Raw genomic sequence first — 144,179 nt, forward strand, 5'->3', positions numbered from 1 at the left:
TGTATAACAATGGATTCTTGAAACATATGTAGGAATTCTGTTCATGCGTGTGCTTGCAATGAGACTCATTAGTGACTGCTTCACATGCGGAAACACGCAGCACAAGTGGCGTTTGCACCGTACATCTTATCCACTCTCAACCCAGTGTTTGTCATTAACAGGGAGAGTTGAGAAGCAATTTAAAGTGAGGCTTTGATTGAACTTTTGATGGTTGCTCAAAGGTGTTTTTAGGTACTTCCTCACTACATACCTGGACGACAAGAAAGAGGCGCTCTGCCTTTGGAGCTCTAATTAGGTTCCAGAGGAGCGACTGTGACAGGGACATCACTTCCTGTTCAAAGAGCTGGACGATGTTGCTCATCTACTTCACACAAATGCTTTCTATCCAGCAATAATGAGCCGGGCACATCCTCTCCTTTTGTCTCACGAAGGTTTTTACATTTTCACACTCTGAGAGTGTAGTTCATCTATTTACTGAAGGGCTTGTCACATTTAAAAAGCACTAGTATACCCACATCGTACACCTCCGACTCTGACACACAAACTCACTCTGTTTTTGTGTTCTGGTGCTCCAGAGAATGAATAAAATTGCTTCTCTGACTCCGCTCATCCTTGTTATTCGCGAAATGTCTCAGCCTATATCCTCGAGTTGTGTAAGTCTGAGAGTGGTATTTTGAAACAATGATGGGACTTCATGCACTGTCAGCCACTGACAGAACATTTTGCTTTTGATACACTCAGCTTCTAATGGTCTGGTGCAACTCCCCTAATACTGGGGAGAAGAGTCAATATTAACGAGTGTGAACATGTGCTTTAATCTCCTGTTATGATAATGTGGATAGAGTACATACTAACTAATTATAATTCTGTATCAATATGATCTCCTGCAGCAAGTATAACAAAAATATTTGACACGTTTTTTTTGCAACTCCTGCATTCCCGCCAGAAGAATACTGTAAATCATGCTAGCTAAAACAATTTATGGAATCTCATTTCAACATTAAACAAAGCAACAGAAAGCCTGTTGTTCCTGTTGGTCAGTCAGAAACAGATATGTCATCAGGATGTGAAACAGCATTTCAAAGTTGGATATGCAAAAGTGTGTTGTATCATTCAAAATGAACTAAATTCCAAATCTTGCAGGGTGAAAGAATTACGTTTTTTCTGGAGATGGGTGATATCTTGAACAAACTCTCTTTACATCTCTGTCTGTGTCTTCTGCATGTGGGTCACTGATTTTTCAACCGGAAATATTTTTTTTCTCTTTTTTGTTTTTGTGTCTGTCACGTGTTAGAAGCAGCATCAACACACAAGAAATGTAGCAGTTTTGAAAATATTCTTGTTTGGTTTGCTGCAGAGACTTAAATGAGAAAGGTTGAAACCATTGCAGACTAAATATGATGCTTGCTTAGCTTAATTAAGAATCAAAGCAACCTGCTTTGTCTGAAGTTTAAAAGCAGCCCCCTAGCAGCTCCCCTAACAAGCCCCCAGGCAACTGAGAAACAAAGTAAAAATCCCTGAGCCTCAGAGATGTGTTGTTGTTTTTGGACTTTGGAGGGAGCCAAACCAGCTGTTTTCAGTCTCCAAGCTTTAGGTAAGGCTAACCACCTCTTAGCCCCTGGACTTAAACTACTAATGGTGGCATTAAACTTCTCAAGACAAAACTGCAGAAATTGCCACAGTGATACTTACAACCAAAATGCTAATTGAACACAGGTCTGTTTGTTATCTCAAAAAGATTTTGGAAGCTGAAGTGAAACCTGATGTCTTAAACATTTCAGAAGAGACACAGTTGCATGAGCTGGGCCTTTAGTGGCGAGTAGATGAGCCACTTGACAAAGAGAAGACCCTTGTTAGGGGGGGGGCGGGGGCTTTATCCTCAGTCTGCTCTGTTGAATCTAGTCTACAGTCATAATATCCACTGAGGAACCAGCTGTTCAGGTGTTTAGTCATCTACAGGGTCGGATAGTGTAGGGATAGAGTGGGATTAAGTATAGGCTACGTATGTGCTAGTTCCAACACTTGCACACTTTTGGGAAATTCTAAGGAAAAAATATTTGTACTGCTAGCTACGTGTAAAGTGCTAATATTGACTCTATCACCAGCTGCTGCCAGATGTCAACAGCAATGTTATGTTGCCATGTGTAACATCACTAATTACAATTGGCTGAACCTGTCGTTTCAAAGGGAAATACAGGAAGACAAATTACGTTTCATATAATGTGAATTATTCATCTGAAGGTTTGTTTAAAAGGGCCTTGACTGTCGGCATGAAAACATTTAAGTGTATCATCCAAAATGTCTAAATATTCCTTCAAGGCCGAGATAATCTCCCTGTGATTACAACTCTATGTGCAACAATCATCGAAGTTTCAATATGCTTTTGGAAACATGTCCTAGATCAGGCTCAGACATTATTCCGTATGACTCATGGATGAGTCAACAAATTATGAAGTGACCTTTCTATTGGGCTCATCTGCTTATTTATGAAATTGTGAGAATGTTATCATTCCCCACAGTTTAGTAAAATCCATTACATAGTGCCCCCTCAGGACAAACAGTGGGACTTTGAAAAGCTGCAGTTGAGCAACAACATGCAGTTGAACTTTCATCAAAAGCCAATCAGTGGTTTCTGGAGGGATCGACCGCAGCTGACTCATATTCCCTTTTGTTATTGTGGGGAGCAATTATAACATCATATAAAAACTGTTATGATGTTTGGATTACGCATTGGACTGTAAAATGCAAAGCTGAAGACCAGCGAGCGGCACAACCTTAACACCTACCAAAGCAATTTCCTTTTGTGAGAAATAAAACAACTTGCTGCATGTGGCAGCTGATGACTGATGAGCGCTTCACTTCATAAATGCAGACTGAACTGTGCAATATATGTAGGTCAACATGAATTCAGGGGGGGGATTTCTGCAGTCAGCTGCACGCTGTATCTATTACTGTATAAAAGCCCACATATAGAGAAGTGCAGTGTCCAGATGTGAAATCACACTGAGATACTTGTCACTTCTAATGGGTCCTTTAATGAAGCTCTGCAGGACATCAGCCCTTGCTACTTATTGTTCATTCCAGAGAACTGTCCTCTGTTACTACATACATGAACAACCAAATCTGGTGCAAATCAGTGCAAAACACTGGATAGCTCCTAGTGGTACATGGTCCTTTTTATGAGTTTACCATTATAACGGCCGGATTCCCCAGCATGGATTCAGCAAATGCTCCACAAGGATGTTGGTCTCTTACTTGCAGCCGTCACGCAGGACCTGCATCTTTCAACCATGTTGGGAGCATCTTGTTCCATTTCATTCCTGAGGTGCTGTAGTTTGGTTGTGTTCAGGGAACCTCTGAAGAGGATTTAAAAAAGAATCCAGCAAATCGTTTTTAATGTCCTGGCGGATCAGTGTATTGTGTTATAACCAAAAGGAATAATTCAGCATTTTGTGATGTACAGTATATTTATTTTTCATAGCAGAGGCTGGTGAGAAGATTGACACCACTAAGTCCTTTAAAGTGGATTGAATTTTATGCTACCACCAGCAGCTGGTTAGTTTAGCTGAGCATACAGACTGGGAACAGGGGGAACAGTTATCCCAGTTCTATCCAGTGGTTATAAATTTCCCTACAAGCATCTTTAAAGCTCCCTAATTAACCTTTACTGTATCCAATTTATTTAATCCACAGTTATTATAATTAGCTAGCTGGCAGATGTTGTTACCTTCGGACAAAAAGAGGCTGCCTGTATTGTGTTTCCAGCCGAGTTTAGAGCTGCTTTCGGACCTGCACTGATCTCCGGACACATTTTCTGGAGGGAATGTGAGAATGGAAAAGTGTGAGTCAGTTACTCTGAATTTTTTTGTATCTTTTACAGGCAGCCCCCTGATGTCTGAAAAATGTGAGCCCAAGTGAGAACAGCAGGAAAATATCCAGAAAATTCACAGCAGGTGAGTGGATGTTGTTTCATTCTGTTCTGCTTCAACGCTATACAGAATGAACGATTAAAACACTTTCAGCTGCTTACGCTGTTTATTAGGTTTGTCACAACTTTACATACATGGTCTGATGAACATCCTTATCCAGCCGCTTCTCAAATGTGTCACACTCTAAGTGGTCCGTGTGGAAACACACACCATATTGCAATACTATTGTGTGATCCCTTGTTCAACATTATAATTTCCCGAACTGTATACCTGTCACTTTCTTTGTATACTCTGTTAACAATTAGCCATATTACCAGCTAACGGGTTGTTACTTCAAACAATTCCTGGAACACATAAAAATTCACCATCCTGCTTCTGACATGTTCTAGGCGGCACCCCTCACCTGTATGTTCCGGACATTGTCCTGTTGTGAACATGTTTGACTCGGACAATCTCCTGCTGCATTCTTCATATGTGATAGGCAAAGTCCAGAACATTTCTGGACTTTGAACCTCTTGTTCATGGTGTTAAGATCACGGTCAAAGCCTCAGTTGTTCTGTTCGGGTTTTCGTTATAAGGTAGAAGGCGTGGTTTCATTTAAACTGGGTTGGATACATGATTGATGCAGACAAACAGGCTAGCTGTTTTCACTTGTTTCCAGTCTTTGTGCTAAGCTAACAAACTGCTGAATTTAGCTTTATATTTAATGGAATATGAGTGGTTTCAGTCTCCTTTGCGATCGTCAAACTCTCTGCCAAAGAACGAGGAAGACTTCAAAGGTATCACTCTAACTCCTCTTAGTCAGCATTAAAAGCACAAATCTTTTATTGACAAATCCATTAGTAAACATGTTTGCATCTATTTGCATTATGTTTACGTATAAACAAAACAGCATGGTTGCTGTATATACTATTTAAATGATGAATAGGAAGTGATTAAAGGTGGTAAAAAGTTAGAAGGGATTTTTCTGTGTTTTAAGCATGTAGGGGATATGATCTCTCATTGCAGACACAGCTACACCAATGTTTATTGTGGTAAACAGGTAGTTTAAGGTTCAAGCATCAGGTCTTAATGTCCGTCCCACAGAGCCAGTCTTTTCATCCTCAGCATTTACCACTTGCACTGAGAAATATCATCATTTTCGAGGAAGAGATACCAATTTCTCCACAGAGTCTCAACGATCAATAATGCAATGCAGCCGCAAGATATTTTGTGGGCTCTACATCTTCTATAAAACCTCCCTGAGCACGAGATGCACTTTTTTTTAGATGAAAATAGGAGAAGTAGGAAATCATGACCTGAGGTATCACTGAGGCAGGTTAAAGGAAAGTGACAAAAGTCTGGGAGTGAACTTTTTCTTCAAATCACTGGAGTGACTTCGTGCAGGCTTTGTGACATGGCTTCTTATTTTCTCACATAGGCAGAGGTCATGCAGAAGCTCATCTGGTATACCTCAGTTTTAGGGCGTTTTCAGAAAGTCGGATTCAAGGTTCCTGTCTTTGTTACATTGGATACATTTGATCCAGTTAGTTTTGCTGTCACATTGTAATTCAGGGAGTGGACTAAAGACTTTTGCATGACAAACGTATGTTCTGTTATCATCACCTGCGTGGGCTGCATCTACAGGCATGTGTCTGTAAATATGGCATGTAGTAGTCTCTCCATTTGAATGGAGAAAATGAAAGAACCAGTTCATTTCATCAATTTAGTTGCCACTGTAATATCATTGTGGAATCACTACCAGCATCACCAACATCAGCCACAGTAGTCGACATGCACCAAATGAATGTCCTTGTCGGAGGCGAAGACCACAAGCAATCCTGTGAGCTGGTTCCACTTCTATTTCTTCTTGGCAACGAAATTAACAAAATGAACCAGTTCATACATTTTCAAAGTCAGACGTACGCCTGTCTACAAACCAATCAATGTTGAGTATAGGTAGACGGAGCCCAGGTAGGTGATGACGACAGGACTCTGGAAAAGCAAAACTAACCAGATCAAACGTAAACGATATAACAAAGACATGAACCTTGGTTCGGACTTTCAGATGTGAAAACGCCCTCAGCTGAAAACCACCAAAGAGACAGGTGTGAAAAAGCTCTTGGTTGGAGCCAACACATAAAGTACAAAGGTGTTTACCATCTTAATGTTTGATCCAGCCCTGAGCATGTTGCAGCAGAGGGCAGGATTTGTCGAACGTTCTGAGCTGTTATTTGCGCGGCCTGCCTTCTCACCTGACCCCTCTCTCTTTGAGGTTGTCTCGCTGTTGGAACTGCCTTTGACTGTGTGTTTTGTATATCACAGCATTCATTCCCTATTAGCTCTGGGAGAGCACACAGCTCCCACGAGGGCAGCTGTCTCTGCAGATGCTGGAGCTGGCACATCTATCGCCAGTGACTGCTCAAAGTTGTGAGTCGTGCCCGTTCACGTTTAGTCAAAGCGTAACAGGATCTCCTCTCGCCATCTGCGTGGTTTCTGTGAGTCACACACCTGCATAACTCACCATCTGCAGGAGTGAGGATTAGCATACATGGGAGACGAAACATGGCAAACGTAAATCTCATATTTAACTGTTATTATGATGAACCGTGTAAATCATGACCTCTTATTCAGTGGAGTCTGCAAATGATGTTTCTGTTTAGTTTTTTTACCAGATGAATGCTGAAGGCTTCACATATGAACTCCATGTGTAATTTATCTACGCCTTCACAGTCATTAAAATGTGCTTCAAAGAACCCAATCAACAGCTAAACAAACTTGGACTTGTTCTAAATGAAAGACGATGGAAGAAAGCCAAACAGAAATATTGACAACTGCTCACTGTCAAACGTCTTGTCTATAAAAATGCTTTATTCATAATAAAGCCTTTGAACACTCTTCTTTTAAATAATATGGTATATTTTTTTTAACATTTGGAAGGCTGATCGATGTCAGCTGAATGTGAAAGTCAAGTGCAGGCGCACTTAAGATAGCTGAAGAGCTTAAGTGGAGAAAAGAGGGAAATGGAACAACTGAGTTGGAATGTGATTTATTCATCGTGTCCTCAGAGAGAGACACAGGGTGAAAGACTGCAGCACGCTGCAAAGTGAGGGAGCTAGTGAACCAGAAAGTTCTTTTTCCCTTTCTTTTCTGTGGCGGTAATCAAAGTACCCTCCCCATGACATGTCCTCTTCAGCCTTTTGAGTTTTCTTTCTCTCCCACACACACACACATTCTCGTCTTCTGTCTCTCCCACACACTGACACACATATAACCTTGTTCGCCTTAGTTACAGAGCTCATGTTAGATCTGATTGACTTTCACAGCCACAGGCCCAAAGAGGCAGCCAGCACCAGAGGCCTGTGGTCACTCGATTCAACATGCAAGAAGTGTGCGAGGACAAAGTGGGGATGATTAGTCGTCCTCTGTTGCAAGGAAGTGTGCTCTCCTGCTCCTGTGATTCGACAGATCCGTTCCCCGTGTGGCTCTCTGAATGAAATGGCCTCATCCCAATTGCTTGTTGCCTCTTGTTTTTGTGTTTCTACTCTTGCAGGACAAACACTGCTACCAGGTCGCCCTGTTTAATAGGTGAGTAAACTAATTCCAGACTATTGTCTCATGAACATCATGTGCTGCAGTGCTTCCCTGCGTACAAACTCCCCCACGATGTCTTGTTCCCGTTTGAAAGCAGTCCAGGCGTAACAAAGAAAAAAAAGGCACCAAAGGAGAGGCAGCGGAGCAAAGGAAGAACAAAAAAAAGCAATATCCTTTCATGCTTTGTCAGAAATGGGTTGTTTGGAACGTACAGTAGCATTTCATACAGACAGTCTGTTCCACAGGACTGGTGCAGTAAATAAATCCTGAATCATAGTGTCTGCATCCAAAAATGAAAGAAAAAAACCCCCACACAAACACACACTGGTCCTTTGCCATGTTTGTTGGATTCGTTATTTGAGCTGTGGCAGGCTGGATATCTGGGAGGAGGAATTCATTTTTACCACACAATGCAGACCCCGACACCAGTTAAATGACATATTGTCTGGGCAATCTATTGAGCATTGTGCTGATTTACTCTATATGTGAGAATTTACACTGTGGGAATGAGCAGGGGTTTTACATGATTCACTGCCCGTCCGCTGTGTTTACTTATGATACATGAAATACAATTTTCAGCTATATTTTTACTAATATAAAAAAGATAGGTCTAGCTAGACAGTACAAGCAAGTGCAGCATCCGTGTTGCAGTTTGCTTTGTAAGCAGTTGGGTGGGTATAATAATATATTATTGATTATGTCACAAAGCATCTTATAAAGAGAGAGTGGGAGAAAGATCACATGCCAGATGAAGCTGTCAATGGAGCCTTCAATCAGTGGCTGCACAGCAGGCGCGCCAGAGTGCAGCAGATGGTGCATCATATTGATCCAAAACATGCACATATACGTCCAATGACAAACGGTTCAATATCACACCATTACAGGGAATTCTCCTCCGTTTGTGTGTTTGTCTGCAGGGGGCTGCTCCGGCTACTGATCCTCCATCAGCACCATGCCGGAGTTAAAAAGTAATAAGTGTGTTTAACCTGAAGTGCTCCTGTAATCCCCGCAGGCCGTACAAAAAACCACACGCATAGGCAAAGAGTGAAATGACAAAAACACAGACACACTGACCCTTTCTGTACATTTTATTTACAAAATGTATTAAAATTGTCTGTACAGCGCCTCACTAATGAGGTTCAGCAAATTATGCATGCATCTCTTACTCTTTGTACCCACTACTATGCCTGGCGTCTTTTATTTTTGCAGAAGGTGAGGTGTACGGAAAAGAAAGAAATTAAATAAAGAAGAGGGTGAAACTCATTTACAAAAGAAAAACCAGGGCTGGATTTTCCAACGTCAACCTAAGGTCAGTTGGTGAGTAGCAGAGCTCGTCAAGCATCACTGATTTCACATGCAATTTCTTAGAAAACAAAAAAAACAACAAAAAAACAATCTTTCATCATGTAATATAAATAATTCTCATTTATCTAAATGTACACATTTTTAAACTTATTTTTATTTTTTTCTTCCCATGTCTTTTTCTTCTTTTTGTATAAAACTATCTGCCCATAGTTTCAGGTTGATTACATAAGTAACTTCCTAAACCTCATGGAATCACAGTCTTTTTGAGAGAGATGAAATTATTACAGCAATAGGGAAATGTGCTAAGCTTCAGGACTTTCCCTGGTACAACCTTGTATAAATCTATTTTCCCTTGGATTCATATATTTTTCATTTTACTAAGTGAAGTCACCAAACACTTGTAATGCTCATGAAAGGAAATCAAATTTAAAAGCAAAACCACAGCTTATCGTTAAAATGTGCGATTGTAAAAGAAAAGACGGTAAGGTAATCCAAAAATACTACAGTTTAAAAGCCATTACTGTTATCCTTTCATTGGATTGCAGTTGAATCTACAGTTGAATTACCCTTATTGTTTGGTTTTACTTTCATGTACAGAAGACTTTGAATGACTTCAGGGAAAGACTGTTCCGAGCAGCAAACCCTAGGTGAGTCAGTGCTCCGCTGATATTTTACAAACTGTGGATTAAACTAATTATTAGTATTTTTTTTCTCTATAACCAAGCATGAATACTTTTCTTTGTACACTTTTTCTTGTCATACAAAACACACTCTTGGCAGTATTGGAAGTGTGAATCATGACCTGGTTCTGTAGTGCATCAGAGCCGAACCAGATCATCTTCTCATCTTCCTGAGTCCCGTCAAAACGTTCAGAAGACAGTGGCAGCAGCACCAGAGTTTAGAGTACAAAACCCCCCCCCACTCATCGTTGTTTTGGGCTGAATGGCATTTTCACTCCAATAAGGATCAATCTGTCATTTTAAACACAGGTACGATGTCGTCGTCAGTGACTAATACAGCAGTATAAAAGCTATTGTCTGGTAACCAGTGGCTTACAGTGCACTGAGTAGATCTCAGAAACTTATCGGAACACATATGACCAGTGAAAATCTGGCGGCAGAACAATGAGGAGTAATCTGATCATATTGACTACAAGAAACCAATTAGACACTTGTCGTATAAGATTTGTCGTCTGTCTGGCACTTCGAAATGTGCTTAGGGTTGCAAATGATGGCTTTAGTTCTCTCATTCACTTTAAAATGTCAAATGTATTGTGAATATATATATATATAGAGATATATATATATATATATAGTCTTTATTTTTTCATCACCATTCTTCTTGTTTTGTATGAGTTTCAAGCAAAAAAGCAATATCATCGTGAATGAGTTGCATTGATTGGACTCGGAGTTCCATAAGGCACAGAGAGGAGGGGAACCGCATCGGCTCTTCACGTGACCAGTCCAGTCGTGTCGTCATTGCAGATTATCGTGCCGTTGTATGCGCAGGAGGATTTGGTTGGGAGCTCAAAACCCCTCCGCGATCCAGTTCTTAGTTACTGTAGGTGTTCAGTCACAGTTGTGTGGGACAATGCAAATGTTTCCTAAACCTGTTGTCGACAAATAGAACAGAAGCAAACATGGGGAGAGATGAGGTTTGTGGGATTGTCAGGGAAAGACTCACATCTTCACACTGTGTGACTCATGTCAGGGGAAAATATGTGGTTGTGGAGCTGGATGTTTTTCTTCAATTTTCTTTTTAAAGCCCCTGAAAACATGGTTTCAAATCTTGACTTCCTCTGATTAACATTACATATTGTTGATTAAATCAACAACAATCAAAATTAATTTAAAGAAAAACATCCTTAGTTATAATTTATTAAGAATTTAACAATCAAAAACCGAAGCTAATCTACGTCATTAGGGCTTTGACTACAGTTTTGACGAGCTTGTTTATTGGTGCACTAATGGTTCTCGGTTATTGTTATAATTTGTATTTAAAGTTTTGCCTTTAGTATAATATAATTTTGTCACTGTGAAACTAATGTGGTGTGGGTCAGTAGAGAACCCATGACGGTTGGTGCAGATCAGGTGGTGGATGCAGGATTCTTTTTCCACTTTCTTTGACATTTTTGTTAATATTTCAGATAAAAATTTGGTGCAGATCCAAATAAAAATGGAGATCTAGTGAATTTAAAAAATTTTCACTTGCTCTTTGATTAGGTTCAAAACTATTTGGTTAAGTGTCCGTGATAAATCTACTTAATTGAAGCACCAAACCTAACAACTTGCTCAGGTTACTGTCAGTGGAAACAGAAATTTGTAACAACCGTCTGTACAATGAATCACGATGTTATCTTTTGCACGCTCTCGGCCTGAAACTCAGCCGCGGCCACATCTCTATTTGATGTATGTGACATGACGTTTTTTCCAACTGAGCCATGCCCACTTCAATACAGTGAGAAGAGCGCAGACAAAAACAATAATACATAAGTCACTCTTGTACAGTAAATAATACAAACTTCATCAGTGTGTCCGACGTTGATGCAGAAAATATGTTTTCAGGGCCTTTAATCTCTGTTGCTATGTTGTACAGCTGCACTTTCTCTAAACAGATGTCACACTTCGTGTTTAACAAGAGGAAACAGCACACGCACACACACACACACACAATCAATCCAATCAAACACAAGACTACCAGTTTATTTAATCATGTTCTTGTCAGGGTATATACTTGTTTCAAAATTGCAGTTTGTAGCTATGTTTTGAATTTTCCCCTGAGCTGAAGTGGTTTTAAGTGGTAAATATTTTTCAGTGGAACTACTTTAAACTTTCTGTATCGTTTGTCTTGTTACACTGTCCCCAAGTGCCCCATCTAAAGGGAGTGAAGCTTTAAAAGTAATTTTTTTTTAATGCTGTGTGTGTGTCACTGAATTCTGTTACACTCACTCTAATTCCCACTCCTCATCCTGAACGTCTGTTCTTGCTCTATGTAACTTTGGTGATTGGGTATAATCTCCTGTGAGAAATCTGTAGTCGCAGCTTCATTTGTCAGAATCAGGCCCAGCAAGTTCAAGAGTAACGCTGAACTATAGATCGGTTGAAAGAACTTAGTCATTAAAAAACAGCGTTTATCTATGATATTCAGCGAGGAGACTTTTAAAATATCAAGAATTGTTAGCAGAGTTTGGTGTATTTGACACTGCAGCAGCTCCTCTGGTTAAGGAAGCAAAGGACCGTGGGTAATATCCACGGTTCAGTTGTGTTTCAGTTCAGAGAGTGGGACTACGCAGGAAGAGCTCCAGTCAGCAGATTGATAGTCTTTGTTTTTTCTCGACTTGAAAACCACTTTATCACTCGTACATGGAGCCCAACAGAATTAATTGCCCCAAGTGGCTGCAGAGGGCGCTGTTGCTCAGTAAAGGTTACATAGTGTGGCTTTAATACAAGGTCATAATTTCATATCACCTAAATGTTTACATTACTAAATGTTCGTGTACTGCAGTTTGTTGACACTGCAGAAAACAAGAGGTGCAGGATGATGTGTTCTCGCCCTCATATACTGTACATAGCCTGAGGCTCTCTCCATAAATGTTACCAGACAAGAGCATGTCTTGTGTTTGAGAGACACGTGTGTTCTGTTGAGTTCAACATGACAACCATAAACAATTTCACAAGCAGCAGCAACACATACAGATGAATAATTCAGCCTAACTGATATGACTGTGAAGCTAAATGATTCATCTCACACAGATGTGCTCGGTGAAGTCTGAGGACAGTGAGGAGCGGCGGCGGCGGCGTACCTCTAGATCTTAACGCTCTCGGTTCCGTACACGTTGTAGCCTTCTCTGTATGTGGCAAAGTTCTGGGTGTTGGTCGGGGGAGCCGGCTTAAAATTCTGGGCATTCTTGGCCAATTTCAGCCGTTTGGTTTCTTGCCGTGATTTATAACAGAACTCTATCAGAGCCACCATCATGGCCAGCCCCAGCCCTCCGACCAGAATATAGAAGACACCAGCCACATTGCTTAGACTGAGAGCACTTGTCTTGTCCTGGGGGAAAGTGAATGACATAGTTCAGAGTTTTGCAGTGGAGCGAGGGCAGCAGAACAAAGATGCAGCCTGTATCCTTCACACTGAGCCTGACATAGACTTGACTTTCAACAGTAAAATTGCCTTGCTGAATCATGACACCCTATCTCACTGACGCTAGATTATGAAAAGGCTACTAACAGCTACAAGCAACATCAAATTTAAGATGCAATCAGGTGCTAAGGCTATAATTTAGAGTGAACTGATTTTCCTATGGTTGTCACAAAGTTACGAGGAACTTCAGACTGCCATAGTCAAACCATTCTCCACTAAGGAGAAAGAAGCCAACTCTCAATGCTCTGCCTATCTGCTGGTGAATGTAGAGCTCACGCTTCCCTGCGCTATTACTTTGTCAAATGGCTTCTGCTCTTGACCATGTTAGGAAGCTGGTCAGTATCGCACAGGTCGACAGCTCTGAAAATCCCTATCTTAGAGACATGTACGTATAACTCTCATGGCAACATTGTCATACAGTACAGTCAAATTCAAAATAGATGAATGATAGCTCCATTGAAGTTAAAAAAAATACTAAAGATCAAACCATTTTGCTGCTGCTTACCTACCAAACATATTCATTAAAAATTTGTTCATTAGAGTTTTACTATTTGCAGTTTAACCCTATGAGCGTGGAGGTGTCATAAAGCTATCTAGCGACCCTGCCCTGCGATCCGAGGCTTCGACTGTATCTCAGAGGGTTAAATAGTGGGTTTATTACATTCCTCCACTTCCTGTGATGTGCAAACAGAGCCTCTTACTGCAACTCCCAGCAGCCACAAGATTCGGAGGACACCCTATGGAGCTCCCGCCGCTTTAAAGAAGTTTAATCGGGTAACTCATCACAAAGAGAGGCTTCGCTTTCCCGTCGCACCACAGGAGGCCAACGAATCTAATAGACACATCTCAATGCAAACTAGTAACAACACATATAAATCAAATTTTCATTAACAGTTTGGTAAATAGAAACAGCAGCATAATGGTCAGAGTATCATGAATGTCAAGAGTGAAAATGAGCAAAAAATAGCATTTATCAACAACTATTAACTGCTGTGATTTCAGTTGAAATAGTGTATCTGCCAGGCACTTTAGAAAATTCCCCCTGAGCGTTATCATTACAGTTTTAACAAAAAAAGAGCTTCTATATTTTTATATTGCATCAAAAAGAAAAGAAATATATTTGGGGAAGCAGTGCCGAGTGTCAACGCCACGTATAAACCGAGTTACAGTTGGTGGCAGAAAATCTAAAAGAAAAAGAAAAGAAAAAATATGTGTAGCAAATTAAAATGTATTCTATAGATGTTATAGAAGTTTTGTCTTGCATATGAACAGTACGTCAAAATGCAATTTGGAATCAGTACAAAAGACCTGCAGCGACTGACCTTACTTCCAGAGTCCTTGGTTCCACATTCACCCTTATCGTACCACCATTTGTTTTTCAGCTTGTCTAAGATGCCTTGTTCACTGAGTTTCAATACTGCAAGGTTTACAGGAGTTCTTCACGTGGGAAATAACATAAATAACATTATATTATGTTATTTTATGTTATTCAACTTTAAACTACTACATACTTAACAAAGCGATAAAGCAGGATCCCTGGCTGTGTCAACATCACAGAGAGCAGGCATTCTACCTATTACCTCTATAACCCCTAGTCTAAAGCCAGGGCCTGCTCGTATCGCTTTGAGTAATCGGCAGACGCTGTTAGCAGGGGGCGACGAGCAGGTACTGAAAAGTACAATCTGCAGGTCTGTGAATATCCAAAAGCATCAGGTTACACTGGTTTGGGGACAGGTTCTGGATCACAGGGGCCTTCTGAGCAGCATTTAACAGATTCAGTCCAACAGGAGCTTTGACTTAACAAACAGAAAAAAAGATCTGAAAGACACTGCCTTTCTATCTACACTAAATCAGCATAATGCTGCGCTAGTTTATACTTTTGTTGCCACAAAGACTACAATACATTTTTTGGGGACATTACAACCAATTTCATAAATGCCCAAAAGTGAAAGACTACTCAATTCTTATGTGTCCTATTCCAACATATCGCTAAGAAAGTTTTATCTCCAAATTACACCAGATTAGTGTCAGATGAGTGTTTCTCAAGCAAACTGCACAGAGCTGCAGGACTAAGCTCAGAAGTATTTGTGGAATAATTCCTCTCATATTTGCCTGTAGCAGCATAATCTAACATCTGACGCAGCTGTTTCTTGCCGTTTGATTTCTTAAAAAGCTACATCATGACCTCCGAATACAGCATGTCAACATAAATTATCATAATATTCTACAGAATGAGAATTACTTCAGAAAGAAAACAATTGCAAAGCTTGATAAAGATCACACTTTGTAGTCATAATAAATCATCTTTTGTTGTGCGGGTCAATCTCAGTAAGAGTGGAAAGGAAAATTGAATGCAAAGAAAAATAGTGCATCGATAAGTGAGTGACCTGACTCCTCCCTGGAAACAATGTCCCCCAAGGGGATCCATGCAATGCATAATGCACTGAGAGAAGATTACACCACTGTATATCCCTCATAGGCAATCTGGAGAAACGGACTGTGAAGACCAGACCATTGTCTTGGCTCAGAGAGACATTGATTAACAATGCAATTACCCTGTAACATGCTCTGTGTCTGAAACTCAATCTAGGCTACACTCTGTTGTGCCTGGGGGCAAGAGCTGTGTGTGTGTGAGTGTGTGTGTGTGTGTGATGCCGTGTGCTCGTCTATGTGCATCCCCTGTTGTCTGTTGGAACACGGAGCTGTGAGCGGGACGGGGCCAAGCAATGCACTGTTTGGAACAAAAGCGCTCCAGGCCGCTTTATTCCACCTAATCAGGCCTTTCCACTGAGTCCTGGAGAGCTACAACAAGCCAGGAAACAGAGACAGGACGGTACGTACCTGTGCACGACAAAGATCGATGACAGCACAAGAGACAGACACTTTCAAAGGGCTCCTGAGCATGCTCTCAGTAGCACAGGGAGGCCTCCTGAGCGCTACAGAACATAGCAATGTTAGCAATGAGAACATTGAAAAAAGATGACATTAAAGAGTCCTTTTAAAATAGGAACCACTGGCATTTGTTTGACATTATTTGATCCGTGCCTCATGCAGCTTCTTGTGGTGACGCTATCTTTACAGTCACTGCAGCTTAACCGTTCACTGTGGCCCTGACAAATCCATGACAAATGACACCGAGGGTGTAATTATACAATGTTAGGTCTAAGGGATCTTGAAGCTTGTGTGTAATTTAGCCAATTATTTGACCTATATCATGACATGTGGGCTGACTGCGTCAATTGTCAATTGACCTGAATTGTAAAGAATATAATGTCACAGCCTTATATGTAATTTAGCGAAAAATAGTCCAGTGCTAAATGGCACATAACCTATGTATTTTTACACTAACATGTCATGGGTAAGTGTGGGTTTGACACTCAGCTACATTAAGTGCCCATAATGGAGAAATCATTCACAATCTAACCACAGAAGAAGAGGGAGAGATCTGATGGTTGGAAGTGTTACAGCGAGGTTATTAATGGGTTGGGGTAGGAGCAGCATGGAGCGGAGTCAAACCACAGGTGGTGTATCAGATAAACCAATAAAATTGAATTATAAGTCTTTTGTTTAATTAGACTTCTCACGTTTGCCTGCAATGCTTATTCCCCTCAAGACGCCGCTGTTCCCCTTGCTTCCCTGTCGGCCTCGGTTGAGCAGCCATTTGGAGGTTTTTTGCAGTCGAGGAGAATCTGTCATGTTGGCTCTAGCGCTCATGGGCTCTGGGTCAGTGTCACGGATGTGAAGCAGCTGAAGTACTGCAAAGCCCTTTCTTACAGGATTAGCAAACTTTTACCTTCGTGACAGAATGCTGGAGGTTACGGCCTTCTCAATACATTGCTTGGCAAACTATCTTGCGTTACTTGTGTGTGTGACTTTCCTAAGAAATATCTCAAAGTAACTAAGCTACCTTGACAATGTCCTAACAGCTGAGACGAGGTGATCTGCCCTACAGGTGTGGAAGGATGGATGAACAAGGCTCAACCTTTCCAAACTGTAGGGCAGCCATGTTCCCTTTACAATAGTCAAACGGTAAGAAAGCTCCTATATTGGGCCTTATTTGCAATTCATTTGTCTATGAACATTGTATTCTAAATAACCACAAATAATATTTCCTGTTTGCTAAGCAAGGGCTCCTTAGTTCGATCTGAGCTGTTAAACCATCTGGTCAGACGATCAGTTAATTTGGTAATCTGCCTTTGGGCAGCAGCAGGTCGGTTGGGATGGACAGTTGGCTCGGTTATGGTTGGGTTGTCGTAACAGCCTTGCCGATTACTCTGCACTATGGTACCCGATTGTGGTGACATCGAGGCTGACCTTGGAGTCACCTCCCCCGCTGCCGCACTCTCCCTTGTCGTACCACCATTTGTTTTTCAATTTGTCCAAGAGGCCTTGCTCATTCAGTTTTAAAACTGCCAGGTTAACAGCATTTCTTGAAACGATAAAACATAACTTGTAAGAAAATGCACAGGTCCGTGAGAAATCTAATGCAGAGTATTAATTGTACGAAGCATAATAATCATAGGTAATGGTAGAGAGACTACCATTGCAGGGGCTTAATGCACAGAGTACTGTTAATCAGAATGGTCTGGGAAAGGACAAATTGTTTAAGAATTTCAGGAATATGGAGAGATAAGAGAGGCTCATATAAGGTAAAGACAGTGTTAAATCTTGGAAAAGGTGGCATGAAGGGTTACGTAGTTTAGAACTGAAGTGTGCGGGATGGGGACACTTGTCATTGAGAAGAAAGTAACAACAACAAACATCATGCAATTAACATTCGTCACAAGTGACAGCGCAGCTTTTAAAAGCTAAATTGAAAAACCATTGAACTGTTAAATTAAAAGTGACAACACAACAGTCAGGTAGGACAGCACACAGGACAGAAGGAGAGATCGAAGGAGAGAGAAAAGCAACAGTAAGAGAGACATAAATATGAAGTGACTGTTAGCTTTAGCCTTAACGTCTGGATTGGATTGCTCTAAAAAATAATAACTCTTAATCACATATATAAAAACATTGAAAAAACGTTATTCATCATTATATAACCTCTGTATCCAAGTGCATTTTAAAGGCATTCTATTGTTACCTCTGTGTCCACAAAAAAAAGAAGAGGAAGAGAAGAGAATGACAACAGGGGGACATCAGGGTAGGTGGAATACTATAACAACATTGATGATATTGTTATATTATCCCACCCACCTTAATGCTGAGCCTTTGGGGGTCGCCACACCGTAGCCTTTCGAGTCGAGGTTCCCGCCCACTTTCATGGTGTCACATGGCTTCCGCTGCTCGATGTACTCGTTCATGGTGGACTCGAGGAGAAAGGCGAACTTGCCCTTTGACTTTCGTACCCGGGCTACGCCATCGGGCGTGGTCTTAACAAACACTGAGGGTTCAGCGGATTTCATGTATGACCACATCTTCTCATACACTGCTATTTTGGATCGCTGTGCGGAGAAGAACAGGAGAAGAGAAGTAGTTTAGAAACATGAGCATTTTATTTGTCATAATGGAGTTTGCAGGATTTTTGTGCTTAATGATCACTTCTTTAAAAATGGCATCATGAAGTATTTATAGACATCATGGAAAGCAGTGGTGTGATATCTTTAAATACTTCCACAAAATACAGAAGGCGAACTTTTCCCAAGATCATGAAGTACAAGAATTTACAAAATCCATTTTTCATCATCAGCATAAATGTACTGTTTGAATATTAGGGCCCTATGTTGCAGCTTGCAGCTCAAACTCACTGAGTGTGAATGAGGATCACACATCACCGCTACTGCAAGTAATGTCATGCAAATTGGGTTTTAGTAGAAATACTGACATTTGTGGGCTTGATTATGCAGAAAAATTCCAATAATTAAAATTGTGTGACTGTGAATTGCAGGTAATGATCATTTACATGGAGACTTGCAGAAGTTTGGATCAGTTTGATGAAATGTCAGTCTCAGTGAATTAGAGCCTTGGTTTATAGTCCTAATTTAGCTTTAGAAGCTATTACAGTCATTCAGCAATGCAGCCATTAATGTACAATCTCAACTGTGACTCAGAGGCGATGTGCAGAAGAAGCAATAGAAGTGTACAAGACAGCGGGTTTCACAGACAGGCAACCCATCACAAAGTGACACAGATGAGCATTTCCCCAGTGCCTGGGGTCAGGCTTAGCGAGCCTGTAACTTCTGGAGGACTCGAGCCCTATCTATAATAAGCATCAATTAAATTATTCAATGCCGCTGGACTTATTTTGGCATAGGCATTTCATACTTTGAACAGATCCTGGTCCAAACAGCAATGAGCCAGTTCCTGAGTGGCACTGTGGCTACTGAGAACTGGATCCTAAATAAAAAAATGACACTCTCTTTTAATAAAGGCCAGAGAAAGACGAAGCGGTTGGATGGGTTTCAAGAACTGGCTGAATCAAAAGATCGACTGCAGCCAAAGGGTTTGGAAATGGAATATGGACGAGCTGTTGATAGACCAACATCTGTCCGAGATGCTTCCCTGTAGTTTTATTTAAATCCCATATGTAGCACATGTCATGTAGTACAAAAATTATTGTTTGATTCAGCTTTGATGTTCAAATCATTGTCTGAGCCATTTATCAAGCAACAAGACTGGCTAAGAGCCTACTTTAGTCGCGCTAGCAGCTCTGCACAGCAATGATTTGAGCTGTTTGCATGCTAAAATGCTCAAAATGACAATGCTTACATTTTGTTAAGCAGGTCTAATGTGCCATTAATCATCATCATCATATAATACCATTAGCTTGGTATGTATTTGTGCATAAAACAAGAAGCCTATTGGAAATCAAAATAAAAAAGCAAAAAAAATTATAATTTGACCTGCTTTTTAATCAGGCTGGTATTTTAGGCTGAAAGTAGCTGCTTTCAGCAACTTAGACGTTTTTAGATGCTTAGTTCTATCATTTCAGAATCACATCTAATTTTATGTCTTTGGATTTGGGATAAAAACTTCCAATGAGCAGCTGCCGCCTCTGGAAAATTGTAATGGGCAATTTCCACTGCATTCTATGAGTTTATAAGCTAAACACGCCTAAAATATTAATCAGATGGAAAATGAAAAAAAATGTTAGTTGTTGTGCTTGTTAACAGGTCATAGAGTCAATTAGGAAGTCTGGAAAAGAGTATCTGTATTAAAGCTTTACTTAAACTTGAAGATAAAGGATATTTGAGCACACACTGAACTCTGGTTCTTTGGAAATCCAAACACACTTATCAGTAAATTGACTCATCACAGTCCTGAATTGGTAAAAGCCTCCTTAATAAGAGCAGGCAAAAGCATATCTATCCTCTTATGCTTTTCTATTAATAAACAAAAGCATTAACCTTGACCCAACGAAAGTGCCTCACTGGCATGTAATCATATACAATTTGTTTGTAGGCATCTGTCATAGAGCATCAGGTCAAGGGTGAGGATGAGATGTGACAGCAACATAACACAAATTAAAAGGTCTGCATGATGAATGTTCCCCGCTCAGATGAAAAAGGCTTGAATCCGGGGTGATGGACGTTCTATTCTAATGCAAATACAGCAGACTGGGAGTGGGGGGGCCACGATTAGAGATAGATGTGATGTTTTTGTTTACAATCTTGTTCAATGTGTTCATTGTGGAAAGGACATTCGTTTTGGAGGACGATTCCCCCAAAGGCCTGAAGCTCGGCAGCGGGAACGCTGCAGACGCCTCCTCAAATGAAGAGAAAAGAATGGATCTGGGCATTGATTACTGGTGACGGAGTGTGCTGCCTCAGTGCTTTATGAAGTCAATTGATCAATATCAGAGCTGGGACAAAGTGCAACCAAAACCTAAATAGGCCCGAATCTGCCGCAACTAAAGTCACCAGCAAGATGCTTGAAGCAGATTCATACGGAGAGAGGAAGAAATATTTGATTATCGACTGATGGCCCATAAGTGTGCATACATACACACACACACACACACACACACACGCACTTTGAGCAGCTATCCTTAATAGGACTTTGCATTGACTTCCATTCATTGTAACCAAAACCTTATCCCTTAATTTTATCCATAACCAATTCATACCTTATTATAGCCTTAACCTAAACACAATTCCAATCTTACCTCTAACCTTAACCAGAAGCTCAATAAAGAAGCTCAAAAGATTTGCCTCATTAGGACTGAGCTTTGGTCCCCATGAGGACAGCTGGTTGGTCCTGACAAGGTCAGTGTTTATGCTGGAAAAGGTCCCAAAGAGGTATAAAAACACACACACACACACACGAACATGCCATGATGTATTGAAAGTCGACTCTCATCTCCTTTAAAATCGAATCATTCACGTTCCGGTCTACAGTGGTCATTTAAAATTCAATTAGGGAATAATGACTGTAGAAAGTCCATCATCAATGAAAAGACAACTTGCTGAGCAATTATATACTGCCCTAAATACAGCTCCATACATGTGGCTCTCCCTCACACCATATAATGGCCCTGTGAGGACGTACCGCTGTGGTCGAAATGACCTTCCAGACGATTAACAAGGATTTGATGGCTGCTGTATAATGTAAAAAGAAACACCAGTCTATGTTGCAAACTGCGTAACTCTCGTCCTCTAAGTGTCTCCACATTACACTAAAGCAATCATGATGTTGCTGTTTTCATAACAAAGTACCCATATAGTTGATCTCAGCCAGCCCTCCTACTAAAGTGACACAGTTACATCATCTGTGTAGGTGTTCCTCCTACAAATCTGTCTGAAGCAGTTCCCTGCTGTCTTCTAACAGCCATAAAAACAAACTCAGGTCTCTTGTTCCAGCCTGGTGACCTAAGGTGAGGTATGAAGAGAACAGGACTTGCCTTCAGCAAGACAAGGTTAGGGGAAAGCCAGAGGAAAAGTGGTGGGTGCTCATTATTCTTGTAGGGAGAATGTTGAAAGTCGAATCAGCACAGCACCACATAGAGAATAGACATGCACTCCATGCAGACAGATACAGATGAAGGTTTACTTATAGCGAGGGTCAGGAGTTCATGTTTTTAATTCTTAAACCTGTGACAGCTGCAAACATAACATGGACATATTATCAAGCACACATGCAGCAGAGAGGACACAGCCATAGGTTCAAAAGTCTGATGAATATAAGTCTAATATTCACTTCCTTTTAGCTCTGTTTTAGACTTCACCTACCCCCAAGGGAAACACCTGCTCTTATCTGTAAAATGTTCCATTAGAATATTTACCAACAAGCAGCTAATTTTCTTCTGGCTACAGCAAATGGAAATGATGCTATGCTCGCAAAGTTGATTTTGAATTCACTTTTTTGGTAATATTATAATACAATATAATTATTATTTGTATTTATCTGTTAAGATTGTTTTGTATTAATATATTGTAGCTATCTACACTAAAATAAATTAATATTTTATATCATGTTTAAAGGAAACATTTAGCTGTTGTCAGGGGGCTAAGTATTTTGTTGGATGGCTGAATTTGCTCCACAGTCCACTGTTAACTCTCTTCCAAGACAAGCTTTGGGATATATGCAGTCTCTAAGCAATCTAAAGATGAAATGCGTATATTAAAAATTTAAATCTGCGTCGTATCGGGTGATACACTGAAGTGGACATGGGAGATGGACAAAACGGATTTGGTCTTTGTTTTAGTAAATCTCTCGTTTGGGGATTTTGTTGTTCCAGAAATAAACAGTGTCATTAAAATGTCTGAGAAGGGACAAGTGATTAAAGTCCAAAGTCAAAGAAATTGCCCTCTCCATTCTAAATAACCACTTAATCTGTATTGATTCCGAGTTACGCAGCATTTCCAGACCTCTGCCCACTGCCCTTCGAACCGCAGCCTGTTGTTTATTCTCACTGCGGCGTCTCGGGCTGCTTTCATTATGGCCTCTCGCACACACGCTCCACTGCTTGTATATCTAAATGCCATCTCCAAACACCCACCACTACATTTCCTTCAACCTTACTTCCCTTCCATTTTGTTTGTGGACATCACCACTTTCCCCCAATATCCTGTTTGCCAGGACTACCTGTATCTCAAGTATGCAGAAATGAAAGTTGAAGCTCTGTGGGTGTACTTTGTCATTGAAGTGCCACACGCCATGCCCTGAATACCAATTGCTCGTCTTTGATGCTTGTTGCTGGACTCCAATAGCTGCTGTTGCTGCTCATCTGAAGTTCGACGAGGCCCACTGAGGACAGCACTTTCCCTCAGAGGTTACGCGTATCTCACACAAGTCTGTCATCACTTTTGTCAGCTTTCTCTTTTATGCAAACAGGCTCTAATCTTTATAGGAGCCTCCCCTTCACTCAGCACTGTACTGAAACATAAAATGACAAGAGCTCGGGGAGTTGTGCTACACTGTGCTGTATATGATTGCAGGCCAACCTACAAGGATTTCTTGAATAAATATCCTCGCTGGCTCCTCTTCATGCAGCCCTGGCTGAACGCAGGTCTGCTCTGCATAAAAAAGCTACTTATTAAACATTGTGTTGGACCATGCAGGAGCTATAGTGTCGGTGCCGCAATAGCTGAGACGTGAAATTGATTTTCACACATAGTGAAATGCATTGGTGACTGCAACCAAGCTGTTGTTCCCATCTCCACCACACCTGCAGATCAGTAAGATGCATGATGTTTGCTGCTCAGGCTCGGAGTAATGTAGAATCTCTTTGAAGGGAACAGAAAACAATGCCGCAGTCTCATTTCTCTGTGCAATTATCATTCTTTCATTGTTACGCTGTTAAATGAGGTGCATAAAGGGACAGCAGTGTGGTTGTCTTTGATGGTCTCACCCCAGTCTTTACACGTAATTAAACAGCGACATCAGCCCATTTTATCATCTCAGCCATTATTACCATCCGGCTTCTCCTTCAATGTACATTTCAAAACGCAACCGTGCCAAGCCTTTTGATGGAATAAAACCTCATCAAGAGGATAAACATGGCCTTGCTGGTACAACTCATCATTTTCTAATCATCCAAAACACAAATATACAACTGACGGCATAAAAAGATCCGTGACAGGTATTAAAGCGATGAAACAAATCGCAGTGGCGCATGGCAGCTGCTACGTCAGGGGAAGAGCAGCACAAAGCTTGAAGCTATCTCGCATTGTGTCAAGGTAAAGCAACAGACAGGCTGGGGACAGAGGAGGAGAGGGTGCCCAAAACAAGCAGGGTAGTCTGGAGAAGAGGAGCCAAGAGCAGGTAGAGCCGCGGTGCCAAGCGCCTACAGCCATTCAGGCTGCTGCTGGGCTTGTCGACAGGCTCCCAGGCCAGCTGTCCTAGTTGGTTGCGAGCAGCAGAATCTGGGATTTCTGGGCAATCAACACCACTCTCTTTGAAAATTCCTCTACAGCTTCTCCTCATTCCCATCCCAGAAATTAAGACACACGGTGATGTGAAAACAGTCACTGTCAGGTAATAAGCCATATGTCCAAACTGTCAGTTTTTAAGGAGCTATGAAAAACAGCCTCTGAGGGATAACGTCAAACACAGAGGACAATGAGACAATGAATCTGATTTGAAAACGGAAAAACTTGAGTTGAAGGTTTCTTAGCTCATTATAGTCCTTGTTCTTATATTCACATCACAGTATCTTCATGTTATTGCAAATTTTGAAACATATTCCTGAGCTCACTGCTCTCGTCAGGTCGCTTTGCAGAATCAACCAGGTGAGATCATCAAAAATTAAACACCAGCGGTGTCAGAGATGATGACATATGTCTTGTTTGAAACGTTGGACTTGACTTAAAATTTCCAGCTGGCTGATGCCGTATGTGTCTAATTAAGCCTGAATGTATTTCCTCAAAAACAGATCTGCGATAGAACTTGAACCCTTATTAATCAGTGTTTTATTCCTTGTCAGCCCTCTCCAGCTTTAATTAAAAGTCCCTTGGAATAGCGGTTCACGCATGACATTTCCTATTTGAAGACTTGTAAAAGGGATGTAAGTAGGACACTCATTATAAAAAATACAGGAAATCTGACCACCACCTCTCAGATTGTTTGACCAGCAAACCTTTGCGTAGCTCCATTGTCCGGCTGAAAGCCTAATCTGTAATTGTCGTCCATCATGTCTGCAACACAAAGACATAGTGCAGCCCCTCTGATGAAAGGGAAAGTAATGACAGGGGTTTCTATGGAGAATCACGTGTTGCTGTCACACATGTCAAATGCCATGTTTCATTGGATATATGATCCTGTCAGAGAACCTTTCACAATCAATTCCTAGGAGACTACAGTCTTTAAACAAACGTTTATTTTTAATATAAAGCTTTGAACACGCTATCTTTTTCTTCTTTGTGTGAAAAAACGTGGATTTGATTTTGCATTTTGTTGCGCTGAGCGATTCAACCCAGGGGTAATACAAATGAATTGCTCTTTCTGCCAACAGGCTGCAGCTGTGAAACATATGAATTGTTTCTCTCCTGCTGATGAGTAATGAGGGAGTGTAAGATAAAAGACTGTCATATTGCCTTTTCGTCATCACAGGCAGAGAGCTGTTTCTATTAATTATTTTTCAACTTACTGTTCTGCAAATGAAAAAGGACTGGACTGATGGAGCAGCAGCGCCACAAGCTAAGACATCTATGGATTTCACAGCAGAAGGTTGATCAGTCTTAAAGATATGCAGCTGCTGAACTCCTGCATGTGGTTGCTTTTCAGAGACTAATGCACTTTCTTTTCAGATTTTACTTAATTTATGACTTAATTGTCGGCCTAGTCCCTCGTGCCGACGGACATATTGCTTATTCCATCTGAACCATCTTTCAGACTGCTCTGTTTGACCTGCAGGACTCTTCTTCATCAGGTCCAATTTGCCAGCTCTGGCTGGCTAGCTAATTATATTTCATGAGCTGACCCTTCTGAGTTTGAGTGCTTTGATTAGCCTCCTGTTTTTATCACCTCTGAGTCTTCTACGTTGTTATCACACTTTCTGCTGACAGGCCCAGTGCCTCAAGGTTGCACACTGCAGCACTGCTGCATCAATTTCATATTCATGTCGTAAGAGTTCAAGATCTGCTTCTCTGTCAACATGCCTCATTTGGAGCAATCTTGTGCAGGTCAGGAGTGCTTCACTGAAGGTACAAAATGGAAAAGCTGCAAGGAGGAGTTTATTGAGTATGTTACACAAAAGTAGCTCTTCTGACTGAGTGCAAAATGTTAAGGCCTTTGCATGATTTGGCATTTGAGCTGAAAGCATTTGATTAGTCAGCTGCTGTGTGTGTGTTAAACAGTATGTTTATGCACTACTTACCCTAAAAAACTCTTTTGTGGAGCCTGAGTCTAGAGTGCCATATGCTATCTCTGTCTGCTTGGCCAGATCCTCTGCACTTTCTATGGGAGAGACCATCCTCTCCACTGTCAAGAAAGCAGCCAGGTTGGCTGTGTAAGAAGAGATGATGATGAGGGTGAAGAACCACCACACACCACCAACGATACGGCCAGACAGAGACCTGCAAGAGAAAGGTTGATGACAGGGAAACACAGAATGTAATTACACAGTGACATGTGGTGCCTATAAAACTGCTAAGATCTACCAGTTGTGTTTAATGCACATGCAACGGTCATCAGAATTTCCTGGTAAATCGTTAAAATAACCCCGTACTGTGTCAGCACTCCAAAACAGTGCACTTTCAAGGAAATTAGCGGCAGTTGTTTAAATGTACTCTAATCCAAGTGGCTGTGAAACAATCTGGGTCAAAGATCACCTAATAGCCTGAAGAGAGTATTGATGAAACCATTTTGTTGACGACAATTTCAGCATTCAAAGTGCCAAACTCAATTACACTTACAGTATAATAGCTGCAATAAAACTGAAATAAGTCTAATTTCAAGTAATGAACACCTGAAGGAAGCAGGCAGTAAAATGAATATGCTTGACTAATTCATTCCATGTACTTATTAACAGCTCATCTCATCACTTGCAGGTGAAATGTCTTGTTACCTCCGCCAAGGAGGTTATGTTTTCACTTTATTTGTTTGTCTGTTAGTTTGCAGGATCACGCTAAAATTACTGGAAGGTTGACCAAGAAACTTGGTGGAGGGATGTGGTATGGGTCAGGGAAGAATCTGTTACAATTTTGATGCAGATTTTTAAAAAATGGGCGAATCCAGGGATTTTGTTTCCCTTTCTCTGCAGTGTCTACATCAGAATTGATTCAGTCTGTGGTGGTAGCGGGGTGCATGTGCACGGGCACGACCGTGGCTCTCACACACAGCAGATTCAGAATGACAAGCACATAGACTAAAGAGTGAAAGTCAAATTATTGTGTGAGAGAGAGAACTGCATTACATGCCACGTGCAGCTGAGACTACTGTCTGCGTGGACAGTAAAAACTTTATGGACGATTGTGGGAGCTCACAATGGCACCCACAAGCATGTGGCAAATAGTGCTGTGAATAGTGCTTCATACAGCCATAGCTATACAATGTGGCAAAGGAGCAACAAACCACATCAGAGATAGATCTCTTATGTCATTATGAGAAAGGTAAAACAAGTTTTGGATCATTACAAAACTCTGGCTGGGTAAATTAGAATAAGGTGGACCACCACAGTCTGGATAACTAATGGAAAACACTGTTTTGGGAAGACAGGGCATTAACCTTGGTTAAGGAATGCGCTCTCAGAGCGCCCATTTCATCTGCTTTGTATTTTTGTATTTGTTTGTTTGTTAATAGGATAATGCTAAAACTGCTCAACTGATTTCCATGAAATTTATTGGGGACTGTTGTGTCTCTGCGGAGGTTTGTGATCTCTCAGTGTCAAAATAATGCAGTATCACTGTTTCTTTTCTGCTGTCCACTGCTGGTGTATATTGCAAGTGACCTACCTGGGTGAGATGTCACAGCCCTGCTGCATGAAGGCGCCCAGTGAGAACCAGAGGGAATTGAAGATGCCAAAGTCATTGGGAGGATCAGGGGGAGTCTGGGGGTCTTTGGTCTCGTCCTGTTCCTCCAGGTTCCACTCATAAGGACTGAACCGACTGACCAGGAACAGGACCACGCTCACCCCAATATAGGCAAACACTATACACATCCAGATCTCATAGGCCAGCGGGTCCAGGAAGGAGAAAACACCAGGCTTGGACTTTTGGGGCTTCTTTATCATAATGGAGATGCCCAAGCTCATAAAGGGCTTGGAAAAGTCTATCACCTCCTCTCGAACCAGAGTAATGGTGAGAGGTGCAACAGCTATATCTGCTCTCTGGAAACAGGGACATGCACAGTGAGCATTAGTTATGACCTGCATGAAGAAACAGGTCATTTTACATATGTGTGTGTGTGAATGACTGGAGCTGGAGAGGGAAGTTAAAACAATGTTTTATCACACATATTTTACACTGTGATGACTGAAGGCCAGCTGAAAGGAAAACACACACACAGGAGGAGAAGAGTGGCATTTGCACAGTGTTAGGACTTAGGATGGTTAATACATTTCAGATCCAGACTGTAAAATGAATTATTTTCACGGAAAATGTGTCCACATTGGGAGGTAAGACGGAAGAAAAGCTCCCAAGGGCCCTGCGAGACTTTGAGAGAGACAGCTTGGAAAAAATCCACAGAGGCAGATGGGAGTTTGAGTCATATTTGACCAACTGCTTCCTTAATCAGGACCCGAGGAGAAACAGTCTGGAGAAACTTTTCAGTGGTGCGGCTCCTAAAAACTCACACCACATCTTGTAATGAAACTCTGTATAATAGCTGTATCAATACTCGCGTTGATTACGGTAAAACTGCAAAGTAATACAAATCTGTAACAGCGATTCAATAAACGGCTGTCATTTAAGAAATAAACCGGCAGGCCCTGGCTGTGTGAACTCCATCACATGCCGTTCAGTTCAAGATTTCGCTCACACAGCTTATTCTGGCGTTTGCTTTATTTGTTTTATTTTTTCAAGCTGTTTCTCTTGATCTGCCTCCTTTGCTCTGCTGCTTCATCCGCATTATGCTATCGAAACACATGGACGGAGGTGGCGCTGCCTTTTTAGGACTCACAATGGGTTTCTTTGTAAAAGCGAAAAGAAAATAATTAATCACATAAGACAGTGTTACTGCAGCTAGTGTGTGCGTGTGTGTGTGTGTGTGTGATTAATTAAATAAGTGCTGCTCTTCAAAAGGAGCCGTTCTGTGAAGGGCAGTTCTTTGTATTGCGCTTTATTGTCTTTTTTTCATATCGAAATTGAGAAAACATTGGGCTGTGGCAGCGCGAGGCAGAAAACGTTTCTTACAAGGTCAAACTAGGAGCAACACAAATAGACCCAATAAACACGACTGTTTTCTTTGTGCTGTCAACACAACACTGCGCAGGGCTATAACCATTTAATCCTTGTGCAGGCGTAAGCAGCCCTCAATCAATGGTGAGGGAAACAAAGCAATAAAGAGCAGCCCCGGGCCTAACCTTTAAAAAGACAACTAAAATCAAATTAATTTACTGGTCAAAAGGTCAAAATGTACAAAACTATTAGTCTCGGCCCACCTGCTGTAAAAATTACAGGCACGGAAAGACTTGACAGTGACATGATTGGGAAATTTTTTTCTCCTTCCATCAGCGGGGAGTGGACTTTTCCCATTTGAGAAATAATTTGGTGGCGATAGCACATCAAACCATGCAATCTCTCGGGCTGATAGTTGGAAAATTGAACAGATGAGGAAACCTGACCCTCATGCATTTTGCATTTGGCCCCTGTTCAACTATTGTTGCCTCGGAGAAAGGCGAGAGAAAGCGGGGGTGCTCGAGGTGTTGCAAGAGCCCGAGAGCTCTGTCAGATGTAAAACACGGCATGACCCTCCGCTAATGTGCGAGGTTCGACCTTTATGGAGCGCAACACATATGGATCTTGTTGTTTCAAACCGCAAGCCACCATTTAGCTGTTGATTCTAAAGCAGATTTTCTCAGCTGTGAATTTACAATGTGGCATATTCATCATACACATCAAACATTGAACATAATTACACAATCACTTCAAAGGCATACAATCTTTCATTCATCAAAGTGGTTTCAGTGTGTTCGCCATATGGACTCATTGTTTTCATGTACCTACCTCTGTTTCGACTGTGCCAGAGAGAGAGAGAGAGAGAGAGAGAGAGAGAGAGAGAGAAAGCTTTCTAGGCTAAGCAAGGAGGATTAATTGCAATGAACAGCACTGAGAAATGATTTCATTTTCTCCGTCTCAAGATGATCACCAACACCCCCCAATGCTTGAGGCTGCATTCAACAAATTCACTCACAGCTGAGCTTCCTGAGACAGCATCAGACTTTGAACTGGGCAAGAGCTGATGAGTTCGGGTTGGTGATAACCTTGAGACAGAAAAATGAGATCTCCTCTCATGTTGAAGTTCCTTGCAAACTGCCATGTAATCAGTGAAATCGAGGCTCCCAGTACTCACCCCATAGACCAGTTCACCCACCATCCCGTTCCACGTCTTGGTCTCGGGGTCTCGGGCTCCGTACTTCCCATCCATTACTATAGACAGTTTGTACTTAATTCCAACATGTTTGGCAATCTCAGATGCTAAATCGACGCAGTAGCCTTCATATCTGTCATTCCCCTCCAGATGATTATAATTTTTCTTGTACATCACATAAGGAGCTTCCTGTTGATTCAAACACACGCTGGTTTATTCACTCCCATGCCATGGCACACATTCAGTTATACAGAAATATGCATACATGCACCCAAATGTGCCCATGCACGCGCGCACACACACACACACACACACACACACACGTTTCCAACATTATAAGCTGCTATAACCACATCCATGCAGGCATGCATACGAAGATGATGCCCTGCGAATGCACAAATATGCACTTATAACAGCAGCGTGAGCGCGTGGTCACCCTGCGGTCAATAAGCCGTGGCGGCCAGCAGACACCAAGCCCAATGCACCCAACCCGGTTTGAGCCCGAGGGCGCAACTCGGTGGCACAATAAAGGTTAGAGGAAGGGAGAGAGAAAGAAAGTTATTTTTCATCTTATGTGGGAGAAAACAGGAGGCCAGAATGAGATTTAGCAGGGCTGGGAGTCATTGGTAGGCAAGGTGTGGGTCAGCTCAGAGGTGGGTGGGGATGGGAATGGGGATGGGTTTCATAAGTAAATGCCAGTGACAGGAGAGGGATCAGAGAGTGCCCATAGTATCTCAACATATTCAAGCACATTTGCACCAGTGCGAAGTTAAAGGCTGTTTCATTCCAGAAAGAAAAGTAAATTAAAAACAGAATGAGCCACTATTTGCTATCCAGAAAAAAGTGCAAACAAAATGAAAAATAAAAATAAAAACTTTCAGAAATAAAATAATTATGTCAGGAGAGCGGGAGCGTGCTAGCTTTCCTCTCCTTGTCAAAAACGCTGGTGCAGCTCGTCTTTTCTCTTTACCGAGCACATCATCATTATCAAACAATAGGACCGCTCAGGAGAGCAGGCATTGTCATTACAGCCACACACAATTAGAGTGCAAGTAGGAGCGCAATGGTTTGTTTGTTCTGTGCTGAACGTATCCCCTCACATTGGATCTGCTGAGCGTTTCCCTCGAGTTAACACGTCTTTACCTCCCGACTGTATTCCTCATCTAGAGATGTTAAACGTTTCCTCTCTGGCGATTGAGTGACACCCTCCTGTGCCTTGGAATACAAAGGGAATCTAAGTGTGGACAAACGCCAGAGATCCTTATTATTTCCCAGACATTTTTCTTTATCATCCACTTGCAGAGAGTGAGGTATTGCATCAGGTAATTATAACGCCATTATACAGTCAGTAAATACACTCGCAATGGAAGTGATCCAATAAGCTTGAAACGTTTAGTTGAGTGCAGACAGTTAAAAGCAAATAAATGTAAAATATTTCTCTCTTTATTGTATTTTGGTCTGGGGAAAATGCCCAGAAAATGATTCTCTCCTGAAGCGCTGACTGGAAGTTATACTTCAACACAGAACACATGGAGGAGCAATACAAAATAGATTGGAGAGGCGATAACAAGGGAAGAACACTACGCCGTCTTATCCCTGCTCCAATACTGTTTATTTTGCTTTGCCGGGCTTGAGAAACCATTGCAGTATCGTCCTCTAGTCATTCTTCGGCCAGTCTATCCCAAGTGTCATTGAACATTTACTTGATGAGGACAGACAGGTCTACTTACGTATGCGTTTGTATGCGTTTTTTTTTTTGTAATTGATGGAGTCAACCACTATCATATACAGTATACCATTATTGTGATGTCACTGCTACGACAGGCCACTGAAGTATGGAAAATCAAAATGCTTTGACACCCACACTGATACAGTTGAAACACTCCCCCCGGCTTCGGATCGACTGTTTCAACGTGTAGTGAGTGGATGGAAAGCAACACAAAAAAGATGTGGTTCTACCCGCCCAGGACAGAATGTATCACTCGTTGGAATCAACACCATGACCTTGAGTGGCAGAATATGTGAAACATTTAAAACTGCGTGGAAAGTGTACCATAATAGTAGTGACCACAATGGTTCGGTTTTCCACTGAGGAGTCGTTGGAGACCTGCGGGTCCATAATATTTACAAATCGCGTGAACTCGTTCCAGTACCCGATCTGCAAAGAGAAAACGGTGGTTAGTGGTGCATTCTGAACCACTGACGTCACTGATGTAAAAGCACACATAGCAGGGACATATTTAAATATTACTGGAACCTGGTATGATGCAGGTTTTATTAAGACAACACTGTATTTTGTCCAGAGGTCGACCAAAGCATCAGCAAATGAGCAGAATACCAAAATGGCAGACGAGGCCCGTAATCTAAGCACAAAATAAATAGAGTTGATTCTATATTACGACATTTATCATGTTATTAGTGCCACGATCAAAGATATTATGAAAATACACTATGTTTTTTACTATCTGCACCGGCTCAAATAGCCAAATATGCTGCAATTGCACTGCATGAGCATACGCCAGACGACTTCAATCCCTCCCACCTCCAGCTTCCCAGGTTTTATGGTAAATAATTAATATTCAGGCCTATGTACTGCATACATGTTAAATAATTTAGTATAATATCCCAGTGGCTCTACAGTTTCTCCTGCACAGTCCTGCCATTGCAGTTACTCTGTTCTCTGCTATACAGATGCTTGAGTCAAACCAATGTCAAGTGTTTGTTTGCCCGTCTGAAATAATGGCTGTTCTGGCTCTCGATGAAACATGTTGCATCTGCGGCTGCCAATAGTTTAACTGTTGCTGGCTACGATTTCCCCCTTCACATCTGGTCCGCATTTTTATTTCTTTTGCCTCAGATCTTTAAATGTTTGAGGCCAGACAGGTGTACAGCAGAAACACCGAGTGGAGGCGCTAGAAAGCAGCGAACTTCTCAAACTGGAGCTCCACACTGTGGTTACAGTTGTGGATGTTGATTAGAGCACTTTCTCTCCAGACCCAGAGACAGATGTTTATTCCTGCCTCTTGACCGACAGTGATATTTGAGGAGCGCTGCTCGTGGGAGCAACACTGTGGGAAGCTGTGTCATGGAGCGCTGCTCCAGAGGCAGAGTCCTGATCTCACTCTGAGCAGCTGGGACAGAGATCAGCCCATACATCACTGGTGACAGCCACAGCTAAGATCCCTCATCCTCTAACTGTCACTGAGGTGACTGGGGGCTCCAGGTCCTGACAAACTGCTGCCTGGCTTGTCTCATGTTCCATCCCTTCCTCACTCTCTCCCCCCTGACCTCCTTTCTCCCACTTGCTCCATGCCTCTCCCTGCTCCCTCCCCCTCTGCTTTTTAGTGCGGGGACGGCTGTAAAGGCTGCGTGATGCTAATTGAAGTGTAGGCTTTAGAGGCCTGGGAGGCAGGCGGCATAATCACATGTCATATCAGGCTGAGCCCACACTTACCCAGCTAACGAGAAATTCACAGCTGTCTCTTCGAACCCGGTGAGGTTATGGAATAAAACCAGAGATAGTCATTTGGTACTGGTTAAAACGTGAATGTACCGCTGGGAATTACCGTTTTGAAGCGGAGCCAGAGGAATTCTTGGATCCCCTTTGCAGTAATTGGTTATTTGAATGGTAATTACTGTCAGGAGAGGACCAAATATCATATCTGCACTGTCCCAAGGCACGGAAAAAGCCTTATATCATTCTTTTGATAGGACAGTTTTACAGATCAGATCGCGGGCTGTGTGTGATTTGTGGGGCTTTTAATTCTTGGCATGGCTCGTCTACCGAACAGAGGTGGAGAGATGCAGTTGGCATTATTCTGCAGTGTCCTCTCAGCCCTGCCGGTCCACGTGACTGAAAAAGCCCTTTGATAAACGGAGGTAGAGTCTTGTTGGGAAATTAATTATACTTGAACACAATCGCTGAGCTCACACCATGGGTTTGTCATACCTAAACATGTGGCCACCATCCCTTAGAGTTTTATTTTCAAGTACAGATGATCAATCAATCATTTGAAATTACAATTTGGTCATGAAGTCATGAACCGAAACCTCGAGGTGTGCCAGGTGTTAGCTGTGTTCTGACAAAGACCAGGATTTTTTTCTTATTTGGCACTTGATAAATGGAACCCGACAGGGGTCACCGCTCTGTCTTACCTTCCTCGGCCCACCTGTTTTCATCTCATAAACATCTATAGTGTAGTTGGTCCTGCGGCCGTAGTTGTCGAACTGGATGTTCCCGGTCATACCATGCACTTGGACCTGGCATGAGGGGCAGAGAGACACAGGGAGATGTGTAGCAGTCATCACATTGCACATATTGCTGTTATTAAGGTGCTTGTGTCCATGCAGCTACTGGAGTGGTGCACAGAGTCTGTTAATCAAATGATGAACTGGATACGCTTTAATAAAAGATGTAGTTTTATGGTAATGAGGGCCCGGATTTGAGTGAGCTCCGTGCAGAGATATCTGGAGGCAGAGGGAGGAGAACAGCTCTGCGCTCTCTTTCCTTCTCTCTGTCAATTTCCATCTTTATCACACTCTAACTCGCTATCTCTGCTTCACTTCTTCTGGCCTTTTCTTTGGTTATCAGCTTCCCCCTCTCTCTCTTTCTGCCTCCCTTTCCCCCTCCTGCCCCCCCTACCGTTTTGAGAGCTCTCTCGATGTCGATGCCTTGGCTCCAAGGTACAGCGGGATTGGCAAGACAGTCTCCAGCGCTGCCCCGGCGAGAGACATCCACACGTTGGCGCCGCAGGTACCTGAATGCCTCAGCTATCACCAGGATGGCATCATGGGTCAGTGCTGAAGTGTACTGTACAAAAAAAAAAGCCCAGTGAGACAAGATCACGTGGCAGCAGATAAGATGAAGTCTTAACAGGTTTATATAAAACACTGTGTAGTGACTATAAGACATTTTTTAAGACTAAAAATAAATAGTTTACAGCACAGGGATTATTTAGTTTCAATTGGTAAAAACATATCTGAACAGACAAAAATAGCATGTGAGGTTCCTCAGGGCTCCATTTTGGGGCCTCTTCTGTTCAACATCTACGTGCTCCCACTCACTCAGATAATGGAAAACAACAAAATATCTCACCACAGTTATGCAAATGACACAAAATTACATAACACCAGGGGACTATATTCTCCCATTGAATAAAAAAACGATGGGATGTGTCAAAATTGGATTCAGTTCAACAAAGATAAAAACTGAAGTACATGTTTTTGGAGACCGGGAACAACCAATAAAAGTCCGTGCTGATCTTGAATCTGTAAAGTTAAAACCAAAACCAAGGCAGAAATCTTGGTGAAGTCACAGACTCAGACCATAACTTTAAACTGCTGTGTATTGAGCTTTCATATAAATATGTCATATTTTCAAATAAATCTGTTTGCAGTTACTTTTTGCAGTAAAAGTGTCTGTGTTGCTTCTTGCCGATGCACGTCGCTGCCACCAGGTCAGATCAGCGTGGGCGGATTGATAATTGGGTTGCTCTGACTCTGCCCCTATGATAAAATTAGATTGATTGGACAGATCTGATTTGAAAAGCCAGGGCATGTCTGATGGTCAGGACCTCTTCCAAAACTTTTAGCGCAGAGTTTTGAGAGAGACTTGAGCATTAATGTGTGATTTTATCTCCCACGCACTTCTCCTCCAACTTCGTCTGACCTTTTCACCAGCGAGGGCTGAGCCACTTGTTTGTTGACCACCGCACCATGACAAAATCTAATTAAATGCCATTCAAAATCCATTTCTTTCTCAATCATTGTTTAATTAGATGTAAATTGAAGCTGCGATATAACCTTGCCTCGCACCGCCTATCAATATATCGATCGCCGGGAAAGATGCAAAGCAAAGAGGAGGAAGCGAGGGGTGGGAGGAATGACAGGATGACAAAGGCAAACGGAGGAGGAGAGGAGCCTATAGAGAGCACTTCAGAGAGGGATGATCGTTGTATTCTGCATGTGTAATGAAAGGACCCCGCGAGCACAGTACCTTCAGAGGAGTGTTTCTGGCTTCTGGGAATTCTCTTTCATCGAGCCGCTCCCAGCGCTGCATGAACTGCTGCACGATCGGGTTCTCAGGGTTGACAATCTGAAACCCTGAAATGTTGGCTCCACCAGCAAAGACTTTGTCCAAGCTCACATTAGTAAACCCCTGAGATGAGACAGAAGGAAAAGGAGAAGAGAAAACTCATAGTTCCCGGTTTTTTCTTTGAGGTTTTTCTTTCTTTTAATGTTACTTGGGGCTGAGCACCACAAAATATTAGCAGCTTTTCTGGGAGGGTGCATTTTATTATGAACTGCATTGTGTGAGAAAGAAACATGTGTTTGTCATTACACTGAGGCAAACGTTCCTCTCGACACTTTGTGGTGCAACCTGAGTTCATTTGCAGATAAACAACCTGAAGTTAGATTGAGAGTTTGTTTCAGATCAAGTAGGGGCCAAACTATTTTACTTGAACCAGAGAAAGCTTTAGAAAGCTTTGCCATAGAAAAAAAACAACCCCTAATGCATTTCCCTAACCTTTGCTACTTGGGCTGCCTTTAAATTTTCCTTCTTCACCCTGCAGCCATGACACAGACTTATTTATTTTTTTATGGTCAAATTGCAGTTTTTAAAAAATTCAGGACTGTGTAATGGTGTGCAAGGACGTGTGTTTGACTGATGCATTAACATTTCTTGTGACATTGCGCAAAAAAGCAGCAGGGGATCAGCCAGTGAGAGCGAGGCAGGCCTCCACTCTCAAACTTTCATGTTAATATCAAGGCTAAATGAACGGTTCCTGTCCCCAGTGTCTGTGTGTGCATGTGCGTGGGGCTCAACTTTAATTTTTACTTTCATATTAATTTACACAAAAATACAATGTCGTCTGATTGCTCCAAACATATATGTGCAAAAAAACACACAGGCATTTTTGATTAATACAAATTCCAATAAACCTTATATATATATATGTGCATGCACATTTGTGACCATGGCTGAGACTAAGGCACATCAAATGCAGGAAAAAGCGGGTTCCGCTCGCTCCCAGGAGAGCGGCAGGGTTATTACTCACAAGATTGGCCAGAATGTAGTGGTAACCACGGCTGTTCTTCCCCAGGGTCACAACCTACGGGAGAAAAACATCAATACAGTAAACCACCCATGAGATGAGAGCTAGGAGCCGCGGCTCGTATAAGCAGGCCACAACAATCTCTGTGAACATGGGGACGTCCGGTAGTCTGGCCCGAAAACAAAAAAGAGTAACCTGAAGAACAACAAGAGAGAGGGAGAGGTTTGAGGACTTGTTCGTTAAGGAGGAGCGGATAACGGCAGAGAAACGGGAACGAGGAACATCCTTGAATATTCCGCAGACTTTGAAGTCATTCACGGTGCCGAGGATGTGAGTCCTTAGCAAGTGCTGGACAGAAGGTAGAGATACGGGGGAAAATATATTTCAAAGGAGATTACAGCGAGACAGTAAGATGTAGATCTCGCTCTGCTTTGAAAATATCACACCTTTGGAGCATAACAACATGTTTCAACCCACGCAGCCTGAAAATAGTAAGTGGTGTTGTATGTCATCCCGTCACTGTGGTATGAACCATATGTTGCCTTTTATTCTACATTTACTTCCTTTTGTTCTGGGCCTGCAGATACATCCAATAGTTAAACTCTAAATTGTTTTTCTCATTCTCCTTTTTTTTGTGCTTTACTCCTGCTGGACGTGGATTCTCGGCCGGGCCTCGTGACGTTTGTTATGGTTATTTTTTGGACTTCTGAGCTGCTGCCATGCGGACACTCGTCAACCGTGTTTCGGTTTTCATCTGCGTTCTAACAAACACAGCCACACACGAGTTTACAGCAAAATCAGCATGTTTGCACATGTCCTGGCTCTGGCTCTGTCACAAAAACAAACTGTCAGTTTATCATCTGTTTGTGTGTGCATGTTAGTGCCGGGGACGTGGGATATTTCTTACTGTGGATCGTTTACGACATTCCCGCTGAGCAGGAGAGAGTGATGAAAAACAAACTTGTATCTTCACATCTCTGGCTGCAAAAATAAATACAAAAATCTGGGAAGCACGTTTTCGGTTTCACCCGTTTAGACATCAATGACAGTATTTCATTTAGCTGGGCTGAACTTTAACTGACCTGAGCGCACAGTAGCACACAGCAATAAAACTATCCCCCTTGCTTGGACTGCATACAAATTAAATAAACCGCTCATCTACACCTCCCATCACCAGCTTCTCTCCCCTTCGTGGACATCTGAAGGTTGTATACGGACGCTGGTGCTGCTTTTCAAAAAGAGCACTCAGGGGAGCACAAGCACACAAAGCCTCCCCGCTCACGCTATCAAGCTGCTTGGGTGGGTCAGCGTTCTCTGACAGCTTCCCCATCATTAAGGCTTTAAACTCCCAACACTGCAGGGCGTCAGGCAGAGAGAACAAACCACGAAAGTGAAATAAAAAACACAGAGGGGAAATGAGCTGATTAGGATGCAGAAATAGCAGGAGCTGGCTTTTAGAATCCATCAATCTGCGTCTAATGAGCAAGTGACAGAAAGTTCCAGGAAAAGAAATCTCTGCAGCATTTCTAATGATAACAATAAATACGCTTTATTTATACGGCACTTATCAAAACCAGAGATTACAAAATGCTTCACGAGGACAAAACAACACAACAAACACAGGCCGACAAATTGTAGACACGAGCCAGACACATCACGGCTACTTCCTCTGTAGCTGCTCACGAGGCGGACTTTCAGACCTCCAGGCCTGCTGCGTGTTCCTGAACAACCCCCGCCCCTGTTCCCCGTTCCACGTTCCTTCACCGCGCGCTAACCTTGACTCTGACTTCGAGCCGTCCTCCTCACACCTGCCCTGGAGCTGGGGCAGGAAGAGAGCCCCCCCCCCAAAACCACCCTCGTCCCGTGGCCCGCAGCTCACAGCCAGCCTGGCACTGGCTACAAGCGGCAACCTTGGGATGGAGCGCAGCGAGTCGGTGATGACACGGACATGAACCTCCGGCCAGAACACAACAACCTCTCCCCTCAACCTCTTTAATTAGGCAGACGGCAAGACCCGACTCCAGCTGAGATGGACAGATTTCATTGTTGCGAGTTGTGATGCACCGCTGACCGCCCTGCCTGTAAAATCCTCAGATACTGCAGACACTGATAACTATCTTTTAATGGTGTTAATGAGATTTGATTCTCTTGTATTTCATTCGAAATCCAATATTATTTGAGCAATGACACACTAATATCAGAAAGCATTAATACCCTGATTACATTAAGCAGCAGTTAAAAGTGTGCTCACATTACAGAAATACACTCATTTGCTGTTCTCATGATTAAAATTAATATCACTTGGTTCTCTCCATAGTCCAAATTGAATTGACTGGAATTACAGCTGTCTATATTAGGTCCCAAAGTTCTCACTGCATGTCACCGCAAAAGTCATGTAATTCAGCTCCCATGACAGAATTGTGGTGAAGCATAGAGGACAAAGGTACAAACTCTTTTTTATATCGTTGAGTGTTTCCTGGAGCACGTGGCCTCAACAAGTGTGCACTTGGAAGTTGGAATAAATGAAAGAAAGTTTGCAGTCACCAGGACTCCTCCTAAATTTGGCTCTGAGGCCAAACTGACCAACAACCCAATGGTCATCATATCAGAGCTTCATATCAATCAGGCCTTGTTCAAGAGTGGTGGTTTGACTCTTTGATTTGATGAGACACAAATCTACCATTTGAACATCACCAGATCTTGCTCATCACCTGACTTTAGCTGTTTTCATGTCCTGCGGAGGATCTCTGGAGAATCAGGTCTGGACTTTCTCTAACGTTTGCCTTTCATATACATGCACAGAGGGGGGTTCTCTGCTCAGACGCGGATTCAGGTGAGGGGTGGTGCCGCAGACAGAGCCAGGATGTAACGTTTCAATTGCGCTGCAGAGATCATGTGTTTTAATCACCACAAATGCTCTTGACGTCTTGGTCTGTCTTCTAGGTGTGTGACATCGGTTTTTCTCTCAAATATAATTGTTTTATTTTGTTAACCCCAAAACAAGGGATTAAACGCTACCAAGGGGTCGTCTCAGTCAGATTCAATTAAAGATCTGAATAATTTAGCAAATAGGAGATTTTAGATTTTCACTTTTTAATAAATGTATACAATTTCTTGAAAATATAATGGGGGGAATGCTGAGACCATAATCCAATCTGCAACAAAGTGTTCAAGTGATGTGCTGTACATACAATCAATTGTTCGTTTTCCCGGTGTCGGAATGTGTAGAGCATGTTTACCCCTTCAATAATGTGATTCCTCTTTAAAGCCAACAGTTTCCCCTATTGCACATCGATCCCCTCGCCGGCTCCACCACCTTTTGTTCTGCTGCTACAGGAGAGCCTGTGTTTTTCTTTAAACAACCGATGGGAACAGACAACCAGGATGACCTTGACTTCCCCCTCATCCTGCCTCCGCCGGCCTCGCCCTCACCAGTCAGAGAGCCTTAAAGGTAAAACTGCAGCTACACATATTCAATAAATGCCAGACTGTTTTCCTCCAAGTTTGACCTTTCCACTGTGGAGTTTGCCACAGCACAGGAAGAGGCAGACTTAAAATGACAGGTTCCCCAGAGTTTGTAAATATCATACCATTTACAGAGGCATATAAAAGAGCAAATGATGCAATTATTTTTATCCTCCTCCTGAACCATGGAAACTCTGTCTAAAGCCCGGAGACCACGAACTAAACTGGTGAGGTGTAGTGCTGGCATCAGGGCTGCATGGAACAAACCATTTTGTTTGCTATAATTGCTTTTAATTTATTAACTTTTGGGTTTATAAAATATGAAAAAATCTACTTCAAAAGTGAGGTTTAAATTACTTATTTTGTCCAATTTATAATCCATAATCCATAATCCATACAAATTCAGTTTAGTCGAGTGGTGAACGACAGTATTCCTCAGTCACTTAAGTTCTTCTATAAATACTGCATCCAAGCAGGATAAACAAAACTGTAAAAACTGCACAATTACATACTGTTAAATTAATATGAGGATATGAGAATGTTAAATTCCAAATACATTAATCAGAAAGGCATTTCAGTAAATTTATATAGGATTGTAAAATTTAATGTAAATCAATAATCACCAGGCAAATCTATCCATCATTATTAAAGGTAAAATAATCTCAGAAGAAAATAAAAATCCATTTGTTTCTAGAAAATTTACTAAAATATAGGGTTACTTCAAAAAAATGACAGAAAATAAAGTCAGATTAGAACTGGGCAGCAGTGAATCTGTCCATATCGATAATTATCCTGATACATGTCACATTATTAGTTCTGTTAAATTCAAAGCATGATTTTTGCTCCTGAGTGAAGGTTGTGATTTTAAACTCTTTTTAATGAGCAGAGAGTGAAACATGATAAACACCAGAAAAATATGTTTAGCATTATATACATATAATGCCTAAGTATATCTATATATTGGACTTTTTCTTTGTTGCTATTGATGAAAATTGTATTGCAATGATTATTATTGATTTATTGCCACATACGGTTAAAGCTGCAAACCTCAGTTCTCAGTTTCTCTATCAGCTGCTGAACTAACACCAGCTCGCATTATAAATCCAAAGACGGGGAAGCTGCTGCTGATTTGCTTTAAAATAGAAACTATAACTGAGGGAGTCTGTGTATTATCTATCAATCATCAATTTATCTTGGCTGTAACTCCACTGCCAAAACAAGACAGTCAATACAACACATCTCTCTCTGTTTATCTCCTCGTACAGAAACAATAAGACACATTAACTAGGTGACAGCCAATCTTTCATTTTGTAGTTTATGTCAAATGTAAAAAAAAAGTGTAGAGAAGACTTCTTACATCAAAGATCCTACTCTTTATTTTATGGGAGATAAATTGGCACAGAGCAATTTATGTTTGAAGGGGGGGGTCATTGTCATAATGGGGCTCAAAGCCTTTGAGCCAAACATATAAATCATCTTTTCATTATTAACCAGCATGTTAATAACAAGCTACATTAACAGCCACATGTAATTTAATGATGAGAAGGGTTATCATGAGTCGATCAGTCGCAGTGAAGACCTCTCAGGAGGGGACATAAGGGTGAATTTGACCTCTATATGCTTTGATACAGAAGGACTTTCCCCCTTCTTCCGTCTCCAGCTCTGCTCTTGGTAGAAGTGCTCTCGCTCTAGCACTCTCTAATTAACAGCCAGTGGAGGCTGTGGCTGAGATGATTTTCTTGGCAGCGGCCATATCTGAACCCTGAAGAGAGCGCTGGCCTCCCCCCAAAACGCAGAAACATTTCAGAAACACCTGACTCACATTCAGGCGATTATGATATTGCTCGGAGATACCAGAGCAGTTTTTGAGACTCGGTACCTCGGGAGGAAGGAATGGCTGTCGCCGCAGCGGAGACGTCCTCCTGCTTGTGCCAGCACTTTGAAACGCTTCGATGTCTTTACTTTGGTTTCACCGAAGACGATCAGGGTCATTTCACTTGATTTGAAGTTCATCGGATTTACCGACTGTTCTTGATACGCGCGTCTCAGCCTCTCATTCAGTCACTGAGTCCACAGGTCACACTCTCGTCAATGATAACACTTTAATCCCATTTAATTCTATAATCACAGTTTTAAAAAAAAAGGCCTTAAACAGTCCAGGTTGGATCCGGAGCTTTGAACATCTTAACATCAAGCCGGAACCGGTCCTCTCCACAGCCTTAGATCAACATCACCTTTCATATCAGTAAACTGTAAGAACGGCCTGTCCGGACTTTCCTCCTCTACTTTTTCTGAGACATGTTTCTCCAAGAAGCTTTAAATGACTGGGAGGGAAACTAAATCCTCTTTTTAACTGGTTGAAAAACCAACGAACACCCGCTGACATCTGGCTTTTGTGCTGAATGGGAATGAAAACAATCGTCATTCACTAGCGGGTGAAATTACCCTGCAGCAGACACAGGTTTTTAATTGGCTCTGGCTCCGATCATTAGTGATGGAAACGATATGAATGTGCTCATTTGGCAAGACAGTGCATGAGGTGAGAGAGGGCCTCAGTTTTCAGTGCGTTCGTGACGTCGAACATGATGAGCCGGGGAAGAAAATACAGGCAAACTCCTCTGCATGAATGAAAATCCCTTTTTTTCATTGTGTCATCCACATCACTGACTGAGGACCTTCTTTTCATTGCTGACATTTTTCCAACAGCTTCTAGAAATCTGTCGACTGCTCCCACGACCCCTCATCACCCATGATCATCTTTCTTCCCCTTTCATGAAATGGATACAACACAAATATCCCATTCAATACAACACCCAACTATGGATTTTCTCCATTCACGATCAGAAAGAGGGAACATGGAGGATCTCCAGTTCTCCGTGGTGAAGCGGTATGGCCACCCTTCACGCCTCTACAGGAGGCAGAATGTTGTCCTAACAAATCCCCAGATGCACCTCTCTGTTTCTCCCTCTTTCTGTGAATCAGTTTTCACTTTTTATTGTTTTTTTTCTTCTCCAGCGTTGCGGCTGGCGGAGTGCTCATTGCCTGCCCGTCTTTGAACAGCTTGCGTGCCCTGGGCCTGTCCCAGACGTTCTTCTTTTCCTTTTTTATTTTTTGCCTGCACTCTCTTTACACTAGTGATGAGCAGGTTGTTGCCTCTGAGCAGACTCCAGCACTGGATTCCCAGGAGGGAAGAGGGCCAGGAAGAAGCACAGAGGCACATATAGAGGGATCAGATTAGACATGGGTATATATATCGGTATATATATATATATATACCGATATATAACTCATGCATTTATTCTCTGAAAATAGCATCATTATGACATATGGTCCAATGCAAACACGATTAACTTATATTCAATCATAGTTTTTGTTTAAAGTGTCTTTTCCTTAATGTTGCCCACATCTCTCCCAGCACATACCATCATAAACCTGGATGGTCCAGTGAAACACATTTGTTGGATATGATTCAGAGAGCAGAGCTGGCAGAGGCTCTCCCATTTTTTGTCATAAGGGAAGGATTGCCATTGGTTTAATTTATCTGCAGTGCAGTGTATTGATGGAAAAGTCCTATGGGTGATAAATCCTGAGTGGTTGTTACAGCATAAAATGATAATGGCCCGGGTGTAGTATTCTCCTCAGCATCCCAAAACAAATTTGTTGGGAGAGTCACTCTGCTCTTAGGAGCAAACAAACCGCGCCTGATGCAGCAGTATGCAAATACTTGTCTTATGGTTCCTCTACATCATACAAGTGATAAATGAAGCTAATAAAAGTGACATTCAGCTGAGTGTGTTTATGACTGACGAAGAGGCACATTCAGTGTTTCGTGGCATGTGTGAGGAGACTTTGATCCACTGTTAGGACGAGGATTAGGGCTAAAACAATGGATTAGTGGATCATCTGAAAATGTTTCAGCAGCGACCGTAACAATCATTTAACTTTCCCTACTATTTAAAAAGAAAAACAAATAATATTTGCTGGTTTAATCTTGCATTGCTCTGTTTGAGTTTCTATTTCTCTTTTTACATTGTCTGCACTGCACAGTGATGAGTTGCCTTGATGTTAAAAGGTGCTACATGAAACAAGGCATCTGAAAACAAGACTCTAAACACTTTATGGATTTTGAATTTTCACAAGTGACTTATCGAGTGATTGAATATATAATCAATATATTTTATTTAATCATTTTTCAGTACATCTCCAGTGCTGCTCTCTACTGCTCTAACATACTGTATAATATAATGTGTTATTGTTGTTTTTGCTATTATTATTGATGCATTAACATGGAAGTGTTGTCACTGGGCAAAGTGGAGCCAATTTGACCTGTTTCATATATCAAGCGTTGTTTTAAACGTTAATATGTTAGAAAGAAAAAATAATAAATTATTTCTGTAAATGTTGGTGATTGAAAAAAACCTTCACTCTGAAATCCAGTGATATGAAGTGTAAAGTAAGGAAATTGTTGTAAATTGTACATAAATACAGTACTTGGGGAAATACATTACCGCTGGATATACTTTTCCAATTTAGGAAGATTAATCAGAGACTGAAAATGTTCGTTCAGTGAACGAGTAGAGACATAAAGGCCCAAAGAAAAGCAGCATCAACAGGGACCAGATCAGAAGAGCAGTACAGAGCTGTTTTCTTTTTTTTCCATGCAACAAATTGATGAAGCTCAACTGTTTCGTTTTCAAGATAGCTCCCCTTCATCGCCTGGTACACAGACGTTCATTCCGGGGCGGGATTACCTCGACTGGAATCACAAAAGTAAACCACTGAGCTGATTCCCCCCCCCCCCAATCAGCGATCAGCTACCTGGATCTGTCCTGCATCACGACTCCTCTCTCTCGACGGGCAGTGACCTTGACGGATTTAAGCGACACGTCGACATTGCATGACGCGGACGCCGGCCTCAGCACACACAGTGTATTTTGATAGTCTCCCTCCTGTCCTCCAGAGATGACATCCAACATGTATCTGTGTACAATCATTGGTTATTAGAACATCAGCAGCAGGTAGAAGCAGCGGGTTTCCATACAACTGCCACTAGGCGCTGTGTTTGGTGTGATAGCCCTTATGGGGGACAGTCCATCCCTGTGTCAGTGTATAATGGTACGGCCCGGTAGGGGGCGGCTGCGGAGTGACGTCCAGCAGTTTCCCTGAATGCCTGTGACTCATCTTTATTGGCAGGGCCAGCCAGATTATTTAAATTTACTCCGACAACAAAAAAACTCCCAGACTGGGGTTGTCATTAAAACAAGGAGCTAAACTGAGCACGCTGCTGCTTTGAAGGTTAGCTATTGTGAAGGCTTTATTCCCCTTCTGCACTAAAACAAAGTTTAAACAGAAGAATATATGAGAGGGATAGTTGGAGGTTGAGAAGGGGACAGAGCTCCCTCTAGAAGATGAATCATTGAAGGGGACAGAGACAGAAAGAGGGGGACATCACACAGATTACCGCCCTGCATCCTTGTTGTTGTTTACGGGGGGAAAAACGCACACTTAAATACACAACCATGAATATGCCGCTCATGTGATTTGTAATAAATATTCTAACTTTCTCTTAAAAGCTGATGCATCTCCTTAACACGAGGAATACGTGTCCCTGAATTGTAAAGGGAGCACATTTTCAGCACAAGAATCAAATTAGACCCAGCAAATTAATCCTAAAAGCAATTGTGCTTTAAACTAGGACTCTGGGATCAAATTAGATTCATAAAAAACCACCAAAAAAAAACCAAGTGAAACTAACAGTCATTGAGGGGATATTGTGAGGCAGAGACAAGCCAATACCTAAATGAATGTTAACGAGCAGAATCCAATTCGGGAGCTGATTGCCTTATAAGCAGGCGGCGGCGAGCGCTGAGGTGCAGGGTGGTGCGGGGCAAGCCAACAGAGGAGATGCACGGCATAATAGCCACTCATCTATTCATGGTAATTGTGTTTCCCACAACTACAAGGACTGGTGGACCTTTCATTTCCTCTTCAGGCAGTGGACGTGATTGAGGAACAGAGGGGGGATTTTGGAGGGGTTGTTAGAGGAGGATTAAAAAGGATGCATCATCAGTGGCTTCTCCAAATGGCTGCACGCGCTCAGACCTCTCAACCACAGGCTCTCGGGGCAGCGCTGGTTTCAAAATAAGACGGCCTTAGCAACCAGATGACGCCACACTGAGCCCCCCTTCTTATTAGTTACAACTCAATTACCAGAGAGGAATACAACACCAACACACATTGTTGGGCCAACTAACAGTGTCCTACTTTTCAGCATTGTTGTTTCTCATTTGTAGAATTTTCTGTAACTAAGCAACAAACTACTGAGTAGACCATCAGCTTCCTGTTTAGCACACACATGCCCAGTGTATGTTGTTCACGTGAGATGCGTTTTCAGGTGTGTTAGTATGGACTGGTCTTAGGACTGATGCAGAGCTCAAACACTTGTGTAAACGAAGATTGTTTGAAAATGTGATTTTAAGACAAATAAATATTATTATGGGGCCTGGGATCCATTTAAATGTGGTCATTCTAATACCAGGTGTGAACTGACAAATTTAGAGCTAAGCACCTGTGATCAGATCACATGAGACAGATGTTAACTTCAGGTCTCCACAGGTCCATTGTCACCTTCAAAAGTAAAATGATTTACATATAATAACCATTAGTAGTTAATTAATTATTACATTTTTTTTCAGTCAACAAATATTGAAGAATCTGTAAAAGGGAATTGTCAATATTGATGCTACAGAGGCTGAGATATCCCGACCGTAACTTACTATTATGGATCAAACTAAAATGTGTCTCTTCTGATGCGATTCACTAGCATCTTTTTAATAGACCTGTAAATAACTGAAGTGATGTGATTGGATTCATTTTTTTGAACTTGTCAAAAGCTCCTCTAGAGCCACAGCCGATTAAATGTATTCACAGTCTGACTACTGTTCAACGTGACGACCAAATTGACTTTGGCCTGTAAAATTAGCTGGAGTGGCCCTTTAATACATGTTATTTTGCTAATTGTCCTTAGCAATTATGTGACGAGAGCAGGAAGTGAACGGAGAACAGGTGCTTGGTTACATCATCCTACAGGTGTTGCCACATGCACACCGGGTCCGAGGCTCACCTGTTCTAATATGGTGTTGATCCTGGACACCTCGCAGTCGATCACAAAGCGCTTCTCCTGTCTCCTGTCCATCTCCTCAATGATGCGCTTGAACTCGGCCGCGTCCGTTGTGATGCTGACGGAGCGAGCCGTCACCTGCCAGTTGTTGGCCACCGCTGCCTCCATGATGGCCTGCAGTATGGAGAAACCTAAAGAGAGGGGGAGACGCAGAGAAGGGGCAGAGAGGATTAGAAACCAAGGAGAGCGGCGCACGTTTTTGTACAAGAACTGAGTGGCTGCTAATTTACATTATTCTGTGGAGATATTTCACTTGAATCCAAAGGTTAAAGGGCATCTCATTACAATCTTAAATAAGAGTCCAAAGTCCGCAGGTCAAGGGAATATGTTGTCTAGAGTCTGCACTTAATGTGCCGGTGTGCGTGTATATACATTTACATACTGAGAAGGTAAAATCTTAATGAAGTGAAAGGACATGGAATTGTATCTCCATATTATTAAAAGACGAGTGGGTGACGTTATTGTGCTGGGTATCGATTAAATCAGGGCATTTAGCTCAGCCACATGTTCACTTTGACGGGTCGGTGAGACACACCGCGGCCCCGTGTCCCCTCGGAGGATTGTGCCGACTCATTTAAAGATAAAGACAATGAAAGATTCATCCAGGCCAGTGGTGGGAAGAGACGATTATGCGACCAGAAGAATGGAGAACGAGCCCTTCTAATGATTAATTCACACGTGAAATATTTTCATTTAACAAAAGCACTCGGAAACACATACGGTCAAATCACACGCCACGGGATGAATAATGTAGTCCTATATCTGGAGGGATAGATTGCATGTAGCATACGCTGAAATAAAATTTGCTCAACTCTGCTCTAATTTACAGCGGGTGAAAGGGAACACGAAGGTTATTAATGAAAACCAAGCACATATGCTGGTATTTCATTAAGCCTCGGACAATGCAATTGCAAACTGTATGTACAATAAGCTTCTTTTCAATATCTCCATTCATTTTTCATCGTCCGTGGTGTGTTTAACTGATACAGAACAAAAAAAAAGAAACGCCCAGCGACAGCAATTTCAGGCACACATACAGATTTTATGTGACGATTAAAATAGTTGCAAGTGATTGGGTATTATGTAAATTGTCTGACACAGTCTGAGCAGCAGCGGGCAAAATAAACATTTGTCATATATTTTTTTACTGTGAGCCATTTCCCTCTACAGCCTTATCTCCATAAACCGGCTGCAGACAACCAACAAAGCCGGCGCAGAGAGCAAAGAAACAAGAACAGCTATAACAAGAAAACCACTTTCTGTTCATTTCTCTGGTTTTGCATTTTCCTTCTTTTCCATTCCATCTGAATGGTCAAGCAGCCTTGTGGGTTTTTTTTGTTTTGTTTTTTCCTTGACTTGTGAATGCTCTGAGACGGCAGCTCCGTGTGCGTCTGCACCCCCGCTGTGACGCCACCACTGCAGCTCACAGCCGCATCTTCAACGGATGACCTTTTGGCGAGCCGCACAGTGAGCAGTGGAGGCTGACGCACGGTGTGTCATCTGTCCGGAGGAGCAATGGCGTACCGCCTGGAGACATCAACATGCCAGACCTCAAGGTTATCTGGCAACCCCATTATCAGGTCACATCTCTTAAGGAGTCGAGTCTGTAGTTTACTATAGTTTGTGAATGTAACTTGTAGCATGAAGCAGAGTTCACAAGATGTGTTGAGGGCATGTAGAGGCACACGTCCCTCTGTGGATTCTGGGTCACAGACCGAGTGAAAACTATGGCAACACCTGCTACATCTGAAGTGAAATAAGACTGGACAATAAGAATAATAAGGCAGCAGTAAGGGTTTTTCTAAATTGGGGGCCATGAAGGGGCCACATCCATTCAAAAAAAGCTTAGAAAATCTGAATTCTTAAAGGGTTGTCATATTCATGGTGAGTATTCTTGCTAAGTGACTAGTTTATAAAAAAAAAGACAGGGGCACTTCAGGAGCCAGACAGATTTCCGCTGGGGCCAGTGCCCTCCTGGTCTCGCCCCTGGATCTGCCCCTGGAAGGCAGTGAAGTCTGAAGGCACTACGCTGTCAAATGTAGCTGAATTTTGTACCTGGACAAAAGCCACAGTTTTACTCTGGAGAGAAAAAGAAAAAAACCTGAGGTGAAAACATGAGCAGTATCATCATTTTTAAATGAGCACCGTCTCTCGTGCACTTTATCTTCCCCTTTACCTAAAGGAAAAGTTACAGAATGAAGGTTTGAATAACGCGGATGCATTATTCATTTTCCAGAAGCATATGCTCAGAACCTCGCCGACCACAAGCCAGCTGGATAACATGGCAGTGTTCCCGGCAATAAAAGCTCCTCACTTTGAGAGATGTCATGTCGATTAACTGGGTCGAAAACGCTCTCTGTTGGTTTTGCAGTGTCACAGATTACGGCTGGTGAAGGTAAAAATGCCAATGAGCCTTTTAACTGAGGGACATGCCAGGCTTATGGGTTAAAATGATAGGGTGGATATTTGGTTCAGGGCTGCAGCTATCTTGTTGTTAACCACTTCTTTTCCTGTGCTGCATAAAACACACGTGTTAGATGATTTTTAAATAGCAAAAGAAAATACAAATGCTCACAGGGGAAAGCCCCAGGGACTTGGGCCTCATATGTCAGTATCTACAGTACATGTGCATTTCCTATTTCCATTTCTGAAGTGGAAAAGGAGAAAAAAACATGAATAATGCCAACTCTTATGTGAAAGAGGGAAACAAAGTCCTGTCAATCAGATTAGAATCACAGAGGGCTTTTATTTTGAAATTGCTGATTTGTGCAGTGTTCGTCTCCCTGTGCCTCGGGCGTCCCCTGAACTGTGTGGGAACAATTGGATTCATTTAAGATTCACACAAGATTCCATGGCTGCCTAGTTTTACATTTGTATGGAAATTAAGAGATGGAATCGGGTGGTGGTAAATAGTCTGTCCAGAAATGGATTACTTCTGCTCCTGTTTTTTCTTCTTTTTTTATAATGTCAGCAGAAAAGTTTGTGTTCCCTGATTTAGACTTCAAAATCAAAACGGACTAAATCCTTTGAGCAGAATTGAATCTGACAGCAGCGGCAAAACTGATAGTTTTTTCTTCTTCATCTCCTCCAGCAAGTCAAAACAAAAATATCATTTTGTTATTCCATGCTTCTCTGCATGCTTTGGGGTCTGCCAGTTCACTTCCTCGGACCGGACTCCACTCCGGCTTCAGCCAATCAATGGACTCAACCACCTCAACAGACCCTCATAAATGCTTTAGCAAGTGATCTTTATTTCCAACACCGAGAGAAGCAATAAATCCTGTTCACCTCCTCGCCTCCATGAGCCCCACAGCTGCGTCGCATCTAAAATTGTAATACAGTCAACTACATAAATTATGGAAGACAACAACACGATTTCCTTATCATCCCCTATAAATCCCGTTGGTATGAACCAAGTGACACCGTGTAGCAGTTTCTGCTGATCATGCTCCTCAGTGCTAATCATGCCATCGACACAACGTAGAGATGCTCTTATACTCTGCAGCCAGGTACATGTCATGAAGACATACATCCATATGTGTAGCAGGGTACAGTGTATATATTTGTACACATGTGGTATATATAGTGTCCAAGGCATTTATGTGTTGATATTTATATATATTGATGATATATATATATACATTGATATTGATATATATTTCTATTTTATACTAAAGCTAAACTTTACCTTGTTTTTAGTACAGCGTATTGTTATATTGTTATACTGTCCATTTATTTAGATAAAATATCCTGGACATGATCATTGTCATGTAGCACATTTGTAGCCAGAGTCTGCACAGTAGCTACAATGGGATAAAACCACGGTGACGTAGTATTATCGAAACACCTGCGAGTTAGTCTCAGCTCTCAATCGTGAAGTTTCAAACCGTTTTCATATCTAATTCAAATTTAATATCTAATTTACCGGGAAAAAAATGACACTTGAACAGACATCAGAGTAATGAGAACAAATTTCAATGACAGATACCATCTTTGAGAAAAAAATGATTTGATGTGTACTTTGACTTTTTAGTTTGGTCCATGTCCCATCCACTAACATAGAGGGACGCGGGATCCTTGACATATAATGCAGCCAGCCACCAGGGGGCAATCAAGCTGAATGCTGCAGTTTTTATGGCGCTGGATAGATCAGTCGGATGATATTAGCCTTTCTCAGAAATATCAGTATTGTCAATGTGTTTGCAGATAAAATAACTTTTATTTTGCAGAACAATGCTAAATAAAATGTTTTTTTGCTTAACTATGAAATATAAAAGGTTATTTTCTTCCCTAACCCTAACCCTAACCCAGTTCTATAAATTTGGTTGTATTTGTGTTTTCTTTTTATCGACAGTTATTTATGGTAAAATGTATAGTTAAACATTAGACATAAGATGACGACATCTTAGGAATCATTGCCAATTCTAAAATAATTTCACAATTAATACAATTCTCATATATATGTTGGCCAATAAAGAACGTTTTTTACTCTCTAATATCAGTCATATCAATGGCTCCCAAAATCCATATCAGTCCGGCTCTAGCTTTCCGTCACCTGGTGTAATATTGTACATGAAAATAACATTTGCGGCAGTTGAGTTTTATATGGTTGAGATGCACATAGAGACAAATACAGATTGTTCAGAGATGCCCGTGGTTGTTTGCTTTATACCTTTATGCATATAAATTGTAATAATTAGATTTATTCCTTTTTTCATCTGGAGCCTGTGTGACCTATGGTTACCCATAAATCCCTCCTCTGCGTTGAGCCCCAGGAGACGTGTTTGTCTATCTTCAGAGAAGCATACATTCAGCCTCGGTTTCACAGGCTCCATCTGAAGAGTTAGTATTCGCAGAACACAGTACTCTGGACAAAGGGTGTGAGAGAGCTGTGGAGAGAGTGGGAGCACCAGAGGTAGAAGGAGAACTGAGAGGAGGACAGGTCTGAATCTAGTTTAAAACATGGGGAAACTGTTCCAGCTAAAACGGGAAATCCAGAACACACACTTGAAACAACTGTGTGGTTTGTGAAGCGCTCTATAAACAGCTGAGATGGGTGAACACTCAATTATTTGAGTATTTTCCTTCACATCTATATCATTAAATTGCAGAGTCTGCTATCAAATCCCAGCGGAGCCTGATGACATCCGCGCACTTATAAATCATTTGCTGTTGCGAATAAGATGTTGTGGCAGCGTAGCGTACAGCGGCTCAGTGAGAGCTGCAGTCTTCTTCCTCGTCTGTGAACCGGATCTTAACAGGATGAGTTTTGAAGCGTCACCCGTGGCGGCTCAGCAGTAATTGAATTGAGTTGCATCTAATCTCATTGCCCGGCGCCTTTGGTTCCCTGCCTCTCATTAGGGTTCGGTGCAGAGTGTCACAGGGCTTCATCTCCGCCTCTCACTCACAACCCCTCGCTCATATCTCACGACACATCCAGGCTAACTAGACCAATCACAGGAACCATATTTCTCCAGGAATACAACTCAGCGTTAGTCTCAACTCACTGTCACTCTTAGAGAACCAGCGACACCATTAGCTCATATCACACTGTGTCATTACACTGTGTCCTCACTGGCATTACACTAATCCACATCAATCCAAAATCTAATCTAGCAATCTGATCAAATAATGACACATTAGAAAATAAGTCACCGTTACCCACACTGCAGTGCACGATAAATAAGGGGAACTGCACGACAGGAATGACGGGTATACAACAACAATACCATCTGAACTCATCAGTGAGGGATCAAAATCGAAGGCACGCACATGAGGCAGCGCTTGTTGAGCCGACAGTAAATGTGGCTGCTCTCCTCCCTAACTCGCCAATCCTCTGGTAAATGAGGGTCTTTGGCAGGCCGCAACGCCCTGCTGAGCACTGCCCAGGGTCTCAGAGGGCATCAGAAACAACTGAGCTGAAACCACAAAGATAATGGCCTCCACTCATAATTGTGGGGCTGGCTTGATAAGAAGAGAAAGATGGAAAGTGAACTTTGCAGAGGCAACACTGACAATTTCTCCATGGAGAGTCAGTTCATTCAAATTACAGAGGAGAAAAGAAATTTGCTGTACATTTACTTAATATTGTACTAAATACCGCATATCATTTACCTCTATTGGTATCAAGCAATACAAATATTTTTGGTTTAGATGATTGTCTGTAATGGAGGCAGAACTCTGACAGGAGGACATCTCAAAAAGAGGTCAAAAACTATTTGCATGACTATGTCATAGACTGTATCTAAAGATGGAGAACGTAACAGCTCCCAAAAAGTGAAGCCAAAGCATCTTGATCGCCCCCTGGTGGCTGGCTGATCCTCCATGTTAGCAGATGGGACATGGACCAAAATAAAAACCATCAAAGTACATGTCAAATACATTTTTCTCAAGGATAGTTACTGTCATTTTATGTAGTTGTTATCATAATGATCTGAGTTCAAATGTTTTCTTTTCTGGTAAGTTTGGTTTATAGTACAGGACGAAAAGACATTGACACTGACTCGTCATTGGTCAAGAGCGTGTAGCGGTGGGACCTCGATATCAAAGCTCCATCCCCTGATCTCTACTGCACTGACTTTGACTGCAAATGCGCAAGATGGCAGCGTTCTTATCTGATATATTTTAGCTTCATTTCTGGAAATCTGTATATAAGTGTATGGGCTACAGAGATACCGCCAGCGGAAGGGGAAAAGTATTATAAATGTTTTTTTTTGGAATGTGGGTACTGCAACTCTGCATCATGATGCCACTTAATATCTTGAACATAAACAACACTTGCATTTCTGAGGTTTGTTTGCACTTTTATGACAGTTGGCCCAGACATGGCAGCCTCACTGGCACTCAAGAGTTCAAAGTGGGGACATTGAGTTTGTTTATGGACTCAAGGATTCATCTTCCCTCTCTCCCACAATTAAACCATCACGCTGATATGGAACCGAGACGAAACCAGTCCACCCCCAGGAAAGACTGGATTTGGGCACGTAAGAGAGATTTACGACAGAAGCCTGGTGGATCAAAACAGGACCAATTGGACACAAGGCAAATGGGAACAAACAAACAAAATCTCTACAGAATGAAAATGAGTTCAGTGAGACCTCATCTCTGATTAATATTGACTGTTTTGTTTCTCCAGGGAGGAAAACATCAAAAGAACTGTTCTCATCAGCAGAGACACACACACACACTCTCACACACACACACACACACAAACTCAGTCTTTCTCCTTTCCTCTTTAGATAACACTCATAAATCACGACTCACATTGCTGAAGCCGTGTAAGAGGAGAGTTCTCCTTTTTAAACACTTGTCTGAATTAAACTGAAATATCTGATCCACCAGGAATAACATCAATACTACTGAGCAAATGTTTTACACTGTTTTAAAAAACACCTACATTTACCCTTTTAAATGGCAGAATGAATACAAATTAAAGGTTTAAGGCAACTTCTACCTTGTGACCACCTACTGCCACCATCCTCCAAACAAATAGACAACTATGTTTTTATTGTATTGTTATTTTAAGAACTGTTGAGTAATATTTGATTGGTCAAATGAATCATTCGTATGATGTTGACAGTTTTAAATGACGCAGATCAATCCACGCTATTTTCATTTCCCGTCATCATTAGGGCTGTTGCTTTTATATTTTGTGTTTATCTAATGTTAATGGCTCGTGGTTGGATGTGGGGCTTCAGCAAATAAACCGTATATTAAGTATAAATAAACTCTTCCTGTCTCTAGTTTAAACATAGAGAGAAGACTGGCAGCATCTTCTGGGGAAACAAAACCACAGGGATCGTTGTGTGCCTCTTTTTAATTTTTTTACTATTTTAACATTGTGCATTTCTTTTTATTTCTATGCTGCTCTTCTGTCCTTTTTGCCCATGGCTGTTTTGTTCTTTCTTTGCCATGTTTTCCAAATAATTTCCCCTATATGTGTAATTCATTTAATCAATTCTGCAAACCCAGTTAACAACAAATTCAGTCAGAGGAGCCTTAGAATAATTATGTATTGCCACAGTGTAGCTTTGATGGTTTCTGAAGGTTTTTGTGTTTGTCCAACACCAATGCCTTCTAAGGTGATAAGTACAGTGATTAATCATCAACCCACCAGCTATACAGCGGCTGCACGCCTACTCAGGACCAATGCATCAACTCAACAGTGCTGAAGGAGAGGGGTCTGCTGATTAGACTTCCAAAAGCTGAAACAGATGAGAGACTCTGGCTGAACCAGTTTCTTAAAGAATCCCTGACTGATCCACCGAGAGTCCGATGGGAGAGCCTGCTTTAGAGTTCTCCTAAATTCGGACAAACCGACTAAGTAAAATGTCTTTTGATTATGAGTTGGTTGATTGATCATTAGTCCAAATTTTCATTCAATGACATCTTAGTGTTCTTTAGTAGTATAGCCTTCCAAGATAAACATATCCTCACCCATCATTGTCGAATTTATCACATTGCTCGATTTTCCAGCCGCTGATTGTAACTTAACTTGATTATCAGCCATCACATTTATCCTGTGTAAGAGGATAAAACTCAATAAATTGTCCTTGATTAGGACCCAGTTGTTGCCCGCGGGTTGATCCTGGACATCCATTGAATTGGGAAGTCACAGCATCTGGTTTTAGACTGATTGGATACCTGGTACGACATAAATCTTTCCTTGAACATCAGGTGGCGCCACCTAAACAAGCGCTAATTGGAAAAGCATCACATTTACCACAGAGCAGAGCAGAGTTTAGATGAAGGTTGTAGCCAGTTACACCAGTTTTTGTTTATCCACTGTTATATGCTCTGATAGCACAGGAAGATAGAAAATGACTTCTGAAGTACGAAAAGATTAAAGCTAAAGTTATGTTTAAATTTGGTATTATTTCGAAGCATGCCGGGGGTCTGGCCCCACGATAACATCACAGAAATGTTGACCCCTTAAGTGCCTGTTCGCAGCCTCAGCTTCTCAGGTGTTGCAAAGTCGAGGCTGAAAAGTAAAGGTGACCGTGCTTTTGTCATCAGGGCCCCTGAGCTTTGGAATGACCTATACCTGAGGAGATAAGGCTTGCAGAGTCAGTGACTTCTTTTAAATCACTTCTTAAACCCCATTTTTATAGACCTTCTTTCATGTGATGTCGTCTTTTTACCGTTTACTATCACATTTTATTTATTAAATGATTTTTTATCCTCTTTTTACTGCTTTTATGTGATCACGTTTTCAAGTGACATAGTCTTACATTTTTTTATTGAGTCGAGCACTACTTTGTTTTCGACAACATCAATGTTGTTGCCGGACTTTCTTGTCACCTGCAGATTGTTATTTCCCTTTTCTCTGCTTTTTTGCTTTGTTGACAGAGCTCGGTTTTTAAAGGTGCTATATACATATTATTATTATTATTATTATTATTATTATAATAATGATCATATTATTATTAATAATAATAATAATAATAATAACGGCTGAGTGTAATGTGTAACATCGGGATCAGATTCACCTCTTCCGATGTCGTCACTTATAAGTACAATGGATTGATTCACAAAATACTGATACATTTAAGTAAATCCTTGCAGACGACGTGGCCTTGGAGACATCACGTAACAAGAGCTGCCTTCACCATGAGGATTCTGCAAATGCCTATTTATATTCCTCCAGCCGTCAAAGCCTCACTCTTCATTAACTACATCTCTATATGTGTAAAAATCCATAAATATCCTGAGAGATGCTTTGTATCAATGTTACAGTTGAGAAAGACAAACTAAGTACTCACAGTATTAAGGCCTGGCGTGTGTTAGTAGGCTCACCGGGCTCTGAGGATCCCAACAGTGTTGGTGCAGTGGAGATCAAAATACAAAGCTTTATATTTCCTTTCATTAGTCATCTGGCAAAGGCTCACAATTTGTTTTAAAATAAGCTGCGGTTTGCTGGACTTCTGGACTCCTCCTGCCAACGAGATACAGTATCAGCAAACAGGAGTCAAATCAGGCAGCTCTGAGGTCGACCAACCTGATGCTTCTAAATGTCCCACGTCTAGGATCAAATAAAGGTGACCAGGATTTTGCAGAGGCTGCACCTAATCTCCGGAACAGATTAACTTTTCACATCAGAATCGCTCAGACCCTGGAAACGTTTAGTTTCTTCTCACTTCTTCTCACCGGCTTTAAATTCAATGGAGTTTTAAACCTAGAATTAAACTACCATTTTGAGCAATATATTAAATAATTTACTATTTCAATATTTCAATTCTCAAATAATTAGGATGCTTAGTTAACGTTCAGTTACCTCTGCCAAGGAGGTTGTGTCTGTTTGTTGGTTGGTTTGCATGTTCGTACGTAAGCAAGATTACGACAAACATACTGGACGGATTACCACAAAATTTGGTGGAAGATCATAGATTTGATCCAAATAAACATTTGTTTAGTGAATTTAATTGTGGTTTCAAAAGGTAAAAGATATGTACCCTTACTAACATTATAGTTTGTATGTTTGCCTGTTAGTTTGCAGGATTACACAAAAACTAGTGGACGGAATACCACTAAACTTGGAGGAAGGATGTGGTATAGTTCAGGGAAGAAACCATTACATTTTGATGCGGCTCTGGATCAGGGGGTGGATTTAAGAACATGCTTTCAGTTTCTTTAGCATTGTGAGATAGGATGCTGTTTGAGATTGTTATTGATTTATCAGGAAATAATTCATCGATCTTGATCAAAATATTCAGGTATATTTATGGAACTGCTATCTGTGTTTGAAATTTGGTGCAGCTTGAATGAAATTGAGTGGGCTATTTAGCTTCAGCAGAGGAATGCACTCGTTTTTTCCATTTGTTATTATTATTATTTAATATATATCTTTACACTATTTTATTTTCATATTTTAACCCTGTTCAGCACTTTGGTCAACTGTGGTTGTTCTAAACATGCTATATACATAAACTTTTACTTGAAATTAGAAATAATATATAATTAGAAACCGGGGTATTCCCGGTATGTGAGAGGAAATAAATGTTGTAGCCGATGTAAAATCAGCTAGAGACACAGTGTGGGCTCCTCCACTTCTCCACGGTAGAAATGCAGCGTTCACCGTGAAGCGGATGCCAAAGTAGCCCGAAAAGTGCGGAGCCAATACTTTGAAGTGGGGTTTACAGTACGCCTGTAACCGAAACAGTTTCGCTGCCAAGTGTTGTCCTAATCAAAAATATAGTGCATGACGAATCAAACAGAAGCAGCATGCTGTCTTTATATCTTCAAAAGTGCATACATGCAGGAGGGAGGAGAGTGGCGCTTTTCCACTTTGAAAATCCACCCACAGACTTTTCAGAGCTGCTCCATCTCCCTCGGTCTGTCTTTGTTCTGTTGTCTCTCACTCCCATATATACTGTAACATACACTGATGGACGTGTGTGTGTGTGTGTGTGTGTGTGTGTGTGTGTGTGTGTGTGTGTGTGTGTGTGTCAGAAGGGATTGATCAAGTGCTGCACAAAAATCACTGGGCAGCTTTGGCTAATGAGCTCAAACTGGGAAAGAGAGAGTGTTACCTCTCATGACAAAAGGGCCAGATATAATTCTGCTCATGTTGACACTACAGGACGACATATATAGTTTTTATTTGTTATTTCAAACCAACAAATTGGCCCTGAAAGATCAAAGCATCCAACCTCTACTCTCACTGCTCTAACCAAAGGCCAGGACATTTTGTGGTAATGAAAAAAAAAGAAGAAGCTCCCAGCAGCAATTTCATGGCTGCTGAAGCTACCAGTGGGTAGGTGGTAAAATGGCTTTTTTCCAGGTTGAGTTAAAAGAGGACGCTGAGAGAGCACAGAGGTTTATTGTGTGCTTATTGTGACAGACGATGGCTCTCATCACTGGTTTTTCTCCTTTTTTTTAAAAGGCACAGGTGCTTGACTTTTAGTTTTTCAAGGGGTTTCTGAGTTACAGAGGTTGCCGCTGCAGGTTGGACTATCTGTATATCGGGACGTCACTTTGGCACTGTTACCAGTTTATGTGTGCAAAATAAAAAAGGGAGAGAAAAGGCCAGTGGTGCATGGCTCCATCCACATTGCTTTAATATTATTTTTCTGGTGCGTTTTTTACGGCTTCTCTGATGTGCCCTTTCTTGTCAGCGTGTCCAAGCTGATTTACTCTCCTGATGCATGCATAATTTAGTCGCTATGAAGCCGGTGTGAAGGAGAGGGCCCACTAAAGCACAAGAGGCATGTGTGTGTGTATAAAGTCTCAGCTGGGTGCAGCTGATGTGCCATTATAGCGGCTGTGATGAGACCACAAAGCCAAGGAAACAAGCTGCGGTGTATGATATAGACATGGTTGCAGTCGGGAGCTGGTTTTCACACTTATTATCTCACAAAGCGAGCAGAGAGGATAAATCAACAATTATGGGCGACCATATTGCACTTGACTGGACCCTATTCGTGATGAATGTGGGAGAATGGCATGAATATGGCTCATATAACAAATTGAAAGGAGAACGGCAGCTGATGGTTTGTTGTAAATATAGTTTTTTGGTTTACCACGGTGATTAAAGGGCAAACCTCAGAGCTGCTGCAAACTAAATTAGTGATGCTGGGTAATCATTCCACTTTACTTTATGTGTTTTAGTTACATCCGCCAAGGAGGTTATGTGTTCGCCTGCGTTTGTTTGTTTTAGCAGATCACCAGGAAACTTGGTGGAAGGATGGGGAATCGGTCGGGAAAAGAACCAGTTACATTTTGGTACATTTTGGGCGATCATTGGGGCGGATCCAGGCATTTGGCACAGAGTGAAAGAAAATGGATGCAGCTTGAATTGAATTAAATAGTGAGGTATGTGATCTGCCATTCGAGTTTACATGTGTATTTATGACTTTATTATTTCTACAGTGGTTTTCTTTTTATTGTTTTCTTTGCTTGTTTTCAATTGGGTGTGGTGTTTTAATCATGGGTTTGCTGTACAAATCGATGATATGAATAACACTGTTCTGGGAACAAATACATTGTCCATACATATTTATAATAACATATGATAGGTCTTTTTATTTTAGGTTGCCTTTCAAAAACTGGCTTGGGACAACAAGTGAAAATTAGCCTATACACATAATTCATTCACAGTATTTTATTTGTTGATCAGTCAGCACTGTCCCTATCAAATAAAAGTGCACATGAAAACATGTCACTATGCTTTGTTAACAGGTTATACTGAAGCAAAATGAAACAGTCATTTCATGTCTGTCTCTGTGTGTGTAATTACTGGAGTTTGGACAAAAAGCAATGCGTCTGCTGCTGTATCACACGGCTTGATTTGTTTTGTTGTTGTCCACAGTGACGCCAAACCACTAACAATCAAATTAAAGGAGGGACTTGATTTGGTTTGCCATCAAAGACATCGAGTCGAGCAGCGGGAGGCATTTATTGTTTCACTCTTTTAGGGGGGAACAAAGGCAACTGTCTCCCGATGGCCAATTAGAGGGATTGCTGGAAGAATAGGGAGCAAGGTTCGCTGTAGCTGTAGTGTATCTGACTCTGCCTGATTGCCCCCCCCCCACCCTTCATATCTGTCCTTCTATCTACAGTCACTTGGCAGGATTTAGAAGAGATGCGGCTACGTGGGGGTCATCAAATCCTCCCATTCACAAGCCTGGTGGCCATGTTGGCACGTCGCTCTGCCAATTGTGCCAGGCTGCTGTTAACGGCTGATCTAACTGTCTGCGGTGAGTTATGAGGGTTTAAAACAAAGCCAAGTAGGCTTTGATTGATGCAGCCATCAGTCTGATACGTTATTTTCTTTTTAATGTTTTGACGTGCGCGCAGATCGTTTTACTACCCAACATTAGCAGCTGTAATCTAATGCTGAGGATTCTCACCTACTTCCTCATTCATATCAAGTGCATGTGCACAAACACAGGATATATGTCCTGTATACATCTGTATTTAATAGAGACTTCAATCCAGTCTGCATTGTTTATTAAATAGAAGTGAACAAGTGTGAGTGTAGAACAAGTGTTAGTACTTTACAACTCTGCCTGGACACATACAAGCAGCTTTAATGGCTGGGATATTATGGTTTAGCCAATAGATTGAAAATGAAAAAACAAACTCTGGAGGGCCCTTCAATCACTCATCGATCACTTATTAGCTGAAAATGAAATACAACAAAATCCTGAATATGAAGACGCTTTATTTCTAATGCCTTGAATGAAGAGAAAATGTTGGGTGGGGATTCACGGTAGCTGCACATTAGCCTGTTAAAAATCATTATGGATTTCACTATCGCTGTCCTTTGTTTCAAATCTGCTGAAAGGCTCAAACCAATTGTGCTGTTTGAGACATTGGTTACCCTGATTCTACACGTGCCTCAAGTTTTACACATCACACAAACGGCACGTCAGCAAAGCGGGCCTGTCCCCTGTCAACGTCGCACTGGTCCCACTCAGTCATTTGTGCCACACACAGTTAGGATCTTCTAAGCATCACCTAAATACATACAAAATAAATAAAAAGTGTTCTTCTTTTAAGTTATTGTGGTTTTGTTGAAACTGCATTCTGTAGATTACAGCAAATAAATGAAGTGAAAGGGTGTAAAATCATTTGTGCCTAAAAGGTTATGTCTTTTTAAAATAAGTGTATTGAAATGGCTTGAATGTGCACTAAGTTACAAATAAATAACAACAAAATAAATGTATATTTGAATAGACTCGTGTGTTTTCATGAGGGACATGTTTTTTAAAATCTTTTTTTGTGTGTTTGCCTACAACAGAATAGCATCATTACTTTCATCATTGGAAACAAAAATTGGCCTGTTTGATTTAGGAAAGTGCAAGAAACTGTTATTGGAAAATTAAAATGTTTCTCTGTGTTAACACGACAGCACTATAAGGGGTTGTATGTGAGATTTTATGCATATCTTCGGTAGTTAAGTACATCTGAATTAAATATTGACATTGTAAGACCTTTAACAATATATGTGACAGACAGTTAAACACTGTTTGAAAGCCTGCGAACACATCACAAGTCATAAAGTTTATTACATTTCCCACATTTCTGTGTGTTTAGCAAAGAGCTGTTCCCATCGTGGTGAGAAAAAAAACGTCCAGTGATCAATACTGAACATGGACTTTATTGCTCCAGAGATGTTTGCTGAATTGATTCAGCTGCCCTCATTGACAGGCTGAGTGAAAGAAGTGCCCCGGAGGTTCTGTTGGACTGACTGCCAGACTACACCTGGCACATCTCTGTTCAAAGTACATTTGACTTCCTGGTGCCATAATGACGGTTTTAATATCGAACCCTATTTCAACTGTTCTTTCAACTGTCTGCAGTTAAATGATAAAAAGCAAATAGCTCAGTGCTTTCCGAGCAGCAGCCGCGCATCGGATCGTTTTCCCCCCTAACTGTATCACATTCAGAATATTGATCTGCAGAGGAGATGATGGAAGGAGACGACAGGAGGCCCAGCATTGTTCTTCATGTGTCATCGACGCCTCGGTGTGACGATGGATACTTTGAGTCCGGGTTGAAATCCTGTGTCTCACAACAACACTGCAGATTTACAGAGGAGGCAGCTCCAGGTCTTACCACAAGATATCACTGATATTTGCTCTCAGCAGGCTGATGTTCACTTAATGTCAATGTGAAATGTAACCCAGTTATACAGGAAATAACATTAACCCCAGTAACTGGATTATATGTGACAGGTTTGTGTTTATCTGTGTCCTATTTTGAAATAGTCCATTTGAAAACCATCAGTGTTGTGATAAAAACAATATTTTGGATCTAATATTACTTTCCATGGATTCATGGCTGAGGAAATAAAAACATAATTTGTCAAAACTGAAAAAATCTGAGTGATGCAGAGAGGTGTGTGGGGGGGGGGACACGTAAACACTGTTGGAGCAGTGAGGGTGGAATACACATACAACTGACCCTTTGTCAAACCCCTCCCCCTGAACAGTGACGGTTCCATTATAACCTAGCAACTGTGAGGCACAGCAAGAACTGCCAAGCTTTGACTTTAGGGCTACACTCTGCATTTCAAGTGTTTGCATAGTGGAGTCATTTATTCCAGAACCAGAAACAAAAGCAAACCAACAAATGGTAGAGTTGCTGTGTCACACAGGAAGCTCAGGGTGACCAAAGTCTATGTAACCTTTTGAGATCATGGATGCCATACACTCAGCGTTTTCTTTCTGGGCATCCTACGAAGGAATGAGCCTCCTGGAGCTGCTTGTAAAGATAATTTACGTGGGCCTGACTGAAGCTGCTTTCAAGACATGCACTGAACTCACTGTACTGACATTTAACAGAGCATTTCCAGAGGGGCTCTAAGTGAGAACGGAGATGTCCGTCTCTGTTGCTCCAGACTTTTTCCAAAACTTTTCCGGCCAGCCACCTAGTAAAATGTCAGGAGAATGTCCGATTCATTTGACTTTATATATTTATATTTGGAGTGAGTGAGTGGGCGCCTTGACAACGTGTCTAACATGGGACTGGCGCAAAACTGAAAGCACAAAGAATACAAATATCTCAGGAAGAAAAAGAGGTGCCACACATAAAGAAGATGGTGACAAAGATGTCCCCTTGGAAAGACAAGTACTGCCTCCTGCATGCTCTAGACAGGCGCCACCCGTCTCATACATGCTCTGTACATTTTCCTGTTGTTGTGAACGCGTCTGACCCACACAAACTCATGCCGTGTCCTAATTTTCCAAACATTTACATTCATGTATGAACACAGTACAGCTATATAATCGCATATTACATCGTATCAAATTTTTAAATCCTTTTCTGTATTACTTGTTCCTCCTAACAAATATATGGATGTATATTTTCAATCAAATCCTAATTTCTGCTCTAGGTTTATTTTTCTAAAGTAAGTTAAGCTAATTCAATGTTTTTACATTTAACCCTCTGCAACTGCAGAGGCTGCAGTTCGTTGGGTACAAGTACCTCAGCGATTTATTTAATTCTCTGTTTGCACTCTGGGATGCATATTTGCTCTTACTGAGGATCAGTGAAACATCAAGGTGTATAGATAAAATAATAAAAGATACCATATATAACAATAGTGCCCTGCATACATGTCGCAGATTTTAGATATTCCACTAGAAAAACATAATATATACCAATGAATATTGACCTTATGCTCATGCAATGCAAAGCACAACATTAAACATCAACGCACTATTTTCCTTAACTCCTATTTGCCTTTTTAATGCATGTTTGATAAAAGCATTGATCATCACTAGGGGCAACTTCGCAATTATTCTCCAAACTCTCCTATTAGCGATGGAAAACACAACGCTACTAAAAAACAAGCATTCAGCCGAGCTCCACCATGAGGCTTTATTCAGTCAATTGAAAAGATTAATTGCAGCCTCACTATTCATTTGGCTCCGTTATTGGGGCTGGCTTAAAATGCTTTTAGGCCAGAGTGCAGTGCTTTCAGTCCGAGAGCGACGGTCCATATGCTTCAGGCTCCGATGTATTGGAGGGAAATGGAGGGAAATTTGTGCCCTAAATACCGATATCAGACAGCTGTTTGAAAGCAGACGTTATGATGGAGGAACTGCACTGGAAGCAAATGGAGCCTCCGCGCGCTCTGTGTTATCAGCATAATGAGTGGCCACTCTTCTTTTATCTCAGGTATTATATTGACGGGCTACTTCGCGTGGGTGTGTGAGTGCGAGTGTTAATACACGTGTGGGTTGAGAGAGATGAAAGATCCAAGCAGATATTACTGCTCTTTCTTTTTGATTCATCCCCGAACATCAGAAAACCAGGAAAAAAGCTGACAATCCCTGCATCACTCCTTCAACCTTATACTCTGTTTCCCCCCAAGTCTTATGTCTCCAATAGTGAATATTCTTCTTTCTTTCCTTTCAGTTTGAGTCAGCAGACAAATTTCCCCCTAAAAAAGTGTGTGTGGGGGCAGGAGGTAGATGGATCTTGCCCTTTCTGTTCTGGCGGTCAGGTATGGGCAGATAATTGCCAGGTCTGTGCAGCAGAGACAGATGATTACAGGATTTATTGTCTCTCCCAGGCACAATCAACCCTGATTCAGCAATTTCACCTCAACCTGATTTATGAGTTGCTCTCTTTCACTCTCTCTCTCCATACCTTTTCCTTATATGCTTTTAGGTTTCGAGTATTCTTCTCCCTGAGAGTCTGAGTTCACGGTTGTAGTTCAGTCGTCACAACCAACTAGTTTTTCCTTAAATGGAGACAATCTTGGTCCCAAGTTAGTCCCAAAAATGAATTGGGGAAACATATCTCAAAAATGCTTCGTCATTTGTTTTAGAACTGAAAACTAATTTGAATATTCAGTCTGTATTCGAACAGTCGACCTGACAATTTGCTAAGCCTGCCCCCCCCCCCTGACAGACCTGCTAACGTTAACCTAAACTCTTTTAGCTTCCAGTTCTCAAAGCGTTCTCAAAGATATGCCCTCTGTTAAAATGGGTTAATCTAACCCCAATTTTTTAAACTCCATGTTCGTTGATGGGACATAAACCAAAGAAAAAAGTAAACGTACACCACAAATAAATGTTTTCTTAAAAATGTTTTTGGTTGTTTTAGGTAGTTCTTATCACACTGATGTTTTTTCAAGCATATGAATCAGCAAGACCTCGCTAATGCGGCTCGTCCGCTACTGCACAGACTCTGGCTCTGAATGCTCAAGATGGCAGCGTTTGTATCCAGGATATTTTGGCTGCGATTCTGGATCGTGGGAGGATTATACAATCTTGGTGTAGACCAACATACGTGCTAATGCTCAGTTAACCCTGTGGGTAGTAAGCTGGTTAACCAGATATGCTAATGAGAAAGTGCGACGAAGTTAGCACACAATCAAAGAAGTCAAAATCAAGACTAATGAAATATAGTCTGAAGTAACACATAGGCAGTTAAAATCATAAATAACGGTTTTTAAATAGTAATGGTTAAAATGGTTAATTATGAGCAATTTGTAAACACTTGAAATAAACGGGTAAAATAGTCAGATAATGGAGTGAAACAGTTAGATTGACGATCAAATTGTACATGTTGGAGATACAGTATTTGGGCCATGACGGGTGCTATTGATGGGTTGTGGGGGGAATGACAGACAAAAACAAAGCTCAACATAATACAGACAAAAGCGAGTTGTCTTTCCTTTTGCTTCAGAGCCACAGGGTAAAAAACCTGCACCCTTGAAGACTGTTTTCCCTTGTCACTCCTCCTGGTTTAGCCAGCAGTCAGTGTCCATATTGCCAGGGGAGCTGCACTACCTGATAAGCAGAGGTAGAGGCTCCCTGACACATCTGTCTGCTTGATGAGCCAAGTGTCAAAGCCCCCCAAAGTGCTGGATGGAGTGCATCAATAAACGACTTTAATCCCCTCCTGGGGCCAATGTCCTCCTACTAATAAGGGATCGTCTTACACCCCTGGCAGTGGGGAGAGAGGTAGAAGAGGCTTGGCATGGGCCTCGGCACGGGGATGTACAGCACACGGGGAATTGTCTGAACGCAGGTACCGGGCTGTAAATCACACACACACACCTGCCGTTGCTTTAATTGCTGGACTGAATTGGTTTTATTCCCTCCTCCTCCTCCTTTGCCTTCTGTCCTTGTTTTTACTCTTTTAAAGTGTACGTGTACTGGTTGTCATCACTCTCCTCTTGTCTTTTAGAATAACTGGCTCTTACCCCCCACTCCGCCCCAAACCGTCTCACTCTCCAGACATGAGAGGAAAAGCAGAGAGATGGGTGGGTAGTCAGGCGGTACTGGTTGTGCTGTGGGTTGTGAGCATCTGCAGGGAAGATCCAATGAGTGTTCGAGTCAGTGTGACCCTAATTAACCGCATATTATCTGTGGGCTGTGTGGAGGATTAAGGCCCTCAGCTCTGGACCCTACAGGCGCAGAGACCCAAAGAACGAGGACCGCGCACTAAAACACACTTCACATTCGGCCTCAGAGCGAGACAGAGAGAGCCGGGGAGGCGCGAGGCTGGACCATAAAAAGAACCAAACACGGAGCGGCGAGAGCAAACTGCAGAGAAGACAGGCTGCTCGGAGACTATATGCAGGTCAGGACCTCTCTATAATGAGCAAATAAACATAGCAAATTGGAGCTTCTCTGTCCGTTGCGGTAGGAATATGTAACAACACCGTTTGTCACCTCAACAAAGAAGAAGACGTATCGTTCTATTTGTCTGTAACATGTTGAACATATCTTTCCCTTCAGTCCAGGTGTTGTTTCAGCAAATTGGAGTTTCTGAAGGAGGAGGGGACCATCATTCCATTCAGAGATAATGAGCTCATTTTCTCATTTGACATTAGAAATTCCAGAAATGAGCAATTTGCTGCGTTGACAGGTCGTCATGCACGCGGCGAACGGCTACATTAAACCAGCGTTTATTGTCAACTAGGCAATGCAATCTGAGAAACCTAACAAAACAAAAAACGAAATCCCGCAATAATCAGCCCCCCCAGGCAGAGGGAGACTGTGATTTCTGTAGAAAATGTTTCAGTAGCAGCTGTGACATACCTCATTTCAGATGAAAGATGGGCTAATATCAACAACATGATTTAACACAAGATTAACTGACACCAACCAGCCCACTGTTAGAATAAGATATTCTGTTTCTTAAAGTGTAATGTCTTATTACAAGTATTACGAGCTGCTAGAGAGTGTATTTTACATTTACACCAAACTACTGTATTAAATAGTGCAGCGTTTACAGTTGGAGCATTTACAGGGCTTTCATAAATCATTACAGGGTAAATCTGTCCTTTGCTAACCCCGGTGTGCGGCTGCTATTTTGAGGCGCTGAGACATTTCCTGTGGTTGCATGCTGTAATCTAAGCGCTGACTCGAGGCCCACGCTGTCACCTACCTCGGTCAGTGTCGTAGAGGTAGACAAACTTCTGCCACTTGTAGTGAGAGAGCAGGCTGAGGACGGCGCCCCGGAGGGCGGGGCGCATCTGGATGACAAACTGCACCTCATTATCGGTGGGGTAACTGGGCGTGACGAAGGAGGTGTGCAGGGCGCCGCAGAAGGAGGTCAAGGTGTTCATGGACTTCTTGTCGTAGAATCCGAAGATGGCGTACACCCCGCGGGAAAACTGGGAGCAAACTGCAGGGACAGCAGAGGGCAAGAGGACAGTGTTAAGATTAGTCAGCAGATTATGTGTATGCACATTCACAAATGTGTGCTTCATCACTTTGGGCAGCGATGGATCGATTGGGTCTTTTGACCCAACACTAACAAGCAATTAAGGGTTTATGTGACTCTAAGTATCCACAGTTCAGTTGATGAAGCACTGACAGCATCCTGCAAATAAAACAATAAATATACATGATAATATAAAACTAATGATGTGATCTGCAGAGACAGACTGATATGGATTTTTTGGGGGCCGATACGATATAAGGGAGTAAAGAACTTCCGATATACATGTATACAAAATTGAATTGGCAGTGACTTCTTAGATTTCCTTATGACGAAATAAATGTTATTGATTTTTTACAGATTAACCATAACATTTATTAGAAATAACTATAAATATAAAGAAAACACAAAAACAACCAAATATATAGAAGAGAATATTGAATGAGGAAAATAAACAAATCTTGTAAAAAATATAAACATTTGACGACATTGTTTATTCTGCAATATAAATGTTTTCATATCAAACATAAACACTGATACCATTATGTCTGTGAAAGACTCATATCTGTTGATTTTATCAGCCAGATCATAAATCAGTCGTGGTCTAGTATTCTGTACAATCAGATTGGTAGTTTTTGATTGATTAGTGTTTGACCAGAAAGTGTGATTCTTAATTTAAATGGAAAACAAAGACCAAACAGCAATTTTACATTTTAGAATGTTTTTTATGAATACATGTTCATAGTCGAGAGTGTAAGGCACAAAGAAAAAACGTTTTCATATCTGTACCAACATTTTAAACTTGCATTTTGCAATATCCGACCATTTTCGGTGACACCACATTTAAAATTGACAAGTCAACGGAAGAATCTTCCGCAACAGCTTGTCATCATTTACATCACATTAAAGCAAAAAAACTAAATGCAGAAGAAATAGCAAAACAAGCTTCTTTATTGGAAGGAATTGCTGGTTTTCTTTGTTTTCTGTGACAGAAAACTGTCAGGCTGTCCTGAGGCTGAGAGTCAAACAAGCCCAACCTGGGCTTTACAAAATTGTGATGGGCATTTTTTTTTGTTCGTTAAAGGGACATTCCACATTTTAAACATTAACTTAAGCTGAATTGTAAAAAGAGAGATTTCCAAACCAATAACCCTGATGATGTCATCAGCATTGTTTCAGCTAGAACCCCCTTCAGTACGCCTTGGATTGACTGATCAATTATGAAAATAAATGCTTGTTGCTCTCGTACAGCCTGATCCCGTCCCTACTGAAAAAAACATCTTCATGCACTGTGTCAGAAAGTCAAATAAATATGGTAATACTGCGACAAGATGTCAGGGAGAATCCTGCAGGTTTAAATACAAGTGGGTACAGTGTGTTTGCTTCAGTGGGAAAGTGGCAGCCAAAGCATAGAAACGTCACGTTGTTCACTGAGAGTCTGCAGCTCCAACCAGTTATTGCTCAGTTCCCTCATCCACGGCGAACGACTCACTGCGGCGTTCACCGCAGCTGCTTCAGTTGCTTCCCACGAAAGAGCTGACAAAGACAAGTCTTTCTGCCTTGAAGGAAACGTGAACACAGACTCACTGTCAGTGACCTCATGCGTACAGTAGCCACAGTCTTTGTTGACGCCACAATGGCAGACAACTCATGTGTTGTATCTTTGGAGGAAAAAATTGTGTTAAGGTGTGAAGACATGAGGAAGACACAGAATGTCGACCCCTTTTAAAAGCTGCACAAAAATGAGTCTGACTGAGATGACCAAAGGTGACGGAGAATAAACAGCTACACAATCATTTGAATGTTTTTTACTGTAACAAATCAATAACAACTAGGGGGAATAAACACCTCAGCAATACAAGCTGTTTCTTTTTCTTATCCACTCTTATTTTGTGTGCACTTTGACATTTCTTACGAGGTGTTTCCATTTGTTCGTGTATTCACTGTACGCTCCGGTGCGACAGGGTAAATTGTCAGGTAGGAGCCACTTCAATTCCGTCCGAGGCCATTAATGTGTAAACTAATATTCACGACTACAGGTGTGTTTTGCTTTTATTACCCTATCATGAGTGGCTGTTCACTTATTCTGATTGACTCTCAAGTGTTCCCGCTGGGTAATCAAGCATTGCTAACTTCCCCCAACACTGAGAGCATTCCGGTACAATGGCTCGGCGGCTGACACGGGGAGGCGCGATCCAGTCTCATGCAACAAATATTAGTTTCGGACTGGCTGACGGATACATATTCAAGTGTGTATGGTTGCATAAACCCGACATGCTGTAGATCGAGCACGCAGAATTTTTCAAAGCTGAAAAATAAAATTTTCATCCAAATCAAGTCAAGCATAAAATGAAATCACACACGCATATGCACATGCAATAACCATGTTTTTTTTTTTTTCTCTTTCTCCCTGTGTGAACGGTGTTACGGCACAAAAACCTCTCTGATGCTCAGAGGACGCGTACATGGCTTTTAGGCACAATTGCTGTGTGAATGAGAGATCTAGTCACTGCTGGGATTCACCTCCTCCTTTTTTTAGTTCTTTCCCCACCCTATCTGTCCTGGCACAGACACCTCTCCAGTCCTCGGCAACACACACACACACACACACACACACACACACACACACACACACACACACACACACACACACACACACACACACACACACACACACACACACGCAGGAATAGACACACACACGCAGGTACACAGAGCGCTTTGAAAGGTGAATCAACAGCTGGACAGCAGTATTGTGGGTAAGCGCTGCAGGTTGAATGGTGCAATGTCCTCCTCTGAATGGGAGACAGCAGGAGTTCCAGACCTCGTCGAGGCCCAGTTTTCTCTGCACTCCCTCTTAATTTGGGCTAGCACTGACACAGAACCACTCCTCGGGGACCAGATCTGGCAGCATGTTTCTCTCTGCTCAGCTGCCCTCTGCTTATTAGCTTGAGCCCATTCTACAATAACAGATATGTCCACTATACCACCTCCTTCTTCCCCTCCAAATATCATCTCTTTCCCCCATTAGTGATAACAGTGTCCTTGTGCTGCCACCTTATTGTACTGGAAAAGTTTCCATGTTGCATGGATCCCATGAGCGATGCCACCGAGAGCGATTCGAGGTGTGGGCTCTCCCATGGGCGGCGAGGTTTATAAGGATGTTCTAGACCAGGAGTGACCGGTTTTGTTTGGAGGGCACGCACCAGCCACTCTCACTGCACCAGATCTGCCAGCATCGTGCAACTCTGCCCCCTCAGACACGACTCATCCTGAACTCATCCTGCCTCAAGAAGTGCACACTCCTTTCCCCGCAACTCACCACCCTCTGCAGAGTCTGCACCCATGAGCATCATTTCTGACAGGAGATATGTTTATACTTACAGTGTACCGCCAAATACATGCATGCAGTGCCATAAACAAACACAAGTCGTCTCTATGCATGTGGATGTGAATGCCAGTATATACACTACAGGTAGAATAACACAACATACAATTAATGGAAGCAGTGTTATTGATTTTCAGCAGAGTGCCATGAGCTGTGCTGTGCATAAAGCTCTGGCTCATTTCCATGGTCAGGAGATAACAAGCCACACCACAGGTAGAGGCTTATGGTTTTCAAGGTGTTTACATACTCCAGCCTGGAGTTGAGAGTAAATCTGAGCTGCAGTAGCAGGCGGCTGCAATTACCATTTACACAAACAGCAGAAAACCACTTGCTGTTTGACCCAGTGTTAGTGGAGAAAAACCATAAACTGTGTGTAAAGATGGACGACGTGACAGCTCGGCAAAAGTGAAGCTAAATCATCTAGATCGCCACCTGGTGACTGGCTGCAGTATAGGTAATAAACCCCACCTCCTCAGTGTTAGTGGGCGGGTGATGGTCCAGATTTACAACTTACAAAACATTTAATTTTTTTAAGGTAGGTGATTGAAGGTAGTTCTTCTCGCACTGATGTTTGTTAAAATGTTTTTAATTAGTGAATTGATGGTGATAAAAAGGGTGAGACAGATATTGTGGCTGCATTTTTGGCTGGCTCTTATAACCAACCATAGGGACAAGCAGTGAGAAATGAGAAGGAAAAAAATTGCTTGGAGTGTTTTTCAAAAGTCGAACTCAGAGCCGACACTCATCTGAAAAGTTCCACATATGGAAAGTTGTGGATTAAGAGTCCTACTGTGTGTATGTATGTATTCCCTCACTCACTCTCTGCCTCTCCATGCAGGACTGATCCCCTCCTCCTCCTCCTCCTCCTCCTCCTCTGTCCTCACCACTCTATTTGACCTCTCCTTTTGTTGCCTGTCTTTCGCCTCAGCCATCTGGTCAGCCCCCAAAGCATACATCCTCTTCAAGCGTGGCAGTATCTCTCTCCACCTGAGTGCCCCTCACTCTTACTCTTTCTCCTCTCAGATTGTTTCCCCTGTAATATTGCCCTGCTCCATCAGTGGACCAGAGATTGGTGCTGGACTCGAGTAAAGGAAAAAAAAGAAAAAGAGGTACTGTAGAGTCAGGGGAGCGGGAGCTGCTGTGAAGGAATAGCCCGAGCCTGACTTCATCCCTCTTGGTAATCAAATCAAAATGAAGTCAATGTGCTGTAGGTGGAAATGAGGTGGTCGAAAGCTGCCTCTGAATCTTACGAAATAACACGTCGGTTAATATAATTCAATGAGTCTGCGAGTGTCACCTTGAATTCCAGCAATGTGAATTTACTCACAAGTCGTCAAACAGCCACATGCACGTGCGCAGTCGTTTGAGGAACTTGGATGAAGAGTGGTAAACCACACAGAGATAATTCTCTCTCATCAGCTCTTTCTCTTTTTGATTCTTCTCTAATCTCATTTTCCTTTATCTTTCTTCCTCCTCTGCAGCTAACCGTGCCTCCTCCTCCTCCTCCTCCTCCTCCTCCTCCTCCTCCTCCTCCTCCCCCATCCTGCTGCAGGGAACCATGCATCCTATCTCCAGTTCACTGGTCAAACACACACAGTGTGCCGCCCTCATTCCCTTCTATAATCAGGACACTCGGCAGTGCTACGGGGATGTTACATTTCCGATGCATCACTTGAGATGGCTGGCCTGGAATGCTAGTTCAGAGGGATGTGTGGTATCCTGCAGACAAGCCAGGATAATTCATGAAAAAAAAAGATCCTTTTACTCAAAGTATTTGGATTTCCATGCTCTTTTGCAGCCCACGAGCCAGAGCCTTGCACAGCCTTGGGTAGGGGGCCTTGAACAGTAAATGTCAACGATGATTGTATCTCTTTAGCTGTTTTTCTCATCTTTTTTTTTTTTTCTTCACAAAACCCACATTCTCGTTTTCTCTCTTTGGCGCCGTTGTTTCTCCCCTCGGCCACACGACCTCCATTTCCTGCCTGTCTCTCTCGGACTCCTTCTCCCTCTGGTCTTCATAGATCCTCCTGCTGGTCCCCACCTCCCTCCCTCACCCCCCTCAGTTTTCACCAGCCTTCATCAGGCCCGGCCTGTCCTGCTCTGAAGAAGGGATGCTGTCACGGGGAGATAGCTCGCTAGCGCCCCGGGGAGGGATTGCGTCAGCTCTTGTCATATAGAAATGTGAAGTGCTTCAAACTGCTAACTCAAATGGCAGAACCAGATTCAAGATCACCTCAATGGCGACGGTGCCATGGCTGAACGTTAGAAAAGGAGGCTGTTAGTCGTCCTCATGCATCAACATTTATCGTCTATTTGAGTTTCATTTTATCTGCTGGGTTAAACGGCACCAGTGACTACACATGAAGAAAAACACACAATTACTGCATACAATAAATTTGAAGCAGAACTATAATTCAATATGAGTGTGTTCTCGTTTTCAGTGGAATCACATCATGACATAATGGTCATGTTATCATTTTATGAAACGTTTAATTTAATGCAAACTGTCATTAAAAGACTAACAAAATGATATATTCAATACGAAGGCTTCTTTCTGATGATATATGTAACAGTGGACATCAGTTCAGTCCACAATGCAATAAGTTTTGTATTAGGTTTTTGCCTGCATCTGTTATTCAATTATACATTATAGTGTTTATTAATAATGAAAAAACAGTTGTCTTACTGTTAAAATAATAATGATAATAATGACACGTTTGTGTATATACCAGCTTTCCAAAGAAAAGACAGAAAACATTTAAATCAGAAACACATTCAAGCCCCCTAATGTCAGCTGTCCCTGTCACAAGCTATACCACAAAACATTATTTAGAATTTAATACAAAGAATTTAATGATAAGCAGAGCAGCGGTTTTAAAAGATGATAAAAAAAATGTTTTTCACAGAGCAGCTCTGTGTGAGTGACCCCCGAGTTTCTCTTCTGCCTTGTGCTCCCCCTGCCGGGTTGGAAATCCCCGGCGAGTAGTCCCTTATCTGTTGTTTGGGTTTGAACAAAAAAGAACAAACAAAGTACAGGCAATCCACTGGTGAGTTCAGGGGTGAATCTGCCTGTGTGTCTCTATGCATTGTACATGTGTGTTTGACTGCTGCAGTGCATGATGGATGATAGTGGGTCTGGGGATGCTCTGTCACTGAGGCCTGTTTGCCTGCTGCTCACCCAGCAGCACATCAGTGGCAGGTTTCTAACTTCCTCCTGAGGTGGTTGACTGGATAACCCCTCACCTCAATACAAACTTTATATTGTGCATTAACAGAAAATCAACCTGTAAGTTATTTAGAATCTAAGTCGTTTAACTGTGAACACACAATACATTCCCTTATCTGCTTGACAGTTTAGTAAATGTCACATCTAAAAAGGGTCCAGTAACTGTAATGGCTCGAATGACACATCTTTTACACCGAAGTTAACAGGTATACACAGAGTAGACCGGCAAAGAAAGGTGATCGACTCCTTTCCCATTGACAGGCGAGGAAATGATTTTCTGCTCTTTTTTTTACCCCAGTGAGTCATATCCAACGTCACCAATGTGCTGGAAACCACCACGTCAGAAAAATCGATGTCTTTCTAGTGTTGCATCTTGCACGATATGAAAAAAATATATATCGCTGTTGTATTTTGTTCCCAAGACGTAAAAATCAAGTACACAAGTGCTCATGTCTATTTGCGTACCAACGCCAAGGTGCAGCATCAGCGTCTAGACTGCCAAAATTAAGAAGATGAAGAAGGAATAAGCTAACCCGGGTGCTATGTTTCCATCATTGCCGATCAGAGCCGGAGCCGATGGAGCCGTATGTCAGAGTCATTTGACCCGATAGTGAATGCCGACTGTATCCATTCACATTACAGACAAAAGTCAAATGTAAGTGGGTATTTTCACCAGTGGAATAGGCTCATTAGTGTCTCTATCAAAGACGACACTTGAATTGCTGCCTGTAATGCTACTGGTCCTAGACAAAGAAAATCATATAATACAGCCAACATGTCAAATATTACAAGAAATCTAAAAGTAGTCCAACATGGCAATCTCATGTGCGTGTTTTTGTCAAGTTTCTTATTCACACGTACTTTTGATCCAAATCTAAAGTGAGAAATAACAGGAGGCTTATTTCTGTAAAATGATATGGACATGTTTTGTTAAATTGACGAGTGTAAAGTGCATTTTTGACACCCCTGCTGCTCACATTTTGAGTGTAGCAGATCAAGCCCACCACATGGCACAGCACTTTAAAATATGACAGGAGTCATTTGTGAGAGGGAGCTAACTAAAACATTATGTTGAATATAGACTGTACAGCATTCATACGCTTACTGTATGGCACAGGGTTTAGGTTTGAATTAAAACCAAGACAATTTACTTTGCTTTGTGTTGAATTTATGTCACTCAGTGTTTTACTTTAAAAATTTAAATAAATTCAAAGATCCCCCAAGTCACTGATCAGATTGATTCAAAAAAGAATACATTATTATTATATGTATGGAATGTGTGTGGAAGTATACGATTTAAACTCTGCTATTCAAGAATTAGACGTAGGCCATACTGCACCTGAGCATTCAGGTGGAAGGCTCATGCAAATGTTCAGTCTTGTTAAAATGTTACTGGACTTCTGCTGATTTATGTGATATGAATCCGTTTGTCAAATCAGTTCTAAAGCAAGCAGAGGGGAGGATTCCTTATGCAAATAAAGTTGTCTGCTTTCAACTAATAATTCATATTCAAAAGTATAATTGAAAACAATATTGAGATGTGAGTAAAATATAATTATTGGCAAGAAATTATATAATTTCCTGTATTTAAAATATAATGAATAAACCTAGGACTCTCTAGAACTGTAGAGAAATGATTAAATGTTCGAAGAAGAGATACTATGTACTGTCTAAAATGGGGTTTTTAACAGTAGATCAAATGTTATCATACCATAAGGCTTTAATCAGGGGTTCATTTTTGGGAACAGGGATGCAACTAAATCATGAGAATTCACAGGATTTAGTCGCATCCTATAGCATTCAAACTCTCTTAATAAGTAGGTTTGACTGTTGAAATGTATATGGTGCAGTGAAGATGTAAAGAAAAAGACCCGAGGACCAGAGCGAGGTCAGAAGAGACACACATGCACATGCTTCCCCATCACTGGGCTTCATTAACTATTCTCTCTCCTCTCTAGTTTCCTCTGCAGCGTTTCAACCACAGCTTCCTTCTCCTCTTCACCTGCCATCTTGATGGCATAGCCCTGTGCTCGTGAGAGTGGCTGGTAAGCAATGCTCAAGGGAGTCAATGACTCTCAGCTCCATCTCCCTGTGACCGATATTTTCACCTTCAGGGTTCAAGCCATCATGCTTCTCGTTTGACCACAGTGCAGCAGATGTGGCTGAAAGCTCTCCAGGGGTCAAGCAGACCCCTGTGTCGCAGAGGGCTCGTACATGCCGCGGTGTCTTCATCATCATGGTAATGCCCTCTGTTTGACAAACAAAAATCATTATGCAGAGCAAAAGAGCAGGGGGTTTGAACAAGAATGCTGTTCAAATCTTCAACACGCTGGCCATTTCAGAAGTTCAGATAACAGTGTTGTGATGGCAGCTGTGAGAACAGACCGTTGGTTGAATAATTCAGGGACAATCGGTTTGACAGGACTCAACCGATACATGCAGAAATCTTGCTTTGCATGCCCCCCGTCTGCTGAATACCCTTTCCTTGACATCTGCAATTAAGGACTATCTATGCAAGCAGATAACAGACCTAAACCCTTGGCCCTTGCTTCACTTCGAGAGCCGTGCTCCGAGATCCCAGCCCATCACGCTGAACAAATAACAATCCCCTTCTTCGGCAGACTCATGCAGTCCACCATTTGCTGCAATGCAGAGGTGAGAGGAGTGCTACAGGACCTGACTTATCCTTTCAAACATCCCCTACCTCCGGGAATATGCCAATACAGTACAAAGCAAGGACAGCAGCTAAACACTGACCCTTTGAGTATGGCTGTGTGCATTTTAAGGAGGATTCAGCGGAGTATGAAACATGTAAGGCTTATGATATTCTGTAATTGGATTTCCCAGAAAGCTGGTGACAAAGTCCCTCACACACCACTAATCCTCCCAATCAGCACTGCAGGCCTAAAGCGTGCTCTTCTCTGCAGATGAATATGGAGGAAGCAAGGAGAACGAGGCAGAGAGGAGAACGCAGGGATCGTGAGATGGGTGTGGATGGCGCCGCGGCTGCATCCGAATGAGCGGCCGCAGAGGGCGGTGCCGCATGTCCCGACGCGCACGGCCCTAATCAACATCTCTGGGCTGGGAGTGTGATGAGGTCGAGGAGGCAGGGCAGGGGGGGAGACATGGGGGAGTTCAACGTGTCCGACCACATCGGCAAACATTCGTACTGTTGCTGTCAGAAGTGGTCATGGGCCTCGGCTTCACAACAAACCGAGCAGATTAGCTTCGCTGAATCGCAAGAAAACAGTTCACTTTCGGACTCCATGACAGATGCTGTTAAGAGAAGAAGACGCGAGGAGAAACCGCTCAGCTCCATCACGGAGATTACACTTGGTCTGAGACAATGCCTCTAAATTATTCGACTTGACTTCAGGAGAGCTGGGTGAAAGATTTGCGGTGATATTTCTGGTATAGCGTTTGGCACCTGACTGACTTGTTTTGAATCCAATTCTACACAGCAGGGGGAATAACCTGGCAGCTGCAAACTTCCCCTGTTCCAGTTCTTATTTGGATGATTGAAAAGAAAAAAAAGAAACAGAATAAACTTTTTGCGGGTGTCTGGCAGGACACATATATTTTTCCATCAATGTCAAAAACACCGGATTGTTTTGCCTGCCCTCCTCGATTCTGTGCATCGGTTCTCTCTGTTCTTGTGCGTTGCTTTCTAAAGCAGTTGGTGTTTGTCATTTTCTCTTCCTCTCATCTGCATGACAGGACAGCAAGAAGTCTTGAAATTTCCATATTCCAGTTAGAGTGCAAAACCATCTGAGTTTAATGCTTCCTGACTGGTCGTTTCTGTCCTTCAGGGGGATTTTCAGAACTCTCGGTCTTGTGTGCGGCTTATACACACATGCAAAGCCATGAGTGTGCCACACAGGGGCCACCGAAAGGAGATGACTATCAGTCAGTCTCACGAGGTCCACTTCCTGCACGTGTAAACTAAGCCTTTGCCCCCAGTGTCGCTAATCAAATTACACGTCACAATTGGTATCCTATGGCGATGAAACATACCGAGTCGAGCTATTGAGGGATTTGCATTGTGAAGCCTGATTACTGAGCTGAATTTTAAAACAGCGCTTCTCCAGGAGCAGCTCTTCGCTCTCTCTGTGAAGAATAATGGAATAAGTCAATGAGGACGGGAGATGGGACTAGTTGTTTAACCTTGAAGAGATCACTTAAAGAATTCCCCCTCCTTCTCCGCCTCAATCCAGGCCTGGTTAAGTATGTACAGTCCGGCACCGGTTTTCATCTTATTAGTGCCCTTGCTGAGATGGTGCTCTGTCCCTGAATGATAATGCTCGAGGTAGCAGGAGACAGAGTGAGATGGAAAACAGAGGGCTATGACAGTAAGTCAGCTGTAATCCTATATATTCCACAGCCTGTGATGCGGCCCCTTAAAATATGCCATAGTCACCTTATATATCTAAAGCAAATTTCCCCACATAAAACAATAAAGATTCACCTCACACAACTCCATGTCGTCACTTCGAGAAAAGAGAGAAAAGAGAGAAAAGAGAGAAAAGAGAGAACAAAGTTTGCTGCATTAGATGAAAGATGTGCTCCATTTTATTCTCCGTCGACCTTTTTATTGTCTGGACATATGCTGGTAATGCCAATGAGAAACATTCTGTGTAAAGTGACGGCAGTGTGATACACTGTCTGTCACCAGAGGTTTTAAAATACAAGGATAAACTGACAAAGAGAGTTTATAGTGTCACTGTCAGTTCATCCAAATTCTAAAAATAGCTTTTTTCACTTTCCTCGATTGGTCTCTCGGCCCTGAAGATGGTTCGGTTTTTTATTTGCCAATCTTTTCCAAATGTTGCCCCCTTACACACTCAATAAAAACCAAGATGGATGAATTTTCATATGTGGTCTTCACCGCACGAAATACATCCACACATTTACATCTTTCCTAAAACAATTGATTAAACACTGTAAATTGTTACCGTTGGAAATTTGTTCCACCAAAGAAATTGCCCCTGTAAATGTGGCTGAAGGGAAATAAGATTTATTACAATCACGTTGGCTGTTCCAATGTCACTACTGACACCCAGAACACACCATTATACACCATCTGTAAATGGCTCCACTAAGGAAACACACACAGAAGTTACACACTTGTACAGCGAGTAAATAGCTATCGGTTAAGTAAAATTAAAAGTGAGAACCCTTTTAATGCTGGAAAATATTTCTGTTCTCTTTTCTGATTAAATTTGATCCAGATTCAGTTGCATTTTCAAACCTCTCTAGTTGACCGACCACTTGTGCTTGTTTTTTTCTCGATTAACTAGGAGAGCTCAGTTCTCAATTTCACGAGTACAATGCTATTGCAACAAAATGTTCCAACTGATATTGTAATAAAACACGTTTTTCCTCTAATGACATTCATTCTGTGACGTTCCATTAATCTCCATTAAACTGGTGTGGAGGCAGAAATTACAAAGGACACTTCAATATCTGGGTAAATTAAATCAAGCTGCATTGCTACATTAGACACCACGAGTGGTTAGCGATGGGGCAAGTTGACGCCACAAGCTCTGGATTGTCTAACATTTTGATCCAATCACAGACTTTGATGGATTGTGAAAAAAACATGGCTGCTACATAACGGCCACAGGAAAGTGGTCATGCAACAATGGTCTTGATTAGTCCCTAATATTTCATTCAGCTTCAGGGTGTCCAAGGACTAAAAAGCTTTACTCTCGAGACGAAACCCCAGAAATTGGGAGTGAAATGTTCACTGACTTTTCACAAACTTCGGCCACTTGAGAGCAATTTCCAAACTTAAGCTTCTTTATGCGTAGAATACCCAAAGTCAATCCCTTTACGGCTTAGGGAGAAGACTTGTACAGGGGTAGCGGTAGCAGTGGCGGCGGTGGTGGCACTACAATTGGCAGGAGAAAAATACAGAGCACAAAGTCTCGGGGAAGAAAGCAAGAGAACATAAAGCAAATCTACTGTGACTTCTCTGTGCCCTTGACATATTAAAGAAAGGTATGTTATTCAGACTAAATGTCCAGATACACCAGAATGATCAAGGTGCCATTTCACCTCACCCACACTTATTGTAAGTTTCTTTATTTTAAGTGTGGTAAGTTAATAATGTCAAAGTGGACATTAGGCTACTTTTGGCTACTTTACATTTCACAGCCGTTGGTCAGGGGCTATTGAATGAGTCCAGCTCATCACCCGAAGTGAATCAATCCTGACACATCGACCAACAGCGTTTAGCTGGCTTCAGTTCAGTGTAGCGAACAGGAGAGATGACGGTAAAGCATCTTTACAATCAGGTTCACACACACGGGCGTACAAAACCACAGCGGTTAGTCACTTCATGTCTCTGTCCTCATACTGTGCCTCTCTCCCCCACCAGTCCCTCCTATCATAAACATAGCTAAGCCACTGAACTCTTCCAAGTCCTTTTTCATCATATCCGAGCAGTTCCAGGGCTGCAAAGGGCACCAGCATCTGAGAGGAGCTTTCTATTGAGGCCTTTGGAATGGAATCACTCCAAACGGCCTTTTCATTCCGCAGCTGGGATGGATTAGCTCTGTCATGGGTCCAGATGAGGTTTGCCTTCCTGATCTGCGCGCCACGCTGCGGAAAATAAAGCCACACCACCGAGGTAAAGAAGGCAGGAAAAATAAAATTAAGGGACAGCTATCGCGCCGGCGGCTACCCGATGGTCGATGATAGAACACTTCAATATTTCATCACACAGTCATGCATGGACACACAAACATTAACAGCGGCATGGAAGCAACCGCCCACAGGTTTTACGTAGCCATGTGTGAAATGGCAAGAGCCACACAACAGCACTCTCCGAATTAACCATTGGAGGGAGAAACAGAGGAGGGTCATGGTTGAGTGAGCACATCGTGTTCACTTAATTCTCACTCATGGGGATAGTGAGCACTAAGGACAGGAGAACAGCAGCAAGAAGCATGTAAACTAAGGCCACACCGCTGTGTCACATGTAAATGTTTTTCTCTTTAATGGCCATAAATGCATCTCAATCTACGGATGTATGGACAGCAGTGGCCCCCCGCCTCCTAAATGGCAAAGGAGCAGATGAGTCACAGCCTGTTGGAGGTTTAGAGTCACCTACCACCATCGTCCTCATAGGGAGGTGTCACTGCAGTGCCCCCAGGCAGTTATTTAAGGCTGACAAAACCAGGCGCCTATCTAAAAAGAATGGAAAGAGAGCCAAGACAGTAAACCAGGAGTGAACCCTGAAAATCGCTGATTCAAGTCATCAGAGACCCCTCACTCTACTGAGATTCTTCAGGTCAAGAAGACTTTTTTTTACTGTGAGTGTACGGAGTATTTTTGTTCAAGTCCTCTCTAAGGACTCGCTGTGGTCAAATCATTCCACTACCTGAAGTCATCATGTCCACTTTTTGAAGTTGTCTGCGACAGGTACAGGCACAGACCTGGACATTGGGTTAATCTGAGTCAGTCGGGGTCAAGAGAAACTTTATTTTCTGCCTTGAGCAGAACTTTATTGCTCACTACTATTTAATATATTGTTAGTATAGCTAACATGCATTAGCTCAGAGGGCTAACTTGGCTTTTTTGTTTTATCACATGAATGTCCTGTTACCCTGAGCATTCTACTAAATGTCTTTAAAAAATTTGTCAGCTCAATACAATTTTGGTTGAAATGAAAAAAGAGAGAAATCCTTGAATATTTGTATTTTACCGTCAAATCAGATTCAATTGACAAAATGAGTAGTTGTAAACATGGACTTACGACTGAAGTTGACACCTGAACCTCAACTATGCACTTGCATCAGTGCAGCAATATGACTGGCTGGATATGTTTCCCAGTTCAGCCGTTATAAAACAGACAATCGGCCTATTGGGGACAGGGGGTGGAATATGTGTCATACATCTGCCACCTCTGGTGTTACAGACTGTTCTGTTCAGCATTCTGTGTGATCTGTCTCCTACCTCGTAAAGTCTCTGCTACAACCGACCAAATAACTCCCAGCATGTTATTTATCATTTTAATCCACGCAGGTTTGATTAAACTTGTGCATTCAATGGGAATAAGTGAATATTCAGAAATACATTGGCGCACATTATGATGACAACGCCACTAAAGTGATTTGAGAGGCTCGGGTTCTGTTCCTCAGGCGTGCCGGAAGAGATTTCCGTGTCAGTTTCATCAGCAGTTCCAGCGCATCAACAGACCCTGCTCTGACATCGCTGGGCTCTTCAATCTTCCCCTGCAATCACAGTTGTAGTAATTGTCTATAAATTCACCCCCCGTCCCCAGAGGTGTTGGTCTGCATTATGTCTTTCATTAGATAAGATGTGTTTAATATTAACCACAGAGGCTATTCATGGCACGACATGTCTTATTTGCATCTCTGTATCACTGCAAGGAATATGCTAATACCTTTTCTCCTCCCCTCCTCTCCTTCAGCCTGTATGCTAGACTGCCCATACACTAGTTTCACAAGGTTATGATGCTTCAGTGGCCCGGCGACTGTGAACTGTCACAAGCAATCAGTTATGATGGAGCCCTTGTTTCTGCACAGACATGCAGCTTTGGCAGGGCTGTGCTAGCGACTGTCTCCTCCGAAACGGGCCAGAAACGTGCGGATCAATCTGCTCAGACGGCAGACGGAGAGATGGAAGCTGGAAGCCCCTTTGCACTGTGATCCAATATTTACTAGTTTGGGCGAGTACATCGCGACACTGCCTGTTGGTGTTTTGTATTCATAACAACACCGCCCTGATGTCCTCTTCATTTCTGACTGTCTTTAGCGCAAAAAGTACACACCACCGCACACACACACACACACACACATAGACGAACAACAACAGCTGATCGTGCAGCCCAAGTGGACTGCCAAGATTAGACAGCATGTAGGTGCCAATTAATGCTCTTCTCTGGGTTCTCGAAGAATAATAAAAAGGCTCAGAAGTGTATTCTTTCCTAAGCCGAGTGACCTTGGCTAGGACAATGCAGTCGGAAGCTCCTTTTGAGGGGGGCTGCCGGAGTTTCTCTTTCTTCTGAACCCAGCGAAAGCAGACCAATGCAGCAACTTCGATGAGGCACGATGTGCTATTCCAGCTCAAGAAGAGGATTACTGATTCAGTGATTACGGGTATTGTAGGGGAGCAAAGTGAATGGCCAATAGCCAGCTGAGTGTGACTGCGATGGCTGCGGGAACATAGCTGTAATGGGCTTTGTGGGAGAGATTAAATATATATAAAGAGAGAGAAAGAGAAATGTGAAAGACAGAAAGGGGGGTGGAAGTAAAGAAATAAAAATGCTGACTGCAATGTCAGAGATCTTTAATCGTGACAAGTTTTGAAAAATGCTCTTCCTCTCTTCTTCTTCTTTACCTACTCCATCCCTGCCGTTTCACAACTAGTGCATGAGGATAAATGACATTTTGAAATGAAAAATAATCCCTGCCACAAACGACATAGCCCACTCTCCTTGAGAGATTTTGCTCACTGACAAAACAAAATGGAAAGCAGCCATTACATGAAGCTGGGCTGCTGGCAGACATATCCCTGATGCACCTGAGATGAATAGTTCACAATATAGCAGCCGCTCCTTTTTAGTTAACATGCTCCACATGTATGGGGGTTTTCTTATCATAATCAGTTTCCCTTGCATGCAGCACAACAGCAAATATGTTTAGTGCACCGGTAAGATCCTGTGTGATCCCTCACAGTGTTTACCACTGCTTTATATACGGTCAGCCGGCTCCTCTTGCTCATCACGGCGCAGCACTGATATCATCTTCAATAAGGGAACACAGACTTAGCCTGTCATTGTTGACTTATAGTTCAGAGACCACCCTATTATTTGAACAGTGCTGAACAGATGTGCGGAGCATAGATGGGCTGTCGTATTGCATCATGTCTGCTCAAAAAGAGGGCTTGAGCTACTCCTCGCATTCATGGCTTTGCCATAAAGCTCACATATGGGTCAGTGTCCCACAAATTATTCATCCATTTATCCTAGTTAATGGTTACTGGAAACATCAGGGTTTTTACTGCTCAGCTGTGTTTTTACAGATGTGGACATTTTACTGTCAACAAAATCCATCAAAATGTTAAAGCTTTATGAGCAATCCCATATGTCCACGGACACATTCAAAGCACTCCTCACGGTCCAGAATCACTGTGGTATGAATTATTTTAAGAGCATCAGTTGTCATGTTATCACAAGTAACTGTGGGTTGTGGGGTGATGATATCGTCAAGTTGCCATGACAGTCCATCCATACTCATTTCACCGTAATCCCCCCCGCTCGCTAATAATTTATCACATTTGCCACAGAAAATTGGGCTGATAGATAAAGGAAATCAATAGGAAATCCAAAGATCCCAACATGCCCCCACAGTGGGTCACAACAGACTGTCAGGGCTGAGGAGCTCTTTAAAAGTAGCCTGTAAATCCACTGTGTGATTTACTGGTCTTCCGAATGAAAAATCTGTCCCTACACTTTGTGCTTCTTTATATTCCATCGCTGTTGAAATGGCCAAATGCCCAGTGTTTGTGAGAGATATATGGAGATTTGAAGGAACCACGGCGGCGAGGGAGGAAAGCTGTTGTTTTATCAAACCACATCTGCCAGCATCATTGATTCCAAGACAAATAGCACTCCGACAGCAACACTTCTCCTCAGGTTGGGTTTAAGAGGATCTTTTGAAATTCTGATTAAAAATTCATTGTGTTGAATCTGCCTCGGAGTCTGTTCTGTGTTTTCTATTCTGAATCTCATTACGGCTTCAGCGATATGCCTGACTTAATAAAAAAATAAAATATACATATAAAAATACAGCGGAGGGCATCTCATGGCCAGAAAATTAGGTCAAAACAACATTCCCTTCGGAGGTTTGGCCTTTGGGATCTCGCCAGCTTTTTCTGTATTTGCTGTATGAGAAAGCTTTAACCTTATTCGACCACAACAAACCGTACCCGTCATTGTATTCATGCCAGTGAAACTTCAAGAAAATTGTATAAAGGAAACTATTTCATCAGAACTCAGTAGTCTCAGCATGCTGGGTGTTGCCCTACTATAAGAACTCTGTGGCGTCGAGCCCATTGACGCTGGCTCAGATTGTTTTTTTTAAACATTTGATAAATATCATAGGAGTCAAGTGTATTATTTGAATCACGAAATAAATCACACACTAAAATCAAACACCCTGTCTGACCCTTGCCCTAGGGTAATATTTTCATGTATTTAGTTTGTTTGGTTTGTCTGTTAGCAGGATTACACAAACCATGCTTGACGAATTACCATGAAATTTGGTGAGAGGATGTGGAATTGATCAAGAAAGAACCCATTCCCTTTTGGTGCAGATCTGAACAAATGGGCGGATCGAGGAATTTGGTTTCACTTTCTCTGCAGCATTTCTCCCAGAAGTCGTTCAATCTACGGCGGCAGCTTGGAAGCACATACACGCGCGCAAATGACGCTCTCACGTGCAACAGATGGACTTCATGGACGATAGCACGAGCTCACAAGAGAGCATGCAGCGAAAAGGGAAACAAATAACGCTGCACATAGCTTTACAATGCAGCAACAGAGCAAAACACCAAGTTAAGGATCTTATGTTATGATGAGAAGTGAAAACACATTATTTTTCATTACGAAACTGTGGCGGGACAAATTAGAATATGACGGGCCGGCCCAGCTGGATGGTTTTCATGTGGGGAAGAACATGTCAGGAACCCACAGCGCCACGCAATTCCCTCATGCAAATCTGTGGTCAGCTGTGGAACTGCAGCGAGCCGTAATACAAAGTCCTTGGAGCTGCAAAACTGTAAATCTGCCCTTATGCAGTAACATCACATTATTTTTTATTCAGCATTTTATTTTGGCTTGCATGAATCCTTTTAAAGCCCTTATAGTAATAATTAATATTTAGTCTTGGGGTTGCTAAGAATATAATGCCAAAAAGTGCCAGTCAGATCCTAAAATGTGAGAATAGCTGCACCCTTCCTCTGCCCCATCCTCTGCTATCTGAACCGTGCTGTCACTCACCCCCCTCTGCTGTTGGCCCCGCTCCCCTCTCAGGGACCTGCAGTTCCCACAGCATGTAACCTCATCCAGAGCCGTTACTGTCCCACTCATCTGCCTGAGACCCACATGCAGCCACCTCAGCAGGCCTCTGAGACCGCCTGGCCTGCTGGCCTCAAAAAAACACTGTGTTATGTTACCATACATGTTTCGCTCAGAGACTTCTGCACAATCATGGTTCTTAATAACAAGTTCATACACTTTTTTTTTCTTAATCTGCATATCTTTACAGAAAGGACATTTTTAAAGTGTGTTGGCTTTTTTCCACACAGGGAGGGTCAAGGAATATTCTAAACGTGAACTTTACTTTAGGAGCAATGAAGCGTGTCACGGGAGCGTCAGTACATAGCAGTGAGATTTGCTCAGTAACAAATGTGAAGAGGGAGACAGAACGTGCCCGTCTGTGCATATGTGACCGCACACACGCCTACTGTCTGTGACTGTGTGTGCAGGCTCCGTGCATATGTGCACACACATGCGTACATATGAGCATGTGCATCCATACACAAACCTCCATCTGTGCCTCCAACACAGCTGGAATGTGATGGCATGTCCCAGTACAACCCCCCATAGCCTGGAGAAGTCTCTCGCTCTCTTTCCCTCCCTCTCTCCTTCTCTCTCTCTCTCACACACACACACACACACACACACACACACACTCAAACATTCACACATCCTCTCTGAGATAAGCAACCTCTAAAACATTTTCTAATCAAATCCTTTCTCCTCTTGCTTTCTCTTAGTGCAGTCTCTATCTCTATCCTCCCACCACTCAGTCGTCAGCCCCTTCTCTCCTTTCCCAGCTTCCCCTGCCATGTTTGCCTGGTCACACCCTTCAAGTTGAGTTACAGGCTGCAAGGACAAGAAGTGTGGTGCTTACTACAATCACCTGAGGAGCTTCTCTCGACCATAGCCTGTCTCTGTCAGGCCATGAGCTGCGGCAACACGTCTCCCTGTCGCTCTGTCCATTCACACACCAACCAACACCAACAACAGCCCCTAAAGCTACATGCAACAATACATGCAAGGATTGGGTAAGGTCTGTTTTTTTCTCATCCGTCCGTGCTTCACAACATATGCCATTTGCCACAAGTGTTCAGTCAAAGTGGAGGCTGCCAGTGGAAAGAGACTGCTGGTGTTTTTTGGCAACATGTGCAGAGCTAGATCTGGGTGGGCGTAAAGGTCGGTGAAGAAGAGGCTTCGAAGAATGTGTTGTGTCTAGACAAATATTTGACTTGAGTGCAGCGCTGGTGAGTGTTTATGATGATCCTCATCATTATGTGCAATGCAACATCCAGTGCAAGAGTGCTGCACATAAATAATGTGTGATGTCATTCATTTTTCTGCACATCTCCTCACACTGACATTGCCAATATTGCACCATTGACCAGTGGAAAAAACTGGCTTAGGCTCAATAAATAACACATTCTACAACTGTTTGTTTCATCTGTGCAAAATCCTTAATCACAAAACCAAGAATTTGCTCTTGTTCCAACTTTTTATTGTACAGACACGAGAGTGGCAGCCGATCAATCTTCTGATCCGAGCCTTGGCACGAAAGCAAGAAAGCCCATTTCTGCAAAATGTCAGACTATTCCTTCATTATCCCTCCTTTTTCAATAAGACATATTGCCTCTCACGTGCCCTCTGTTTTTCTCTCTTGTCCCTCTCCCGTCTTTTCTTTTGCCTTCTGGAGAGACAAATGTAATTCCATCCTCTTGGTAGCGAGGCGGTTCTGACTACAGTAGCTATAGGCGGTCGGAGAAGGTGGCTGAACAGTTCAGCCAAAGAAGCATCTGCCTGCCAGGGTTTAAGAACCCGAAGGATTTAATAAAACAGGGGTAGGCACATGTAAAAAGGCTGGCAGAGGGGACACAGACCATTAGCTTAATGACAGAATGAGGAATGAGGAACAGAGAGATGAAATTCAAAAGCCAAGCATTGCAAAATTTCCCTTTAACAGGAATCAAGGCCAGTAATCTAATAAATAGCGCAGCACAGAGAGACGGAAGGGCGCTTGGTGCCTTTCTTTTTCTCTGCCTCAGGTAAAGAAGGAAGAAGATGAAGGGTAAACAGGAGAAAAAGGGATGGCAGCGTCATTAAGTTGGCTAGCCGTGACCATCAGGAACATTAATGCTGCCTGCTCTGCTTTCTTCAGTCCGCTACCCTTTGCTTTGAACTACGCCTCTGTGAGCATACCTGACTCCGAGCTTCCACTGCTATTATGGACCCTGCACTGGTAATTACACATTTCACTATTTCTGATGTCACTTCAAAGCAACAACAGTCTTGCCACCAAAGCACACACCATGCCTCTGCAGTACAAAGTCGAGCCTTAAGGATTACTGAAGCCACACATTGTTTTGCTGCCGGTCACTAATTCAATTAATAGCATAAGGCTTAAAACTGACTTGAAAGAAATGGTTCTGACACCAGGACTGCGCCTTAATTATACCTAAGGATTTCCATATTTTGTTTCTAGAAAGCAAAATAAACTCCGGCAAGTTTAATTTGGATTTCCTGTGCTCGCATCCTCTTGCTCCTCTCCCTCTATTATATGACTTTTAAAGGATGTAGAGCAAATGAGGGGGAGTGATCTACATGATGAGTCAGAGTACAGGGCTTTGGCACTCTCTGTCCCAGGGTAAAGAGAGAATACACACTAAAGCACAACCACATCAGCTGCGAGATAAAAAGGTCCGGGCAAAAACAAAATAAAATAAAGGCTGTCATCTCAACGACCCTTCAAGGCCTAAGGCAGCCACATCTCATCTTGATCAAAGCAATGAAGCTCTCCTCGAAATAGATTTACTCCCCAAACCCGCGTAAATGCCACTATTGTAAAACCTTGTTTCACATTGTCCCAATCATAAAGTAGATGTGTGCTATCGCTCACAAAAGGTCTGAGTCATCCACGCGGGCCTATTGATGACAAAGGGAATTCGAAACGTCCACTAAATAATTGTGACAGCTTGCAGAACAAACAACAGCGCTGACAAATGTAAAACACAGAACACGGGAGGTCCTCGCTCGCTCGGGGCGAAGCCTCAAAGGCCTGGAAGTCAGCAGATAAGTGATATTTAATAACCGTCATCTCTATTTTGTTCACGACATCGGTCCAGACAATCTGAGGTGCTTGTGGACTGTTGTGAGCTCAGCATGAGCTGTCTGTCGTTTGCGAGCCGAGCTTGACAAGACTCTGAGGGCACTACCTTGAAAAAACTCTGATATTAAAAGAATGCTACATCTCAGACTGCTTTTAAAACAGTCTTTGCTCACAGGTTTTTGAATTATTTACCTGAATATTTTATAATCAAGCAGATGACCTTTAATGTGTTCAGTAAAAACTTCTTTTTGGTATAATGTAGCAGGCTAAACACACGGGCAGATTTTTAATAAGCAAATCAAAGCTCTCTGCTCGCAGCAAACAGTATAATGACATTTGACAATCACCCTCTTATTTTTGCATCATTAAATGATGCATTTCTTCCATGCATTGCTTATTTTGCGTCATTAAAGGTTCATAGTTTTCTTGTATGTGAAGTTCAAGGCAGTCCTGAGACAGTGCTCTTGATGGAGAGAGATGCTGAGACGTGGCAGCAAGAAACACGAAACGGGGCCACGGCTCCCACAGGAGCCCCTTCCTCTGACTAAAGCTCTGTCTGCCCCTGAATTTAATTAGATTCTGATATCAAGCCTTTTTCCTCCTATGCTTCCCTTCCTCTTCAACATGCGTGAAATTGCAAAGGACTATCTATTATTTATTCCCTCTCATTTGCTTATTGTTTCTTATGGATGCATTCGTTAGGGCACCGGCAGCTCTGCTTCTTGTGATACGACGCTCTGCTTCATCTCCCTCACTGCTCAGACCCACCTCTTCTGCAGGTCTGAGCCTAACTCATTTGCTGGCGTTGGTTAGGGAGCTATGGATTTTTTTTTTCTTTTTCATTCACCCAATGACAGCACGGTGAGGTGCTATGAGGGCTGGGTGCTAATGAGCTGACTCTGCAATGCTGGGGGAGATGCTCTGTAACACAGGGGGGGGAGTCAGAGGATGGAGCAGGCAGAGATGCTCTGGCACGTAGGAAGTCAGAGGGGCCATTATGACCGAGCCACACAGGGGTTAGACAGACTGGACATCTCACACCGAGCTGTGTGTCTCTCTGGAGTCGGCCATTCAGCCAAACTGAACCCATCATTTAAAATGACATCACAAAATGGCAATCTCGGCTCTATCTCTTCCCCCTTTTCATCCACTCTGTTTCTGCTGATTTCGAGAAACGGCTGCCAAGGGGGTGTAGAGAAATGATGTTAGATCAGCTACAAATCAAAAAGGGCTATGTGCACCAGTTGCACCATGAGGTGTCCACATAAAAGCACCCATAAAAAAGCACGGACAAATCAAGATAGTGCACCGTATTCATTTATATCCTTTCTTCTTGAAGAGTGAATTGTGTGTGTGAAGAAAGTTAAAGATATTTGCAGCACATGCTCTAACATCCAATTGTGTTCCACATAAACTCTCCCAGCAGTGTGAGTCCTTGACACAGGGTTTTGTGTAATTGGCTGCATTCTCTCCTCAAGGCTGGCAATGTAAACAGCAACTTATTTTTCATTGTGGGATGTGAGGGTTGGTGAAATATCACCTCTGCTCAACTCCAGACGGACAAAATACTAGACATTTTGTGATAAACCCAAAGAAATGCAGCAAGAACAGTGTGTACGCTATAAAAATTCTGTTTGTGGATGTGTGTGTTATTCCCACTGAGCCTCCAGGAGCCAGAGCGGAGTGGGATGAACTTGACTTGGCTTCCCCCCTATGAGCTCCATATGAGTGTTGACATAAATAATTCTGCTCGGGACAGCTGTGGCGGGGATCTGGACAGGAACCGAATAAAAGCACACTTACACGCGTGGGTGACCGAGAAGCTGTTGGAGGACTCGAGGTTGTCCACATTGTAGTTGAGGTGGAAAGGCTTCTCAGTGGTGTTTTGGTTGGTGTTGTAGAGTTGGACAGCGAACCTGAACGCGCTGTGCTCCTGCACCGTGGAGCGCATGAACAGTCCCCCTTGAAGAGATGGAAAAAACATGAAGATGAGACAAAGCTTCCACATCACACCCGTGCATTTCAATGTGGAGTCAGAGGAGACTAGATTTTATTCAGTGAGGGGAGACTCTATACGTCCCATGGTGATTTTAAAGCTGTGCGCATGTTACTATCATGCGTTTTTGGCCATCGCGCCCGTCAGTAACTCTTCAGGTCGAGCTGACCGTCTCCCTCCTTCCTCGTTTCTACTCATCACTTCTCTCCACACAACACAGACGTCGCTTTAATCTAGTTTTCAACAATCAGCGGCTTTGAGCTTGCAGCATAATCAAGTTAGTCTCCGCCACATCACTGCGCACAGCTCCGCGCTCCGTACGGCACAAAACATTAAAAAGCATGCAACGTTGCGTTTGATTCCCCCACACAAACCCGCGGTCCTTATCCATAAAACAGCACTTACCGATATTAATCTGATTGGGGAAGCCTGAGAGCGTTCTGTCACAGAGCCACAGCAGAAACAAAACCACGCGCTGTGCCATCTTTCTTTTTCCTCCGACCTATGATCTGTTCAACTCCTTAAAAGCGTCTGTCTGGGCACATTCACATAGGAGGCTGTGTTCTGGATGGGGAGCCGGGCGCGATGAGGAAAATCCAGTGGATGTGGTGATGATGGTCGCTCACAGCGCACCAATTAGGTTCATTGAGGTGCAGCCCGAGCAGCTGCAGAGCATTGCTTTTTTTCCCTTGCAACTAAGAGATAGAGAGAGAGGGGAGAGAGGGGGAGAGAGAGAGAGAGGGAGATGAGGGAGGGGAGGAAGGAGCTGATCTGAACTCCGATTGGACCAGTGGCGGTGCTGGCCGGTGTTGGTCAAACTTGATCTGACGCTAGAATTAAATAATATAAAAGCCCGATTACGACTGTTTGGCTTAAGTGCGGCACTTGTCAATATTAGCACAGGGCTGCTGGAATCAATATAAAACACCGCAGTCTCATGTGGCCAGCGACGGTGAACGAGCCCGGACACATCCAGCTGCCGCAGCTGCTGCAAGAGCTCGACGCGTCGCCGTGCGCAGCCGCTGCGTTTGCACCATTTAAGCCGAGAGCTGCGGTTATTTCCCCCAAAGTTTGTGTCCACTGTGCATTGGTCTTTCTCTCTTTCTCTCTCTCCATTCCACTCACTCTGCAGTCGAGCACACTGTCCGTGTTTTTCAGCTCGGCTCAAGAAACAGTGACATTTTTTTTTTTAAGGTTGGAGAGAGGCTCAACAACAGCAGCAGCTGAAGTGATGGAAAGTTGAAAACACGTCATGCCTGGACACACACACACACACACACACACACACACACACACACGCCTACACATGTTGTACTGTGGCAGAGGGAAACACAGGCAGCAGAACTGTCTATGGTCCTGAAAAGAAGTGAACGGCAGTGGAGCAGTTTTCTCACCCTCTCTGCAACGATTATGATGCACATGCACTTGAACACACTATTATGTTACTGTATGTGATACTGTCCTGTCCACATATTGTCTACTGACGTGTCACTGCTGTCTACGTCAATTTCTTTTTTTATTTTCCATGCTGTGATGAAAAGGAATTCCACCAACTCGGTTGTGTGGTCATTCATAAACGACTCTGATTCTCTGATTCTCTGATTCTGCAACCATGAACATATGCAAAAAACATTTAACCTTATTTGAATGTGTAGCAATAATAATAGCAATAATAATAACAACAATACTTCTCATATTTATAATAGTAGTAGTTAGAATTAGGGTGTTAAATCTACCTCTTTTTATTTACTTTAAGTTTGACTCTGTCTCTAATGAAACATCTATCATTCATATGATTCTGCCTAAGAGAGAACAATTAAGGGATTACTGGCCCATTTATCACCCTCAGCAAAGCCTTTGAAAATTGAGTTTTTAATTGCACTGCAAATGGCTGAGGCTCCAGCTATTGATACTGCGATGCACTGAGTTGCTTTTAAACACAGGGAAATACTGTGTGTCCTGTTTAGCATGAGAAGTGCAGTGCAGTGACACTTTGGAAGCTGATTTCAGAGAATTATGAATGAATAGCATCTAATGAGGCTTTGCTACTATGCTGCTGATGAAGCATCACTAAAAACAACGCAAATACATGAATGCAGAGCTGTATCATCCAGTGTTTATGTCTAAGTGAACAGAAAGATGAGGACTTGTCACTCAACATCGACCTGCTGCGTTCAGGTTTATGATGATGATATGGCTCATTTTTCACGTTTATATTCCTTCCTTGAATAATATCAGAGTAACTGGGATCATGTGTTTGAAGGTGTGCTGTGAATCAATTGTGTCAATAAAGTAATGACGTGGCGTGACCTTGTCATCAGGGGGAGAGATTTCCTTTCCAAACAGGGTCAAAGTTGATCTCCGTTCCCACAACTCATCAGAGACTGCTGGGATGAATCCGCGATGACATCACATTGATTCTCTAGACTCCACAGCGTCCGTGTCAAAGTCACAGGACGTCAGCTGCGTGACCTCAATGGCTAAAGTCATAATGAGCGGAGTCAAAGTGCTGACCCGCTGACTCCTCTGGTCCGCCGTCGCCACAGACCCTGCCTCACATCGCCACTGAATCCGAGATGTTGCTGCTTGTTTCGGTGGAAGAGAGAGGCCACCTGTGATGCTGCGTTGCTAAGATGCCGTACAAAATAATTAACTGAAGAATACCAAAGGAGCCATTTAATTGGTCATTTACAGTGCATGCTGGTTCTCAGTGTGAACTGAGCTAATCACGCATTATTTCAAATAATCCCCATAAAGAAAAAAATATTATTCGCTACAAGGGGAGCCAAATATTTGAGATAAGGCCTTGATATAATTGATATTAAATGATGATGATTGTGCTGCATTATTTGCAATTAAGACATTTTGGCCATGCCGCATTATCCCCTGGGCTCAGTCTCTGCTGGAATTCAATTTTTGTCACCAGTGTAAAAATTCACAGATACCATCGGTATGAAAACAAATAATTATCCGATACGCCTTTTTGGATTTGAAAACACTCACAGGAGTGTTACTGGAGCCGGCGAAATGAAAGGACTGAAAAATAGATGAAAAGATGTTCTCTTTTATCTTGTGATGATGATGATGATTCACAGGCTATAGCTCAGAGCAGTGTGAGCCTCACCAGCAAGAATTATTCATTTGCTCTCTGTGTTCTCCTGCAAACACAACAGGAAAAGATCGTCATCTCTGCCTCTTTGAGGATACGTGAGCGTATAAGTTGGAGACGACAACATTTATTTTATAAAATGACATTTTCCGTCTCTCTCTGTATTTCTCTCTCTGTCTCTATCTCGGGACCATGAATTTAGTTTTACATTTGATTTGCTCATGATGACTGGATTCTGTTCTCCAGACATTTCAAGGAATTTTCCCACGATCAAACTCAACGACAAAGTGCCTTGTTACAATCATAAGATAAAAACCTGTAGTGTGCAAAAGTATCTATTTTCAGCTGGTGTAATCCGTTTGTTTCAGTCAGTGTCTGTGTTTGGTTTGTGACTTTAGTGACTGACACTGACGCTGGATTTTTGAAGCCGACACTGATTCTGATACACTTTCACTCATTCAATTATTACGCATAAACATTTTAAATAAAGGTCCATTTGGTTATGAAAGAATTACGACCATATGTTGGACACGTTCCTCTTAAAATATAATCTTGTTGGTGCAAAGGGGCCACATTATACCTATGTACCTAAATAATTAACTTGAATCATGGCCTATTCATTAGCTCCAGTTGTGATCCTTTAAAGTGAAAAATATCACATTGTGACCTAAAAACAAATATGGGAGTTGAACAATGTTGTTTGCACTATAACAATTAGACTGGGGCCGAGTGTTTACTAACAGCTGACAAACAACTCTGAACGTGACGAAGAGAAAATTTGGGCTCAAAGAATTCTCTAAACATTAAAATGTTCGTTGAGTGATGCAAGTCCTTAGGAAGCCAAAAGCCCTCGTTATCAGGACAGTTAAACTAGTCGTCCAAACACAGTATGGACTGTGTTCCGGTTTAATTCATCAATATCTCAAGCTCTATAAAATTCATCAGGCAGTGTTACTTGTAGCTGCATTAGTGACTCCGACTGGCTGGTCAGGCAACACTGTCTATTAAGGAAACATGCTTAATTATACTGTATAACTAGAATTACTACAGTGCGGTTGTATGCGCCAACCAGTGCAGTTTCTGTGTATATATTTCTACATACTTTTGTTCCAGATTCATATAAAGGTCAACGTAACCTTTACCTTTGACAACTGAAACGTAATCACTTCATCTGTGAGCGCAGGTCGCAACTCATCAAAAGTTGAAGAAGTTCCCTCAAGCACTTTTGAGATTTCACATTCAAAAGGCCAAAAACACCTTTTCGAATCAATTTATCAGTGAGTCCAAGTGAACTGTGGCAGATGTAATGAAATTCCCTATGGACAGTCCCAATATGTCACATTCATAGTAACATGAATGTTCTGGGTTTGTACCCTCATGGTTGAATGCACTTATTGTAAGTCGCTTTGGATAAAAGCGTCAGCTAAATGAAATGAAATGTAATGTAATGTAATGTAATGTAATGTAACATTAGGTGACTGTGACCTTGACCTCCACCCTCCAGGCACCAAAATCCAATCAGTCCCATTAAAAATTTGTACCAAATTTGGAGACACTGCTTCAAGCTGAGCTTAAGATATCACGTTCAAGAAAAACATAAACATACTTTGTGAGGCCACCGACCTATGACCTTTGGCTACCAAAATCAAGTAAGTTAATCTTGACTCTAAGTGAATTTTTGTGCTAATTGTGAAAGGATTTCTTGATGGCATTCCAGAGATATCACCTTAAAAATGCAAAAAAATTGCTTTGTGAGATCACCGTGACCTTTGACCTTAGACCACCAAAACCTAATCAGTTCATCCTTGTCTCCAAGTGAATATTTGTATCAAATTTTAGGAAATTCCCTCGAGGGACTATCCCCTTAATGGCAGCGGAGAGGCCAGAGACACAAAGCACATGACTGTCAGACCACAGGCTCTCATGTGTGGTTGGGTTCAGGCAACAACAACACTCTGATTAGGGAGAGATTGCCGGGGTTAACACACATAAATCATCAACATATCCTGATTATGCCTGTTTAAAGTGCCAATTTCATATAAAGCAAAGATTAAGTCATTTTTAATAGACAGGGTTAGGTCAGGGCGAGATTCTTTGAACCAGTGCGTACGCGACACCCTCCTGGTGGAGTTCCTCGCTGTCAGGTGAGAAGAAGCAGCTGGTGACTCTGTGTGCATTGGAGGAAGCACATGGCTGTCTACACCCTCCCCAGGTGATCAGTGGGGGTTAGCTCAGTGGGTTCTGTGGTACATGTGGTTTTGGCCTTTATGAATGGGAGTAGAAAGAGCAAATGCCAAAACAATAGCATGTTTACATGGACACCGATATTCTGATATTAACATGATTAGGTCAACAGTCTGAATAAGATGCTGCCATGAAAACAGCATTGTCTCATTACCTTAACCTGAATAAGGTCATACTCAAAAGAAGAAATAATTGGAGTATTTTGACCTTAGTCGCATCATGTAGACAAGTTTAGGTCTCAATCGCATTATAACATCCGGGAGTTAACAAAACATTTTGCGACATACGACAGTTACCATTAGCTTGATGTCACATGCCCAGGGCGGACACAAGAGGGAAAAATAAAAAGGGCTTTTTCAAAATTAGAAAAAAAACACCCAAAATGGCATCGTACATTAAACCATTTCAGGTTTGGGATTTAAAACTGGCGGAATGGCAACAACAACAACAACCAAGCCAAAGTCTCCAGGAGTTCACAGTTTGTTCATCTACTAAATTAAACCGGGCTGTTGAATTTAACATATTTCAGATTAATTACACCTGTATCATTAAAAATAATCGTCATTGTTGTGTTTAATTGCAGCGTCATCCCTTCACAGCTTCCTCACTGGAACTCACCACCTGCATGTGTGCTGCTGCGCAGGGATAAAAGAGTTCGGTGGTGCTAGTCTGTGCGTGGCATGTGTAAAAATAATAAATAAATTATTATTATTATTATTACTATTGTTATTATTATTATTATACCACGGCTAGGTTGAATTTCCTATTGTGACGCATTCTTAAAAACTTGGAAAAACTCTCAACACTAAGGCCATTGTGTGAAAAGGTGCCCACCCCAAATTTCTTATTGCCCCCCCCCCAATCTGAGCGGTCTAGATCTGGGCCTGGCTGCAACTGACCAAAATATTCATTATAATTCTTGAAAACAGAATCCGGCTCGTGTCGCACTGTTGTGACCACACATCTGTTTAAAACTGTCATCCTGTGACTTCATACAGAACCAGGTGCTTGGTTTAATTCTTAAATCTGGTGCAGATTACCTCAGAGCTTTCATTTAATGAGTTCCAATGCATCAAGGCCATACGTTTGGAATCAGTGATAATTACTCTGATTAAGAAACTCATTCTCTGCAAAAAGTCTGTGCATTTCAAGAGAAAAGCAGCTTTTTATGCCAAAATATTTAAACACTTAACAGTTTGAAAATTCAATATTTCCCTTTCCTGTAATGTGTGAACGGGACGGTCACATCGTATTTTATTTCCTTTGCTCGCAAATGACTTGACTCACCTTTCAATCTCTCTTTTTCCAACGATTTAATGCAGTGCCACACATCAATCCTACCCTGCTGAGGAACTAAATGACTAATCATAGAAATGGCTTCCTCTGGTGAAAGATACATAATGAGAGGGGGTGAATTAGTATTGTAGGAAGGATGCTGTTAAACAAGCATTATGCAGCTCAAACTCAATGATATTTGAAGAGCTATTCCAAGGAGCTATCAGTCTTGGCCAGATGTTGGAGGCTGATAAGAGACTCTGCTCTCAAGGAGCTCTTCTTTATTCTGTCAGGGCCTCTCACCATGAAAGAGACTGTGGGACGCAATGGCCTAAGGAGATAGAGAAGCACTTGCCATTGTGGTAGGGAGTCACACAGATGTGAAGAAACAACAACTCTACTTGAATAAAACATTTTGTACAAACACTGTACAACTCGAAAATCACATTTGGTTAACAAAGTGAAAAAAAAAAACTCCAGTGGGATAAAACTCGGCATATGTCAAGCGGCAGCAGAACACTGTAATGGAAAAGATGTTCGGGAGGAGTCGTCATGACGACTCCATGAGGAAAAGGAAAACGCATCATGTGGCATAAGACCTGACACAGTTCAAGGGATGAGGAGAAAGTGCCTACCCCACTCTCACTATTTGAATGCCACTGCGTGCTGCGTCACAAACCCATCATGCGCTTTGGCTCCCCCAGAAAACACTCTTTGGCCCGAGTGTGACAGAGGCGGCGTTATCAGCTGCACAGGCTGTCACACTTCACTCTCTCGCCTCGGGCTTTGCACAGTCACAGCCGTGCGACCGCAGCAGTCGGCACAGCGTGGCGGGAAGACATCTTCACCATATGACGTTTTAGCTACATGGTAGAGGCCGCCTGCGTGCAGGAGTGAACCCCCTCCCCGCTAACACACAAACATGTAGCGGACAAACACATTTATGCATGTATACATGTGGGCACAAGGTACATCATACAGCAGTGCATACACGTGGTCTGGTGCTGAAACGACTAGCTGATTACTCAGTTAGTGGCTCAACAGAAAAAGTACTGACACTAATCGGTAAACCCTGAAGAACAAACACCAAAAATGCCATCAATCCTAATTTTAGCTTCTGAAAATTACCTCTTTATTATAAATTAAAAGCCTGTAAGGTTTGGATTATTTGTTAAGTGAAAAGTCAATGTTTGTAATGTCTGATTATTGATTAAGTGGCTAATTAAAGAAATGATCAGCTAATTACAAAAACAACAAATACATTTGTACATATATAACAGATATGTATGCATATAAATACATACATACATAATACATACATACATACATATGAATACATATATGTATATATAGATGTATATACTGTACATACACACACATGATTATGTGTGCTTTTATTAGTTTTCTCTGTTCTTTAACACACACACACACATATATATATATATATATATATACACACACATATACATGTTCCAATTCACCCAATATGTGAATGTCCTTGTCCGTTTTCCAAACAGAGCCTCCTGTAAAAGCAGTGGTTACAGGAAAGGAACAGATCCCACTTGTCTATTATTGGCTTGTTTTTTGTTTTTTTATTGTATTTTTTTCTCCTATTACTACATAATGTCCTGCGCTCTGACTCAGCTCAGGTTTCAGTGACCCAGTCATTTCAGACCACCAAACGGGAGTGACAGAGGTTTAATGGTGGCGGCGAGTTATGGTGGGAAAGGATAAAGAAATGAAATGCAGCCAAGAAAATGCTCAAAACAATCCCTCAGCAGCGGCAGTGGGAACAACAACAGCAGCCTATTATTTTCCCTACCCCCCCCCATGGCCTCTGTTGCCATATCCCAGTAACGGGAGATGGGTGTTGCTCACCGCCTGTGTGCCTAATTGAGAGGAAAACAAACTGGTTGCTACAGATAATGGGAAAGATGAGGAGAAATACCATTAATAGCTAGTGATCCTTTTTAAATAATTACCAGTGTCCACTGTGGCACGTTACCAGTGTTCCCATGATTGATGTCCTGGCTATTATGGGTGTTAAGATAAACCGGCTAATATAAAGAGGAATCAATCTTACTTATTATGGTATATGATACATTTTCTTTGAACAAATACTACAGTTTGAGGTGCTTTAACAACAGCCTTACACAAGGTTTTATGTCGGCTGAACAGCAAACATGATGAGTCGCACTAAATGTGCATAAATTGTGGGGAGTAATGATAACGAGCATATTAGGAGCACAAGTAAAATATTTATCTTTGTACAGCAGACATGCAGGTCTTCAGGCACATTTAGTACATGATATTAACCTAATGGAACCCTCTTACGCTTTGATTTCCTACATACCGGGACGCAGGAAAGCAGCATTCAAGGTCACGGGAAGCATTTCCTAGGAGGAGAAACACCGAGATAACAGCACATGATGAATGATAAACATACTGTAGATAGTCTGGGCCATACTTTTTAATAAGGCACTCCACATCTCTGCAGTTATAATGAAACATTCAGGAGCTGAGAGTATGAATATTGCATGTCATTAATGGATCAAAGAATCAAGAGGTCAGGAGCCCATGTATGCTTCTTATTAATATTTTTTAAATGCACATATACGTCAGTGTGTGTCCATGCTGGTGCGTTTGTGTGTCTGCCTGTGTGTGTGTGTGTGTGTGTTTTGTCAGAGGGGGATGCTCCTGCTGTTTGTTAGTCCCTCGAAGTCGGTAATGCTTCAGTTATCCCGTTGTTCGCCAGTTCTACTGTACCTGCAATTAAATTTCCAAAGTCAGAGGAGCTTAACTAATTACACCCAGCAAATGGCCCCTCTTTCCGAGGCAAATAACACCGCAATATGCTCTAATAGTGCAGGAAGCCATAACGGGGGCCGGGTGAATCTCGCGCTGTCAATCAATACGAAATTGGATTTGCAACATAACGTTTTGTCAGCTATTTCTATGCATTCGTTTGACAGATAAAACTGTAATCAAGCTAATGCAACGCTCTCAGTAGAATAGTTTAGCGGCGCGAGTTGAAATGAAGCCAGTTTTTCATTTTTGCTCGACTGAACAGAACCCAACAAGTCTCCACTGCAGCATTTCTCGTGTGCGATAGTGACGAGTGCTTGACAAGGCCGAGACCGGGAGGCTCGTCTGCACGCGAATGAGAATGAAGCTTCTTTTCTTTTTTTAAAAAATACAAATCACCCTGGAAATATCACCTTGGAAAATTAAGTCCAATGTAAATTCTCTACATTTTGATGTAATATTTGCATATTCTCATGGGGTGTGCTGTCAGTGGCATCAGCGGGTGGTGCATGGCGGAGCGCAGACAGGCCTCAGTGTTTGCTCAGTTTGGCAGACAACTATTGCTATAATTATATTAGGACATCTGCAAGGCCACTGCCGGGCCTATAAACACCACCTGCGGAATACGAGGCCTTCAAGACCCTCTCAGCACGCTGGTGTGACTCTATAAATTACTGAGGAGCAGGGTTAGAGCCGCCTCAACAAGGCTTCCATCGATAACGATTCATACGAGAGGAAATCAATGCGATGCGGAAGAAGAAGTTAGATGGTGACGACCAAAACAAATACAGTGAGTAGCAGAAATTCAGCGTTAAAATTCATAATGTGCACCCACGATAGCATTATAAGTAATTTGTATTCAGATGTTATGTAAAGATTGATCAGAGATGGGTAAAAGAGGTTTGTTTATAATAGCTTTATTGACAAAAACAGACTTGCCACAGACATACAATGGTGGGTCTATGCAGCGTCTCCATCTCCGCTGTGTACCGCACCGGGGCTGCCTCCCTGCATACGTTGTGTGAATTAAATATTAAGTCGGGCTGCAGATGCACAGGAGTGCATTATTTACTGATGGCAGCAGAGGAAACACAGATGCTCGACTGTATGTCTAGGACATACAGTGTACACCTTGCAGATGGAGGGGCTATTCTATAAGCACTTCAAGTGTTCATGAAGATTAAGAATAATGATGGCTCTTTAAACGATACAGAGTACTGATACACAGCGCTAATGATGGAGATTGTGTTTTTTTTATGAGATTATATGTTTGAGATACAGTATTTACCTGAAATCATATTACGATCACTGACCTAAAACACGACACAATTTTATTTTTTCCACTCTGTGCCTGTGACATCTCTTCGACATGCTGCAGTTTATCACATCCCTCACATCACTTTTCCTGAACACCATATTCCTCTTAGAGTCATTAAAATTTCACATATTTTACTTTTGACTTTCCGGAGGTAAAGTGCACTCGGCGTGTCATCCGTGTGATCCGATCCCCCCCGACAGGAGCCTTTATTGCATGGCCACGTTTACTCTCCATGTTCTCTTTGTGTGTCCTTGCAAAATAACACTCTTTTTTTCCATTTCCATTTATTTTGACCAGTGGTGGAGCTGCGGCGGTTCGGAGCAATAAAACAGCTCATTTATTTGACATGAGAGCTGATGATTGCTTAAGACAGCTCGAGTGGTGACAACAAAGGCAGAGGAAATCCAGAGAAGATAGAGTTGGATTGATCCGCCGCAGAACAAACTAATAGCCCTGTCACAAAGGAAAATGGTTATATGTATCACGTATTGCCCGTCAAGTAATCCCAGACTTTTGTTTAACGCAACGTATGAATTCAAGGACTTATTGAGCACAACCCTGGTTGAAATGGTTATTATTCAGGCCCGCAGGCAGGTTAGTCCGGCTCAGAGGGAGTTAAGCTTTAAAAGGGGGTTTTCAGGAACATATCCGAACTGAAACAAATTGCTCTGAGCTGTAAGATTCATCACTGTCAGACCTTCCTTTTTGCCACACTTGTATAGGTCATGACGAGCCCCCTAAAAGAGGAATTTTCAGAAAATATGGCACACTTATTTTAAACCCACCTGACATTTCGAAAGGTTAAGCTCCCCAGAAAGGGCAAGCTAATTAAATAATTTCTTCTCAAAGAGAAAAGATATCAGCTAATCACTGAGGAGACGTATCTCACAAATATTAGATCATCATTTAGAGGCACTTTAGTGGAAGCAGTGGCAGCATGTCAGACTGATGTGTTGGGAGTAAAGGGAGGAAATACTGTGGGCCGAACATTAGTATGTATTTTGCAGCAGGCCATTTTCATTTCAAGCTTTGGATTTCTATGAAGCCGGGTATGGAGAGTATATTGCCCCATGTACATAACTGTTACTAACCCAAACCCCACTAACCACTGTAAATAGAGTAATACCAACTCCCTAGTTTGGATGGTGGTTTATTCACTCTCCAAAACCAAAAATGCATGAGCAAAATTGTGAGGTTATTTTTTGTGCTCTTACATAAGGTGCAAATGTCATAAGTTAAATGAAGCATCGCGTTAGTTCATGCAGGACACGGAGTCATGTGCTCAGCTGTCACAAGCTGTCAGCTTCTGGTTTATGGGTGCTCGTCAGTCACCCACCAATCACAGCCCATTCTCTCCACAAAGAGGTCCATTCAAATACAACTTGCCTCCACCACCCCAGCCTCCACCTTTTAGCGCTGAGTCCAAACATGGTTGTGGTAAATTGCATTCATCTTGAACAAATGTATCTTGCCTGCTACTCCCACTGGGGGGGTTTTGCATGTGTTCCCTGTTTCATCTTAGCATGCTGCGTGGCTAATCCAGGCAACATCAAAAGAATGGAGCCGTCAGTGCCGAGCATAACTGTCCCCTTTGTGCAATTAAAGGTTAAATCACGACAAAGTGTTCCTGACTGAACCGGCGTTAGTTCCACAGCCAAGACCAACTCATACCTCAATAATTTCTTTGGGTCTCTGTTTTGTTTGGACACTGTTTTAAAAACATGAAGAGTAATACATAAATCTAACCTAAACTCTTATTGGGTGAATTATGGGTGATTGGTGCATGGGGTCAAATGGGACAGGATAACTACACAGGGTTTGTTTACTTGGTTGATGAGTGATGATCAAAACATGAATGTAGCGTTCTACTGCAAGAAAATCTGTAAAGAAATGATTAAACTTTTTCATTTAGTTTGTTTATACTTTGTCCCTTTAACCCCAAACACTGTTTAGGGGGAGGTGACAGCATGATTGTGGGTGATTGGTACGAAAATGCAAGAAGGCAGAAAATGATCAATCTTGCCAATGTTGTAATGTTGTAAACTCTGGATTAGTGGTTGAGGGCCTTAATTCATGCAGACCCAAAATAGACCACAAACAGGTTCATGGTCTAACATGGTGTAGCCAGATATTGTTCTTTTTTTACTTCAGTTAGATGTATTTAATTATTTTTACTTTTTGTTATATATTTGTTTATTTGATACATATTTATTTAATAATATTAGTATACTACTACTACTAATATTATTATTATTATTATTATTATTATTATTATTATTATTATTATCTGTTGTCCCCAATTTTTGAAAATAGAAATTAAAAACAAGTTCAAGTTATATGTTAAAAGTTCTTGACATCTATTATAAGTGTTCAAACATCCAGAGTCCCTGTCCCCAAGACAGGTTTAGACTTAGTTTACATTAAAGCCTCTGCAGCTGCTGGGAATATGATATAACCCTCTTTCCCCCCTTAAATGAACTGGTCACATCTTAAGTATTGTAGATTTTTTTTTCACAAGGCTTAAATGAAAAAAAGCTTTCCCAATCACCTTAATTCACCCTAATTACAAAACTAACCCTGCCATTCAAAAACACTGTTCATTGTGTTTCACACCGATCTTCAACTGGTAACAATGCTTTGAATGCAAAATGCAATTTAAACACCCCATGTAATTTTAGTTTGAAAACAAGTCAGCCAAAACGATTTAGCAGTTGACCAGATAAAGCATTTTCAAACAAAGAATGGAGCTTAAATAGTAGCTACAGCTGATATAGTCTGCTAATGACGGTTTAATTTAAAATGCTAAAAATGTGAGCCCTGCTTTTTCTACTTCTGTCAATTAAAGGACCTGATGTTTGAAACATTGTTACAAATTAACCCTGCAGACTGCATCGCGCGAGCATTAACAGGCAATTTGAAAGTTGTACTTTTCTACAGTCTCGAGAAAAACATCAACACAAGATTTCTTGTTGTCGAGATTGTGCATATCATCCCTACAGCTCCGGAGGACCTACTAAATGCAGCGGTAGGATCTTACATAATAATCCCATCACTGATAGCACACCCCCACAATGCACTGCAGTGACAGGCTCAAGAGGTGGTTTCAGCTGATTGTCTGGATATTAGACATTAGTTCAAAATGAAAAACGCATCACATGTAAACTATGTGTCCTTGTGCCCTCTACACTGACACCCACACAGACGAAGCCCACTAATAATGGCCTCCGAGACACAGCCCACAATAAAACCTTCCCTCTAACTCTCAAACATGCAGCATTATTACAGTAAACTGGTATATTTTTATATTGTTTCTTTCTTGGTCAATCGGGGGGGGGGGTCCAGACTCATTCACCCCTCGCTCCGACTGAGATAAATAGTGATTTCCAGAGATAGCGTTCGTGTTGCTGCTGTCTGGACAAGAGCAACCAGCGACCAGCGGCAGATACAGTGATTTAGCAGGATCCCCATCTATGTACACCATCTTGATATTTTCACACAGACATTATGTCCGAGCCTTTGCATAAAAGAAAGCATTAGCGTGATTAGGATCAGAGCGGGCTCGATAATGCTCTGTGCGGCCTCTGCGATTTCAGATTTGACACAGCAGGTTATGATACAAGACTGTATCCTATCAGACAGGATGGAATGGATGGACGAGAGCAGTAGACTAATGCAGAGTGACACTCGCTCTCTCAGCGACTCCACTAATGGCCTTCAGATAGACGCACAAAGCTGGGTGGCGTGAAGGGCACTGGGTTACAGGTTTATTCAACCACTTCTCTATCTCGTCAAATGTATTCTATTTTTCCAGTGCTCCCATTTTGATACCAAGGACAGGGAAGCTACCACTGTTATTTAAAAATAAAATCCATTCTTCATGTGGCTACGGGGCAAGTTTTTTTTTCTATCATATTTTTCTTTTTCTTTGAGGAAGAAGAATCTGAATGCTCCAGGTCTGAAACAGACCCTATTACCAGTCAAAACATTTCAAATGACTGCAATCTCCCTGGTTTCCACCAAGAATATATATATTTTTTTAAATAAAGCTGTAACTTGAGAAGAAATAAAACTTCCATTAAAAGGACTGAAGAACGACAATGGCCTGGGGCCTGATACCAACACTGCAAAAAAAAAGATCTTAATATATAGTCTTCCTCACCTGCATAGAGTGTTTATCTGTTCACTGGAGGAAGAAGAACTCACACAAACAGTGTTCGAGGCAGACAGGAGTCATTCCAAATCTGCATTTTTAGGTGTCTCTTCGATGTATAATATCATAAAGACCTGATCGTTGCAGATATGTGTTTGCACATGTCAAGTGGAATTTATCTTTCTGTGAGCTCCACAAATTCAAATCCAATACAAGCTTGTACACACTCACCAATGCTATTCGCACTAGAGATAGAACCACATTTCAAGAATATATAACCAAACATTTTATTACTTGTCATGACATAGATACAGCATAAAACAGAATTTATATATATGTGAACGATTCTTTATTTTCTGGAGAAGAAATTTCAGAGAAAATTGCTGTTTTTGATATTTTCTTCTAGAAGCCATATTAAATGGAGTAAAGAGTGAGCTCATTACATTCAAAATGCATGATCCAGATATATAACACACCCTTTCCATCCAAAGTGAGCCTGAACTAATTTACCTATATAGTAATACGGGTTATTCGAAAAATACCCAGACTTATTTAGAAAAAATGTCCCTCCTTTAATTTCCAAGTTATATGTAAAAACACAGGCCTCTTTCCCTTATTGGCAGAGCGAACACAAATAGAACAATATGTTTTCCTTGATTGCTCTACCTGTTCTGAAATCTCACAATCTGTTTAGCAAAAGTCGTGTTTAATTAAACATCATGACTCAAGTTATCTGGAATAACAACCCTCACACACTAAAAAATAAAGATCTGCTTACGCGTACTCGAGACAGAGGGAGGGTTTGTCTTTTTTAATCATCAACTGACTCTCATTAATGGCTACTAAAAGATTGCTTCCCGTGCAGCCCTGTTATCTCCTGCCAGATCTCCCACATGTAAACACCAGCAATTCAGACATTACAAGATATTTATATTAGGACCATTTCTTTTTCATCATCTTAACAACTCGCTGACAAATATTGATCCATCTTATTAAAAAACATTCAGATTAGAGATGAAGTTCATACTCGAGTATAAGACTAAAACTGAACCTACACTTATATCCGTAGTCCAACCTTTTGTCATATAATTCTCACCTGGTTTCCATACTTGAAGAAATGATGAACGTGAAAAGCTGGACACTTCTATGAAAAGGAATTTGGAAAAATGTAATATTCAGATTCCAGAGGAAGAATGGAATCCTAGTTTAACACTGAATAATAATTTCTCTTTAAATGTCACACGGTCTAATGTAAATGTCTGGAAAATAAATCCCTTCTCTGTGTGTTTTAGTGCCAATGTAATGAGGTCAGCCAAGTTCTGCTTTGTACAGTGTAGGAATACAGGTAAGATTCAGAAACAGATGTACTGGTGCAACGTTTTCCATATGATTTTTTTTAAATAACTTCACATTGGCTCATAAACAATCGTGGATATAGGAGACTCCACTCTGAATAAAAATGTGGGGGAAAAAAAGAAAACTCTCAGAGAGTTAGTTTGAGCATTCCACACACACACACACACACACACACACACACACACACACACACACACACACACACACACACACACACACACACACACACACACACAGACAGACAGAACTACAGTACATACCTGTAATAAAAGGTAGGGGTTTAGCCAAGTGACAGTATTCATTTGTCACCTAGCAGACTGCTGGTGGTTGACTATTCGCAGCACAGGAGTGGAGGAGATCTGTGGTTGTTTGTGTGCACGTGTGTGTGCTTGTGTGCTTGTGTGTGTGTGTGTGTGTGTGTGTGTGTGTGTGTGTGTGTGTGTGTGTGTGTGTGTGTGTGTGTGTGAGCACGATACCCTGTTCTGCAGTATGAAATAAAGAATAAACTGCTTTTACCAGTGGCCCCAGACATTTGCCATTAGATAGGAGAAAATACAATTTAGTTTGTGTAGTTTTCTGTACAATTCATTAAATTCAAAAGTCACACAACATTACTGTGTGAGCTGTAGACATTATTCTTGTTTAGATATTTTGTTCTCAGTTGTTTGTCTATCTTTATTAGTTATCATATTGCACCTACACCGAGAAACAGACACCATCACTGAGAGAATACATCTGCCTCGCCCTCGCTGTACAGGACATTATATAATCTGTCCATGCAGTCGCCCTGAGTATCAATGAGGCCTGTGGTGCAAATTCAATGTGGGCACATGCCTGCTGCAGAAAATGTCCTGGACTTGAGAGCAGACACTTTTTTGCTCGGCTCAGCCTTCGGATGTCGTCGAGAGACACCGAGAAGGTTGCAGGTTGCTTCGAGCTTATAGTGACATTAATGTGTTTCTTTTCTCCAAGAATAAAAGATGATTCGAAATTTTAAACTTGAATAAGTAGTTTTAAAGATAAAAAAAACTAGGTGTCGCTGGCACAAGGTAATTCATATTATTTTTGAATGTTAATTGGGTCAAACTACTTCATATAAATTCATATTAACAGTGCAGTGGCGTTGTTAACAATATCCAATGTGAACCTTGTGCTCTCACTTCCACACCAGATCGTAATTTTAAATGTTATAATCTATATTATAATGACATTTTCCTTCTCTTGAATCAGGTAACCCCTGAACATGGGATTGGCTCAGCAGACAAATGTTCCATACAGTGTATAATTTATTCTTTTATACAAGCCTGTAAAGTTTTTAAACGTGAGGATATTTTCATCTGTGCTGTTGCTTTTTTGAGGGATGACTAAGGTTATTTTTCTCCCTTTGCTATAAATACACAGCCTCGCCACAGCAAATCTGTCTATCTAGATGAAATCTGAAACAGGTAGAGCAGAATATACAGGCAATTACCTCTCAGTCACAAGCATTTCTCACAGATGGACCACAGTGCGTTGGCTGTATTTATGTGAAACACGGCGAAGATACGTCTACAAGGCATGAAGGACCTTTATATAATCAGTGTTGAAGGTTTTCCTGCCTTTGAGTTCGTTTTTCTAGACTCAGACACACAATAGAACCTAACTGTCCTATTACATCCATCACTGGATGCTATACAATGAATATAGTAAACTTAAAAATACAGAGTGGCATTCAAGTGCAGGCAAAAACTGGATCATCTTTGTGTTTGAAATCAAAAAGTACATAATTAGTTTTGAAACTGTGAACCGCGACAACAGGATAATAAGGACAACGAGAGAACAACGTGGGTTCTTATTTACCTCTTTATACAAAAAGGCTCATCAGGGCGGTCGATGTGTTCCTGCTTCAGATTCCTGCGGTTTTACAGCAGCTCCTGCCAACACAGCACCTCTATACACATGCTCACAAACAGTGTTGCTATGAGCTCAAACATTTGGCCGTCATTTACATGCACCAACAAAGCTAATAAGTCATGTAAATTGTATCAGTAGTCGGCTGTGCCTCTGGTCGCTGCACAGTGTTTCGTCCTAAAAAATGAACCTGCGTTAAAACAAAAGCTTTAATCTCTTGTGGTGACTTGTCAGGCCGCTACAATAATTGGTAATGGGATTTTCACTGAGCTCTGAAGGCAGAGTCACAACATCAATGTACTATAAAATGATTTATTTCTACACGGGCCCCAAATGCAACGCCTTTGTTATTCCACAGAATTACTTAGCTCAAAACGGCATGACACAAAGTCACCTACAGCTGTGCACTGATATAATATAGGAGTCTAAATGACCAGATTTAGGGCCATTAAATCAGTCGGTGCAGTTGGGTTAGGTGAGTTACATTTCCCGTTAACGAGAGGTGCAAGGACAAATTCTTTCTGAAATGAGTTCCTGCGTCATGTCACTATGGAGCTTTGTCCTTATTTAAAATGTGAAAAAAATACAGAAATATAATGTAATCCTTTCTAAAGAGTATAACACACGCATAGTGTGAGGAGATGAACTGAGAAATTCCCTGAGAAGTGCAATAAATAATCTCAAAGATGAAGTATTGTTGCTTTTCACTTTAATAAGGATTGCTGATGCAATGTGAAAAAAACTAACGTGGTGGAAACTATTTCCATTAAGCTGAGAGCATCCTCCATATCTAATAATTAAATTACTTTTCATGGTTGCAATAATAAACACATAGTTAAGAGGAGTGTCATATTTATTGCAATTATTCTTTGCTTATGAGTGAAATCCTAACCTGACAAATCAAGAATCTTTATAAATGATATTGAGTTGTGAAAAAAAAAACAGATAGTTCGAAAATGATGTTCATTAGCATTCCTTGTTTTTGTGCTTTGAGATGCACCTGACTTATAAAATCATATCTCATCTCATCATCAAAATCATATCTCATATCATCACCACTCTTGTGTGTGTGTACACTAGAGTTACTGGTTAGCTTAGCATAAAGATTAGAAAAATAAGTGAAAACAACCTAGACCTCATTAATTAATACTAGATATTTCTCCTTCATTAGAATTATGATAGAACTGTGCAGTGAGTGGGACATTTTACAGCTGAAGAAAAACTAGTCAGTGTTCTCTGGTGAGACTATTTTTAAGTCATATATATATATATATATATATATATATATATGTAGTCAGCAGAGTCAGGTGGGGCTGAATGAATGAATTCAACACTCATTTAACAAGAGCATCAATCATTATGTGAAGATCAATATTGTGGAGAAAGAGAGTAAATGTGAGCAAGCGGAGTCCAGATGGACCAAAAGAAGGAATTCATATATATGTTATAATGCCAGTTATAGGTTCATTGTTTATAGAGTAGCCAGAACATTTTATTAGCTTAATAAAATCACATATTGCCCAAAGAATCCCCACAAAAAACAACCAGCCAATCACTGATGGACAATATATTTGTCCAATTGCAGAACCCTATTAGCTCCAAAGCAACTATTGATGTGATCTTTAATTAGTTGTGTAAAGCAAATCGTTTACTGGGAAAATGGGTTAAAATGTGGTGGTTTTCAGAATTAAAAGGGCAAATCCTAGTCTGTGCTCTGTCAATTAAATCAGTAAAACATCCATGCATATGAATTTAACATAACCCTTGAAATGACGATTGGCAGAGCAGCACTCTGACCATCAGGCCTGGCTCCCCCCCCCGAGGTTTCACACGGTTGAAAGCGTGTCCACTGGGATCTCGGTGTCTTTAGGAGATCACAGCTCATTGACATGAGCTTGTCTGAACTGAACATCTTTCACTCCCTGGCCACTGATCCCTCTCCCTGCAACACTCCTCAGCTTGTTATGCTCTGTTTGGGTTTCTCACCCAAAGCTGCCGTGAATGAGTAAAGACAAGGCAATCGCACAGAAACACTGCAACCTGGAATACAGATTACACCAGGCTTTGAGTCAAGGAAGTGTTGAAATCACATTTATTTCTGTGCAATAAAGAAACTCTTACTATTCCTTCCGCTGTCGCTATTAAAGGTAGTGTGATTTAGAGAGAAATTGATTTGAAGTTTGTTTAAAGCAGATCTTTTTTTCTCACTGATTTGTAATGTTTGAAGGACATGAGGGCAAACTTTTACATTATCATTAGCCAAGAAATGTGTCTTCATATTGTCTTCTCTCTCTGGCAGCTTTGTCCTTGTGCGCCTGGATTTTTGCCATTGTGATTTTCTTCTCTACAGCCTCCTTCCTGATTAGGCAGAAGTACTCATTTGGTATTGTGAGGAAACTGGTGCCTGTTATTGTGGAACTTGACAATTGTTCGGGTTTATCTGGGTGAAACATTTGTTTCTGCAAAGTTTCTGGTCATGTGGCAGAAAACTTTACACTCAGTCGAACCATTCTCAAAGTACTGAGGTTCCGCTATTCTGCAGAATTTTAGAGACCTTGCAGACTTTAGCCTGCATGAGGAGAGATAAGATAAACTCTTGTCAGATGTATTATATCGGTTTTTGGGTTGTTTTCTTAGGCCCGTACACTTTCATGCTGCAATCAACCAAATAGAGGGACCACATAACCTGTACTGTATAAACTATTTGCATATTACTTGACAGTGATAAATTGTCCCCCCAGCATTTTCATAGGAAAGTTTATAATGTTTAAGACGCTCAGCACAACTATGACACCATCAACAATACTTAGCAATTTTAGGAATTGTCATCACAAAATATGATTCGTTATGAGGTAAACTCATAACGAATCAAATTTTGGAAAGTAGTAAAGATAAAAGTAGTTTTAACTTCACGAGCTGCAATGTACAGCATTAGAATGTATGTAATATATATTTATATACTACATTATTAATTTATCAACTGCATACCTTTATGTCTGTCTTATGAGTGAAATTCCACATGTCCACAATTATACAGTGTAATGTATAGTAATCATTATAGAATTTGAACCTCGGCCTTAAGAAAACTTTCATATTATCTCGTTAAAACTATTTTCCTTTGAAAATGTGCAACTTTACAACAAAAATATATAGAATCAAGGCTCAACTCCTTCAAGTGAGTTTTATTTTCAATTATAGTCCGATTCAGTGCAATTTCATTTTACTTACACTGCATGTTCATACTGTAGCAGAATACAGAAAAGTCTCCTTCATAAGGTTGTGTGTTTCTTCAGTATGTTTTTTGAACCTGGCAAAATATGAAAGGAAACAGGTTTGTAGCATATATTTGACAAAGAGCATGACATAAGCCTCGCATATCCCCTTTCAGAGCTAATAACTGTTTAACTGAGCTTTGAATTTGATAGAATATACGAATAACCTCTGCCATTAGCACGACTGCACACTGAGAAAATGCATTTAGGAAAACACCAGACACATTTTGATCAGTTATGGACGCAGCATCATAAAATGATGGCTCTTCCTTTGACAGAGCTGTCTTGAGCACTTCTGTTTACAACAGGAGCAGCAGCAGATTAGGGTGTTTCTGTGTCAAAATCCACCCATTAAACAGACAGTTACTTTTTATCCCTGTCCACAGCTTTTAAATCACTACTGTAGGAATTCAGACGGCTGTGTTAAAAGGCTCCCCTCTCTAATTCCAGTTTGAAATGGAAAGCAGAAACCCTATGAGCGTAAATGTGTGGAGCAAATTTGCATTTCCTGAATGTAAATCATGAAAAAACAAAACAATCAGCGCTCAGCAGCAAACTGTGTCTTCCTGCTGGTTATTTCTAGCATTTCAGTTAAGAATTGCGTGATACGTTGTGTCTACCTGCACGGAATATTTTAGGATTCAAGACACTGAAAAGCTAAAAGTAGAGAACAGATATGTTGAATGGTGATTAAGACAAAGAGAGTCCATCTCTCATTCTGCCACTACTTGTTGTAGCACTAGTGGGACTAACAGCAGGGCTGAATGTCTTTTGTCAGTAAATGAGAGTTTAATATGTTGCACCATGGAGATGGGACGTAGAGTGTGTGGCCCCTGCTGTTTCCTTCATCAATGCCTTGCCTTGTCACAGACCGCACCACATGAGCCCACTCTCATCTTCAGCTACAGGAGTCTGAAAGATCACAAACCTGAGACCTTTTTATCGGCTTTCCTGCATGGCTTTCTGACGTACATTCATCAAGCCTACCGGACTCAAAGTTAACTAAAGGTAGACATCTCCATTAAAGAAGAGAAAGGTCGTTTGTCTTTTTTCTATAAAAGGAAACTAACTGTCTTAAAAAATTCATGACTTTCCATTATTTCCAGCTGTTTTGGTGTGATGAAAGCATAGATGCAATGGGTTGTTTGGGTTTTAGAAGATTTGGAGAAAATGCTCTTTGGTTGTGGCTATTTTTAGGGTTTACTTGTAGAGTCCGTGGTGTTCCCTTATAATAGAGGGAAGTAGGCTACTTTCCCTCTATTGTAAGCCTGTAGTGTGATGATAAATCATTAAGACTATTATCTTCTCAAGCCTTCTATAGCTTCCAGCCTTCATCCCAGTTGGCAGGCCACCTTGAGACCTTGAGCAGTTCCTTTTCCTTGGAGACTCACCTTGCCATTTCCAGGAAGTCCCAAAGGAAGAAAGCTTGGGTCCCAAATGGGTGTCCCCTCAGATCCACAGCCTAAGTTCACCATGTTGTGACCATATATACCTCAAACTAGATCCTGAGTTGGCCATCCCAACCAATATCTTAGTCTTTTCCTAAGTCTGACATCCTGGCCAACATCCCACCTGTTTCAAAAGCTGTTCTTTGGTCAGTCACCCTGATGTCAAAGCAGTTCCCAGGTCTGTCCCTGACCCTGATCTGAGTCTGTCAGCATCAAGCCTGTTCCTGGTCCCCAGTTGGTGCCTTGGCCAACATCTTCTCCTTACCATTCAGCGGCCCCTGCTGACCAACATCCAGACCTCTCACATCATCAGTTGGCCATCATTGCTAACACTCAGACCATCCATCAGCTGCTCACCTGCTTCCTGTCTTGTACCTTTCCCCCACCATCAGCCATTTCTACTGAAGTCGTCCTTCTCACCTGACAAGCCAACCACCCAACATCTTCACTTCTTCTGCTTGTTCCACACTAAAGAGAGACTTCGTTCAAGCTCCTGCTTTATCACACGTTTAAAAATGTTTTGTTCTATGTACTTGTTTCATCATTGACCAATTCATTTTTTGTTTACCACATCATACTTGGGAAATGGTCATGGCCTATGACAATGTCTACAATGCCAAATAGAAAGGTATCTGGTCCATGACCAAAGCCTGACCTCTACTGATCCAGTCTTTGGGGTTTGGTTGCTGTGCTTGAGTCAGACTCGGGTTTGACTAGAGAGACGCTAGTTTCTCTGTTCTTCTTTTTACCCTGCAACAGAGTACATCATGTAGTTTAAGTGGAACATGGCAATGCCTGTTGGGGAACAAAAGGAATGACAGCGGTAACCATTGTTTGGCCTGGCTGGTTAGACTGTTGTATTTTTGCTTAGGATTTTTTTTTCAAACCACACAGGCCATGGTATTATTGTGCTGTATCTAGCTATTTCTAATGACCGGTTACCATTTGACTATCAGTTCCTGCGCAAATAAAATGATCACACATATTCACCAGTATAATAAATCCATTCAACCATTTTTGTTGCCCCTGGCAGCTTTTTGTATGTGCTACACTGTTCTGGTAAAAAATGACATTTTCAGGGTGCAGAGTGTGAACTGTATTTGTCTAAAACAGCACAATAGTGTTGAACAGGGCCTGCGATGAGAAGAGAGCCTTAAGTGAGAAGCAGTGTCATTAACACTCAAGTGAGTTTTGCATAGCTTTAAAGCCTCTTACAAACGGAGTCATCTGATAAAGTGGAAGACATATCAAGTGGGGCTGACGTGGTTTCTTTGAACTTAATGATGAAAGGTCTTAGAAGAGTCACATTTTCTTTGATGGATTATATAAAGATAATTATGGACGGCAGAGTTGATCATGAACATCCATAGTTTATTATCACAGCTTAAACACTTTGTGCATTTCAATGTCTGCTGATACCAGGGGGCAAATACAGTATCCTGAATCTTGTGTCAGGAAATTAGTCTTTTATCCCTGTAAAACCATGCACCATGTTGCATATGGGTGTAGAGTTTAAATTTAAATAAAGCCTTAACAAAACACTGTTTAATGTCGATTACATTATTTTTTTATTTAAATCTGATGCCACCTACATAGGCAACTCAATGGGGATGGGTGTTGTGTATCAAGTCTGATCTGCAGTAACATACACAGATCAGCCTCACATGCACAACATATGGTGATGGATGACACTGCCAGGGTTATTTTTATATAACAACCTAATTAGCCAGTGTACATATGTACTTTCACACTGTGTTTTCACTATAAGACTCGGGTTTGTTAAATAGAAGGTTCTGTGCTCACCCATTATATCTTTATCATCACCATGTGTTCAATCGACAAAGTGAACTGCCTTTATGTTGGACTCAAATTGCCATGTAAGATCATCGAAGCGAAACTCACCTAAAATAAGGACACGCTCTGCGGAGCTGAGTGAGTGACATCGTTTTTGAATTCGAACCAAGTCAGAGCTGGTCCAACTTCTGAAATGTATTCTTGCCATTTCCTTAGGGATGTGGAACACAAAAGGCCCCCGTGAAGAAAATTAACATTTTTCACAGTTCGTTGAGCTCATTTAAATGAATCAAAAGATGCAACTGACTCACTTTTTATGTGGCAAAGCTGATGCCAAGCACTGCTCAGCATTGGCCCCTACTTTACATTGTTGTGAAAGATTTGGATTCAATGTTTGTTTGTTTTTTAACAAAAGTTAAACATTTGGCTTCAAATTCAGGTTGGGGTCGCTTTACATTCACCCATTCACACACACATGCATACAGTGCATCTGTGGGCAGCACATTTTCTATGAGGTGCAATTCAGGGTTCAGTATCTTGCCCAAGGACACTTCGTCATGCAGGTGACGAAGACTGATGTGACCAGATGTGACATGAAGTCTATTTTAAGCTTGAGTACAATTCCAAAAAACAAGAGTATTATCTATTCTGTCTGCACATATCTCTGCACACAAAGTACAGAATAGGAGTTTAACATTTTAGCAGAAGGCCCATTTCTCAAAAAAAAAAAAAAGAAGTGTAATTTACGTGTAGCAGTCTATGCTCATTTTGGTAACTTCAGTTTATTTAGGATATTATCTCCAGTAATCTCAAGTTCTCTGCAAACTCTGGAAGAGAAGCAGCTTGTTTAATTCTCTTCGAGGTTTCTGTCGGCGTCTGATTTACAGCGTATTTTGGGTATTTTGAATAGTCTCGGAATATTGCCAACAAACCAATCCCATGAAAAGTTATTTCCCTTGGACGACCATTTATTTAGTCAAGGCCGGAGTAGTTTCGCGGGATGGCTTTCATTTCACGGTTCATACTCTCAATGTGATTAATAAGTAAAATGCTGTTGAAGAGAGAGAAAAGCTGTCATTCAATCCTATCTGCCTGGACTGGTAGGACGACAGAATATCCCAGGGCGTTAGGAGCTGTTGTCAATCACTGCAACAAAATCAGGCATATTTGGATCTAGCCTGACAAGTCCTCATCTGTTTGGACCATGTCCACAACTCGCTCGAATAAGATAAATTATAAGGGATGGTAGTTCCTAGAGATGAGTTTACATCAGTGCAGCACTGTGCACTAGGGCTGCAATCACTGCAACCCTACTGGATTATCTGCAGGGATTTTCTCCTTAGTTTGCTTTGCATTTCAAATTTGACTTGAGTTAACTTGATGTATGACGTGTGTTAATTGATTTGGTTTAAACCAGTGGTTCCTATGAGAACTAATTAAGTTTGCATATTCTTTCATTTTCTGTTTAACCTCATTAATTGTGTAGTACCATGTCTGATCCATATGGCGAATAAAGATGTATTTGTGCAGTATCTTTTTGTACATACATTAATCATTAATCTCATCGCAATTTGTGGGCAGCAAATGCACTGATGAATTTCCATAAAAATAATGGGGAAGAAAATGACGAGAAAACATTTAAAAACAACCAGTAAATGTTAACTCGGTTATTTTTTATTCGTAGGATCAGGCTGAAGCTGAAGGTCAGACGGTTCAAACTCTGTCCACCAAAGTCATTAGAGTCAACACAAACAGAACAGCTAATAGCTGGATTAACAAAGATAGTGCCATGCAGCACACACGACTAAATTATTTCAGATTTGTTTTTACTGGAAACTACTGGAGGGATAAACACTCTTTGTCTAAAATAATTTTCTCCTCCTCTGATTCACATCATGTTCACCATCTCATTAGAGCGCCGAGTGACCTCTTGTGACCGGTATACAAGCATCTGTTGTTCCTCCACTAATTTATGAAGGATTCTCCTTTAATTCCCCTCGTGTCCACTCACTGTATTCTATACATTACATCAAATTGTATGCCCTACCATGTATACACTCATCTTTCACAGGCTGGGTACACACAAACACACACACAAACACAGTCAAACTCACACACACACACAAACAAACAAACAAACACAAATTTAGACCAAGCTTGAGTCCCCATGAGGTCTACTGGTCCTCACAAAGTCCTGAATAGATACCAAAAGTAAGTACACACACACACACACACACACACACACACACACACACACACACACACACACACACACACACACACAGTTAACTATGCACCTGGATGAAAAAATAATATGAATATTTCCCGAATATTTCCCTCCCTATCACCTCATACATTAGACTAACTGTCTACCTACAGTGATGTAATAGAAAAGGGCTTTATTTACAATAGCAATATTGGTAATATAAAGTATTTATATTTAATCTTATATAAAATATGATAATATCATATGCAGTATTTCAGAAATTGGTGATATATTTTATATAATAGCATTTCAGTTGGTGACTGTCTGCTGTTTTGAAACCAGACATTTCTTTTATCACTGCCTCCCTCAGCTCTTTCTCTTGGCGACCCTATAGAAAACCCCTCACAGTAAACAACACGCAACACTGGAGACGAAGCTTCATTTGCAAAACTACATGAGCCTCTGATAACCACAGTCAACAATTAGCTCAACGCAGAGTAAAAGCAGTTACGAGCTTCACGACGTTACATTCATTGTTATTCATTCAATTTGCTGAGTATAGACACACAAAACCAAAATTATTCAATCATTAAATATTAAAACACATAAAGCTCCATGTGAACAGTTGAACCACACTGGCCACATTATAAGACAGCTTCAGTATTGTGTGCATCATGCTTACACCCTGATGAATGAGAACCAGGACTGAACACTGCCAAGGCTGCAGACATGGACGTCACCACTCATTGACGGGCAGCATGGCCTTCTCCCAATAGAAAATAATATATCAGAGACAGCAACAATTTTCACCCAAAAAATATTCTTTCAACGAAATTCATTCATTTTCATTTTGTGTGATAACATGATTCCAGTTATTATTTATACAATCCGTCCAATTATACAAGAGTACAGGATACTTACAGGTATTTGCTAATGCAGGCTCGATGATGCTTCGGCAGCTGCACAGCTTGCACGGTTATTCAGACTTTCCTATATGTTGCACTTCTGGCCGTGCAAAATGCTTATCATCAGGAAGATAGGGAGTTCAACTGAAAGCTCCACAAACTCCCTATGGGAATGTATGCATGATTAATAGCGCCTGTGTGTATACAGTACATTCACTATGTAACCAGTGTCTACCATGACTCACAGAGCCCTTGGCGAATGGGAGAATATCCATATAATTTCTGAGGAGAGTGTTGGTGCCATCCTCCGCTTTGTCGTTTTAAACGGTGCGCGATCACCTGTCAGTTTGATTAAGTAAGCTCTTGAATCTTCTCTGCTGTTATTAACTTCAATTTCTATTTTTTTCCCCCCATAGATACTCGAACGCTGAGGCTAGATGGAGAAGAGTGAAAAACACTGTGACCCGTTTTGAAGTCTGGTCTCTAATGACTTGTCTCTGTCTGGATGCTCGGCAATGTTTTAAAAATCGCAGCAACATCACACACTTTCAGGCTGAATGAGGGAAGTGTTGACTGAACATTAGCAACAATGGAATGCAGTAATACTATATGTGTATGTTAAGTGTGAGTGTGCATATTTGTCTGCACGAGAGAGAGAGAGGGAGAGAGACACTGTGTCTCACTTTGTGCAAATGTCAGCAGGCCTCCCAGCACCTCCGAAGCAGTCTAACTGGAAATGGCACAGAGACGCTGCTGACCATATGGCTCTTGTAATTAATCGTGCCGATTAATTTTTGGCTCGTCCTCAACATGTGCACAGTCACTTGTGTAATACAAGAGCCCTATGAGCAGGCACATCCCCTAGCCTTTCACACTGAGTGCTAAAATACAAATGGAAGGTCATGTGGCGCTAAGGTTAACACCACAGCTGAAATCTCATTCAGAAAAAAACTTTAATTTAGATCAGTCTAATTATTTTGCACTGGGTACTGTAATGGGTGGGAGCCATGTGAAGTGCCACTGACTGGATTAGAGGTTTTTAGGGTAATTATTCTTGGACAAGGGAGCTTGCAAAAATATTTGGCAAAGTGATTAAATTAGGCAAGTTATCTCGTGGTGTTACTCAAATTAAAAATGACACTAAAATCAAAATATTATTAAAAGGGGCTTTGTGTAAATCAAAGCTGACAATGTACAGTGTATATTTACCACCAGGAAACCATGTCACCACTAACCTGACCAGAGCACTGAGGTCTGTCTCTGCCCAGTTGAGATGGTTTCTTCCCTGTGGCAATGGAAAGAAACCCAAAAAAATTAATCCAGCTCATTACTTAAGTTAATGTGGTTCTTTAAGTACCATACACAATATCTTGGCTCAATTTTACATCGCTCAAAGTGACAAAGACATTTCTGGGAAACTAGTGTTTCCTCATATATGCACATGTATACAGTAAGGTTATCTGGGTTCTTATCAGAACGTCTACTCTATGAGGTACCTATGGTGTAGGTAAGAAGTTTATACTATCTATCATTCTTGTGAACAGGTGCCAGCGTTAAGATGTCTTGTGTACCATGTATCATGGTGGGGGGACATAAGAGTTGTATTAAGCCTTTTTTGGCCCCAGGGGGAGCTGTGTCAAATCTGATAAAGTGACTCAGCTGATGTCACATGAGTCACTTTCTTCCAGGGCTGAAGGCTACAAGTTTGGAAAAAAGAGAACAGGCTGGTGTGAGGTAAGGAGAAAGTGATCGTAACAGACCTCTGTGGCCTGCTCCTACTTGAGACTCCACTCCGCTACATTCGCCCTTACTAGCATTACACAGCTGAATCTCCACTCAAACTATCAGCAGCCGAGTTGCATTGTGGGTAAAGAAGGCCCTTGGTTTTAGCAAGAAGAAGAGTTGTTAAAAAAATTAAAAATTGTTTCTTCTTTCTATGAGTTCCTCAATGGTATTGTAGTGAGATGCTAAATCAGTGGACTATTCTTTTAACTATAAAAGCAAATGCTGCTATTCCATCTCTAAAAACACAACGACCTAACTGAGTCTTCAAGGACCAATATGAAGAGGATAATGGGAGATGTATAACAAATAGAGGTAGTTAGAAGCACTGACGGGATAACGTTTGGGTTTGCTAACCAATAATTTGTATGACAAAAAGATTGTAACGTACATAGCAAAGCCTTAGTAACTTGGATAGTAGTTTGTATGTAAACATGATTGTTTCCTGTGGTAGCCATAGACTGCATGTATGAAACTCCTGCACTTCCGATGAATACAAACGCCACAATATCAATATGTAGTGTGGAACATTCAGTTCTCTGTAAAATCTATTGTGGAACTGCTTATGTCAAATCAACCCTATTCTCCAACAAAATTCTCCAACAAATCAAGATAAACCTGATGCAAAAAATCATGTCCACAATGGCCTAATTAAACTGGCCCAGATTATAGAGATAGCTGATGCTAAAAATCTGATGGTAGATGAATTTATATCATCTCGGTCGAGCTACAGCATCACACCAGTGTTTTAAGAAAGAAAGAGGCAGTGAAGTGGCACAAATACTTGCTTGGCTTTTTTCACTGTCATCCTACAGACTGCAGCCGGTGACATACAACTGCAAATACACATGGCCTTGATATAGTCAAAAACACTTCAGAGTACAAGAGTTATCTATTATGTATTGTTTACCGCTCATCTGAAGCAATGTATCCACGAGAAAGGTGAAGAATAGCCCGGAGGCATTTACCAGATGTTCATTTATAAAACAAAAGGAATTCACTTGAAACGTCTCAACTGCATTCAGCACACCTCTACTAAATTTTTCAACAGCTCATCGTGACTGGGAACAATATATGAGGCTGTCTTGTATTATGGGGTCTGAGACAACCAGGACAATGCTATCTTTGAGATAACCAAGAGAGTCATACTGAAGATGCTGATGCGTGTTTCATTCACAGTTGATTACTGTCTTTCTGTAACTTGTATAATGTTTCTCTTTCTTTGCCTGCTATTTTTCACAGTTTTTAATTACTTTCTTTTTAAGCCCAGATAGGACCTGTAATTGACAGTTTGTCTACCTTGCACAGCAAAAGCCCTAATTTGCATGCACTGAACCGTCAAAGAGTCTGTGTCACCTGCTGTGTCGTAGGGCAATGTATTAATCGTCTTTGGATGACTAAAGAGCTCGGATTATGACACTGTTTTTCCTCCTTTTTCCCCCCGCCTCATAGGAATGCAAAGGTTGGACCTTCAGAATATTAGTACGACTATCTGCGTGTGGGGAGTCAGAAGGTGTCGCTGGGGGGAACCTGAGGCGCCGTGCTAGTCGTTCTTGGAGTCTCATCCCTCTGCTGCTCTCTCACCTTAACTCAGGAATTGATAAGACTTCTGCTCCTGCAGCTGTGCTGCTTTGAAGCATTGCACAGTGATAACAGACCAGCGAGACGTCAAGCTGTTATCTCCTTGATGCTGACATTCACCTCGGATACTTGGTAACATGTGCCCAAAAGGTACAGTGTGCTCGCTGAGAAAGCTGCAGGGAACTGAAGAGGCAAAAAAAGGGAAGGAAGATGGCCCATATACTGACAATTACCCATGAAATGCAGTTGCAAACAGAGTAAATTACATCCACCTTAGTACAGATATCTGTTTTTGACAATCCTCGATATAACAGCACCACTACCTCTTAGGCTACTTAATATTGTTGACTGCTGGTGTGCAATAAAATGGTTAGCCCGTCTAAAGGCTTATTTATGGTCAATGTTAGAAACATATACGGAAACGGACTGAGGTCTCAGACCGTTCTCTGCGTTCATTCTATCCGTATTTCCTCTGTCCTACTTCTGAAAGCTTACGGACAAAACAGACATTATGGAGCACTACCACCAGAAATCATGTAGGGGCAGCATAGCCATTATGTCAATAAAGACGGTCATAGGACACAAGGGCGAAATGCAGAACTTTGTGAGTTGGTAAGAGCGATCTACGTATAGGATGTTACGGGGACAAAAAGCCACTTTTGCCACTTTCTAAAGAGGAACATTATCGTTGTCGGAAACTCTCGACTCTGTGCTGCCCTCTAGTGGAGGTATTGCTTAACAACCATGCTAACATAAAGGATGCATGGAGGTATGTGAGCGGTAACAGTTATACTGTTGAAACACATGTATCTCTTTTCATACGTACAGTTATCGTGTAGAGAGGAGGCCTTAACTCAGGTCTCATAGGATACTCTAGGCTGGTTCAGGCCATGGGACTTGGCTTTTAGATTATCTAGACTGAGAAAGACATTGTTGTATATTTTACGTTAAATCTGATAACAGATACACTTTATTTAAATGTATTAGAACCAAGCGCTGCCAAGGAAATTCCTCAGAAGCTGTCCATGTCACCTTCAGACAGAAAAAAGAGGGAAGAGAGAAAACACACTTCAAAGCCATCAGTCCTTTATGTTTGAAACATGACACACGCTGGACAGAAGCTGTTGAGACAATGTGTTTTGACACACTTTATTCTTCAAGAATTAAATTAAGTTTTACATAAAATGAGGTTTGTACTTCATAAGCGCCGGCAATAAAAGGGAAGGATGTACCTTATCTCTGCCTGTGCTCTCGCTTGCTTTTATTACAGGAGGTAATTTGCATTTTAATTTGGAGCTTGAACCTGTGCTTAATAGAATTAAACTGAGAGACACATTGACATGGTTTTCTGACCCCTGCAAGACCTGCACGTACAGGCGGGGCAGACTCACTCAAGTTATAGCGAGGCACGGGGTTGACCCCTTGTTGAGATAAGCCTGAAAGGTAAACACTGGCTCCTTAAATGGCAATTATTGCCATAATTTTCAACAAACTCCCCGCAGGAGCAGTACATTAACCTGAACAAATGTGTGTTATTGAGAAATCACAATTCACCCAGATTTTTTGACATAGCTTCTCCCCATAAAATGATTCCCTCTTTCATGGAGAGGAACGGGAGACCCCGCACTGAAAGCAAAACAGTGTTGTCCCTTTTCTTTTTAATGCACAGCAAGATTGCGGTTTGTTTTTGCCCTAATAACTCCCCGCCCTGGATCTGTGAAATTGGAAGTTGGCTTGTCAGACTTTTGAATGTTTACAGCAGCTTTGAATTTCCTATTCAAGTCAATATTAGGTTAGGCTATGGGGGGAAACAGCTTGAGAGGGGGAAGTGCTATGAAGCATGAACAAGCCAAGCCGTCGACCAAGGAGAACCAGACAGAATGAAGTTTGGCATTTTATAATTAGAAATGAAGAGCTGGGGCTGCAAACAAAGCAACTCAACTGGCACACGTCAGTGTTTTTATACTTTAAGTACAATAGCAGGCATGAGATGCAGCACAAGATGCCTGCCTCATATAATAACAGCACATTATTCATTTTATTATACTATCAGTTTCACTGTTTTCAACACTTAAGACTTGACTAAAAGAGGCCTCATCGCCTCCAAGACTGATCTATAGGCCCCCTGCTCCTCTATCTGCAGCAGTGAGTCATCTCATCACAGACAAGTATAAACACGCTGTTCTTTCAGTAGCTGTCAGCGTTGACCTTTAAGGTGGTTTTAATAACGCTATAATTGACACTGAAAAGAGAGAAATGCAAAAAGCTAGAAAAGGTCTAAATGAAACATAATTTGCCCCAAAGCCAAATTAGTGGGATCTGAATTGATCACACTGAGCTGAACTGTCAATTTCTACATTTTATACAGCTTTACGCAACTGGCAGCAGACTTTGACTGTCTCGCATTCCACTGAAACAGCTACAATAGGTGCTCAAATAAGAGATGGAGAATAGAATTAATAGAAATACACAGGAATTATTCAATATTGCATGAGTGTAAAAATGTGATAGGCCTTGATTCACACACATTAATACACAATAAACATTGATAAACACCGTCTTCTCTCTTTGAACATATAAGGAGAGTGTTTGTCATACTCTGTGGAGAAGAATCCACAACCAGACTGGGCATCATGAAGATTTGGCTCATTTCAGTTAATATATCCCAACTTGCAGAACAAGGGTCACAGAGGAGCAGTATTCATGTTATCTGGTCAGTCGATTGCTTCATTATTGGCTGCTGTCAGTAGCAGTATTAGTTATCAGCAGAATCAGCTTTATCGCAGCCTTGTTTCCCTCAACATCTCTCCTCTCCTCGGCATCATTGCTGTATTTGTCTTTTCCTTTATTTGCTTTGTTTTTTAAACATACGATATGTTAGCGATATGTATATATACTTTGGCGGATAGGGGTCTCCCAATCGAAACAATAACAAGGGAACTAGTTTGATGACGTCTCCGAGCAGCGTGGAATCATGGGAGTAAAAATCTACCTGAGGGCGCAACTCCTGTTCACGGATGAGGTATGCAAACGTTTTATTCACGTTACGCGGCAAAACACAATGAATAACTTCCATCCATTATGAGTGACTGAAACAAACAGTAGAAAGAAAATACAGCTAACTTGCTAGCAGTGTGTTCTTCCATCGTAATACATCATTTGGGAGTTATAGCAGAGACGCCTAAAGTCAGAGGTAAAGAGGATATGACGCAATAAAAAAGGCGACCCAAAACAAAACGTTATTTTGAATAAAATTGGGGATTTGTCTGGGTTTGAACATTACTTAAACATTTTGGATAATGTAAGTACACAACTTACCAAAATATATAACATAGGTTTAGACATTTTAATGAATTACATATTACCTTTTTATCAACCGTACAACAGAGCCAACCCGTGGCAGCAACACTACAATAGTGGGGATATTGAGTATACAATGAAATAAGCTGCTGTATTTCTCTAAAGAAAAGAAAAAACACTCACCATTTACGTGCTTTGTTATCTGTCTTTTCTGAATATAAATTAAACATTCAGCAGCGTCGGGGCATTCATCCTCCTCTGACTGATTGACACTTTCATTAGGATAGACGGAGGTTTCCAGGCTGGCCACGGCTATTTCAAGCCTCCCCCGCTGCTTTCTGCACTATTGATAATTTTAGCATTAATGCCCTTTTTCCAGCTCACTTTTACTGTGTAACGCTGAAATTGTGCTTCAGAAAAAATAATGAAAATGTGTTTGTTTACCAGCACAATGTAAAAGAGCCCGATCTCCTCAGAAGCACTCAAAAGAAATAAGTAAAAATCATCATAAGAAACTTTATAGAATGCTTTGGTTATTTTTTTTTTGCTTTGCCAGATAAAAACAAGCATCTTTGCTTCTTGCACATCGTACAGTATGCACTGCGTGGTCTTATCTTTCCATTTTCCATAGTGCTGCCATGGATTGCTGATGCTTGCTTAAAGCTTTAAAGGCTGTTGCCACAAGAAAAGAGTGATTAGTCATAGCAGAGGTGTTGCAGCGGCATTGCGCTGCTGGCATCACGAGGGAGATCCAGAGTGTAATGCCTATTAATTCAGAGAGACAAACTGTGCAGTTCATTTGATCTTCTCCCCAGCCCATGAAAGAAAAGTGTCGTATTTAGTAATACTGTTTGCTTGACACTTCATCAAACAGACCAAAACCCTCAAGTGACAAATTCATGCAGCCTCACTTAGTAATCCGTGTTGCTCCGAGGCAAATTTATTAAGATATAGGCAAATAATTTACCCTGGATCAATATTTACATGTGGTGCAGAACTCCCCCTCTACCACCACCGTATTCTTTTTCAATTTTGAAAATCTGTAAATCGTTTGACAAGCAAAACTGCATAATATTTGCTGATCCAGCCTCTAAGATTTCCTATTTCTTTCTGATCTCTGAAGCTTGGATCAGCTCTTGGACGACACCACAAAACAGGCACTCGTGCTCTTGCCACTCTTTGACAAGTTTTTTCCTCCGTCAGAACAGAAGCTTGTTTTGTGGTTGCCATTTCAAAAGCGCGACTCATCTCCCTTCCGATCGGAAAGCACTGTCGTAATCTTTTAGATCCCTGTCGTAATCTAAAATCTAACATTTTAGTTTGATAATGATTTTAAACATCAGCCACCTCAGGATGCTGGTGACTTCTGAAGGTCATTTCATTTTGTAGACATAAGCAGCAGAAGAATAAAAACTACGGATTCATCCACATTAGAAATAATATTGTGTTGCAGCTCTATTTGGCACATGCATTCATTTATGAGTCTGTGTTTCTGTCAGTTATGTAAATAGACCCACACAGATAATCATATTTGGTGTCCACTCCGATCAGTGGGAGGTGACATTGATCTGCAATGTTTTCCAAACTGATTGTTCAGAGGGAGAGGGATGCAAAAAAAAAAACTTGTTCATCACACCAGAGTGCTCTCACACTATGTTTCAAATTAACTTAGCTCCCGCTGCACCAACACAGCATTGATCGGTAACAAGGATGACCACTGGATTTCGTGCGGGAAAGATTTGAGTCCGGAAACTATCTAAATTATTTAAAGGAAACGGATCTGCAGACAGGCGTTGTCCGAGAATAGATCTTTCAGGCAAAACATCTATATTTGCCCCAAATTTAAAGCATTATAAGCATGTTATCGACATCAAAGCCTACAACACCCCGCTCTTAAAATAATCAGTTTTACAGCCCTGAATTCACATGTCTGAGTAAACAGATGGTAGTTTCACAGAGTTATTCACTTTGAAGCTGCATCTTCACAGTGGGCCTCTTCCTCCCTATGCCAGAGAGCGCAGGGTAAAAACTATCTCCCAACGAGAACATACTGACATGATTTCAAAAGGTCCTCTCTCGCTCTCTCTGGCTGCTGCCGTCCTGACCGCGAGCAGTTTGGAATGCGAAAGTGTTTCTGTGTTTGTTTTGTTGAGGCGGAAAATGCATGCACTCCCGAGTATGATCTGAAGGAAAGTAGATTGAGACGGGCACGGCCCAGATCTATAATTGGAATCTGTTCTTGGATGTGGAGGGGTTTTCGAACGCCTATCCTCCAAAAAACCCCTTTCTCTTTCTAATGGGAGAGGAGTGTATGGACGCATCTTTTCAGATTTCAGCTTCTGTCTGGCACTCTCAAAAGAAGACGGTGCTGTTTTTCAAAAGTGCGAATGCCGCAATGCAGAATTGCTCTTATTTTCATGGGTGCAGACATGGATCTCACTACAGTAGTCTGTGTGCTTAAGTGTCATTTACATATTTGCAGGGTGAAAACATAGAGCCCACTTATTGTCTCAGAGCCTTGGATGGAGATCATTAATGCCCACAATTCCTTGTTTTTGTGCTCTCTAGCCCTGTGTTCCCATTGATTGGCCCATTATTGAAGACACCAGCATAGAGCAGCCTGTGGCGCTAATGGTACGCTCCCTCATTCAAGCAGACACTGAGCAATGGTAGACCATTACAACATGCAGCTCCTCAGCACCGCCTGCCACTGCAGCCACTGATTCGGCATCCATCCTCGCCGGTAGACCTGTAATTGTAGTCGGGGGGGGAATGATAGGGCTTGTTAACATTTTTTGGGGAGGATTGCCTGGGTTGGGTGTGATCTGTTTGGAAAAGCAATAGCGGTTGCGATAAATGTCTCGAATATGGTCTCAGTGACGTCTGAACCACAGTGGATGAACGAGTCTGATGGAATGCCCCATCATTGTCAAGGCAAAAACCAAGGCTGACATGTATCACCTCAACAAGAAGTAAAAGTTGGGATCCCTCAAGTCGAAGTTCTTACGCTCTAATCTGTTTGGATTCGACGGCTTTGACTGACTTCACTCAACACGTCTGCAGAAGTGAGTCGGAGGCAAACGCAGGGGAGTGAAACAAGTACGGAGAGATAAAGGAAGGAGGAGACAAATAAATGATATGATGATGGATGATAAGGGGGAGATCATTATTAGAGTGAGGCAGGAAGGGTTAGATGGAGGGAGGAGAGATAAAGAAAGAGAGAACAAGCGATTTGAATTTCTCATCCTCGCAGCTGTATCCGTCTGAATCCCCCTTCTCCCCTCATCTGGAATCAAACGCTGCATTTCATGGTGCACAGATATGCAGATGCACGTTGACGTTTTATTCCATCTCATCACTTTGTCATTCATCGTTCGACAGTTCCCCGCAACCCAATTCCGTGTTTGGCTTATATTTACTTGGAACTTTGGCTTTCACTGTAGAGAATGATGTATGTGCACGTCAGACACCTAGAAGGTTGTTTTAAAATTCAGAAGGAGAAGTCTCTCTGCGCTCACCTTAAATCTCAGGTTAATGTGGTTACGTTTGTCTAGGATTATGTGACACCACAAGTACAACATACAGGTGAGTGATGTGGAAATTTGACACACACACAGACACACACACACACACACACACACACACACACAATAATTTTAGTGAATATTCGTAGATTATTGATTTTTTCAACGAGGGAGGAGGGGTAGATGTCATTTAAAAAGATTTTTGTGCTAAATCTTCAACTCTGTATAAAACTACTGGAGCTTTTTTTGCCTTTCCAACACATCATTTTTGATCTGCTGGTTATTACTGAGCTGTGACCGAGAGATGTGCTGTGTGGGATGTTTCAAACATAAACTTGTCAGTGCGCTCTGGTGGACGAATTCTGAAATTTATGATAATAAGAACACTGATTATCACTGCACCCCATGTGAACTTACAGCCAGCATATGCCTGTGTACCTGTACAGTATCTATGATAAGGCCTCATATTGTATGTTAAAGTATGTTCAATACATTTTCTTGCTCCACATACATTTAATTGTAGTAAGTATTATAATTATATATATCATATGAATATATTTTTGTTACCAAAACTATTTCTTTTTACACCCTTTTACATTCATCCTGATGGATGTTACAAAATAAATGATATACATGTAGTGCAAAATTATCTCTTCATAATCCCACTGATACACACATATAAATACAAATGTGCATAATTTTACAGTTGCATGGCATGTTGAAAAATACAGCATTACATTCATAATTATGATACAGCAAATAACCAGTAGCATATGAGTGATGCAACCAATTTTAACATTTAAATAATAATAAACAATATAGAGCTGGCATGCTACATATCATTCCAGCTCTCTGACAATACTCCTTGCATTTTACCCCCTGCTCAAAAAAATGTGTGCATTATTTTTATACACTATATTTGAAGAAAAAAACCTGTTTATATTATCTCGTATGTGTGTGACAGTAATCTGTTGATATTTGTGAGAAACACTAACAGATGGACCTGCCTCATGGATGAATAGTGAGGCACAAGCACTTCCTTGTCCATACGCCCTTTCACTGACGGAATGTATAAAGCCAGTGAGTGGCCAGTGACAGCGATGGAAGGGCTGTCAGAAGATAAAGGCACAAACCCTCTCCCGCAACACTATTTATAGCTGCGCGCGTGCAAATGTCAATAATTTATGCTGACACGTGTATATACTGCTGTCACATTAATAATTGTGTTGCTAAAATAGTCGCGGAAAAGGCACGCAGGGCGAAATGTAGGGGGCGGCGAACATGGAACACTTTTCATGAGGGTAAATCACCCGGCGTTACAATGATCAATAGAAGAATGGGGGCCCACGGAAAACAGACTCCCAAACAATTTCAGATGAATACAAATTTAACTGGAGACTTTGGTGAATTATTATAATTGCACTTAATGAATCTGATGAAAACCGGTGGGATGCAAGCTGTGCGTCAATGACAAATTCTTATAAAGACATTTAGATGCCAGAGCAGATACCCGGACCATCTCCCCTGAATCTGCTTGGTGCTCTACGTGTCCCGCTTTACAATGGGCACATGAAGAAAAGCATGGCAATCAATATTTCCTGCACTAATTGAAGTGCTTTTTATCTTGCTGGACCTGCAGTGTGGTGTGTTTGTGTGTGTGTGCATGTGTGTGTTTGTGTATTTGTGGGGCTGTTGTATATTCATCCCAAGAGCTGTCCACTTCTCTTTGTCTGGCCTGTCCTGTCTTTGAACTCTGTCAGCCTGTGGAACACGCCTGCCGCTTTTATCAATATTTATGCCAGACAGAAATCTGGACCCAGGTCACGAGGCTCTGCACTACTTACAGTCAACCGCCTGTGAATGCAACTCATGGATCACCTCGCAAATGTGTCCTCAGTTATAGTTTAAAGTATTTTTCCTTTCGGTAGAAAATATTAGTATTGAATATTTTCAACCAATCTTTCTCTTTTACTCGTCTTCTTTGATTTCCCCCGGGAGTGATGTGTGTACTGTGCAGAGATAACAATGTGTGAAACAGTCAGAAGTTGGTAAATGCATCCCAGATGACTCAGAGACAGTTTGATTTTCACAGTAAGAGGCGCAATCTGTCGCAGAGTCTCAAAACAAAACAAAAAATTCAATATGGGGAGACATTGCAAATGACGGGCTAATTCCTTTATCACGGCAAAGAACAATTAATTTAACGAACAAGGCCCTCCAGAGATTTGAAATCTCAAGAGACTTGAATGAGTATCTATGGTGAAGAAAAGGATGAGTACGTAAATGAGGGTAGACCTGTTTCACTTTTATGTCATTATCTGCTGATGTGTTCACAGTTTAATGACAAAACAAGGAAGGAGCATCCAAGATTGCCAACTTCAGCTAGTTTCTCTATTTCAGGCTCCTTGTAAGGCATGTAAATGTTCACTATAAATTCAAATAAGCCTGCAGAGCTGTGTGTGTGTGTGTGTGTGTGTGTGTGTGTGTGTGTGTGGGTGTGGGTGTGGGTGCGGGTGTGCGTGAGCAGAGTTTCACACAAACGTCTCAGTAGATGTTCTGTTCAACAATCACAACTTCCTCTGCTAAATCTTCAAGACCTTCAAGGCAATTGCATAGCACATATTAAGTTTGCCAAGCGGGAAATTTTGTCCGAGGCTATGCTTATGTGTGGTAATCTTCCAGACTTTCAAGTGCAATCACTCTCCTCTGGAAAGTCCTGCTCTTCATTTGACACGGGATGTTACACTGGACCAGCGGCTAATTATGTTGGCCCGATGATTAACATTTGAAGGAAATACTATCTTCAACAGCCAGGGCAACAGTTGCATCACAGCAGAGCATAAAGGGTAGAAGATAGTTTTTTTCTGTTTATGGGTTTCTATATTTGTGATGTTAAACTGTGTTTGTGTAAGTGGGTAAATATCTTTGTTTTAAAAGCCACTAATGTTTAGATATCTGGTGCAAAGATAAAGCAGTTCTATATATATATATATATTAAAAAAGATGGATGACATGACTGCTAGCCAAAAGTGAAGCCTAAGTGTCCCAATTACCCCCTGGTGTCTGGCTGTAGTACAGGTCATAAACCCTGCCTCCTCCATGTTAGGAAATGGGATATGGACCTTACTAATAAGTAACTAAACATATGGTTTCTGTCATTTTAGGTATTTCTTATCACAATGATGTTTGTTCAAATTTCCCAGTAAGTTTGGTTTTAATAAGTTATTTAAAAATGGGATGGAACGTCAAGATTGACAGATGAGACTGACTGAAGAAAGCTTATCATCACAGCTGTAGATTTTAATTCATTATAGCCTGGTTGAAAACAAGTATAACAGAGGCAAAAATAGATGTGATGTACAATTCCTCATATAGTGTCCATTTTACTTTGAAAGGTTATAAGCAAAGTTGAGAGGAGGCTTCATAACATTAACAGTTATCCACAAGTAGCAGCACTAATATATAGATGAATATTAACTGATGAATTCTTTATATTGTGTTCAATTATTGCTAAATCATAAAAGCCAAATCTTCAATGATTAAACTAGATATTATGTATAGAGGACTAATGTTAAGGTTTGAATTTTTAAAAATACATAATGCGATTCTAATTTCTGAATTTTAAGCCCCAAAGTGAGGGAAGTATATGTGTTTATTTGACCTTTGGATATGTTATGATCTCACACTAGTTTATTTTTTACAATCATATATAAAGGATGTAGTGACGATAGCACACAATCACGACACATCCCATCTGTCTTTAATAAGGATGGAGCTAATGATTGTTGTCAAGATAAAGAACACAGTGACAATCATGATTAACATGATGAGCACAGGTCACAGAGTAAATAATTGTATATTGACAATTTGCAACAGGCATGATTATTCTGTGCAATATAAATATCCCAGTGTTTTGGCAGTGCCAGAAGATTAGCATCACATTCCACGATGGCTCTTATAGAGTAATCGGTACTGGACAAGACAGCATACAATTACAAGCGCAAATTGTAGGTCTCTACATAGTTTTATGTGTAGCTGCTGTGCTCGAACCATTGTTCCTGGAAGTCCATTGTTGTCTTGAGTTATAATGGTAATCACAGTTTAAATAAAGGATGTGTGAAAAGATCATTCCCGACATCTTTGTCCCTGCATCGTGCAGCAAATGATAACTTCAGTCTCCTTTGCTTTCCTTTTAGCTCATTTTCCCTTTGTGATACTAAACACAATAAATAGCAAGACTCGCCGTTTTTGTTTTTCAACAGGTACAAGGTGCATGAACGTGACATGGCGACTGAATATCCCAATATTCTGTAAAACACAGCTCAGCAGGAGCCTAAAAAAATCAAGAAGTGGCTGCATTAGTTTCAAGGCAGCTCAGTGATGCATGAAATAATGTCCTGTGGCATGTTGCTAAGACCCATCCCCGATGGGAACAAGCACTGAAATAGCCACCGAGCTCCAGCGTTCAACCCCCCCCCCATCAGCTCCAAGACAGAGTCGCAACTCACATCACTGTGCTTCTCCATCTCATGCCATCATACAGCGTCTCTTTCATGCAACCCTTTTCATGTTGGTTATGCAACACATCTGTACAATGCTTTACACTTTACGCCGGCTCCTGTCGATCCTCCTCTCCTGCTCCTCTGAACCCACATGCTGTCTATTTTTAATTGCTGATGTTGCAGCAGGTCGGGGGGGTTACACTCACGACTAGATTCTGGTTTATTAAGTGAGCCACCACGTTGTCTGGGGATGGGAGAGTTTTAGTCTGAAGCGGGTACCAACATGGTGTATTAATGCCAACTTTCAATTGTTATTATCATGCTCTTTTGTGTTAGGCTATTTATAGACAGCTGAACGTGGTCTGCAGTTTCAAACATGGCCTTATTGTGAAAAAACTATGCACACAAGGTTCATATCAAACATGACGAAAACACTCCACTTGTCACTGCGCTGCCTGATCGCTGCAAGACAGAGAATGGCTTACACATTACTGCCCGAACCTCGGGCACTGTATTCTGCAGCATACACTCAGGTTCTCATCATCTCTGAGACTGTTTTTTTTTTATGTCACCATAATTGAAAGGAACTTGCTCAGCCACTGACAAGGAAGTCTAACCACACACTAAACTCACATCGAGTATACCCTTACAATCATTTATGGCAGCTGTGTACGTGCGATGGACTTAACTGCAAATTAGTATGGTGCCTTTCGGGAAAACCGCTGTAATCGAATTGTACTCAAATTTTTCACTGCCACATAGTTTATAACGAGCCAACAGACAAATCCATAAGAATAATGGATTACTGCTGTCTTTCACATGTGGCCCCCAATGTGGGAATTTAGTACATCACAGCAAACCTCACCTCATTCCATTTGCTGAAATCCAATGGCAAAGACCATTTTAAGCCACTAAAAACAACTTAGATAAATTACCTCACAGTCCAATTTATGTTTGTGATACATGAGCTGTTGGAATCTTTGGTATAAGTTTGACAGGTTAGACTGTTGAAAAATAATTGTTCTTGACTATTTAGTGCCCAGCCACAGCACCCGCATTTTCAAAAAAATCAGAGTCCTGATCCACTTTGTTATCTCTTAGCTTGAGAAGATGAGCCCTGGGCAGCAATTAAATTGAAAACTTAGCTTAGCCTGGGAGGAATGAAGCTGGGCACGCGGTTTGAACTCCCCACCAACAATTGGCATTTGAGAGATGAGTACGTTTAAACAAATTTAAACCGGAGTGACAGCATTTCAAAACATCCCCGCCTGCGCTGCACTTCACCACCCTGGGATCGCGCACGCTAGCTGCGGGATGGGGGTCCATGTTTGAATTCCTCTCTTCAGCCCAGCGAGACGGGGAGGCACACCGACGAGGGGGTCTGTCTGCTGCAAGAGAAAAGGGCTCAAATACATATTAAACACAGCCCTGAAGAGCACTATGTTAATGTCAGGTGTTCCCCACGGTGCAGCAATGTCAGCAGCATCTGGTTCATTTCAGGGAAGAGGGGCAACATTGTTTTGAACATGTGGTGAAACACAACGGCACAAATTAAAAAGGGGAACATCTGCATTTTTACATCATGTATGAGACGGAGAGGGAGCGGCACTTGTTCTTTGGCACCAGTACGAAACATGGATCCTGCTGGTTAGTAAAAACATGCTTTACAAAAAGAGCAAAGAAATTAATTTAATCAGGTTATTGCCATGAAGTCAAATTTTCACTGTGCTTAAATCAAATGAATACCACCAGTGTACAGCTGCGACAGTGAACGGTGTATTTTTATACATCACAGAGTGGATTTAGGCAACGGGGGTGCAACCTCAGGGTGCTGAATATCTCAGATAGACTCTAGGGCTGCAACCAGGGGATGTTTTCATTATCAATTAACCAACATTACTTTCTTTAATAATTGATCAGAAACACAGCAGTGGTTTAGGGCAACAAGGACGATCACCATAGGGGACTGTGCAAGAGAATGTTTTGATAAACCATCATCGTCATTATAATTTACCTATTGATTTAAGAGACAGTAGTAATTATCTAATCTTTAAATACTGACTTTAAACATGACTTTAGCAAACTTGACATGTGATCATGTGTTAACACAACATTTATTTTGTGTTGCATCTGTGTGTTCAATAGCGTTGTCTGATTTCCATAATCGTTCTGTTTATATTTGTTTGATTTCAGGTGAATAAGAATGAAACTAGCAATGCATCCCCCAGCTCGGGTTCAGATGTCGTGTTTTAATCATAGGTTTGCTGTAGTTTCGATTGTGTGCATTGTACTGCACATATATTATCCATTGATATTCATAATTATATATGCATCCATCCATCATCTTTAGGGGACAGTGCTAACCTCTGCACCACCATGCCGCCCTGCAATTATATAAGATAGGTCATTACATTTTATATTATGTTGTCTTTTGAGAACTGGCTTGGGAAAACAGATGAGAATTAGCCCATAAAACTAACTCTGGCTCATTCTCTGTATTTTATCTGTTGGTTAATGAGCACTGTGCCTATCAGATACAATAAATACATCATATATATATACATCAATTCATTGTTTTGTCTTTACCATGTCAGGTGACTGAAGTGGGCCTCTTGAAATTATTTATTGTCTGACCAACAGTCCAAAGGTATGTGATAGATTTACTCTCATAGAGCACAGAATATTTTATAGATTCATGAATGGTGCTTTACTGGTTATCAAAATATTCCCTGATAAAGTATCTAAATCAAGTAAATTTACTCCTTGTTCAGGTCTAACACTGCTTATTTTTGCAATAGTAAAACATATTCACACCAAATCATTACCACCTACTGTAGATTGTAGTTGGAGATTTTGAGGAAATGCGGAGTGGTTACAGCACAAGCGTTAGATAATGAAGGTTAATCTATGCAAAACAAAATCTTGAGGCCTTTGTCAGCCCCCTGTTAAAGCCTGATTAGATGCTGTAATAAGACCGTCACTGTAAAGGAAGAGGAGTGCAGTCGACATGAGGAAACGCACAGAAAACCTCTCTCCAAATCTTCAAATGGCTGTCTCCAACTGACAACTCGCCCTGATTAATCAACTGATAGGGGACATGGCAAAATGACAGTGACATGATGAAATTGCTCTCAGGTTTTATCAAAAACGGTTTTTAAAAGAATCCTCTTCCTCTCTCTCTTGATTACAGCCCCAGTCAGCAATCGCCAGCTTGGAGACAAAACAAAGCGATTCTTAATTTCCAGCAGTTACAAATGCCAGAACCCAAGGCGCATGGAGGAGGCAGATAAAGTTGTTATTGGCAAATGTCCTTGGTGCCAGCAGAGTGAGCGCTCAGTAATCCTACTGTTTTATTAGTCTCCCAGGACCCTGGGACTCTGCGTTACTATCACAGGCTGGTCCCATGTAGATAACAATTCCATTCACCCTCACATCTACTCATAGCTAAATTGACTGCAATTATCAGGACTCGGGAGCTTATTATTGCCCTCTTTTATTTACACACAGACTTGTGCACAAGCCCTAAAGTTTTTAATGCTGTGAGATGTTGGACATTGCCTAACATGTCTTAATTCTCCATTAAATCCCCTGGAAGGACGGCATTGATCTCATCTGCTTCGCTCTAAGCCATAATTGACCGTGAGGCAATCAGGTATTGTATAGTTTGCTTTTTCAATTCCTTGTTGACCAATCAAGAAAGTTACCTAGACCAACTCCAGGTTAGTTCTGATGCATCCAAGAGGTGAACATAGTACACAGGATAAATTACTTGTATCAACACGTAATGTACGCTTATATATGATGTTCGCTTTTTTTTACTGATATGTGATATTTGCTGTTATGACTTTGAGCATATGTGTTGAGAGCATAGCTTGTATATAAAGATGGATAACAGATCTGCACTTCATCCTTTTGTGTAAAAATGAAGCTGAAACATCTCGGTTACGGGTCCCGCCAAATTGTGCTTTTGGCATCATTTGGAGCCAAAGTCTGAACAGTAACGATACGGGAAAGAAGCCCCGGGATCAAGGTCCTGCATAAACATGAGCTCGACCAATCCCAACTCAGTCTCAGCTGTCACTCAGGACATCTCACTTCAATACTGTCAAAGACCAGTATTGAAATTCCAAACTCACTGTAGCAATAAATACCAAAAAATTACAGAAACCATCTAAAAGAAATGTGTACCTTGACCTTTTATTTGGTCCACGTCCCATGTGCTAACATGGAAGCAGCGAAGTTTACGACCTATACTGCAGCCTGCCACCAGGGGGTGATCCAGATGATTTAACTTCAGTTTTTCAACAGCTTTCAAAACAAGCTAATGAGGGCCGGTAGCCTCAGTGTCGACAGGACAGAGTGTAGAGAAATGACAGTGTGCCCCCGAAGAAGGCAGGCTGCCAAGGGGCCAGGGGTAAACAGGTGAGACTATGACCCTCTATTAAAAGGATGTCACCCGAAGTCATCCGCCACAGGTGAGGTCAGTAACCTTGCTCTCGCTGGAAATCTGAAAATATGAAGTGGCCTGTCAGTAATCTCAAGTCTGGGAGGGCACCAGGAAACTGGAAGGGGAAAGTATTAAAACTTATCAGTATTTTGACATTGCATGTGTCAAAGCATTTTCAGTCTCATTTGTAGTCTGAGTTCCCACTGGCTTTTCTTTCCATTCACCCAAGCGTGGCAGCTGAGAGGCTAAATAAAAATGAGGCTTATCCATATGGGTAAACTGACATAGCATTGGACCTAAAGCTAAGTACACTGGAAAATATTTTCTTGAAGAAATGGTAAACATCAATATCTTAAGGGCAATAAACACTGCACTGTAAAAAAAGTAAGTTATTCTATAACCATATAAAACCAAACCTTTCAGAACAAATTTAACATTATCACCAACAGTAACTGTAGCTAGACATCCATCTCTTATATCAAATAGAAACATGTGTATATTGTGTATTACCTTAATCATAAATAACTGACTGTTGTAATCTTGCATTTAAGAGCATGACAAAGCTCAGTATAATATAAGTAATGCTGAAACAAGTCAGGAGTGGCCCCGTGTCTCTAACTGAAGAGTCGGACAGTATGGTGCAACATTGTCTCAAAGCCAATCAGCCGAAAAGTTTCAGTAAGGTATTTATCAAAGACATCTCTGAATTAGGATATATTTTAATGAAACAGCAGGCCTTCATACATTATTGAACAAAGATCCTCCTGAAACACTGTGCCTCAAGTTTGCCTTGGGCAGTGTTCCTCTCGCTGACCTTTTGGAAAATTTAAACTCTGATTACTTTGAATGGGAGGAAATAATGAAAACAGTGCACAGGCCTAATCTGCCGCTCACATTTTACCTCACATCTTTTACATGTGGTGTATGGAAATGTGAAATGCTGTTTCTCATTTTCCACGTTGTAATTTGAAAACAAGTCTTCTTCCACTGACCTTTGAGAGAGTATATCTGTGAATGGCCCAGCCAGGAGTTTGCATGAGTGCGTGTGTTTATGTGGACTCTGTTTCATATTTTACAAAGAGAAATCAAAGGAAAGACTCCATTGATTGAATTTGGATTACATGAGGTATTAATACAGGAAAAGCCCATTGATTGGACTCGTGCTTTATATGCAAGTTCTACACAAAGTCAATAGAGGAAAAGTGTGTGTTAAAATGAATAATTCAACTGGGTGTCTAAAAAACTAGCGATCTTGCTGATTCGACATGTGAGAGGACTTGCAGTAAATGTTTAAATATTTATGAAATTAAACACAACATGAGTGTAGGGTTGAGAGGAGGTTAAGCCTCATAGGCATCAGTCACACGTCTGCAGAAATCATCCTACAGGAGGCGTAGCTCACCGCAGAAAACACACCGAAGCATGTACAGTAGTTTGTGTATTTTTAACAAAACTAAACGCTGTGCCGTGGGCATACAGGGACTGTTAATTGGCCAGTATGAACATAAAGTGGACTATTCAGATATCCAAGAGATTCTCCCTATAGGTATAATTAGATGTGCAGCTGCCAAACCATCCCCTATAGAGAACCTGCCATGGGTAACGTTTCCTCCCAGTGGATGCTTGAAGAAAGATAATTGGTGTAATGTTCATGCCCAGTGTTGTGAGCTAATTAAAGCTGGGGGCATTGGCGATCAGATCTCACAGGCTCCACTGCAGATGTCCACTGGTCTACAAAATGTCCTAAAGTTTGTGTTTTTTACTTTATAAAATGACATCTAACTTTTATTTACAAAGAAGGATTCATGCTCTTGGGGTTGACATTTGGTCAGGGTGATTTGCGGACAACAACAAATGTTGAATTAAATATTGTATTTAAATGTTTAAATGACATTGAAACACTGAAATTAAAAATTTAAATAATAAAAAGCAATGTCAGTTTTAGAGCCAGGCAAATATGAGTACCGATAAATATTGATATGTTGATATCAAATTATCTAACTATATATAGAAAGAAAACCAAATGAATAGAAATCCAATTAAGAAAATAAATATAAATGCACATCTTTTCTGCATTGTTTATTCTGTAAAGTAAAATATTTCATACAAGCAAACGTAATCAGTGATACCAATATTTCTGTGAAAGGCTCATATCAGACAATATTATTGGGCAACCGATATATAGTGAGGCACTGATTATTTTGGTCTTTGAATCACATTTTCTCAGTCACAATTTTAAAATGCGACTTTTAAATGTGATAAAAAACTAATGGACAGTATTCCGTTTTGCTGGGTGAGCAGAATGTCATAACTTTGGATACCACAGCTTCAAGTAGATATGTACGTTTATAGCCTGAAAAAGAAAGACTTCCCGGGTTATACAGACTGCATAACAGGCACACAGCCGATAAACTGGCTGAGTTACCAAAACAGATGAATGCAGATTGTCGGATATGTGCAAACTGCAGATTAAACTGTAGCAAATGGACTCATTCTGGCCACACAATTAAAACACAACACTACCAGTGGCCATTTTTTCAAGTCATCTACTTAATCCTTAATAACTTGAATCTCCATCACACAAATTGCTTCCTCCCGGCAAACCATTCAAGCCACAAACACATACAGGTACTACACACACACTGTCTACACATTGAATTGCATGTTTTGATGAATTACTGTATAAATTACAGTAATAAGTCACCATTTCATTTTTCATCTTAAATACAAAAAGATAAAAAACATTGTAGAGGGGCAGATAATTGTATCTGGTCTGTTCCCTTATCTCTTCCCACTGTCACATAATTTCAGGCTGAGCATGTTTTTCAGTCAGTCACAATACAGGATACTGCAGTTTATATCTGCCTCTACTTTGGAATTGTTTAAGCCTGTAAATGCCAGAGTCCTCCCATTAAAAAAATTATCCATTTTCCTCTCACAGATAATTGAATGGTTATGACGAGCAAAAACAATGAGAGGGCGAATGTCCAGTTAAACCTTGTTGGTATATTTAGATGAGCATTCAGGGATATTAGGGGCTGGGCTGTAATTGCGCGAGAGTGATTATAGCTTTTATTTGGAAGCTTCTCACGGAGAGTGAAAACGAAACGCCATTACCCGTGATTGGACTCTTCTTGTCATCAGCGAGATAATTGTCCACAAGTTCATGATCTCTCAACAGTGCCGACTGAATTGAGTCTGGAAATAAAAGTCGCCGACATAGCACCACCCAACTGAACCTGCCCACCCTCACTTCTGGCTTTGAGCACTCCCTCCCAGAAAAGACCTTTCCAGTCACGCTGGTTCATCATTTTTAGATGGAGTTTCTTCCAAATACACACAGCAGTGTCATGGCGGAAAAAAACCCATATTTCTCTCACTGCATGAATGCTAAATCTTATCATAAGAGCAGTAGAGATAGTAAATTATAAACAAAGGAAAGGGGAAATTGTACGTTTTAGGATTCAAAGACAAAATGTACGTTCGGTCACTATTTATTGCCAAGTAAATCACTTTGCAATTTCTTTGCTGTAATGGAAGATTTTTAAACAATGCATAAATCTTTCTTTGAGGATAATATACAGCAACTTTGCCAAAACCTATAATGGCTCAAACGAATTTATATTTTTGTTGTTAAGCCGAAATGAGTGTTTCTCCTCCACTCCAAATTACTGGGGAAATGCTAAAGAGCTGGGTGTAAAGGAGAAGTAGGTCTGGGGCTGGGATGGCATGGAGGTCAGTTGCAGCAGCCCGGCGTGATAGCAGGACTGATGAGGACAGCAGACTGAGTGCTGCAGCAATCTGGCCTCCTCCAGACGGGCTCCATGGACATCAGCAATGAGATCTCCTTTACCCTGTTAAACTGTGTCTGAGAGTGCAACCTCACTATTATGTCAATGTCAGGGGCTTAATGCTGATTCATACAGCTGCACAAATCCGAGATTAACCTCCAAGCAGGAGGACCTCTTTCTGCAGCAAGCTGCATGGGTAACTTTATGTCTCGGGAGGAGAGGCAATATGATTTTGTTTTGATAGCAGACAGACATGTGTCACCCCAGATATCTGTATTGACATACACAGATAGACTTACAGACGGATGGTTACAGAATAACGACTATTTCCAGATAACGTGTATCACGTCAATTTATTTAGCTGTCAAATTCTTATGTAATGTGTTCAGTGCTACAGACTTTCATCCAATGTCAAAGAAAAAGTCTGAAACAAAAGCAATGTCCTTCCTCAAAGATAATTTAGGGATATCTGAGTCACCACTGGTGAATTGAGTCTTCTATGCTGCAGTGCA

The 144,179-nt window shown here is 41.5% G+C and overlaps 1 protein-coding gene across 5 annotated transcripts; it reads right to left on the reverse strand.

Moving 5' to 3' along the window:
• Positions 1-8,575: 8,575 nt before the first annotated feature.
• Positions 8,576-93,650, reverse strand: gria3b (glutamate receptor, ionotropic, AMPA 3b). 5 transcript variants are annotated; one of them, XM_035161190.2, is made up of 16 exons: positions 93,374-93,650; positions 92,776-92,934; positions 68,913-69,152; positions 48,003-48,190; positions 37,418-37,471; positions 36,355-36,516; positions 35,002-35,169; positions 34,515-34,619; positions 32,413-32,517; positions 30,342-30,548; positions 27,785-28,158; positions 26,209-26,407; positions 18,150-18,397; positions 14,273-14,387; positions 12,610-12,857; positions 8,576-10,416 (listed from the first exon to the last, which is right to left on the reverse strand). In XM_035161190.2, the coding sequence occupies exons 1-15, from the start codon at positions 93,450-93,452 to the stop codon at positions 12,612-12,614; spliced, it is 2,649 nt and encodes an 882-aa protein (XP_035017081.1). In that variant the 5' UTR covers positions 93,453-93,650; the 3' UTR covers positions 8,576-10,416; positions 12,610-12,611. The 5 variants fall into 5 exon arrangements, 4 of the variants coding, with proteins under 4 accessions (XP_035017081.1, XP_035017080.1, XP_035017082.1 ...); XM_035161189.2 differs by lacking the exon at positions 14,273-14,387 and adding an exon at positions 17,265-17,379; XR_004697185.2 differs by lacking the exon at positions 8,576-10,416 and adding an exon at positions 17,265-17,379 and having other exon boundaries at positions 12,722-12,857.
• Between the last annotated feature and the right edge of the window lie 50,529 nt (positions 93,651-144,179).

Source organism: Hippoglossus stenolepis, chromosome 7 (genome assembly GCF_022539355.2).
Source record: "Hippoglossus stenolepis isolate QCI-W04-F060 chromosome 7, HSTE1.2, whole genome shotgun sequence".
Classification (NCBI taxonomy): Eukaryota; Metazoa; Chordata; class Actinopteri; order Pleuronectiformes; family Pleuronectidae; genus Hippoglossus; species Hippoglossus stenolepis.

Bases quoted from the DNA above. Each gene is read 5' to 3' on its own strand.
- gria3b (XM_035161190.2), bottom strand. From the start codon at position 93,452: ATGGCACAGCGCGTGGTTTTGTTTCTGCTGTGGCTCTGTGACAGAACG. The intron at 48,191-68,912 runs GTAGGTGACAGC...CCCTCTCTTTAG, and splicing joins CCTCTACGACACTGACCGAG to GTTTCTCCATACTGCAGGCC. The intron at 26,408-27,784 runs GTAGGTCACTTG...TTTCTCTTGCAG, and splicing joins GGCTGTGACATCTCACCCAG to GTCTCTGTCTGGCCGTATCG.